The following is a 117321-nucleotide window of genomic DNA, read 5'->3' as shown; positions in this document are numbered from 1 at the left end:
TTTTTATTTCTGAAGATAATGTTTTAAAGTTTGCAATACCTGTTTTACAATAGCTTGTCCTTGAGAATAATAATGAATCTAAATAATATGGGTAATATTAAATCATCGAAAAAACATCTCAAATGTTTGACTGTAATAGCCAGTTAGAACAACAATGTAGGCAATCGCTAATTAAATTTTTAATTGTTTTTCCTGTTAAAGCAGTTGCAACCAGAAGGCCTGAAAAGCTGTCAATAGTCGTAGGTATATATCTTAATTTTCTAAAATCGAGAATGTGAGTAATATCCACTTGACATATTTGATTAGGTATGAGTCCTCAAGGATTAATACCATTATGTGATACAGGAAGAAACTGAGGAATCTGAGGACTTGTACATTCTTTAGAAACATCAAATTATTGTCTCCACCTATTACTGTTTTGATTATATAAAGGATGAGATTGTCTAATTGTTCCTATGTAAGGCCTAAAATCTGCCTGGTATATATTGTGGCATTGCCCTCGCTAAGGGGTCCAGGCAATCTAGTCTGAGTTCTTAAATACCCTATAAAGGAACAGTACATTCTCTTAAATCGGTTGTATTAGCATTAATAATTGTAAATTTTGAGGGTTAGCAGTATCTAAAAGAGAAAAAAATTTAATCAATTGCAAACCATAGCTACACATTGGCTATCAGTACACAAATTTAGCTTGGTTTTAACATCTCAAAAACAGTGGCTACAGCATGTAATTCAATAATTTGTGCTGAAGCAGGCAGAAACTCAAGAGAATAAACATGTGATCCAATTACATATGCTGCCTTCTCATTAGATGAGCCATCTACAAATACAGTAAGTGCATTTCCTGTGGACCTCATGCGTAAATTTAGAGGAAATACAAAAGCATGTATAGAGGAAAATTACCAATTTTACCTGAAAAGTTTGCACATGTAATAAGCCAAATATCAGTATTCTATAATAGCCAATTTAATTGCTGTCTGGAATAAGGTATAAATATTTCACCAGGTTCTTTTTCAAAATATTCCATGACTCTATCTTACAATTTTGTAATAACACAATAACAGCTTCACAATAGGGCATTAAAACTTTCTTTAGAGATGAAGAAAGAAGAGTCCATATTAATGGTTCCTTTTGCCAAAGGACTGCTGTGGATACAAATAACCAACAATTGATCATAGTCTATATAATTAATGTATCTATTGTTGACACATAGCTTTCTCTACTTTCTGTAAAGCTATTCCTCCCTCATCAGTTAATTTTCTAGGGGAATTAGAATTTGTATCTCTCTTGAGGATATCAAACAAAGGCTTAAGTCCTCCCGTGGTGAACTTAAGGTGAGGTCTTAGCCAATTAACATGTCTTAGAAATTTTTAAAAATAATTTAAAGTAAACTCTCTTTTCTTATTTGAAATTTGTTTAAGATATAACCAATGTCCCAAATATTGAAAAGGATATTGTCTTTGAAACTTTTCTGGAGCAACAACTACTCCAAAACCTTTGCTAGTTCTATTAGGAGCAAAACTCCTTCTGAGGAATCAGCTAATAAAATACCGTCCATATAATGAATAATATACACTGAAAGATTGAAAGTCCTATCTTCTTGTATTAAAGCTGTGACAAAAAATTTTTACATAATGTAGGGTTATTAGCCATTCCTTTGTAAAACTTTCCAATGATATCACTTCATGGGCTCTCCAAAATTATAAGCAAGCTCACTACAATCACCAGGATGTAAAGAAAGAGCATAAAAACAATCCTCTATAATAATTCTATATGTATTTCTTGAAGTGACAGATTTACCCACAATCTTCAAGGTTTCCTTGCAACACCAGAGCACAATCACAACTCCAGAAAGCAAAACTCAACCTCTAACAAACAATTCAGTCTCTCTAAACACCAAGTCCCTCCCTTATGCTGCAAAGTTTGACTGCTGATTCCAATACATGAACGTGAGACAGTGCAGCCTCCAATACCTCAAAGAGATACTTCTCTAAATCCTATCTTTTATAAATCTGGTATCTAGGATAAGAACTACACAAAATATTACCCAAGTTAGAGGTATATTTAGAGACCTGTTTCCCAGGGTTGGCTCATGCCACATGTTGTCTAGAATGACTCCATCCAAATTACCAGTTTAAGCCGACTTTTTGTTACTGATGTTACAAAATTTTAACAATACCCAATAATTTAAAAGCCAATAATCTATAGCCAAGACATATACAGCATATTTATATATTTAAAACCAATCAGGAACAAAAATGAAGTGGCTACACAGATCTTTAATATTTAGACCAAATATAATTCTTACTTTTTCTCACTGTAATTTTAAGAGAAGCACCTTGTCACCTGCTAAATCCAATAATCACAGTCAGAGATTTTTTTTAAGAGAAACAACCATCAGCTCCCTTATCATAGAAGCTGAGAAGCTGCTGGACCCTTTAAGATCAGCTTGTGCAGACCCTCAGCCCCTGGGGACCTTCTCCAGCTGACCTAGACTCCTAGATACAAGTTCAGGTCTCCAAAGACCAATTGGAACTGCTTGTTTTTATTATTTATTCTTTTTTTGAGATGAATTAAAACTAAATCAAGGGGTGAACAACCGACAGATAAAGTTTTAACTATTTTTTTCTTTTAAACATGAAACACAGAACAACATTCAAGCAACGAAACAAAAAACACAGACATAAACTGACAGACATGGACAGTTTGGTGCACCAAAAACAGACAAATAGACATAGAGGGAGAGAACTAGACAGTGTCCCACCAAAGGGACCCAGATATCCTACCTAAGGGACTCAGAACCAGAAATAAACATTTCTTCAACAGGAGCCAGCAAGGAGGCAGGACATCTCCAAACCTCCTTTTGTCCCTAGGAGAGCCCCGAAAAACTTACATTCATTTTCCTTCTCTTTTGCCAAAGCATCCCCAGAGAATCGGAGAGGATTGCTTTTCTCAAACTCATTCTCTCTCATGTCTAGGGTGCAAACTATCTTTAGTCAGGGTCCAAAGACTAAAAGCATTTATGAGAATTGACTTCGCTTCTCTAGATTTTATCATAACTCTAAAAGAAAACATATACAAAAACACTTACCATTACCTTGTCCCTTTTTACAAGTTTTATTCACCACTGGCCCAAGTCTTTCTTACTTTCCTTTGCATGTGCTTTCAATTCTTGTGGTGCCCTTCACTGTATCCTGTTAATTGGGGCTCCAACATTGTGGTGCCATTCACCCAATACTTTCCTTTCACTTTTTTGCCACCACAGTACTGAGAACCTAGCATGGACTTGGGGGATTTAACAAAAGACAGAGACTTGGGTCATTTGTGCTATGAAAATGCCAAAGGTTTACTGAGGTTCACCCCAAATATAGACCCCAATTCCACCAGGTGGAAAAACCTAGGAAGCACAGTGAAAAATCAAGTTCACATGGAAAAACAAGTTTACGTTCTCAGGAAGAAAACAGGAATTGAAAACAGGAACTGACTCAAAAGTGTTACCATCCATCAGCTAAATAGCAAGGGCAGGATGTTCTTTTCTTAAGAACAAAAGGTTACACATGCATCAGCAAGGCTCAACAGTGAGGTCCGAATTCAACCTATTTCAGGACACCTTGAATGAGACCCACGGAGGTGGTGATCAGTGCAAAGGCAAGAAGAGTTTAATCATTCCAATTAATATCAAACATCCTTTCTGAGCTTCCTCAGTGTTGGAATCACTGGTGTGTTTTGTTATGTTACAAAGTCAGGAAACCTGCCACTACAAGGAGCAGGCTTCCTCCAGCCAGCAGAGGGTTACAGGCAAGACAAATATCCATTGTCCTACCGCATACTAACTAGGCCCCATGTGGACCACATAAAAACAGGTAGAATTGTTACAGCAGGATAATTGATTATATGGTTTACTAAACATTTTTATATGCTATAAGTTCATAGTAAGGTCAAAACAATAATTCATGTCATAGGTCAATAGGGTTTAAGGAGTTACAGCAGAAATGTTTAAATGTCCTTCCATTAAAACTCACACTGGGCAGAAGTGTGGGAAATTCTGAGACTGCAGGGCAAGAGAGACTAACACTTCTGCCCACCTTTGCAAATATCCCTGAACCAAGAGGAAACTGTATAGTGCATTTGGGCACAGGAAGATAGGGGCAGTCAAGCTGCAGGAGTCCTGCGGTCCAGACTGTGCCCAGATATGAACAGACCTGGTCAAACGGCTCCCTGCACACAAATCCCATGGGAGGGAGAGCTAGCCTTTCAGAGGGGCAGACACACCTGGGAAATCAGAGGAGACTACTTTCTGCCCACATTTCTGACTCTACAGGAAAATACCTAGCACAATCTGGGCTCCCTGTGCACAGGGACCCAGGAGAAGTAGGGGCAGGCCCTTCTGGTTCCTGCCCACAGGGACAGCTGAAAACCAGTGGACAGGAATGACTACACGCCTGATAGCAGAACACTCTGTTCCCATAACTGGCTAAAAGAAAACAGGAAAACAGGTCTATAGCACTCCTAACACACAGGCCTACAGGATGATCAAGCCACTGTCAGAAATAACAAAACAAAGTAACACCAGAGACAACCCGATGGCGAGAGGCAAGCACAGGAACCCAAGCAACAGAAACCAAGACTACATGGCATCATCAGACCCCAATTTTCCGACCAAAGCAAACACTGAATATCCAAACACACCAGAAGAGCAAGATCTAGATTCAAAATCACATTTTATCATGATGATGGAGGACGTAAAGAAGATCATAAATAACTCTGTTAAGGAAATACAGGGCAACACAAGTAAACAACTAGAAGCCCTTAAAGAGGAAACACAAAAACCACTTAAAGAACTACTGGGAAAAAAAACAACAAAACAGGAGAAGGAAATGAACAAAACCACCCAGCAGTTTAAAATGGAAATAGAAACAATAAAGAAAGCACAAAGGGAGACAACCCCAGAGATAGAAAACCAAGGGAACATATCAGGAGTCACAGATGTGAGCATCACCAAGAGAATACAAGAGATAGAAGAGAGAATCATGGGAGCAGAAGATTCCATAGAAATTATTGACACAACTGTCAAAGATAATGTAAAACAGAAATAGCTACTAGCCCAAAACATACAGGAAATCGAGGACGCAATGAGAAGATCAAACCAAGGATAATAGGTATAGAAGAGAGTGAAGACTCCCAGCTCAAAGGACCAGTAAATATCTTCAACAAAATCATAGAAGAAAACTTCCCTAACCTAAAGAAAGAGATGTCCATAAACATACAAGAAGCCTACAGAACTCCAAATACATTGGAACAGAAAAGAAACTACTCCTGTCACATAGTAGTCAAAGCAACAAATGTACAAAACAAAGAAAAAAATGTTAAAAGCATTAAGGGAAAAAGGTCAAGTAACATATGAAGGCAGACCTATCAGAATTACACCAGTCTTTTCACCAGAGACTATGAAAGCCAGAAGATCCTGGACAGATGTCATATAGACCATAAGAGAACACAAATGCCAGCCCAGGTTAGTGTATCCAGCAAAACTCTCAATTAACATAGATGGAGAAACCAAGATATTCCATGACAAAACCAAATTTACACAATATCTTTCTATAAATCCAGCCATACAAAGGATAATAAATGGGAAAGCCCAACACAAAGAAGCTAGCTACACCCTAGAAAAAGCAAGAAACTAATCATTTTGCAGCAAAACAAAGAGAAGACAAGCACACAAACATAATCTCACCTCCAAATATGAAGATAACAGGAAGCAACAATCTCTATTCATTAATATCTCTCAATATCAATGGACTCAATTCCCCAATAAAAAGACACAGATTAAAATACTGGATACATAATGAGGACCCAGCATTTTGCTGCCTACAGGAAACACACCTCAGAGACAAAGGCAGACACTACCTCAGAGTAAAAGGCTGCAAAACAAATTTCCAAGCAAATGGTACAAAGAAGCAAGCTGCAGTAGCCAGTCTAATATTGAATACAATCAATTTTCAACCAAAAGTCATCAAAAAGGATAAGGAAGGACACTTCATATTCATCAAAGGAAAAATCCACCAAGATGAACTCTCAATCCTAAATATCTATGCTCCAAATACAAGGACACCTACATACATAAAAGAAACCTTACTAAAGCTCAAAGCATACATTGCACCTCACACTGTGGTGGGAGATTTCGATACCCCACTCTCATCAATGGACAGATCATGGAAACAGAAATTGAAAAGAGACATAGACTAAGAAAAGTCATGAACCAAATGGACTTAACAGATATTTATAGAACATTCTATCCTAAAACAAAAGGATATACCTTCTTCTCACCACCTCCTGGTACTTTCTCCAAAATTGACCACATACTCAGTCATAAAACAGGCCTCAACAGATACAGAAAGATAGAAATAATCGCATGCCTCCTATCAGACCACCACGAGCTAAAGCTGGTCTTCAATAACAAAAAGGAAAGAACACCCACATATATATGGAAGTTGAACAATGCTCTACTCAATGATAACCTGGTCAAGGAAGAAATAAAGATAGAAATTAAAGACTTTTTACAATTTAATGAAAATGAAGGTACAACATACCCAAACTTATGGGACACAATGAAAGCTGGGCTAAGAGGAAAACTCATAGCTCTGAGTGCCTGCAGAAAGAAACAAGAGAGGGCATATATCAGCAGCTTCACAACATACCTTAAAGCTCTAGAACAAAAAGAAGCAAATACACCCAGGAGGATTAGAAGGCAGGAAATAATCAAACTCAGAACTGAAATCAACCAAGTAGAAACAAAAAGGACTATACAAAGAATCGACAGAACCAAAAGCTGGTTCTTTGAGAAAATGAACAAGATAGATAAACCCTTAGCCATACTAACCAGAGGACACAGAGAGTGTGTCTGAATTAACAAAATCAGAAACGAAAAGGGAGACATAACAAAAGAATCAGAGGAAATTCAAAAAATCATCAGATCCTACTACAAAAGCCTACATTCAACAAAACTTGAAAATCTGGAGGAAATGGACAATTTCCTAGACAGATATCAGATACCAAAGTTAAATCAGGAACAGATAAACCATTTAAACTAACCCATAACTCCTAAAGAAATAGAAGCTGTCATTGAAAATCTCCCAACCAAAAAGAGCCCAGGTCCAGATGGGTTCAGTACAGAATTCTATCAGACCTTCATAGAAGACCTCATACCAGTACTATCCAAACTATTCCACGAAATTGAAACAGATGGAGTGCTACCGAATTCCTTCTATGAAGCCACAAGTACTCTTATACCTAAACCACACAAAGACTCAAAAAAGAAAGAAAACTTCCGACCAATTTCCCTTATGAATAGTGATGCAAAAATAAAATTCTTGCAAACTGAATCCTTGAGCACATCAAAACAATCATCCCTCATGATCAAGTAGGTTTCAACCCAGGTATGCAGGGATGGTTTAATATATGGAAAGTCATCACTGTAATCTACAATATAAACAAACTGAAAGATAAAAACCACATGATCATTTCATTGGATGCTGAGAAAGCATTTGACAAAATTCAACACCCTTTCATGATAAAAGTCCTGGAAAGAACAGGACTTCAAGGTCCATACCTAAACATAGTAAAAACCATATACAGCAAACCAGTAGCTAATATTAAACTAAATGGAGAGAAACTTGAAGCAATTCCACTAAAATCAGGGACTAGACATGGCTGCCCATTGTCTCCCTACTTATTCAATATACTTGTTGAAGGCCTAGCCAGAGCAATCAGACAACAAAAGGAGATCAAAAGGATACAGATTGGAAAGGAAGAAGTCAAAATATCACTATTTGCAGATGATGTGATAGTATATTTAAGTGATCCCGAAAGGTCCACCAGAGAACTACTAAACCTGATAAACACCTTCAGCAAAGTGGCTGGGTATTAAATTAACTCAAATAAATCAGTAGCCTTCTTCCACACAAAACAGAAACAAGCTGAGAAAGAAATTAGGGAAACTACACCTTTCATAATAGTCCCAAATAATATAAAATACCTGGTGTGACTTTGACCAAGCAAGTGAAAGATCTGTAGGATAAGAACTTCAAGTCTCTGAAGAAATAAATTGAAAAAGATCTCAGAAGTTGGAAAGATCTCCCATGCTCATGGATTGGCAGGATTAATATAGCAAAAATGGCCATTTTTCCAAAAGAGATCTATAGATTCAATGCAATACCTATCAAATTTCCAATGCAATTCTTCAAAGAGCTAGACAGAACAATTTGCAAATTCATCAGGAATAACAAAAAACCCAGAATAGCTAAAACTATCCTCAACAATAAAAGGACTTCAGCGGGAATCACTATCCCTGAACTCAAGCAGTATTACAGAGCAATAGTGATAAAAACTGCATGGTATTGGTACAGAGACAGACAGATAGACCAATGGAATAGAATTGAAGACCCAGAAATGAACCCACACACCTATGGTCACTTGATTTTTGACAAAGGAGCCAAAACCATCCAGTGGAAAAAAGATAGCATTTTCAGCAAATGGTGCTGGTTCAACTGGAGGTCAGCATGGAGAAGAATGCAGATGGATCCCTTCTTATCACTCTGTACAAAGCTTTATTCCAAGTGGATCAAGGACCTCCATATCAAACCAGATACACTCAAACTAATAGAAGAAAAAGTGGGGAAGCATCTCGAACACATGGGCACTGGAGAAAATTTCCTGAACAAAACACCAATGGCTTATGCTCTAAGATCAAGAAATGACAAACAACAATCAACAAATCAACAAATCAACAATCAACAAATGAGATCTCATAAAACTGCAAAAGTTCTGTAAGGCAAAGGACAATGTCATTAGGACAAAACAGCAACCAACAGATTGGCAAAAGATCTCTACCAATCCTACAACTGATAGAAGGCTTATATCCAAAATATACAAAGAACTCATGAAATTAGACTGCAGGGAGACAAATAACCCTATTTAAAAAATGCTCAACATCATTAGTCATAAGGGAAATGCAAATCAAAACAACCCTGAGATTCTACCTCATACCACTCAGAATGGATAAGATGCTGGCGAGGATGTGTAGAAAGAGGAATACTCCTTCATTGTTGGTGGTGGGATTGCAGTCTGGTACAACCATTCTGGAAATCAGTCTGGAGGTTCCTCAGAAAACTGGACAGTGAACTACCTGAGGACCCAGCTATACCTCTCTTGGGCATATACCCAAAAGATGCCCCAACATGTAACAAAGACACCTGCTCCACTGTGTTCATAGCAACCTTATTTATAATAGCCAGAAGCTGGAAAGAACCCAGATGCCCTTCAACAGAGGAATGGATACAGAAAATGTGGTACATCTACACAATGGAATACTACTCAGCTATCAATAGCAATGACTTTATGAAATTCATAGGCAAATGGATGGAACTGGAAAATATCATCCTGAGTGAGGTAACCCAATCACAGAAAAATCACACATGGTATGCACTCATTAATAAGTGGATATTAGCCCAAATGTTCAAATTACCCTAAATGCACAGAACACATGAAACTCAAAAAGGATGACCAAAATGTGAATGCTTCACTCTTTCTTTAAAAGGGGAACAAGAATACCCTTAGGAGGGTATAGGGAGGCAAAGTTTAGAACAGAGGTTGAAGGAACGCCCGTTCAGATCCTGCCCCACACGTAGCCCATACATATACAGCCACCAAACTAGATAAGATGGATGAAGCAAAGAAGTGTAAGCTGACAGGAACCGGATGTAGATCTTTCCTGAGAGACACAGCCAGAATATGGCAAATACATAGGCGAATGCCAGCAACAAACCATTGAACTGAGAAGGGAACCCTCATTGAAGGAATCAGAGAAAGGATTGAAGGAACTGAAGGGCCTTGAGACCCCATATGAACAACAATTCCAATAAAGCAGACCTTCCAGGGACTAAGTCACTACCCAAAGACTATAAATGGAGTCATCCTGGCCTCCAAATTCATAGATAGCAATGAATAGCCTACTAGGGGTACCAGTAGAAGGAGAAGCCCTTGGCCCTGCCAAGACTGGATCCCCAGTGAGTGGGATTGTTGGGGGGAGGGCGATAATGGGGGGAGAATGTGGATGGTAACACCCATATAGAAGGGGAGGGAGGAGGAAGGGTTAGGGAGATGTTGGCCTGGAAACTGGGAAAGGGAATACCATTTGAAATGTTAATAAGAAATACCCAATTTAAAAAAGATGGGGGGAAAAAGAACTAAATTTAATTAATTAATTGATGTTGGTGACTATGTGGGAAATAGGGCTGCTTGTGGGAGTGTAAATTATTATACACAGATGATATGTTAAGCAGCATGTGAATTTATGAGTGAACTAGAATCAGAACTCATTGCATGATCTAATGTTTCCACTAGTTATCACGTAAACAAAGAAAATAAAATCAATATATCAAAGAGATAAAAAAAACTTCACACCTGACTAAACATTCCTTATCTATTTTTAGTTCCACAAGTTCATTATAAATTTAAAGCAAGAATTTTTTCTGTCATAAGTTAGTAAGGTTTTTGTCATTTGTCTTATGTCTTATTATTTTGAAGTCATATATACATAAACTAGTCAGTCATTTATTTCTATTCTTATATCTATTATAAATTGTCCCTCCTAGTTTATGACCTCCTAGTTTAGTTACTGAGATTAGTGGTCTCATTCCTTTTTTTTTTTTTTTTTTTTTTTTGGTTCTTCGAACCCAGAGCCTTGCGCTTCCTAGGCAAGCGCTCTACCACTGAGCTAAATCCCCAACCCCAGTGGTCTCATTCCTAACCTAGAAGGAATCTTTCTCTTTTTTTTTTTTTTTTTTTTTTTTTCTTTTTTTCCGGAGCTGGGGACCGAACCCAGAGCCTTGCGCTCGCTAGGCAAGCGCTCTACCGCTGAGCTAAATCCCCAACCCCGGAATCTTTCTCTTGATCATAATTTTGTCCCAAGGTTATTTCTCTTCCTAGTGTAATTTACATGTCTGTACACCTGAAGGTTCACAGAACTCTTTTTTTTTTTTTTTTTTTTGCAGCTTTCTTACTCTGCAGGGAAGCTCGAATTTGCTTGAATCAAATATATAATAACCCTCTGTGTGCCAGAGATAGTTTAAAATTTTTTGCACATATATCTGAGATAATAAACACCAGAATACGTATCTCAAAACATCAGCTCAAAAAAAATTTCCACCTTCTGCAAAGTGGTTTCAGTTGTTCTTATCAGTAAATAACCAAATGTGTAGTTGGACAAATAAAAACCTTTACTTCTTACTCGGTATTTTACATACCTCCTTTTCCTTTCCATTTCTCTTCATTTTGTTTTCACCACAGACTGTCTTTATACTGAGAACTTCTCTCAGAATAACAATGAGGATGATGATTGTTAAGGACTTGGTAGAATAATAAGGACCAAGTAACTGTTGCCTATCTAGCCATTTTATGCTCTTCCTAATAAGGAAATTTTCTTATATGTCTCTGCTATTACTAGGAAACTTTCTTTTTTTTTCTTGCAGGAGTGTTTAAGATTCTTTTATTTACATAAATAATCTTTGCATTTTTGTTTTCCAGATGTGTGAGGTGATTAAAGCAGAGTTACAATTAGAGAGATTCCTCTAGTACTGTCCTTCCTGTGTTCTGAGTAACAGAAAATCATGGTATTAACGTTCCCCCTTCACCCAGTTCCTGTCGCTTATCACATACCATCCCTACACTCCCTTCCTGCTCTGCAAGGGAATATGAAGGCGCACACAGGAGAGAAGTCTGTTCTCTATGTTGTACTATGGCATTCAGCAGTGTCTCTAATTCTTTTATGAGTTTAACAAATTCTTCCTCTTTCTCACTTCAATACTTAGTACGCCTTACAGGGTGGTGTCAAAGTGCTTATCTGCTACAGACACCCTTCCAGGCCACTTTAACCCATACTCTTTTCACAGGAGGCCTGAAAACTTCAACTCCATTCTCTCTTTCCTTTGTATAACACTGTTTAGAGGTGTAAACATTAGATATGTAATTTTCAGAGTTTTCCCTCCCCTCCCCTGGTAGGTGTTATTATTACCTTTCTCCTACCAACTACTTGTTAATGGTCTGCCATCCTTTAGTTTTCTTTCTTTAACAGTAACCATTTATTAAACTTGTTAGGTTGTTTATATATGCGCATCCATTGACTACAGCCTGAGTGCTTCTTAAGCAGGCATTATTTTAGGCATTTTTACATTTGTCAACACATTCTGTGATGCTAACACACATACACAGAAGGAAGCAGATGTAAATGCAAGGTAACTGGAGACCGTGGAATCTGAATCTGCTTAGCTTCACTGTGACCTCTACAAAATAGGTTCTCACATCACATATGACATTCGTTTCACTATCTCTAACCTCATCCTTAAATACTTTTGCTCTTTAATCTCCCACCTTTCCTCCTCATCCTATAGGCCACCCACATTCCTCTCAGCCGCTTCCAAACCTTCACATCTTGTCTCTTTTCTTTGACCTACTGGTGTCCTCTTCCTTCTGAAGATTTTCCTTGTAGCTGAAAGTATCCACCAGACTCTTAGGCTGCCTCTCACTGGGTGCACTAGGAAACTTTCTTATGCCCAAGTTAATTACAAGAATATGTTATTTTCTGGGCCCTTAGAAACCAAACATGATAAAAGTCAGTAGAACTGCTTTGTATACTTAACCCACAATAAGCTTGGACCTAAACCAACCCCTCAACAGCATTTCCTGCACCTATGCATGAGCCTTTATAGTATTTGCTTTTGTAAGCTGCTCCTGGGATGGACCCCAACATAGGAGAGACACCTGCACCAATATAAGAAACTATTTGAGGGCTGCTATGGTTCTGCAGTTAAGAGCACTGACTGTTCATCCAGAGGTCCTGAGTTAAATTCCCAGCAACCACATGGTGGCTCACAACAATCTGTAATGAGATCCAATGCCATCTTATGGTGTGTCTGAAGGCAGCTACAGTGTACTCACATGAAACAAATAAACAAACAAACAAATAAATAAATAAATGTTAAAAAATGAAACTATGGGGTTGGGGATTTAGCTCAGTGGTAGAGCGCTTGCCTAGGAAGCGCAAGGCCCTGGGTTCGGTCCCCAGCTCCGAAAAAAAAAGAAAAGAAAAAAGAAAAAAAATGAAACTATTTGAAATAAGTCTTCCATTTTGAGCAGGGGTTGAGTAAAATTTTGTTTCCAAGACCTCCATGGGAACTGACATCCTGCTTGGCAGAAAGAGAAATGGTTGTGGGGAATTGATATCCTGGTCGACAAGTTAAGACATTAATGTTAGACAAGGCAAGTCCCCTGCCACAGTAGAATAACCCAACCAATGAGAACAGAATAAGTATACAAAACAACCACATTCCTAAGAAAATCCCCTATCCCCAAATCCTGATTGGTGGAATAACTTGGCACAGATGTTTGTAGATTTTAAGCCTAAGAGGCCCTCTAGGATCTTAATATCACAGTTCAGTTCCTGAGCCTGATCAATCAGTCTTGGGTATGGCAGTCAATAAACCATATTTGTTTGACTGAGATCAGTGTCTGAGTACTTTGTATGGTAATTCCCAGACTCCAACAAGGGTTACATTTCTTATTTTCTGCTCTGTGTGTTGTAGCAATCTAAAGTAACTCCATTTTGACCAAAGCCACCATCTTAGAAACTTGAGGCTGACCTCTAACTTGAGTCTGTTAAGACAATTCTAAGAAGGGCTGGGGATTTAGCTCAGTGGTAGAGCACTTACCTAGGAAGCGCAAGGCCCTGGGTTCGGTCCCCAGCTCCGAAAAAAAGAACCAAAAAAAAAAAAAAAAAAAAAGACAATTCTAAGAAGTTAAGCCTGTTAAACTATTCCAGGAAATACTGACTACTTAAAGCCCCTTTGACCTTTTGCAGGAATGTATAAATGTTGAAAATGATTAGCTAACTGCTTATTCTGGCTTCTGTAAACTTGCTTAATGCTATTTGCTTGTTATCTTACATCTGAAGAAGTGAAATAATTGTGTAATTGTGGGCTTTGCCGAAAAAAAACATACCTCCCAGCTTCAGTTAAGGTTTTAGTCCTGATTCTAATGAAAGTGCTGTGTGTCAATTCAGTAGTGTTCAGAGAGTCTTTCTGGTCTGAAACTCCATAGCAATACCTGCACCCCATTTTCAACCTATTCCTTGCAATTAAAGAAGGAAGGAAGGAAGGAAGGAAGGAAGGAAGGAAGGAAGGAAGCAACCAGGAACCAGTCAGATTCTTATGTTAGCTGGAAAGTGAGAATCTTACATTAGGTATTTATATTAGGAATATTATATAGGTATTACATCAAGATAGCAAAATTAAATAAATTTATTTACTTCATGGACAGAGATGGGCTGTGATCTAAGGACAATATCTGCTCTGTCTATGTAGGGGCTGGGGTTTATGTATGGTCATGTCGTTTGGGAAGAGGAAGGGTTGAGTGAAGCTAGCAACAAGGAATTGTCACAGAGCTGGAGAGATGGTTGAGCAGTTAAGAGCACCAACTATTCTTCCAGAGGACCAACACACATGGCAGCTAACAACCATTTGTAACTCTAACTTTCAGAAATCTAATGTTGTCTTCTGGGATCCCTGGGCACCAGGCATACATATGGTACAGAAGTACACATGAAAGCAAAACAAATAAATAAATACAGAAAAATTTTCATGTAAAGAGTTTTAATCAGCTGAGCAAGTGGTACACACCCTTAATCTCAGCCTAGGCAGAGGCAGAAGCAGATTGGATCTCTTGAGTTTGAGGCTAGCCTGGTCTACATAGTGAATTCCAGGATGGCCAGAGCTATATACTGAGACCCTGTCTCAAAAACAAAAACAAAACAAACAAAATCAAACAACTTTAATTCCTAAATAAATAAGATTTATTTATTCTTTTTCGGGGGGAGGGGGTGCAGTGAACTTTATTGATGGTATTAAAGAGAAGGGAGCACTCCCTAGGTCCCTCCTGTTATTATGGGGGTCTGGGATGGAATTGTGAGGGAGATGCTCAGTGTTGGGGGCTGAGTTGGGATGGGGACTCCTCAGCAACTGAGGGCCTGTCTCTTGCTCTCGGTATCCTTGCTGGGCTGGGGTGGGTGGTCCAGGGTTTCTTACTCCTTGGAGGTCATGTAGGCCATGAGGTCCACTACTGTTGCTGTAGCCATATTCATTGTCATACCAGGAAATGAGCTTTACAAAGTTGTCATTGAGAGCAATGCCAGCCCCCAGCATCAAAGGTGGAAAAGTGGAAGTTGCTATTGAAGTCGCAGGAGACATCCTGGTCCTCAGTGTTGCCCAGGATACACTTTAGTGGGCCCTCAGATGCCTGCTTCACCACCTTCTTGATGTCAACATACTTAGCAGGTTTCTCCAGGCGACATGTCAGATCCACAACAGATACACTGGGGGTAGGAACATGGAAGGCCATGCCAGTGAGCTTCCTGTTCAGCTCTGGGATAACCTTGCCCACAGCCTTGGCAGCACCAGTGGATGCAGGGATGATGTTCTGGGCAGCCCTACAGCCATTACACCACAGCTTTGCAAAGGGTCCATCCACAGTCTTCTGAGTGGCAGTGATGGCATGGACTGTGGTCATGAGCCCTTCCATGATGCCAAAGTTATCATGGATGACCTTGGCCAGGGGCTAAACAGTTGGTGGTGTAGGATGCATTGCTGACAATCTTGAGGGAGTTGTCATATTTCTTTTAGTTCACACCCATCACAAACATGGGGGCATCGCCAAAGGGGCAGAGATGATGACCCTTTTGGCCTCACCCTTCAAGTGAGCCCCAGCCTTCTTCATGGTGGTGAAGATGCCAGTAGACTCCATGACATTCTCAGCCCCAGCATCACCCCATTTGATGTTAATGGGATCTCGTTCCTGGAAGACGATGATGGGCGCATAGGTAGTCATACTGGAACTTGTAGACCATGTAGTTGAGGTTAAAGAAGGGGTCATTGATGGCAACATTGTCCACTTTGCCAGATGCAGAGGAGAAGGCAGCCCTGGTAACCAGGCACCCAATCGGGCCAAATCCTTTTACACTAACCTTCACCATCTTGTCTATGGGACAAGGCCGGCACTGCACAAGAAGATGCGGCTGTTTCTGGAACAGAGAGGAGTGGAGAGTGAGATTTATTTATTCTTATTATATATGCATGAATGTTTTGTCTGCTGGTATGCATGTGTACCTCAAGTCTGCTGCTCCTGGAGGAGGCCAGAAGATGTCAGATCGCATGAAATTGGAGCCATCATGAAGTTTCTGGAAACTGAACCAGAGTCCTATGGAAAAGAAACTATTGCTGTTGAGTCTAAGGCATTTTGAGTTAACACTCATTAAGTTTGACTTTTTCAATAAATACTTATAAACATAATATTTGGGAGACAGAGGCAATAGAATCCCTGCAAGTTTGAGGCTAGCCTAGTATTTCATATTGAAATACTGACTCAAAACAACAAAAAAAAATATAATTTCATTTGTACCAAGTTTCAGGAATGAAATGAGGAAACCAATACACTGGTGGGAGGGGCTCAGTCAACTTTAGTTATAGATTGACTCCTTCAAACAATATTGCTCCAAAAGTCCTAAACTATGCACTTCATCATTAAAGTTTGTTCCAGCCTGTACCTGACTCTCGAGTGCATCTACTCATCCTTTCCCCTGATCAATAAAGTCACTGACTTGGCCTCATTTTTATTCCCTGCAAGTCTTTTCTGTGATATTATGTCAAAAATCCCACTGCAGGCAGCTAAGAAGAATTTCTCAGGGGTCTTCACAGGCTGTATCAACAGTATCACTAAGCTGTGTTTGGTGTTGCTGCCAAACACAGTTGTTTGGTGAATATATGTATTCATTGTGTGTGTGTGTGTGTGTGTGTGTGTGTGTGTGTGTGTGTGTGTGTGTGTGTGTGTGTGCTTCTGATACTGCTTCCTCTACCTCCTTAGATTATAGGTATGCTGGGATTACAGGTGGGCATTGCAAGAAATATTCTCAGAGTCACAGAGAAAGAGATCATCACTTGATTAAGTCACCTCAGAAAGGCAAACTACACTTCTGATGAGATTTTCAAGCCACAGAAGTGAAGTCACACACACACTAGGTAGAATCACCTTTGTTCTTCATGCAGGAGGAGCTTGGTTGGAGCTTGGTTGTTTCTCTTTGTCTAAGGTTCAACCTCATGCTCTATACCTGATCAACAAAATTACTTGAAAGAATGGGGGCTGGTAATCATTTCAGGATGGTCACATCTGGCTTAACATTCCTTTAGTAAAGGAAACTAGTCATGCTATTGTTTTATAGAATTGATTAAATCTCTTTAGAAGTCATTGAATTAAGTAAATAAGACTGGGAATCTAAGTGTTCAGCAGTAAGAGAGAAGGGGTAAGCACTTTTTTAAAAACCGTTTTACAAGATACATTGATTATCCAACATTTCTTACAATATTACCACACCTGGGGTGGAAAAAAATGTTAAACTGAAAGAATAAAGATTTTAAACTATCCCACTGACCCTGCTGTGAGGACAAGTGCACCTCCCAGCAAAGAATAACATAACATGTTTTGGGGAAATAGCCTGGCCGTAGAATAACCATCCTGAGAAAAACAAGAACTAGGGTCAGCTTGCCCCAGAAGCAGGGTGGCCTAGAGTTGAACTGAGCCCAAGTTAGATCATGTGTGCCAATGTGAACAAACCAATGAAATTGCTTTGTGTGACTGTTGCCAACTGCCTATGTAATTTTCCCTATAAATACCTTCCCCTAATTAGGCTCGGGGTCGACTCCTCTGTCTCCTGTGTGAGATCCGTGTCGTCCCCAGAGCTCTGGTTCCTCAAATACACCTCTTGTTCATTACATCAAGACCGGTTCCTCATGAGTTCTTGGGGAGTTGCATTGTCTCGAGATTTGAGTGGGGGTCTTCCCCACCCCGCTGGTCTTTCAAAACTAGAGTAAAGTTGCTAGAAAAATAGAACATCCCCTGGTGTACTTTTTTCACTGGCTGAGCAATAGTAACACTTTACCACACTGTTTCTCTTTGTATTCCCTCCCAATCGAACTATATTATGTGTGCTGCTGAGGAGTTTTCATGAGAGCAAACTGCTTAAACATGGCTTTAAGCCAATAGGAAGTCCTTACTAGCCAGCCCACGACTACATTGGGTGCTTGGGATCCTGGTGTAACACTGACACTTGCTCAGCATGCGCTTTTAAGCACAAAACACATGTTCTGGGTTGACATACTTGGATTAACAAGAACAGTTAGCCAGAAGCAGAGCTACTGAGGCAAAAACTCTTTGATGGATTAGGTCTTTGTTTTCATTTTTGGCCAGTAGAATTGTCTATGTGCTGAGTTTTGCAGCCTGAATGGCACTTCCGCCATAGAATCAGTTGTGCCAAGATCTAGGGGCTTACCACTGTCTGAGACTGTGTTATAATATAATGATGCTAAATACAATAAAGCCTATCCTCAAAGAAAAATATATTCTCCTTTAGACTACTGTATGCCTGATGCCCAAGGTTGACAGAGGAAAGAATTGAATCTCCTGAAATTGGAGTTACAAATGGCTGTGTGTCATCATGTAGATGAATGTTGACTCATCAGATGTTCTTTAATTTCTTTCTTCTTTTCCCTCCTTCCTTTCATTTTTTAAATTATAGTGATGATGATGGTGGTGGTGGTGGTGGTGGTGGTGGTGGTGGTGGTGGTGGTGGTGGTGGTGGTGGTTGTGGTGGTACTAATGCTACTAATAATAATGATGATGATAGTGTTTTGAGGTCAGGGTCTTACTATAGAGTACTAGATGGCATGCATGGAACTTGCTATGTAGACCGAACTTTGCTTGAACTCACAGAGATCCACCTGCCTCTGCCTTCCACATACTGGAACTAAGCCAGCCCATGGATGAGCCAGAGGCATGTGTCATCACCTCTGCCCTTTCCTTTCCTTTCTCCTCCCTCCTTCCCTCTCTTCCTCCCTCCCTCCTTCTTCCCTCCCTTCCTTCCTTTGTTCCTTCCTCCCTTGCCACATCAAGCCTAGTAGAATCTATGTGACAAGTTCCATAGACTAAGGTGAAAACTTCAAAGGATGGAGGCCTCCTGGAATGGGTTGTAGAACTCTAGGGCAGAACAATATATTGAGCTGTAGTTCTCGTGGCAATTTATCTGTTTTTATCTTCTCCTGTTCCCTTTCCACGTTTACGAGATGTTCCTGATAGCCTAGGCTGAGATTTTAAGCCAGAAAAATCCCTTAAGATGGGGTCAGCAGCCATGACCTTATCTGCGCTTTACTTCATAAATCATTTTAAAAAATTACAAAGTAGTATTATAATAAAAACCTTACCCAACAATAAAATTTTATATGGCTATATGTGTGTCATCAGAAGTGGGCTTTGGTGTATGATAAAGAAAGCCTTAAGTTAAAAAAAGAATTAAAATAGTTTACATTTATACCTTGGAGATTCATAAAAATTAGGTAGTATATGTAAAACAATAACTGACCATAAAAATTTATTACCTTGTTCTTGGAGATATACCATTAGTCTTGGATGATTTTGCGCTTTACTGTGCCAAATGACAATGATGTTATCAATCCTATCCATGATTGCTACACTAAACACATCTTCTAAGATTTTTAATACCTGTTTCATTATGTCTAAAAATCCTTGCTTGAGAGCTGCAACATACACTTAGATCCAAATCTCCTCTGTGTTTGTGTCTGTTTGTCACCTCCGAATCCTTATCCACCTAGCCTTCAAGGACTCCTAGGGACCCCCATATCTGACTGGGGTGGTTCGTGGCACTCCCTCCCTTTTCTGTCTCTACTTTTCTCCTTCCTTCTACCTTCTTTATTTCTCCCTCTCTCTTTCTACTTTTAATTTTTTAATTATGTTTTTAAAGATTTATTTATCTTATGTGTATGTGTGTTTTGCCTATGTGTATCTATATGTGCACTATGTGTATACCTAGTGTCCTTAAAGGTCAGAAGTGAATGTTGGATTCCATGGAAACTGGAGTTATGGGTTGTTATTAACCACCATGTGGGTGTTAGGAAAAAAACCCAGTTTCTCTGTATGGAGGTCATGTATCATCACTTCTACAGTTTATTGGTCAAAGTAAGTCATAAGACTGGCCCAAGATTCAAGAAATGGTTGTTGGGTAACTAATACCTATATTCCCAGGACTCACAGGACTAAGCAGGAGGAATTCAAGTCTAGTTTCAAGATATGGTAAATTTTAGATCAGCCAGAGATACAGAGTAAGACTGTTTAAAGTACCCCTACACCCCAAAAGGGGACAAATATGAAAGAACAGATTCTATTTTTGAAAGATATAGAAATAGTTGGTAGTCCTATTTAATCCTCCCTAACTATAACACATATATACCACCTGACATCATTTCTAAAACAGCTGCACTGGGTTAGAATCCAATCTATTTAGATCTTGTATCATTTTAATTTCCCTTAATCTAGAATGGCTCCTTTTCTATTATTTATCTTGTGTGACATTGTTGTTGTTGTTGTTGTTGTTGTTGTTGTTGTTTTTGTCATTAGCACTATTATTACTATATTGTAGCATGTCTTTCAACTTGTGTTTGTCTGATATTTCCTTAGAATCTATTCCATTAGATTCAGATTTTTCTGGCTTTTTATTTGCTTCTTAAATTTTTCTTATTTAATTTCAAGGCAGAGTTTCTCTTGGTATCCCTGGCTGTCTTTAAACTTGCTCTGTAGACCAGGCTGGCCTTGAACTCAGAGATCCACCTGCTTCTGGCTCTGGAATGATTGGATTAGAGGTGTGCACAACCAACACCACCAACTGTTTCTAATTTTTTATTGTTTTGAGTTTATATATTTTGTGTGAATATGTGTGCATATGCACACAACACAAGCATAGAAGTCAGAGGACAAGTTGTGGGACTTAGTTCTCTCCTTCTACAATGAAGATAGAATTTTTTAACTTATTGGCAAGCACCATTACTTGATGAACCATCTTGCCAGCTCATGATTTCATACTTCATATATTTAAGAAATGGTAACACTATACTTCCATATGATATCTCTTAGAATTATTTTCTTTATATGCTTTTCTAAGGATAATTAAAGAACAAAGTAATATATTTCTAGTCAGCATTTACATGAAGCAAATTTTTATCTACAAGAGCTGGCTGGGAAACCACTCTGTTTTGTGAGTGAGTGTGGGTATGTGTGTGTATGTGTGTGTGTGTGAGAGAGAGAGAGAGAGGGAGAGAGAGAGAGAGAGAGTCGTTCGTTCCACAGTGTATATGTAGAGATCAGAAAACAACTGGGTGGTTTCATTTCTCTTCTTTACAATTATTCCAAGGATCAAATTCAAGTCACCAGGCTTGCTTAGCACTTGTCTTTACCCACTGTTGTTGTAAAATATAAAAAAAATAAAGGAATATAGTTGTCTTTTATCCTGCTGGATCCAGCACCACAGTGCCCCAAGATATCTGCTAGATATCTTGACAGAAAGATATCCCAGTTCCTCGGCGGCCCAGTGTCTCCTGCCACCACACACTTTCCTACACTCAAACTGTCACATAAAAGAACACACAACACAATAATCTTAGATCCAATTGATAAAATATAATTGCCCACTTAAACATACAAAACCCAGTAACAACCATCCCTTAGGAACATTGATAACAACCTGTAAATACACAGAGCAGAATCTCAACGTCACCTGCCATATTGTCCTGCCACTACTTCTCCCCCTTTCTCTCTCCCTCCTGTCTCTTTTCTGTTCTGGTCTCCTCCTCTTCCTTCAGACTTCTCTCCCGCCCATCCTTCCTTCTCCTCCAATGACAGGCCTCCTTCAATCCTGTACCTGCCCCTCACCTGTACTTTACAAGTTCAATGGGGAGAATGTTCTGGTGAAGTCACCTGATTCCTGAGTATGTGACTAAGCAGCTGTCCTTGGGGCAGTGGAATTAGCAGCAAAATACAGATAACTTCAGGGCAAACCACAACAACCCACAGGCAGTGCCATCTTGCGAATCCCAAGATCTGTCTCTTAATTTTGAGTTACTATGTTGAGATCATGTAAAATTGGTACATAAAGATTGAAGATAAGGGCTAGAGAGATGGCTCAGGGGTAGAGGAGTTCAACCTCGAATGGTTGGAAGAAGGGGTATTTAAAGGAAAAAACATACTGAATCACAAGGAAGAACCTTCTGTTTCTCATGATTGTTCTTTAAGATTTTAGTCTAACTTTATGGTTAACCAGTTCCTGCTATTATGGTCAGCTGCTGTTATGGTTAGCTAGTTTCTGGAACAAAGTGGCTGAACCAGCTGGTGCAATTATTCTTTCTGTGGTCAGCTAGTTCCTGGAATGGGCAGTTCCAGGGCCTGAATATTTTTCTTTCTTTTGGCTTCAACTTTTGTCTAGGGGGCAATTTTAAACTTTTTCCTTTCACATACACTGTAGCTATCTTCAGACACACCAGAAGAAAGCATTGGATACCATTACAAATGGCTGTGAGCCACCATATGGTTGCTGGGAATTGAACTCATGACCTCCGGAAGAATAGTCAGTGCTCTTAACCTCTGAGCCATCTCTCCAGCCTAAAATAAATAAATCTTAAAAAAAAAAAAAGAGAGAGAGAGAGAGACACAGAGACAGAGACAGAGACAGAGACAGAGACAGAGACAGAGACAGAGACAGAAAAGGTACTGGTATATGCATATGGTAGTTTTTACAGAGACAGGTTGCAGAAAGAAAAAGTTAGACACAGATGAAGACAGAACAAACCAGAAGATGAGAAGTAGCCAGAAGACTAGAACAAACTGCCAAAGTTAGTATGAGATCAAGCAAAGCAATTCAGGCAGAAGTGGAAAGAAGCCAGATCGAATCAGTCAGCTTGATGAAGCCTGCTAGCTTAATTGAAACTCTTTTGTTTCATGCCTGCCAGCCATCCCATATTGCTGACATAAAAACAGCTTGACTGTAAACACAGAAAAATAGTTTGGCTCAGGCCAAGGTCAAGTTGACTGTATACTCTAAGGCTTATTATTGTATTATTGAAAATTCCACAACTGTAGCCTTTACTCAGGACCCATAAGAATAGAGGTCAACCTGAACTGTTTTATGTCTTAATTATTAAAATTACTTGGAAAAGTGCTGACCACTCTGCAGCCTTCCCTGCACCCACTTATGAATTCATCATGGTTCTTTCCCTATGTAAACTAGTCCTGGAAAATGTTCAAGGCCTTAATTTTTCAGTTCCTGAGTCTGAGCTATGGCCCTGATCGATCAGTCTTGGGGTGTGCATTCAATAGACCAGCCCTATTTAACTGATATCACTGTCTGAGTGGATTGTGCAGCAGTTCCCAGATGTCAACAAGCTTAGAAGATTATATTGTATAAGAGGATAGAAGCTTCCAGGCCTAGGACTAGGGATATTTAGAACTGAGAAAGAAATGCTCTGGATTCAGCACAAACTGTGTATTCAAACAGTTTGGATAGAGTTCTCATCTCAACCCTACATCAGAGGAAGGAAAAGAGACATTTACAGCCTAGGATTTGTGACACCAGGAGTAACCTGCTCATGTTAATAATTTAATTCTCTCTGCCTGATACTAAAACCATAAATAGGCAATAAAATACTCAGATTAAGATTACTGGAGCCGGGGCTGGGGATTTAGCTCAGTGGTAGAGCGCTTACCTAGGAAGCGCAAGGCCCTGGGTTCGGTCCCCAGCTCCGAAAAAAAGAACAAAAAAAAAAAAAAAAAAAAAAAAAAAGATTACTGGAGCCTAGGCTGGTAGCATCAAGTCAGCAGTTCCTATGAGGAAGGGTTCCAAGATTGCTATTTGTAGATTAAGGTAAGTACTGTTTACACAGCCAGTCACACTCAGGCACTAGTTGTCATGAGCCCTGAGTATATCTACCATGACTAAAAGATTATTGTAAAGAGTTCAGAATTGGCTGTAGGCATGGATGTAGATGGGTCATCTTTAGTTGTCATGGTCAAAATGGAGCCTTCTTTTGGAAAAAACATAAGTACGGCAGCCATGATAGTTGTTATGGTTCCCTAGACTGGAACACACAACTTGTGGAACACCACACTTTTAATCACCAAGGAAACAGCTATTCAAAAAGATACAACTATAGGCATTAAGATAAATAAAGCTGGCAAATAAAGAAACAGTCCATGAAAATGAAAGAACCAGAGTTGGGGTCAATCTAAGGCCAGTGGGAAAGTTCCACTGCAAACCTCCAAGCACAAAGACCCATCCCTTCCAGGGAGTAGTTAATTCCCCGAGCAACTGCAAACCAAACTGTCAAACAAAGCCACCTGTAACTTCCAACCATCCCCCCTGGAAAGTCCAGAACAGTCCACTGATCATGAATCAACTGGAGGTCACTTTGCCCCATCAATAATACCCTGCCTAGTTACCAGTTGTTTGCAAGGTATATAACTCCCTATCAGAGTCTGCGCGGGGTCATCTCTCCTTGAAGTGGGAGGACCCTGACGTATTGAAATTAAACTCCTCTTGCTCTTGCATCCATCACTGTCTCCGTGAGTCTCATTCAAGAGGTTCAATTCAGATCTCACAAAATATACATACCATGGGGTTTTATATATGTAATTGGTGACTGGAGATGATAGTTCATCATTAAGAACACTGGTTGCGGGTGGATAGGTAGGGCAAAACCCTCTTAGTGAAAGAACCAAAGTTGGGGCCAATCTGGGGCCAGTGGGAAAATTCCCAACACAAACCTCTGAGCACAAGGACCCCTCCCTTCTAGGAAGAAAAAAGATGGTTTACTTCCTGGAAAAGCTCAAGCCAAACCATCACACAATACCTTTGGCTTCCAACCAACACCCCATTGGGAAAGTCTTGAACAGTATACTGAGTCTGATCTGAATGCTGTTTTGATCCAACAAATGCGCATAGTACCCTGCCTAATTACTATTATTCAAATAATATTAAAAATTATTATTCAAATATTACAAATTCTGCCCCAGTTGTTTGCAAGGTATATAACCCCCTGTTAAAATCTGCTCAGGGGTCATCTCCCCTTGAAATGGGACAACCCCAACATGTCAGAATGATTAAACTCCTCTTGCTTTTGCACCAATCACTGCCTCTTTGAGTCTCATTCAAGAGGTTCAGATGGGACCTCACAAGAAAAGAAAGGGGGGTATGGGAGTTTGGGGATAACATTTGAAATGTAAATTTTAAAAATCCAATAAAAAAAGAACACTGGTTGCTCTCCCATTTAAATAACTATTATTATATATACAAAGCAGTTTTTCAAGTATGTGATGGTTTATATATGTTTATCTCAGGGAGTGGCACCATTTGGAGGTGTGGCCTCATGGGAGTAGGTTTGTCACTGTGGGTGTGGGCTTTAAGAAACTATTCCTAGCTGCCTAAAGGTCAGTATTCTGCTAACAGCCTTCAAATGAAGATATAGAACTCTCAGCTCTGCCTGCACCATGAATGCCTGAATGATGCCATGTTCTTGCCTTTATGATACTGGACTGAACCTCTGAATCTGTAAGCCAGCCTCAACTAAATGTTGTCTTTTTAAAGAATTGCCTTGGTCATGGTATCTATTCACAGCAGTGAAACCCTAAATAAGACAAAGTATATGTGTTATCCTCAAATATGAGATTATTAGTGAAAGAATAAAGATTTTAAACTATCCCCCACTGACCCTGCTGTGAGGACAAGTGCACCTCACAGCAAAGAATAACATAACATGTTTTAGGGATGTAGCCTGGCTATAGCCACCACAAACCATCTGGCCTCAATAAGGCCGGACTCAACAGTCCTGAGAAAAATGAGAATTAGGGTCAGATTGCCCCAGAAACAGGGTGGCCTAGAGTAGAACTGAGCCCAAGTTACAAACCAAAGAAATTGCTTTGTGTGACTGTTGCCAACTACCTATGTAATTTTCGCTATAAATCCCTTCCCCTAATTGGGCTCGGGGTCGACTCCTCTGTCTCCTGTGTTGTAGGACCCCCTCTCAGGAGACCCCACTCTAGTCGCAGGATTGTACTCCCCACAAGAAACTCGAGAGACCGGTTCTTGATGTAAAGCACACAAGGCAGTTTATTATCAGAGCTCTGGGACGGCTCGTATCTCACACAGGAGACAGAGGAGTTGACCCCAAGACTTGAAATTTAAGGATTTTTATAGGGGAAGGCAAGGGGATTTGGCGTGGTTATACTTGATTGGTTAATTCATACATCAGCAAGGGAAATGGGTACAAGGTCATATCAGCAAGCAGTACGTGCGGGCTGGAATGTTCATAATGTAGGAGAGCGTCTTATCTCTATTTGTAGAGCAGGGAGTTTGGTAGTGGCTAGCTAGTTCCTGGAACAATCCCATGACCTTGTTTTCAGGCTTGTCCGGGCATATCTCAGGCCCGGTTTGTCTTGTCTCTTTGTCTACTGTTCTTTTGTAGTTTTTATGAAGTTTTTATTTTAATTTCTTCAGTGTGAGATACGTGTCGTCCCCAGAGCTCTGGTTCCTCAAATACACCTCTTGTTTATTACATCAAGACTGGTTTCTCGTGAGTTCTTGGGGGTTGCGTCATCTCGAGATTTGAGTGGGGGTCTTCCCCACCCCGTGGTCTTTCAATTAGAAGGAACAGACTAGGACGTCAAATTTCAATATGGTAGTACAATGCCAGGAATACTGATGGCTGGCAGTATTTACTAGACATAATAGGTACAATAAGACTAGAAGAAAATATGCTATAAAGCAAATCATTGAGTCACCAGGCAAGTTTTCAGAAGGATTCATGTGGAGAGCTTTTGGGGCCAGTTGGCAGAATTTTGACATTGAGCCAGGACAAGGAAGTAGGCTTCTCTAGGCAGGAATTTGACATTGGGCCAGGACAGGGAAGTAAGCTCACAGAGGAATCTGATTTTAGGGTAGAACGAAGAAGTAGGCTTCAGGCAAGATTGTGACTTTGGGCTAGGACAGGGAAGTAGGCTCAGATACCTCAGTCTTCCTGATAAGCCCCTAGAAACAGTGATCACAGGACTTTGTTTATTGCCTTGCTTTTTCCTTGACTATTTGTGTTTATTGTCTCACTTGTCCCCTTAAACTAGAACTGGCCTTATAATTTGCATGGTACAAAAGCAGATTGGGAACAAATAAACCTGCCTCAGCCTCAGAACTGTCTGGGGTCATGCTACAATGTGGCCTAATTTTTTTCTTTTTAATCCTCCCCCCTGTGCTGGAGAGCCTGTTGACTGACTGAGCTGGCTTGGTCAGATTCACACACATGAGGAAATAGGTTCTTTTTTACAACAGTGTGGAAAATTGTTTGTTTCTATTTTATGTGAAGTTTATGTTGGATCCTTATCTACATGGATAAGGAAGCATCTCATTCTCTTGTTGAGCAGTAAAGTTTTATAGCACCAGTTGTTTTTAAGATTGACCACTTGTGGCAGATCTCTAGAGTTCCAGGACAATCAGGGATACACGGAAAAATTCTTTCTCAAAACAAACAAACCAAACCAAACCAAACTGGTATTGCCCATTTGTAGGTATAAGTAGGCACACCTAGAAACCACCAAATATAGTCAAACTCCATTGATAAGAAATAGCAGCTTTAATGAAAAACTGTCAAACTGCCTTGGAGAGTAGAGAATAGCAGCCTAGATGGGAAAGTTTTTTGGGCTGTACAGAGGCAAATAGGATTGTACATGGAATGGCCAGGTGGTTACCTTGGGGACTCTGGAGATGTACCTGTTGTGGTCAGAGCATTCGAATGCCAACTGTTGGGATTGAAGGAGTAAAATTTAAGTACCTGTAATTAAAAAGCACAAAATCTATAGTCAAGTAGAAAATGGAAAGAAACAGAAAGAGGTAGGCCTGAACATTCCTGGACAAGCCTGAAATAAGGCTGCCAAGTCATCAGAGAAAATAGCTGACCATAAAGGATAAACAATCTCCACAAGGCCGTGGACCATCTGGAATCGCCCACTCTCCCCTTCCTCCCAACCCCTCTGAGGTTAACTTGACCGCCTGCTGACCAAAATAAACTGCCCTACCACGTCGCTGGAATGTTAAATTACACGTACTACTTGCTGATGTAATCGAGCGCCAAAATTAGCCCACCACTGCTTGAATCAGCCAATTATGTGTAACCTCGCCAAACTCCCTAACTTTTCCTATATAAACCCCTGATTTCTGAGCTTCAGGGTCAACTCCTCTGTCTCTGCGTGAGACACGAGTTGGCCTGGAGCTTCGTCATTAAACTGCCTCTTGCTTTTACATCAAGCCGGTCTCTCGTGTTTCCTGGGGTGCGCTATCCTGAGACTCGAGTGAGGGTCTTTCAGGATCAGGAGACATTGCCCAAAAAATTGCCATCAGCATCACTCTGCCATTTGGGAAATCCTGTCTTGGAGTCCTAACCGTGGTAAGGTTCCATGGTTCATTAGGAGTTAGCCTTTAGGCACATCCAACCCGTGGCATGCATCCCAAGATAACTATTAATGTGGTTCAACACATTTGCAGTCACATTGCAAGGTCAAAAAAGTTAAACACCAGCTGGACAGATGGCTCAGTGGGTAAAAGTGTTTTTCACTGAGTCAAACAACATGAGTTTGATCCCTGAAATACATGGTGGAAGGAAAGATCCAAGTCCTGCAAGTTATCCTTTGACCTTTACAACAAGAGCACACACACACACACACACACACACACACACACACACACATTGTAAATGTAAAAAACAAAATTTTAAATGAGTAAGGTTGGACATGCCTGTTTAAACAACATCACAAGTCACTGGGTCAGTCTCCAAATAGTCAATTTCTTTTGAGATTTCAATGTCTTTGTCTCTACTGATAGGTTAAAGTTGGTCCTTTATGTTTGTTGGCAATTTTTACTGTGGGTTGCAAAATCATCCAAAAATAGTGAGTAGAATACAGTTTCTTTTTTTCCCTATTTTTGGATTAATTTTTTTCTAATTTTTATTTTTGTATATGGTGTTTTGCCCGAATGCAAGTCTGTGCCCAAGAAGGTCAGAGGAGGGTGTCAAATCCCCTGGGACTGGAATTATGCGTTGTTGTGAGGCACTGTGAGGGAGCTAGAAACCACGCTTGAGACCTCAGTCAGTGCTCTTAACCACTGGGCCATCTCATCAGCCTCTTCTTCAGACTCTTGAGGTAGATTCTCACACTGTAGCCAAAGATGTTCCAGAACTCTCTTTGTTGCCTCAACTCATGGCGATCCCTCTGCCTCAGCCTCCTAAGCACTGAGATTACGGGCTAAGCCATTATGTCTGGATGTTTCTCCTTCTGTTCCTGTGAGTACATACACATAAAATGGACATAATTATTCTGTTTATTTATAATTCTTATATTTACATGTCCACATGCATCATGATTTATACTATGAATTGACAGAATACTTTAGAAAAAGTAATTTTGCTAATCTTATATAACCTACCTAGAATAATAAACTTTTTTATTTGGTTCTTTTTTATGTTTGTTTGTTTGTTTTAAGAGTTAAAAGTTTTGGGCTGGAGAGATGGCTCAGCGGTTAAGAGCACTGACTGCTCTCCAGAGGTCCTGAGTTCAATTCCCAGCAACCACATGGTGGCTCACAACCATCCGTAATGGGATCAGATGCCCTCTTCTGGTGTGTCTGAAGAAAGTGTCAGTGTGAATATAAATAAATAAATCTTTAAAAAAAAAGAGTTGAAAGTTTTGAGATGACCTAGCAGCTGACTCAGACAGATACAGACACCCACAGCCAAACAGTGGCTAGAGCTTGAGGACGCCTATGGAAGAATGGAGGAAGGATAACGGGCCCAGAAGAGAATAGTAACTCCACAGGAACAAACCTGGACTCTTGGGGGCTTTCAGAATCTGAAACACCAACCAAAGAACATACATGGGCTGTCCCTAGGCCTCCTCACACATATTAGCAGATGTGCAGCTTGGTCTTTATGTGGGTCTGAACAAGTGGAATGGGAGCTATCCCAAAGCTGTCGCATGTAAATGGGATACGATTTTCTACCTGGGCTGCCTTGTCTATCCTCAGTGGGAGACGCAGTGCCTAGCCTTGCAGAGATTAGAAGTGCCAGAGTTGGGGGATAGCCAATACCCCACAGCTAAGAGGAGAAGGGACGAAGGGGTGAGGAAGGATTGTGGGAGGGGGTGACCAGGAAGGGGGCAGTGAGCGGGATACAAAGCGAATAAGTAAAAAAAAATTTTTTTTGATTAAAAAAATAGTTCTGGGATGAGTGTGGTGATGTACACCTTTAATCCCAGCACCTGGGAGACAGGCAAATTGCTATCTGAGTTCGAGGCTAACCTGGTCTATAGAGCAATTTCCAGGACAACGAGGGTTACACAGAGAAACCCTGTCTTGAAAAAAAAAAAAAGTTTTGCTAAGCATGGTGGTTCACATCTTTAATCCTAACACTTGGGAGGCAGAAGCAGGCAGATCTCTGTGAGTTCAAGGCTAACTTGCTCTGGTTTGCAGAATTCACAGGCTATATACAGTGAGACCGTGTTTAAAATCAAATAAACAGAGTTTAAATATTTATATCAGCAAATATACTTATTATATATAATATTAGATTTCACTGAATATATATATATATTCATATTCATTTTCACTACCCCTACCTGCACCTGTCCCACTGCTTCTCAAGCAAAAGACCAGAAGGGACTCCTATTCTAACTTACAAGCAGATTTTATACATTTTTTAAAAAGAGGAAAGATTACACTAAGAGCAACTATGCACGTGGTGATGGGTAGCTAGGCTGACCTCTTGGCTGATTGGCTGGGCCAACATCGGATCATCCTGGGGGAGTGCCTTCATTCCCCAGAGGGTCCATATGGCCTTTGGCCAGTACATTTTAAAGTTTTTCTGAGAAGTGTTTTGTCAGAGTCGTTTCTGGGAAATCGTCCTGAGACTGGGAACATGAAACTCTCCCTTGGGTCCTAACGCCCTTTCCTGGAACCATCTCAGGGTTGGGTCAGAATTGCTTAATCTTATCATTGCACCCCACACTGCAATAAAGTTGTCTTCACATTGCTCCACTTGTAGGAAACAGAGGAGGGTCAAAGGTAGAAAAAAAACTATAACAATATGGGCCAAGCAGAGAAAAGAAAGGAAAATTGACTCTGTTTAAGGACCCTAGTCCTGACCACAAGTCACTTACTATACTCTAGAATATTACTAATAACTTTACATTCCAAGATAAACGATGAATACCATGGACTTCCTAACCCTTCCACTAATAGGAAATTAGAGATAAACCACAAGAAACAGGACCTCTGTTTTTCATGCTGAAAGACGGGCAACCTGTTTTTATACGATCTAAATTGTCAATTGCCATCTAAACTATAAATGTGTTGTTCAATTTGATAACCACTTCTGAGATATTTTCTTGAAGTGCTATTGAAAATATTTCCTTGAAACCAGGTGGTGGCAACACATCTCAGTACTCGGCAGGCAGAGGCAAGTGGATCTCTGTGAGTTCAAGGACAGCCTGGTCTATAAAGTGAGTTCCAGGACAGCCAAGGTTACACAGAGAAACCCTGTCTCAAATGAAAAAAAAAAAAAATCAGAAACTCCAATCTGCCTGCACTGCTTTCTGATGAGATATTAAAGGCAAGCATCAACCATGCCTGGATTCAATATCATTTTAAAAAACGAAACGAGCTTCCCAGATTATATTGCTGATCTTGCATATACTTAAGCATGTCTGATGTGTACACAATAGAATAGAAAAGTGTGGCCTGGAGATTCCACCAGATCTTCCCATTAGGAAAGTGTTTAGCGATCAGCTATAAAATAGCATTATATCCTAGAATAATTTAAGAATTCATGAGATCATGCAAAGATTTACTATGTTTAGCAGTAACATGCTTCAAAAATGATAGTTCCACTATTATTATCGACTACGATATTGGATATCTAGCTATGTCCTTGAGCACTGTTCACTTCTCAGTGAGAGACTAAATAGAAGTGCTTTCCCAAATAAAAAGGTCTGCCGGAGTCCAGGCTCCTTCTGCTTTGTTTGGGTACCCATTATAAGGGTGTATACATCCAGAATCAGGAAAACTAAATTCCAGCTTCAACAAATTTATAGAAGTTTCTTTCCCAGAAATCCCCATCAAAACTTACTCTACATGTAAATAGTTTCAAAATGAGTCCCTTGCCCATGTGCCAGTGAAAGGGCCCACAATTCGATGAAGTACCATACTCCAGTGTTGGACCCTCCGGGGCTTCCTCAGTGTTTGCTCCCTTGCTGAGTCTTGCTGATGCATGTGGAAACTTCTGTTCTTAACAAAGGAACATCTTGGCCTTTTCTGTTTGGCCCACGGGAGGTAACTCTGTTGAGTCAGTTCCTGTTTTTTTGTTCCGGTTTTTATCCTGAGGGCTTAAACTTGTTTTTCCCCTGTGCTTCCTGGGTTTTTCCACTTGGTGGATTGGGGTATATATTCTGTGAACCTCAGTAAAGCTTCGGCATTCTCATAGCACAAATAACCTGAGTCTGGTTTTTTTGTTGAATCCCCTAAGCCTATGTATGCCTGGTTCTCCGTACCATGGCAGCGCGGGTGCCATCACCCCAGTCTCAAAAGCAAAGAGCACTTATTCTGCAGAAAGCAAGCATGCGGGAGTCTACCATGTACCAGGATGGAAGACAAAAGATTTGAGCTTCACGGGCTCAATTTAAAGCTGATTAGGGGAATTCCAGGGAGGAGTAGGTGACCTTTACTCTGATTGGTTTGCTCTTTTTCTAGGGGTTTGGGTGTTTCTGGGATTGGCTAGGGCTCCAGGGACTTTCCCGGAGGAGCCTAGAAACTGTTGCTGACTCATCCTGACTGTTGTTTTTGCCTAAAGCCAGAAGATGAGGCAGCTGATGATTGGCTGCATGCAGGGCTGTGGCTCTTCCTGTGACTGACTTGCACAGGCTTTGTCCAGACTTGCCCAGTTCTGGGAAACAGAACTAGGTCTAGTCTCTCAAACTGCTAGTTTGGAGCCTGTCCCAGAGTCGCCTGGCTTAGTCTTCTCACCAATAAGGAACCAATCTTTGTGGCTGAAGGTATACCATGTGTACTCTTTGGTTGGTGGCTTAGTCTCTGGGAACTCCCAGGGTCCAGGTTAGTTGACACTGGCATTCCATTGAATTCGCTCCTCTGGGGACTAATTCTAATGATGCTTTTTCTTGTCTAATGAAAGTATGGATCACTGAACCCCCATTACCCAAACCAGTGCTGTGCCCTCACTATTAAATAAAGTTGTCGGTGTGTGGTTTTTCCCTGAATTCAAACCTCACTATCGCAAAAATAAATAAAGTGTGTACTGAGTAGAATTCTGAAGAGATGGCTGTAACTGGTCTCAAGATTCAAAGCATTACAAAGGAAGCTAAGATACAGAACCAATAAATTAGTGTACGGGGGGGGGGGGAAGAAAGAAAAACAGCATTTTTTTTTCTCCATCTTTATTAAATTGGGTATTTCTTATTTACATTTCAATTGTTATTCCCTTTCCCAGTTTCCAGGCCAATATCCCCCTAAACCCTCCTCCTCCCCTTCTATATGGGTGTTCCCCATTGCCGCCCTCCCCCCAACAACCCCATTCACTGGGAGTTCAGTCATAGCAGGACCAAGGGCTTCCCCTTCCACTGGTGCCCTTACTAGGATATTCATTGCTACCTATGAGGTTGGAGCCCAGGGTCAGTCCATGTATAGTCTTTGGGTAGTGGCTTAGTCCCTGGAAGCTCTGGTTGGTTGGCATTGTTGTTCATATGGGGTCTCGAGCCCCTTCAAGCTCTTCCAGTCCTTTCTCTGAATCCTTCAACGGGGGTCCTGTTCTCAGTTCAGTGGTTTGCTGCTGGCATTCGCCTCTATATTTGCTGTATTCTGGCTGTGTCTCTTGGGAGAGATCTACATCTGGCTCCTGTCGGCCTGCACTTCTTTGCTTCATCCATCTTACCTAGTTTGGTGGCTGTATATGTATGGGCCACATGTGGGGCAGGCTCTGAATGGGTGTTCCTTCAGTCTCTGTCCTAAACTTTGCCTTCCTATCCTCTCCCAAGGGTATTCTTGTTCCCCTTTTAAAGAAGGAGTGAAGCATCTGCATTTTGATCATCCGTCTTGAGTTTCATGTGTTCTATGCATCTAAGGTAATTCAAGCATTTGGGCTAATAGCCACTTATCAATGAGTGCATACCATGTGTGTTTTTCTGTGATTGGGTTACCTCACTCAGGATGATATTTTCCAGGTTCCATCCATTTGCCTATAAATTTCATAAAGGCATTGTTTTTGATAGCTGAGTAATTTTCCATTGTGTAGATGTACCACATTTTCTGTATCCATTCCTCTGTTGAAGGGCATCTGGGTTCTTTCCAGCTTCTGGCTATTATAAATAAGGCTGCTATGAACATGTCTCTTTGTTGTATGTTGGGGCATCTTTTGGGTATATGCCAAAGAGAGGTATAGCTGGGTCCTCAGGTAGTTCACTGTCCAATTTTCTGAGGAACCTCCAGACTGATTTCCAGAATGGTTGTACCACTCTGAAATCCCACCAACAATGGAAGAGTGTTCCTCTTTCTCCACATCCTCGCCAGCATTTGCTGTCACTGGAGTTTTTGATCTTAGCTGTTCTGACTGGTGTGAGGTGGAATCTCAGGGTTGTTTTGATTTGCATTTCCCTTATGACTAAAGATGTTGAACATTTCTTTAGGTGTTTCTCAGCCATTCGGCATTCCTCAGCTGTCAATTCTTTGTTTAGCTCTGAACCCTATTTTTTTTTTTTTTTTTTTTTTTTTTTTTTTTTTTTTGGAGCTGAGGACCGAACCAGGGCCTTGCACTTGCTAGGCAAGTGCTCTACCACTGAGCTAAGTCCCCACCCCCTGAACCCCATTTTTAATAGGGTTATTTGTCTCCCTGCAGGCTAACTTCATGAGTTATTTGTGTATTTTGGATATGAGTCCTCTGTCAGTTGTAAGATTGGTAAAGATCTTTTCCCAATATGTTGGTTGTCATTTTGTCCCAACAACAGTGTCCTTTGCCTTACAGAAGCTTTGTAGTTTTATGAAATCCCATTTGTCAATTCTTGATCTTAGAGCATAAGCCATTGGTGTTTTGTTTAGGAAGTTTTCTCCAGTGCCCATGTGTTCGAGATTCTTCCTCACTTTTTCTTTTATTAGATTGAGTGTATCTGGTTTGATATGGAGGTCCTTGATCCACTTGGAATAAAGCTTTGTACAGGGTGATAAGCATGGATCGATCTGCATTCTTCTACATGCTGACCTCCAGTTGAACCAGCACCATTTGCTGAAAATCCTATCTTTTTTCCATTGGATGGTCTTGGCTCCTTTGTCAAAAATCAGGTGACCATAGGTATGTGGGTTCATTTCTGGGTCTTCAATTCTATTCCATTGGTCTATCTGTCTGTCTCTGTACCAATACCATGCAGTTTTTATCACTATTGCTCTGTAATACTGCTTGAGTTCAGGGATAGTGATTCCCCCGGAAGTCCTTTTATTGTTGAGGATACTTTTAGCTATCCTGGGTTTTTTGTTAATCCAGATGAATTTGCAAATTGTTCTGTCTAACTCTATGAAGAATTGGATTGGAATTTTGATGGGGATTGCATTGAATCTGTAGATTGCTTTTGGTAAAATGGCGATTTTTACCCTCTGTCCGTGGCTTAGTTGACTAAAGTCTTGAAAAACAGCATTTAAAAGTCACGAGTTTTCTATAGCAGAGCCATAAAGAGAGAATCCTACGTAGGGTTAGCCAGGCCCCTTCATGATCCTTTTTGAAGACCCAGTCTCCTCTACAATGACATTCTTACCGTCTTTATGTGTTGTACAGAATGTTCTTGCTGAAGGTCTCCTTAGCTACAGGGACTCCATCTTGTACATAGTCTCCATTTTGTATTAAACTAAATTCTAAGAAACAACTTGCTCTTTCCACCATCTTGGCACCTTTGGAGGCCTGCTGGGAAGAGGACTCCTAAAAAAAACAAGAATGTCTGGAAGGCTGTGGTGCAAGGCCATTTTTGCTGGCTACAAGCAAGGCCTCCAGAACCAAAGAGAGTGCACAGCTCTTCTTAAAATTGAAGGTGTTTATGCCCGAGATGAAACTGAGTTCTACTTAGGCAAGAGGTGTGCCTATGTTCACAAAGCAAAAACAATACAGTGACTCCTGGAGGCAAACCAAACAAAACCAGAGTGATCTTGGGAAAAGTATCTCGGGCCCATGGAAACAGTGGCATGGTTCGTGCCAAATTCCGAAGCAACCTTCCTTCAAAGGCCATCGGACCCAGAATTGGTGTGATGCTATGATGCTGTACCCATCCCAGATTTAAACTAACAAAGAATAAATAAATAAAAGTAGATTTGTGCTCTTGAAAAAAGAAAAAGTAAAAGAGACAACTGAATTTCCAGAAATTGCTTCTGGCCCCAGGTTCCCCATATGAACTGAGGTAGAGATGTCTCTACCTACCCATCCTTTGTTGGTTAGAACGATACAGGACTGAAGCCCAGAAGCTGCTCAAGAAGTTCTGATTGGCTGGTCTCAATCCAGGCCAAGTTATCAGGAAAGCCATCTGAGTTACTGGATGGATACTAATGCACTTCTTAAGGTGCCAGGTGTGAAACCAGTTGGAAACATACGATGTACGTACCCAATTGGTTTCCTCTATTCTTGACTGTACCCCACCTAATTTGTGGGTGTTTTGTTTTGTTTTTGCTTTCAAAGGTTGCTCTGTCCTTCTCTGCCCTCCACTACTGACACTGTATGGATTCTGAACCCAGCTATCTTCCCTGATATATTAGTTTTATGAATAAAGAAACTTTTGTTGGCTTGAACTTGGTTTTCATAGCGGATTATTCCCAAATTCTCAGACCCTAGCATTCTTGTCTGAAAAACAGGCCACAGATTTTCAATTTAGCGGGATTATAGTGAGTATGTCCTGTTGTGGGTCTAGGAATAGCCACACACTGACCACTGAAACACTGATCTCAGATATGATGAAAACTTACTGAATGAAAGGACTCAGAAGCTAGACTGTGACGCTCAGGGCAGGCTTTTTATAGGAAAACCAAGTACAGATGATAAGGGAGGAGCGATATTCCCTTGTGGCTAACTAGACAAAATATTATCAGCTGACATTTAACCTTATTTGTACTAATTGAGGTAAGTAAGGTAGTGGTTAGGGGTTTTCCAGAATATTGAGATAACAGAGCATGAGCAATACAACCATAAAGTTATGGAGAATATCATGTCAGCTACGAATTATTACTTCTACAAAGCGCAATCTGAGAACCTGAACTTAATTTCACCTTATGCACAAAATGGAGACTAAATACAAAATGGCTACAGTCATGTTTAAAGGAGCAAGCCCTAACATGTCTCATTCCTGAAATCATGCAAAACTGCACAGTTTAGCTCTTGCTTCAGGTATACTCAGTGGAGATAACTACTGCCGTCCTGTAAACCGTGTGTTTGACGTCGGTGGTGCCTGTATCTGTCTAGACACTTGATTTTCCTCATGGGATTCCTCATTGCAATGAAAGATCCCCGTTTGACATCAGTGCAGCCATCTCTTAAGTGTGAAAAACTTTAAGTTGGCCTCTGCTTAGCTAGATGCTAGACTATAGACCAGAAAGTACAGAAAGTACATTCCCATCTACTTTCCAGGAAGTCTGCCGGCCATAAGAACAGATGGTATAGATTGTGTCGTTCTGGGAACTACGGGGGGTGGGGGGGGACATCTGCCAAGTTAGATATCCTTGGTAACGAAATAGCTGTGCTGATATAGCTGTGACCTTGTAAGGTCTATATAAACTGTATATTTTTGCTGTCCGGGGCTCTTCACATCCCTCCTGCATGAGGACCGTGTCGAGCCCCAGTGCTATGGTATCCCGAGTTAACCTCTTGCTTTTGCATCAAGACATGAGTCCCGTGTGTTCGTGGGGTGGTGTCATTCTCAGGATTGGAGCAAGAGTCTCCTCCATTTGAGGGTCTTTCAGCAACAGCAAAAGCAAATGACCTGCCAGCAGCCTTTGCTTGGACAGCGACTTCAGGCAACGCTGGGGCAGGAGGAGCAGTAACTTGCAATGGCGGGCAGAAAGAACTACAAGTCCCAGGGGGCTTTGCCCCCGTTTTGGGTGCCCCTACATTTTGAGTGCCAGCTTGTTCTGCGCTGCCCTAAAAAGCTTCGCTGCGAGAGAGCTCCGGGCCTTCCTTTTCCGCTTTTAATGTGGTCACGCCTCGGGCCGACTCCCTGTGACGTCATTTGGATTTACCAGTCCTGCGCGACCGGAAGTTGTTTATGGAGGGCCGTAACTGCGGTCCAAGCTTAAGAGGGCTTCCGCGATGCCTTCGTCGCGAGTAGTCAGTCAACTTCTGGAACTGTGAGTCCTCCCCTGGCCAGCCCTCCTTCGTGTCCGCCCCAGCCCCCAGTCCTTTCCCTCACCTACTCATGTCCGGCTGGATCCTAGTCCTTGGCCCGGCCTTGCGCCTGGTCGCTGAGGACCGTGGTGCAGCGTGGGGCTGGTGGCTCCACCCGATGGATGGGCTCGGGTGTGCGCTGAGTATCTAGGCAGAACAAAAGAAACCTGGATCCGGGCTGGACAAACAAACCTCCGCTAATACCGGCGCGACTTGATAGCTTTGGAACCATGAACAGTAACTTATCTCTCCTGATACAGGAGAGCTTTCTAAAATTCGGGTAACAGCAGGGCATGGAGTTCACGCCTGTAGTCCCAGCCATCTGAAAACTGAAACAGGAAGATTGCCACAAATTCGAGGCTAACGGTGTAATGTTGTAAGACAAACACACCCAAGCCAATAAATAGAATCTTGAAAATTCGTGTATCAGTACCTATCTCAGGGATTCTTTGTGAGAATCAGCTTACTATATGTAAAACCTGAGCATGACAGCAAACACCGTTTGAGATGATCAAAAGTTCAAGGCCCTCTTCAGCTATATAGTGAGTTAGAGTCACGCCTCTGTGTTATTCGTTATTTCTATTTTTAAAAAAGAAAAACTCTAGGAACAAAAGCAGTAATGGTTTAAGATTGGAAGCCACAAAGACAGACTACTTGGGTTCCGTTGGTGAATCTAACAGTACATAAGCAAATGTTATTTCTTACCTAAGTTCCTGTGTTTTCTTCTGTATTGTTTTGTTGCTATTTATTTTTTTCCTTGAGACCATCTCATGTAGCCCATGCTGGCCTAGGACACACTGTGTAGCCAAGGATAAACTTCTGATCTTCCTGTTTCCATTTCCTGGATGTTGAGATTACAGACATACACTACTATTCCTAGTTTACCTAAACCTCCTGGGTACTAGGCATAATGCCAACTCACTTGCATCCTTTTTGTTTTGAGACAGAATCTTCTGGCACGGACTAACCTTGAACTTTTTTTTTTTTTTTAAGATTTATTATGTACACAGTGTTCTACCTGCATGTGTGCCTGAGGGTCAGAGGAGGGCACCAGATCTCATTACAGATGGTTGTGAGCCACTATGTGGTTGCTGGGAATTGAACTCAGGACCTCTGGAAGAGCAGTCAGTCCTCTTAACCTCTGAGCTGTCTCTCCAGCCTTACCTTGAACCCTTAGGCCTTCTGCCCCAGCCTTCCAAATGCTGAGATTACAGACTTGAGTTAGCACCAGCTTGTGTTTTGGCTTTGGTTTTCTGAGGACAGGGACTCAATGTAACTTAGCAGACCTCAGATTCATGTGGCAGAGAATGACCCTGAACGTTACAATCCTTCTTGCCTATGACCACAGAGTGCTGGAACTCCAAGTATGTCTGTGTACTTGTCTGTGTAGATAGAACTTAAAACCGACTTTCTAGAAAGCAATCTGACAATATTGTTACCATACCACAGAACAATATGGGTGCTTTTCTAAAGTGAAGTAACTAAGTGAGATGACCACTATGAAACTTGGAGCTGTTACAAAGAATGAAAATACTGAAATGCTTTGAAGGATTCTCATAAGAGATTGTTGAATGAAAAAGACAGTGGGTACTAAGAAGTGACTATCCTGGGATGTTGTTTAAGGGAAACTGAGACCTCCCTTCCCAAAACACCTATTATATGTTTGTGTGGGGTTGTGTTTGCAAGCAAAGGGGAAGGAAGAATATATCCTAGATTAACATAAGACACTAACAGAGTGTGCATAAGGTCAGAAAGGAAGATTGAAATAAGCAAAAAGGGAAAAGGGATTGTACTAAAAATGATCACAAGTATATGATTATTGTCATTCGTGAGATGTGTGTGTGTGTGTGTGTGTGTGTGTGTGTGTGTGTGTGGTTTGTAAACAGAATTTTGGGTTGCTTGACAAGTATGAGTTTCTCAGATGGCCAGAATTTGAGGCCATAAGACATGCTGGTTATGTTGCTTTAAAAGAGGCTAAAGAACTACCTATTCTGGTATATTGGCTTGTTTTGTGTGTTGACACACGCAGAGAAAGGAGCCTCAATTGAGGAAATGCCTCCATGAGATCCAGCTGTAAGGCATTTTCTCAATTAGTGATCTGGGGAGAAGGCCCAGGCCATTATTTGTGGTACCATCTCTCTAGGCTAGTGGTCCTGAGTTCTATAAGAAAGCAAGATGAGCAAGCCAGGGGAAGCAATCTAGTAAAGTGGCACTCCTCTGTGGCCTTTGTATCAGCCCTTGTCTCCAGGTTCCTGTATGAGTTCCAGTCCTGACTTTTTTTGGTGAAGAACAGCAGTGAAAAAGTGTAAGCTGAATAAACCCTTTCCTCCCCACCGTGCTTCTTGGTCTTGGTGTTACATTGCAGCGATAGAAACCCTGACTAAGACACCTGGTTTGTTGGCTTTTTTGTTTTTGTGGTGCTAAAGATCAAGACCAGGGCCTTACTGATCCTAGTACCACTAAGCTACATCCCCAGCAACCACTTTGGTTAAGTGGCATCTTTGTGTCTAGGAACCAAACAAACACATTAACAAGAAAAACAAAGCAAAACCCAGGTTTTTATTAATTTCTGCTTATGTGTTGGAGCTTTTTTGTTTTTGTTTTTTGTTTTTTGGGGGTTTTTTTTTGGTTTTTGGTTGTTGTTGTTGTTTTTGGTTTTTTTTTTTTTTTTTTGAGTGTTGGCTTTTTTTTTTTTTTTTCAGAGAAATGGCCAAAGTGGAAGGCTTTGACATTTCTGACAAAGAACAATAATGTGTAAAGGAATGGCAGGACAGAGAGGTGAGGGCTGGTTAGTAAGTTCTAGAGCTGACAGTGGGAGCTATAAGGAGAGGTATGAAGTTTGTATGCCCCAAGGCAACTACACTGCCCAAGCCCTAGGATTAAGGTTATTTCTGAACATTATTCAGGGAAGGAAGGCATGCTGTTCAGAGGGATTTCTATGGTTTGCTAGAGTAGGAAAGAATAGGTCAGAGAGCCCTTCCTGCAAGCTGCATTTATCCTCATAGTCAGTGCTTCAGGATGAAATCCTGGTTAAATTGTCCTCAGGTGCTTCAGGGCCTTATAGTTGTCGAAGCATCTGCATCTGATACACATCTGGTTAGGCTTCAACCCCGGACACAATGGCTGGAACATTATCTGTAGGGCACAGTGGGGGCTTGAACAAACATCACAGGGGCAGAACAGAACCCGTTACTCATTTACTCATGTCCGGTGACATCCGGAGGGTCAGTGAGTCTGCCCCAGTCCTCCTGCATTTTTAACCATCTGTTTTCCTGAGTCAGATCCCGTTGCTGAGTTTTGAGCTAGTTTAAAACTCTATCTCTCACATACCTGGGCTCCATGGTGGTCAGAAAAGGGCATAAGATCCCCTGGAACTAGAATTACAGATGGTTGTAAGCTGCTATGTGGATGCTGAGAATCAAACTCAGATCCTCTGGGAAAGCAGCCAGTGCTCGGAACCAGTGAGTTATCTTCCTAGTCCTGGTTTTCTGTTTTTGAGACAGTCTCATGTACCTCAGGTTAGTTTCTAACTCACTGAGAATAGCTGTGAACTCATAATTACCTATCATGCCCTTCTGAAAATATTTTTTAATAATGTTATCTTAGGATAACATGCCTGTTATCCTAGAATTGTAGAAGTAAAGCAGAAACACTAGGAATTCCAGGTCATTCTGGTCTGCAGTACAGTACGTTGGAAGCAAGCCCAGGCTGCCTGAGACTCTGTTTCAAAGCAAAATTTTAAAATATGTATTGGTAATGGGTTTACAGAGGGAAGTGGAAAAGGAAAATCCTATCATATGTAACTTTACAGAGGCAGTGACTATGAATCTCTTCAAGCTAACCTTGTAAATGTTAATAAAAATACTGTTTTATGAAAGACTAAGTGCTGACAAATAGTATTGATAAGTGTTAGCTACTAGTGCAGATACAGAGTAATTTTCTATATTCTCTTTGTATTCCAGATGTCTTCGGTGCCTAATAATCAATATTTCCAGATATATATCAGATATTAAATATCTGCCTCCCAACATTAAAGATAGACTGATTAAAATAATGAGCATGCGGGGTCGGATAACAGATTCCAATATAAATGAGGTAAGAATGTATAACTATAAAAGTTTATTTCACTGTTTAGCTTTAGTTTCAGATTTTTTTTTAACAGAAAAGGGGATATAGTGCAAATTATTAGTCATTTTAAAATATGACTTTGGCTTGAAAAGCCAGTGCTCACCCTTGAATGGGTACTATCTTCTTCTACCCTTCCTTGCTTTTCTCCTTCCCTCCCTTCCTCTCTCTCTACACCTAAATATACATTAAAACCTCGTTATTGTTGTCGTTGCTTTTGAGGCAGGGTCTCACTGCCCTGGATGGCCTTGAACTCACAGAGATCTGCCTACTTACAAATTGGGCTGTTATTTATTGGCCTCAAGGAAACACTGAACAGTAGCTCCCCAAAACAACAAATATGTGCTATCTGCCCCCAACAATTGGACAGTTGGACATGGAAGATTTTGTGTGTGATTCCAATACTCAGGAGTCAGAGGCAGATTCTAGGCCCATGTGGGTTATAAGGTGAGACTTTGTCTCAAAAAAGGTGAAAGTGGAGAGATGGCTCATCAGTTAAAAGTTCTTGCTACTTTCCCAGAGATGAGAGTTCAGTTCCCAGCATTCACATAAGGAGCCTTACAACTGCCTTTAACTCTGGTCCTTACGGATCTAGTGCCAGACTTTCTTAGTTACCCTCCCATATATTTTAAAAGAAAAAAAGAAAAACTTAAAAAGTTCTGATGAGGCCAGGCAGTGGCTCACCTTCAATTCCAGTATTCAGGAGGTAGAGGAAAGCAGATCCCTGTGAGTTTGAGGCCTGTATGGTCCAGATAATGAGTTCCAGGACAGCCAGGGCTATATTGAGATACCCTGGTTACAAAGCAACAATAAAAAGGCTCAATGGTATTTACTATAATCCCAGCATTTGGGAAGCTGAAGCAAGAGAATCACAGAGTTCAAGGGCTAGCCTTGTCTAAATAGTGAGTTTGAGGATAGCCTGAGTTACGTGAGAGTATATCAGAAAACCAATAAAGAAAGGCTGGGGTTCAGTCGGGGGGAAATGCTTGCCAGGCAAGCCTGATGTCCTGAATTCAGTCCCAGAAACTCACAGTACCAGAAAAGAATTGACTCTCTGGAGTTACCATCTGACCTCTGCACATACACTGTACATGTGTACACACAAGGATAATACCAATAGTATTAATAGTAATAATAATAAATTATGTTTAAACAAAAGACTGAAGTACATGTTATAAAGAAGTAATGTTAGGGCTGACTTGGTGGCACATGCCTTTAAATACAGCATTAAGAAAGCAGAGGCAAATGGGTCACTGTAAGTTGAGGGCAGTCCAGTCTACATAGAGAGAGCCAGACCGGCCTGGACTAGTATCCTGTAACTAAATATCTTGCCTATGATATCTAGTAGACAGGTATTGAAGACGCAAAAATTTACTCAGTGGCTAAAGAATGAGGAAGTGGTATTTTGCTCACAAACCAGCTTCTCCCGTGCAGGGATCTGAGTGTTAGATAGAGGACAGGAATCAGAGCAGGTAGAGGGGCTAATAAATATAATTTGGGGGAAATAAGCAAAGATCTTGAAGGGATTCAGGTACCACCTCTTTTTATCCCTTTTATGATCTGGAATTTCTGGTCATGGTAAGCATCTTTAGACTTAAGTGGATGTAAGGAAAGACTAGAGAACTCTCTAGGTCAGCATGTCAGCATGTAGAACTATGTAAGATTTAACCTAGAGATGAAGGCAACAAAGGAGACAGACGTAGTATGGAGACAAATGTCAAGTATTACGTTCCATTCCACTCACCCATCAGACATTTGTAAGATAGCAGTACTTGGCCAAATTCCTGCACCACACCTAGGTGACGCAATCCAGAGGCAGAGGTGTTATCTTTCTCATATTGCTCAGCTATGTGACCTCCAAAATTGGTGATATTTCATTCAACTAAGAGCTGGTGATGCTAGAATTGTTTAGGTTTTTCAGTAACAGCAAAGGAGAAATACATATCCTAAAGGGATTGGTTCCTCCTGTACAGACTGCCTAAGATCCGGTCATTTGACTGAGTGTCTCAGAGGATCAGGTTCCTTTGGGAACAATACCTGCTGAACAGAAGTATTTAGGTCCAATTGAGTGAGTCAGAAGATGCCAATACTGTGGCTGGCCAGGCAGGGGTCATTTCTCTGCTCCAGCTATTTTAACATTGAAGACTTTAGGGACGGAGTGCTGCATTTCCAGCTGGAAGCTACATGTTTGTTCTGTTTGTTTGTTTGTTTGTTTGTTTGTTTGTTTTTCCTGCTTTGTCTTCTCCACGGGGATTAAATCCTACATTCTTGGCTGTGTTTTCACCAGCCCCTTACCTACTATAGTCACCAGATCACTAATTAAGGATGGGATACATGTTTACAAAAAACTTTTAATTTGGGAGCCAGAGAGACTGCTTAGAGTTGAAAACACTTTTTTTTTTAATTTAATTTTTTTTTCAAAATCATTTATTTGTTACAGGTGTTACATCCTGAAGTCCAAAGACTAGATCTGAGGAGCTGTAATATCTCAGATGTGGCTCTCCAGCACCTGTGTAAGTGCAGAAAACTGAAGGCACTAAATCTAAAATCCTGCAGAGAACATAGAAATAGCATAACTTCAGAAGGTATGTTTACGATCACTGAGTACATGGGCAGGCCAATACTTAGCCCCTGATATTTTGTGGAGCAAAGAAGGAAAAAAATACCTTAGGAGAATATGAGGGCACCAGCAAGGGAGGGAGAGGGGAGAAGACAATACGAACAAGGCGTGTCTGAAAATGTTAAAACAAAACATTGTTTTGTATGTTAACTAAGTATTAAATAGAGAAAGAGATGGGGAAATATGGGCCAGGCATGGTGACATGGAACTGTAATTCCAGTACTCAAGGAGGCAGAAGCAAGAAGATCATTGCAAATTTGAGGCCAGCCTGGTCTACATAGTGAGTTTTACACCGGCCTGAGCCTACAGAGCAAGAGAATATGAAGAGTTAAAAAACTGAAGAAAAAAAAAAAGAATAAGAAAAGTGATCCAAGTTAGAATTCTTGTAGATAACCGTTTATGAAACGTGTTGTCACTGCCTTATATTTGAAATGGTACCGCTGTGTTAAAAACATTTTGCCTGTTATAGTAGATGACATGGCCAGTTGATATTTGGTTAAAGTTAAGGTTTTTGTTGCTAGCCAGGTATAATGACAAAAACCCATAATCCCTGTGTTTGGGAGGTAGAAGCAGGCAGATCAAGAGTTTAAGGTCAGCCTGTGCTACATGGCCAGTTTGAGGTCGGCCTGGAACAATGAAACCATCGCAAAAAGAAAACAAAAGTACTGCTTTGGTTTTTACAGTTGGTTTTAGAGTTTTGCCAGCTTGGTATTTACTGTGTAAACCAGTTTACCCTAGAACTCTTAGTAATCTTCTGTGTCAACTGCCAGTGTGGTTAAGCACTTTGCTATTTGTCTGTTTAAGCAGGATTTCACTATGTAGGCCTGGTTGGGCTCAAACTCACAGAGAAACGTTTGCCTTCTGCCTCCTGAGTGCTGGGAATAAAGGCTTATACCACCACTTTTCTGATGCAATATTATAACAGAAACAGTTGTCAGTTTACGAAGGGTGGGGTGGCTCCTATTGTAAACCCAACACTTGAAAGGTGAAGGCCTTGAGATGAAGAAGTAAAGTCATCCACAGCTCATATAGGATGTTATAGGATCTTATAGTCCAGGTGATCTACATGATTCCCTATCTCAAAACCAGAAAGAACAAGTTAGATAAACTAGTCAATCTCTACAAGACGTTCAATACCAAACCCAAAAATATTAAGGAGTGTGTGGCCAAAAAGATGGCTTAGCAGTTAAGAGCATTCACTAGTCTTGTAGAGGAACCAAGTTCTGTTCCAGCAAGCACATGGCTCCCATTCCAGAGAATCCAATACCCTCTTCTGGCCTCTTTGGGCACTACATACGTATGTTGTACAGGTGTACATGCAGGATAAACATCTATACACACAAAATTTTTTTAAATGTCTGTGGAGTGCCAGAGACCAGCTCCAACATTAATTTCAGTGATCCATGGAGGTGTGAGATTGGCAACTAACATGAAGCAGGCTCACACACGCACATACACACTCACACAGTAGGTGGACGTGACCATCAAGGCTGCAGCAACGCTTTTCTCTCTTAGTCCTTAGATACCTTTCAAATGCAATCCTTCAAGCAAGAAAAAAAATCACATTACAGTTACTTGTTTGTTTGTTTTTTTTTTTTTTTTCTTTTTTTCGGAGCTGGGGACCAAACCCAGGGCCTTGCGGTTGCTAGGCAAGCACTCTACCACTGAGCTAAATCCCCAACCCCCTACAGTTACTTGTTAATCATGAGTTTCAGTTACACATTATGATTACAAGTTTTATTTCTTTAAAAAACAGGTTATTCTAAATCCCACACCTGATTACTCAGCTTCCCATGTGGTCTCTTCCACAATACATATATATCCGCAAGCAATAGTTTTCCTGTTAAAAATTAACTGAATTTGGGGCTGGGGATTTAGCTCAGTGGTAGAGCGCTTACCTAGGAAGCGCAAGGCCCTGGGTTCAGTCCCTAGCTCCGAAAAAAAGAACCAAAAAAAAAAAAAAAATTAACTGAATTTGAGCAAGCCAAGTATTTTTAACTGCCAGTTTCTCTTGTACTGGCAGATAGCACTTTTCAGTTACCAGAAAAGAGATAAACATCATGTTATTTTAACTTAACACAATTCTTATTTTTCTAACATAGTTAACCATCTACCTATTCTTATATTGTTTTCATAGGAAAATAAATGTATAGTTAACTAGAGAACTTTGAGTCACAGGGTTTTGTTGTTATTGTTGTTGTTGTTTTGTTTTGTTTTGTTTTTTGAGACAACAGAGAAAGAAGAATTTATTCAGTCTACATACTGCGCAGCACTAAAACCTGAAGGAACACACCAAAACTCATCAGCAAATTTATACTTATAAAACTAGGAAAATCAGATTTGACAGTGGACATGGGAGCCCAGTCTTAACAGTGGGCACTGGAGCTCAGTTACTCTCTTTGATCATTAGCCTGTGCCCTGTGCGTGGAACTCTGGAGCCCTTAGCAACTGGGCTCACTTTGTTCTTGTTCACTGACTTTAGCAGATCTTTCATTAGGTGACTAAGAATGTGCTTTTCAATTTTTCTTATACCCTAGGTTTTCTGTTAGAAAGTATCTGGCAAAGCACTCTAGCCTGACTTAACTAATTGTAAATAAATGCACCTTGACCTAACTAACATTTTTAACTATACATATTTTTTAATTTTCTCAGAAGTCTTCAGCTAAATCATTAATCTGAGTGGCATTTGCTTTTTGAGAAATCACCACTATTGCTGTGCATTATGATTGCATTGCAGAGTGGGAAATTAGAAACCCTACCAAGGATATTCATTCAAAAACGACCTGGGTGGCCAAGGCAACAAGTGCCGTAAGGGCTAGCAGCTGCAAGGGGTCTTCAGGAAAGAGGACCCTCGGGCTTTGCCTCTCTGAGGTATACTCATGGTAGCTCTGCTAACTGGTGAGTTGTTTTCCTCAGGCTCCAATATTAACTGCAGCTCCTTCATGGCTGCTGTCAGTGCAGTACATGTTTTATATTCAAACTATTTTCTCAGAGTAATTACATAAAATGGTAGGTTTTTATATTTGATTACGTTCTTTTCTAGTATAGATTTCTTTTTAAAGATTTATTTGTTTATTTATTTAATACATGTGAGTAAACCGTTGCTGTCTTCAGACACAACAGAAGAGAGCACCCAATCCCATTACAGATGGTTGTGAGCCACCATGTGGTTGCTGGGAAGCGAACTCAGGACCTCTGAAAGAGCAGTCAATGCTCTTAACCACTGAGCCATCTCTCTAGCCCTAGATTATTTTCAATTTAGGATTTTAACTATTTTTTTCAGTTTAATAAAGAAGTACTTAGCTGGATATGGTAGCACACGCTTTAATCCCAACACTGAGATATCTGAGGCAGGAGGGCCTGAAGTTCCAGGCTGGTTTTGGCTGTGCAGTGAGACTATCCCAGAGAAGAGGAAGGCAGGAAGGAAGAAGAAGAACATAATTGCATAAGTAGGTTTCTGGATGACTGTTTGGCTAGTTGGCTTTATTTTCCAATCATTTTGGTTATCCATTTGGGATTTCACAATACTATAAACAAGTTTTGCATGTTTACATGAAGAATAACTCATTTAAAAAGAATTCTAAAACAGAAGCATAGCATTCTGATAGCAAATGAGTATATTTCTTTATACCAAGCAATTATCTTACTCTCCATATACTAGCTGGATTGTTTTTTTCACTTTTAATTTATTTCATTCAGTTTTTGGCTGTGTATATTCCTGTGGATGTCAGAGGACAGCTTGGGGAGATTGGTCCTCCTGGGGATTTGGCAATAAGAACCTTTGCATACTGAGCCATCTTGTCAGCCTCAGTTGGATTTCTTATCATTTAATTCAGTTCTGTCACTATCTACTTAGAGGTAATATCACATCCCATAGTTAAGTCTGCCTTGAAAGACTGTCTTCTGTTTGTAGGGCAAGCCCAAGTCCTGGCCTACAGTAGGTACTTGATTAACCAGCTATACAGAATTACTGTGTCTTAGTTAGGATTTCTCTTGCTGCAAAGGGACACCATGACCATGGCAATTCTTAAAAGAAAAAAGAAAAAAAATTAAAAAAATTTTAATTGGGGCTGGCTTACAGTTCAAAGGTTTAGCCTGTTGTCATCATGGTGGCATGTAGGCAGTCATGGTGCTGGAGCAGCTGCGAATTCTGTATCTCGATCCACAGACAGCAGGAGACAGTGAGCTAGTAAGCCTGGCTTGAGCTTCTGAGACCTCAAAGCCCACGCCCTAGTGACACACTTCCTTCAACAAAGCCACACCTATTCAAAAAGAAAAGCCCACCTCCTAATATGGCACTCCCTATAGACCTCTCAGGATCATTTTTATTCACATCACCACATCCCACAACTTGTTCCTTGTGTTATAGCAAAGATTCCTCCTCAGCTAGAGCCATCATTGTTTTAACTGACCCCACTCTCCTTTCCTACCCCTGCCATGAAAAGTCCCATGGGAAAATTCTGGAAACTTGGGGTCAAAATGCCCCGGCTAACTGCATGTTTTTGGCTTCTGTTAAACTGCTTGCTTGCTTCACTTCCCTTGCAACTGCCAACCAGGATATAGTTTTTCTCTGATTTTTGTTTTTCCTTTTAAAGCTCCCTGCAATATATTCAAGGCTGCTCAATGAGAACTGTTTCTCTCCAGCTAAATAAAGACTTTCAAATGTGGACTTTGGTGGTACTAAATGGTGTTTGGGTTTTAGCCCTGGAACACTCCTTAGGAATTAATAACTTGTCACAGTGGCTCACAGAACTCATGTACTTTGCTTTGTTCTAATCCACGTGAGAAAGTTACAGACCATCACTAGTATAAGGCCAAGTAATCATTCTTTATTTAAGCCAGAGTAGGCTCTTGTCGTGAAGGGTTCTCAGGCAAAGTTCAAGGACGCTGCATTTATAAGTACAAAGACCACAGTAACATCATTGGTAGGTATAGGTTAGGAGACCCTTCTAACATCTGTTTTGGCAGAGCACAGTAGTTATTGTGGTTTTACATTCAGAGGTTACTTTGGTTGTACATCTGGGTTATGGTTGGTCATAGAAAATGTGCTGCCAAGGTAGGTATAGTTGTTCAAGGAGGTGACTTTGCAGTGGGAGGAGCACCTCAACAGACACAAAGTAGAGTCAAGGTAAGATCAGGACAAGATACTTCAGCATATGTTTACTGGGTGATTGCAAATGGTATTTATAAAAGACACTGATGGTCAGACACACAAAAAGAACATAGGGGAGAACTCTAGATGGGTCCCCAGGGTAGGAGCTTTTGCCCCCGTAAAATGGTAGTGCTAGGTCAGTAGCCCACCCAGCTCTGGCCAGCCCCAGAAATCTAGAATTTGCCACCCACCCCAAATTACCAATTAAGGAAATGAGTAATGATGAAAACCAGAGAAAAGACACTAAATCAGTGTGCATTGGAAAGATGAGCAGGTGAAGAGGTCTAATAATCCTAAATTCATCATTCAGGAACTGACACAAGCTTTAGGCTTAAGTAGAGAAAGAATTAGGGCAGGATAGCAAGGCATGTGCCTAATTAAGCAGTTCTAGTCAAGGTGTGGTTCTACCTATCAGTGATCACTGACCAATTCTGCCCTGGTACCAAAGGGTAGTTGAATAGTTAATTCTGCTATATATAGCCTAAGGGAATCAAATTTCCTATAATGTGGTTATTTCTGCTACAGGGTGAAGCCTCACCTTTATGAGTAATTCTCCTATTTTCACATAGTTGGCCCTCTGAGGTTAGGTTTGTCCTTACAGATGCCTGTAAGTTTAGAGGAATTGCTTACTGTACTTTCAGCCAGTATTTCAAGTGAGTCAGAGTCAAGTGTTTACAGATTCTTGGCTTCTTAGCCACAGAATTAGGAGGGAAAAAGGGATTCACACAGATTTGCAAAAGAAGTAAGATAATTTTCTTTAGAATGAAATTAAAGTTCAGACTGTAGAGGGATATACTCTCAAGATTGACTGTCAACCACACAAGAGTATTTAAGGACCCTACACTACAGCCTTGCGTTTCTTTTTACAGAGTTGCAAAGGAAAGTTCCTAGAAAGAGTCACACTTACACTGAATCTTCTGTGACTTGACTGATTAGAACTTCAGGGATTGTGCAAAGGTTGGAATGTTGTATGTATGTCCAAAGATGTACATGTATGTCTCTCTTAGTAAGAGGGCATTTGTTGCCTCCTCTGTGTGTGATCTAAAGATAAATCCTTGGTTCCGACAATCAAAAGACTGCCCACAGATAGTATCTGAGACCTAGAGGGCTAATTTCCTTTCTCTTCTGTAACTTGCCTGCATAACGTACCCACCAATGTATTTGTAAAGTGTCCAGAGAAAAGCCTGGTCTACAAGCAAGTTTCAGGACAGCCAGCACTACACAGAAAAACCCTGTCTCAAAACACACATGCATGCACACACATGCGAGAAAAGAAAAGAAACCCCACTCTTTTTAAAATATTAAACTTTGGAGTTATTGGTTACATAGCCAAAGATAATTAACTGACACAGTTGGGTTTGTAGATGGTACAGTGTTGTATGACACTATTCCTGGAAAGATATAAGCATCTATTTATTCTAAATAGGGAACCAATGATAAACCAAAGTAAGGACACCACAAAAGCTCAACATGGTAAAGCAAAGAGCTTTACTAGGGTTACTTACAGGAGCAAAAATGATGCAAAGGCAGCTGCATCACGAAAGCCCAACCCAGCATATGAAACAGTTCACAAAAGCTGGGCACCTAGAACACACTTCACAGCCTACATTTAGCTCAAGTTGGAAAGTGTCCTTTCCAGGTAGCTCAGTTGGCCTGAGGTTGCCAGGACTCTTCCAAGCAACTCACTGGTCTCTGCTTCTTCCAGGAAATGAGGCTACTCTTGAAACCTAGTAGTCTAGATTGTCCAATTTCCGGGACCTCATGAGTTTAAGAAGCTTTTCTGCAAGGTGGAATGTTTTAGCCTCCTCTTATAATGAGCCAGTATGCCACCAGGTCCTCCCTTGTGAGAATAGCTGAGAAGAAATGGCTCCTAGGCCATTTCCTGAGGACACAAAGACAAATGACTCCAGGAAAAGGCACATCCTGACTACAGGAGGTTATGTAGGCCAGGAGGGCAGCCAGAGTAGGGTAAACAAGGTTCCCATGGCAACATGGACCTGTCAGAGGGCTCCCCAGAACCAAATTCTTAATCCTGAATTCACCAGCTGCTTTGGAGCCCTTGAATGTCTTGCTTCTGGATAGAGATCACCCTGCATTCTGGGCTGGCCTTTCCTCACTGGCTTCTTGGGGCTTCCTTGTCAGTACTGTGACCTCCCACTCACAACCATCTCAAGCTTATTCCTCTGCCAGCTTTGTATCTATTGAAGAGACAAAAAGCAACCAGACCGATTCCATCTTGTTCTCTAACCTCTATTTTAAGTTGCTGTCCTTGGAGATAAGCTGATGTCCTTAGAGTGATGCGGCCCCCACCCTTGGGCTCTGGAAAGAGACTACCAAGTGTTCCCAGCTGTCAAAAATAGGCAGAACAGCTGGGGATTTAGCTCAGTGGTAGAGCGCTTACCTAGGAAGCGCAAGGCCCTGGGTTCGGTCCCCAGCTCCGAAAAAAAAGAACCAAAAAAAAAAAAAAATAGGCAGACCAGCTGTGGTCAACTTATAGAGGAAAGACTGATCACAATAACAAGATAAGTTAAGAAAACATAAATCATTCCCAGGACAAGATGCCCCCTTTTAGATGTATGGTCTCTCCCTGTGGTCTGAATAAATGGTATCATTTTAAAAGTTAACATTTCTTTACCCAATCATGTACCACCAAGGCTTGAAAGCCCCAGCTTACAATTTTTTCCTATATAAACCCTAAGCCCCTAGACCCGAGAGTCACTTTCCTAACCTGTTACACAGGGAGGGTTATGACCTAAGTCCAAACTCGGAATAAATACTCTCTTGAACTTTTATCAGAGTTGTGGTCCCTGGTGGTCTCTTAGGGGTCTGGTGAACTGGACATAACACTGAGTTTGGCAGAGCAGACCAATGTCATTGCCAGCCATGGAGAATGCAGTGGACTGCCCCTTCCTCCACAGTGCTGAACAATACCAGCTTCTCCCTCCTTTGACTAAAGACACAGCCCAGAGGACAGGAAACCCTGGCAGGGCAAGACTGTAGAAATGGCCCTTGGAAAACTGGTGGCAAGAGAAGATGCCATCTGGGGCATTTTGGCGATATCCTGCCACTTGGCCCCACTGCAGAGAGTGATCTTTCCCAGATGCTGGTTCTCCTTGCCACCCAGCTCCAGGTACCACGTAGATGTCCTGGCTGTGGGAGTTGAAGCATAGCAGCTGTCCATTCCTGGCTACAGGCTCCGTGCCAGAACACAGGAATCAGATGGGCCCCATAATGACACAGCCCAAGAACCTCAGATTCTAAGACTGAAGGAGTCAGGGGCAGATGGCAGAAAACCAAGCTTCGTCCTGACAGAAATGCCTTTGAGATCATCTGTTGCCAGAATGGCCTATGCTGTGCCCACAAGGCCAGTGAACATATGGTTGCCCTGGCTGCCTAAGCCACGTGCCAACAACGAGCATTTCTAGCAGTGTCTAGCCCCACAAGGAAGCCATTTGTCCGGATGTTTGGACACAATATTGGGCAGTCCCAGAAGCTTGTCTGGCTTCCTGCCTAGGCATGTGAATACTAGCAGTGTGGCCTGGGCCAGGAATTTGTGTCCTTCTTTGTAAAAGGCTAGTCATTTAAACCAGAGGCCACTGAGAACCACGTGGTGAAAAGGAAGTGGTGGTTTGAATAAGAATGGCCTCCACAGGTTCATATATGTGAATATTTGGTTCCCAATTAGTAAACTGTTAGGATTAGGAGGAAGTGTGCCACTGGGGGTAGACTTTGAGGTTTCAAAAACCCCCGGTCTTAATCTCTTTGCCCATGTTTGTGGATCAAGATGCAGGCTCTCAGCCACTGCTCCTGTACTGTGCCTACTGCCCACTGCCTTGTTCCCTACCATGATGGTCATGGACTCACCCTCTGAAATTGTAAGCAAGCTCCCAATTAAATGCTTTTTTTTTTAATGTGTTCTGATTCATGATTTTCTTAGTTCTATTACTATAACAATATCATGTTAACTTGGGATATGGAATCAGGGATAACTTGAACCAGTGCTCCAGATCCATCATCATTCATAGAGTATAGTATCTCTTACCAATTGAGTTAAGAGTAGTGTTTTTGCATCAATAGGGTCTAAGGGAGGCCTGATTACTAAGGAGCATAGTTGAGGTGGTTCTCTGTTTTGATTGATAGATTAAGTGATGTATCTATTTTGCCTATTGTACATGTCTCTTCCCATAAGTCCCTTCTGTACCCAATTATGCATAGGCACAAAATGGTAAATAGAGGATTCTTTCTGAAATTTTACAAAAGGACACAATTTTGCCTTATAGTGGTGCACCCAAAACGAATTCATCCTGAATTCTACTCTTTGTACCTGGGTAATTGGAAATATGCTGTTACTGGAGTCTTGGAGAGGATCTATACTATTTTTCCGAGATGGGAGACAAAGTAGCCTGAAGAAGGTGGGAGGTTGATGGAGTTCTGAGGTTGCTAGATGTATATGTGCATAATATATGTAAATGAAGGAACCAGGCTGCCAAGTACATTATTATAAGAGGAAGATGTGTATATAATCAAATCCAAATAGAGTCCCAGGCTAAACTATATTTCCTATGTTGCCTGCCTCAAAAGTAAAAACTATAGGCATAAAACAAGGGTAACAATGTCAAGCTTATGTCCTGCCTTTGGCTGTCTTGTCAGACAAGTGAAGAGGCCATCCTTTTTAACAAAAGCTGTTTCTAAGTGTCTGTTACAGCTGACTAGAAAAACAAGTCTATCTTCATAGGTGTCTTAACAGGGCTGTTCCTTTGGATTTGTCCTCTGCTGCTTTCCCCCTTTGTTGTTCCATTCCTCTCATTCTTCTGCTGAAAATATGTAAATTGCCAAACTTCTCTTTAGAGCTGTAGAACCTAAAATATCTAGCCTTTATAACGTTCTTCCTTCGTTTTTAGCTAGCAGCTATGAAACTTAACATGATGATTGTTTTAAGACAAGAAGCCAATCATGGTGACTCACATTGGTAATTCTAGCACTCCAGAAGTTGAGGTGGGGTGATCATTGTGAGTTCAAGGCCAGCCTGGACTACATAGTGAGTCCCTCTCTGAAGAAAGAGGAAGAGATGGGAGATAAGTGAATATATAAATAAAAGAGGGGCTGGGGATTTAGCTCAGTGGTAGAGCGCTTACCTAGGAAGCACAAGGCCCTGGGTTCGGTCCCCAGCTCCGAAAAAAAGAACCAAAAAAAAAAAAAAAAAAAAAAAAGAAATAGTTTACAAAAAGTCCAAGTCCATTCTGGCCAGAGAAAAGAAAAGGAGTCATGGGCTGTGCATGATGGCACACTCCCATCTACAGCACATGGCCTTCCAAGAAAAGCTGATGAATCCCACTCTCCCTGTACAGGAAAACTCCCTCTTGACTTCTTACTTCATCTCTGAATTCTTTGCCAATGACAGGAACTGGGAAATAGCTAGCAAAAGGCTTCATCTGGTCCTTTTACCTCTAAGATCTCCCTCCCTTACCCTCACAGCTAACAAAAATGCTGCCTCCATAAATCTACTTTTCTTTCCTCTACACCTTGTCCTGGTATACTTGGCCTGTTGTGGGATGGAACTCTGAAACTGACTAACTTACAATTGGTGATTGTTAGGATGAAAAACAGTCTATAGCTCCCTGGTAAAGCATCTGCCTATTTTATATGATGCAAAATAATAACCTCACTTGAAGGAGATAAGAAAATAGTTTATTCTGAACCATATATCGATAGCCTAGGATATAGATTCAAATTTCCCAGAAAAAAGTATTCCAAACTAAAAAGAACTGTAACAACTTTTTAAAATATAAAACAAAAGTAACCATAAAGCCTTGCACCCTGTAATTACATTGGTGGGGGCAAATCATAGCTAGTTTAAGGTAAAGCAAGGAAACTGACAATTAGACTTACTGTCTCACTGCATTTTTAGTGCAATAATTAGTACAGTGGAGTCTGGGTCTATTCTTTCAAGGTAGGTATGTCTAACATGTATCCACAGAGGTTACCTAACAGAATATCAGGTCAAGAACAAAAAGGGTTGCTTTCTAAAGGACTGAGGTAGCCTTTCTAAAGCAGCCTCTGGTATATGTTTCTACAGGCTTCCACTAAGCCTCCTATGATTATATCTCATAAAGAAAGTCCTTGTCCCTCTGAGGCGTGAAGAAATTCTTTCCTGATAATTCTTTGGGTATTTTTAATTTTGTAATGCACATTTATAACCACATAGTTCACTGATAGTATTGTGTTTCCTCCCAGGAATAAAAGCTGTGGCTTCATCCTGTTCAGACCTTCATGAAATTTCTTTGAAAGGATGTTGCAGTGTCACTGATGAAGGGGTCCTTGCTCTTGCACTCAATTGTCAGCTGCTGAAGATCATTGATTTGGGTGGCTGCTTAAGTATTACTGATGAGTCCTTACATGCATTAGGGAAAAACTGCCCATTTTTGCAGTGTGTTGACTTTTCAACTACTCAGGTAAATGAGATATAAACTTAACACAACTTATATGCTGTCTCAATTATTATCCTTGACTAATCAGAATATCATAATTAGTTCTTTTGCTATTGTTGAAATTGTTGATGATCTTGATGGTATGAGAATGATTTTTCAAGAATGCTTCTTAAAACTTGCCTTCACAGATAAAACATTTGCCCAATTTTTGCCAAGTTAATTATATGCTTTGAGATCATTTAAAACTTTTTACTGTGTATTCAGTTTGTTTAAATATAACTTACCTTTAAGAAAAACATGATCAATCTTACTATACTTTGAACTCTCCATATAATTTTTATGTGTGTGGATACACTGTTGCTGCTTCAGACACACCAGAAGAGGGCATCAGATCCCATTACAGATGGTTGTGAGCCACCATGTGGTTGTGGGAATTGAACTCGGGTCTTCTGGAAGAGCAGTCAGTGCTCTTTTTTTTTTTTGGGGGGGGGGGTCTTTTTTTTCGGAGCTGGGGACCGAACCCAGGGCCTTGCGCTTCCTAGGTAAGCGCTCTACCACTGAGCTAAATCCCCAGCCCCCATATAATTTTTAAAAGCTAAGCTGAACACATAGCTTTGATCTCAAACCATATTCTTTATTTTTCATTCATATCCAACCAGTCCATGACCCTGACTCAGAATAATGTGTATGTCTCCCCCGTAACCTCTCCATGTCCCTAACTCAGAGCAGTGTGTTTGTGTGTAAGGTATAGTGTGATTTGTGGGTTTTGCTTGCTGTTCTGGGTGAATGGGTCAGATAAAGCATTTCTTCCCTTGTAAACTTCTGTAAAGGATTAATACAGCATTCATTCCTTTCCTACATCATTCTGCTTTTCAATAAACAGAAAGTATGGTCCTTTGTTAGGGGCATTGAGCTTACTCTTGGTTAATAGGAAGAATATATGACTAAAAGATATGCTTGCTGAATGGGAGGCAGTTACTGTTCATGATTAATGTACTTTAGAAAACTCTTTCATCTCCATCACAGGATATATTTCTTTTCCCTTTTGTTTAGGTCTCTGACAATGGTGTGGTTGCACTTGTTAGTGGACCGTGTGCCAAACAATTAGAGGTAATTTTGAAACATTTATGAATATATTAAATTTTATCCTCAGGAAAAAAGTATTATTATTGGTAGGCAAAGTGCCAGCAAACATCTTTGTATACTTGGTTCTCTCCTTCCACCTTTACTTGAGCTTTAAAGAATTTAAGTCTTCAGGTATGCATGGCAGGCCTCTGTACCTGCTGAGATGTCCTTTTCCTCTGGCCTTTGTATCTTCTGGGGGTGTTTGTTTAATTTTGCTTTGCTGTATATTTTGAACCTAAACTGGCCTTGAACTTGTAGCACTCTGCCTGCCTCAGTCTCCTCATTGTTAGAATTACAGTGAGTACACCGCCATACCCAGCTTTTCATCTTTTATCTTTTTTTCCTTTTAAAAAAAAAAAATGTGTGTGTGTGTTCCAGGTATGGTGGCTCATGTGCTTTAACCCCTGCACAGGCAGATCTCTGTGAGTCCAAGGCCAGCCTGGTTTATACAGTAAGTTCTAGACCAGCCAGCGTGATATGGTGAAATGCTGTCTAAAACAAACCAAAAAACTTATTTTTATTTTGTGTGAATGGATGTTTTGCCTACATATGTACCTGTGCACCACATGCATGACTGATGCGTGAGGGGTGCAGAAGAGGGCGCCAGATCCCCTAGAACTGGAGTTAGACAGTTGTGAGCCAGCACAGGTTGCTGTGACACACTCAAGTCCTCTGGAAGAGTAGCCAGATGTCACTGAGCTGTCTCTTCAGCCCCTTTCATTCTTCTTAAAATTTATGTATTGTTTGTATACATGCATATCACAGAACATGTGTGGAAGTCAGAGCACAGCTTTACATAGTTCTATCTTTCCACCTTTACATGGGAATGAAAGTCAGGTCAAGAACTTTTACCTACTGATCCATTTTCCCAGCCTCTATTTTTAACCAGTCCTGGTTTCCATGGGTTTGTTTGTTTTGTGGGTTGATAGGTTTTTTTTAATTTTATTTTTATAAAAGAAAGATATTTATTTCTCAGTTATATAGATTGAGAAGTCCAATATCTATGTCTTAGCATCCGCTAAGAAATTAGGTCTCATGGTGCCCAGGCTGGCCTTGAACTTGCTTTGTAATGGAGGTTGGCATTGACCTTATTTCAAAACCCAAACATGTTTCTTCACTGAGCACTTTCTCTCTCACTCTTGTCCCCTATCCCCACACCCACCTTCTGCCATGAAATGGTATAGCAGATTTTTTAAAATAAGTAGATACTTCGTTCTGATGTAACCCACATGAGAAAGTTAAAATACATGCTTATTAGGCCAACTAAGTGCTGTAAAAAAGTCCTTTACTGGCCGACAACCAATATTAGGCTAGTGCTTCATAGAGACTCTGGGTCCTGAAACTCAGGGACACAGAGTTTTTAAAGACAAAAACCACAATGACATCAATGTCAGATGAAGGTCAGAATGACCCTACATTTGCTTTGGCAGAACATGACAATTATTTCAGTCATTATATAACAATTTATTTTTATTTATATCATTATCAGTTACTTTAATTTATATAAACTTTTGGTTAATACATTGAATCATGGTCAGAGTCTTGGAAAATCCCAAATATGTTGTCAAGGCAGACATAGCTGTTGGTGGGGCAGAGGGCTGAGAAATGTCTAAGCAGACACAAAGTGGAGTCAGTATCAGATGGTACCTTAGTCACATTAGTTCTTTTTAATATAAAATTTCTTTCCAAACTTTTTTGTGCTGTTATTATAGATCTATAGATTTTAAATTTTTTCTTTCATTTTCTTTTCTACATAGGAGATTAACATGGGCTACTGTATAAATCTAACTGATAAGGCTGTTGAAGCTGCCCTGACTGCCTGTCCTCAAATATGTATACTTCTTTTCCATGGCTGCCCCCTGATAACAGGTCAGTCTAACAGGTTGCTTATATTTAAGCTTGACTTCCTCTTTTACCAACTGTAGAACTTTAAGAAAATTCATTACTCCTTTAGTTCTATTATTCATTGTACTTGTCGGTAAAATGATACAGTGCCACACCTTCTTCATAGGCTTATTCATAGTGATTATCTGATCTACTTTGGATCTCAAAGCAGGTAGTAGTCATGGTAACAATGCTAGTAATGATGGTGGTAAGATTCAGTGTTAACCTACAAAAGGATGATGCCAACAATGATCGCAGTCATAGTGTTAACATGATCCTTTATACAGACAAGAAACATCAAGTTTGGCAGGACATGGTGGTGCACGCCTTAATTAATCTTAGCTCTCCGGAGGCAGAGGCAGGCAGATCTTTGAGTTCAAGGCTAGCCTAGTCTACAAAGTGAGTTCAGGACATCCAGGGTGATACAGAGAAACCCTGTCTTGGAAAACAAACAAAACAACAACCAAAAAAATGTCAAGTTTATTGTATTATATCTATTAAATAACACTAAATAACCAGTTGGCTGCCATTTACTCAAAAATGTAGAAATCGAGTCTAAAAAACGATTTAATTTATGCATCACGACTCATCCTTGTAATCCCAACCCTCATAAGGCACAGGTAGAGTGAATGGCTTCTTGTTCAAGGTTAGCTGCAGCCACATAGTAAATGCTAAGGTGATCTGGGCTACAAACACCATTTCAAATACCACCACAACACAGACTTTACCCACTGAGAGCTGAGGACATAGCTCAGCACGTAAAGCTCCTGCCGAACAAGAATTAGGCACAGAGTCTTCAGGGGGTCTCCCCTGTCATCTGATCCATACACTCTGGAAGAATTCCAAAGCCTCATCTCCTTTCCTCTTAACACAGATGCAGAGCCTCTCTCCCAAAATAGCATGCCCTTGGTCCAGTAACGAGTAATCATTAAAGGTATAGATTAGTTTAATTTAGTAGCTTGACCTCTCTCACAAAGGATTTATAATATCATAAATACTTCCAAACTTAATAATCTCCTTCATTTTGATAATTAAAACTATTTGAAGCAATCTAAACAATTATTATTATCCATTGAGACAGTGTTTCTTTACTACCTCCTGCCCTGATCTATATGAGATCAAGGCTAAAGTTTCTACTATCTGTCTGAGATAAGGACTTTCTCCTTATCTCCTGCTCCTGACCTACAGTTTGATCAAAAGCCTCTATTCATCTCTGTATTTAACTTGCATTAAATTCCCTTCTTCTTACTGTATAAGCCTATTTCCAGGCTCTAAATTTGTCATACCAGGCTAATTAACCCCAGAAATTCCTTGTAAACCATGTTCAAAAACCTGAGAATTTCCCTGGCAAGACTTTTTCAACTTTTTTTAATGTCTTTTTTTTTTTTTCACTTATTTTATTCTGTCTCCATGCCTTCGGTTCCTACATTTGATCATTTGATATCAAAGGCCTGGATTTCTTTATTCCATGTATACTTAAAAAGCACTTAATTATTATATTCCTTTCTATTCTTAAAAACAATTAAATCAAATTTCATTCATCTCTACTCTTTATCTGGTTGTGAGCAGCAATGCAGCTTGCATTGTCTGCCTCTGCCTTTTGAGTAGCTTGTCTCTTTGCACACCAGGGGCTCCCAGTGCCTCTGAGCCCAGTCTCTTTGTACCAGTTCCAAACCCCAGGGAACAAATCCCCATGTGCCTCAGGCAAAATCTGTAGCCTGCTAAGAAGCCAATTCTCCCAAACTCCTAATCTAAGTCATGGTGCATGTTTTCTATCTGAGAATCTCTAAATAATTTTTAATAGTGGATACAAGCCTACCAAGTTGCATGCCATCTATAGTGGTAATTTTTTAAACAGCTCTAACCTTCTAGCAGATGGTCATGTGCTTCACATGGACCACCCCACATGCTCTGGATCTCAGATGGAGAAGCACATATACACTGCCTTTACATTTGTATGTGCCTTAGCTAGCTCAATGGCTAGGCCACTCTTGCTACCCCGGACCCAATCAGGGAAGTGGGCCCTGGCTGCTTCACTGGCTCTTACAAGGCAGGATGCCTCTCCGGTTCCCCAAGTCCAGTCTCTGCTTCCCCATAATGGCGATTCTCCTTCCTGTCCTGCATTTTTTAATCCCCCTTCAGGAATGCTCAAAGTCCTCCCTTTGTCCCCCTGCCCAGCCCTTGGTCGCTGGCTCTTTATTGATCAATCAAAAAACCAACCGTTGGCAGTGCCCCACAGCAGACATGCGAATTCCCATGTGAGCACAAATCAAATCCTCATAGCGGATGATAACGGATTTAAGGGCAGCCAATAAAGTAATTCAACCAGTGAGTCCTTTACAGCCTAGACTTCCTTACCATCTTTGTTACCAAAACCATGGCTGTAATAATAATTGAAAGATTGTTTTTTCCTCAATACCCTTGCATGAGAAAGACAGGGAAAGGTTTGCTTTCTCAGTACCTACTTTGTTTCTGGAACAAGTTGGCATTTTTCCAGTAACTGAATCCAATCTAAAGGCAAGTTAAACATTAAATAAAGTCTAAAAGTAAAATGGGGTTTGTAATGTTAAACAGAGCCCTTCACAGATCCCACCTGTAATCCTAGCTTATAAACAGGAGGTAGAGATAGAAAAATCCCTGGAGCAAATTGATTAGACAAATGAGCTTTAAGGTCAGATACATAAGGTGGAGAGCAATTAGAAAGACACCCATGTCAACTGTAGGCTTCCATACACATCCGCCTACACACACACACACACACCCCTCACCACGCACATACATACAACAACAAAAAAAATCAGACTAGCCATTGAGTTCTGTATGCACTTGACCTATATACTGAATAAGCAAAGGTGCTTATGAAGTAACTCTTATTTCCCTTTTACAGAACTACCATCATTATGGTTATGATTGAGTCTAGGCTAGTCCAGAACTCTAGGCCTGGAGTAAAGGAGTAGAGTGTGTTCCTGTAATCCTCTCAGTTTGAGGATCTGCTCTTTGGCCATCCTGTTTCCAGCAGAGTTAGGCTTTCTATGTGATGTGACGACAGTTCTACAGCAGTTCCCTTCTGTCTGTGAAAAATCTCTGCTTAGACAGTAAATGTCTCAACATCATGGTCCTCTCTGAGATTCCTGGACAGCACAATGTGCCTCTTGAGCTTCAAGGACACATCACATTCTCCAAGGGAACTCCAAGGGAGTCATTCTTTTGTTTGTTTTGGTTTTTTGAGATGGGGTTTCTCTGTATAGCCCTGGCTGTCCTGGACTCTCTTATAGACCATGCCAGCTTTGAATTCACAGAAATCCACCTGCCTCTGCCTATGCCTCTCAAATGCTGGGATTAAAGGTGTGAGCCACTATTGCTGGGCTACAGTCCTTTTTAATGGACTTGAGATGGAAAAAAAAATTTTTTTTTCAATATTCTTACTAATACTCCAATCACAGCATTCCCAAAAGAAATCCTTTCTTTGATTTCTAATTTTTTAAAGACTTATTTTGTTTATTTATACACATACACACACACACACACACACACACACACACACACACACACACACACACACACACACAGTAGCTGTCTTCAGACACACCAGAAGAGGGCATCTGATCTCATTACTGATGGTTGTGAACCACTGTGTGGTTGCTAGGATTTGAACTCAGGACCTCTGGAAGAGCAGCCAGTGTGCTCTTAATCACTGAGCCATCTCTCCATCCATTAGTATGCCAATGCCCTCAGAATCGAGAGAGGGTATTGGATCCCCTGGAATTGGAGTTACAGGCATTAGTAAACTACCCAGCAGATAAACTCAAGTTCTAAAAAGAACATCAAATACTCATATCTATTCGGATATCTCTCCAGCTCCCTATTTGAATACTTTCATATTTTAAAACAGATGAAGTGCTATGGATTCTAATATGAACAGGTTGGCTGGCATCAAATTTTGAAGTGAAGTAGTTTGTGGACCAGACACTTCTTGTCCTGGAACTTTAGCTGAAATAGCTGAAATACTATGATCTTCTGTTTGTGTAAGGATAGCTTCCATACACCTTACAAAATTTACCTCTGCTAGTTTTACCTTACAAATCATTCTGACTACCTTCTGAAAATAATCACATATTTATTAATATTAATATTTATGAATCCCCCATTAATAAAAACCAACTCAGGAAAAAATTAGACAGTCAATGAGAAAATGAATCTTAAGCCAAAGCTTAATATTTATTTTATGTTCACGTGCTATGATAGGCATGTGAAGGTTAGAAGACAGCTTGCTGGAGTTGGTTCTCTCTTTGCACCATATGAGTTTAGGGATCAAACTCTGAGAGGCTTGGTGACACGCACATTTACTCATTGAGTCATCTCACTGGCCCAAACAGTTTGAAATAAATACCACACAAAGTAGAGAAATATCCAATTACATGACAACCTTTGTATAGTAAAATTTTGTTTAAAGTTAAAAAAAAAACAAACAAATGAAATAAATACTGTAACACGTAAAGCTAATGAAAGTTTTTAAAGCACTACCCAAGAGGTGGAGGAAAGTGCAGACTTTCCAGAAAGACATTTTTTTCAAGGCTCAGTCTCAAACAATTTCGTAGCCTCTGCTGATTTAACCCAAACAAAGCAAAGGCTTTGCTACACTTCACTCAAAGCCAGACACGAGGGCTTTGGCTTACATCTCTGCCACCAGAGATATTTCATGTTGTTTTTGAGCCTTCCAATAACCCTGTAGTAGTTATCACCACACCAATTTTTGCAGGGTTTTTTTTTTTTTTTCCTTTGTGCTAAGACAGTATCTCATATAGCCCAGGCTAGTCTCTTATTTGCTATGAGTTGGGTCTGTCTTAAATCCCTGACTCTCATTCCTAATATCTATACCTCCTAAGTATTGGTATTGCAGGCATACTCTGAGCTTACACCTAGTTTATATATGAAAAACACTAAATATATTTGATTATTGTAAATTAATATAGTGTCGTTGTTCTCTTTTATAGATCATTCACGAGAAGTCTTGGAGCAACTAATAGGATCAAGAAAACTAAAGCAAGTGACTTGGTCTGTTTACTGATCTTTACTAAGGCTGATCCCAGGACCTTGCCCAGGATGTACGCTATACATACTTGTTTTTTTACTTAATTTAACACCAATTTATTGTTTTATTGTCCTAGTTAAGCTGTGACTTTCAGAGAATCTCCTCAATCTTAATGTAAATGTTTGTGCTTTAAAGTTAACAGACTCAACATTTTAACACTTCTATTATCCCATATTTGTTTGAGCCATTTTTTTAAATGGTGATTCTGACATGAACTGTACTTGATGGAGAGGGGGCTGAGTTTCTTTCTTTAATAACAAGTTTCAAATTACGTATTGTAGGCTTAGATTTTTCAAAACCTACTTTAATAAGGGTTCTTAAATATTTCAGCCTCCCTTCTAGCCCATGAGAGGAAGTGGAAAAGAAAGGTTAATAAAAAGCTGTTTTGAAATAGTTCTTTGTGTCTATTCTAGTCTTTGTTGTCAGCAACAGTTCAGCATCCAGTCCTCTAGCAAAACACCAACAGGAATCAGCTGGTGCAATCCAGTCCACTGGGCAATCACCACTCACAAATCAGCAATGCAAAGAGAACCATCACCAGTGAAGACTAACAATGCCAAGCAAGGCAAACCAAGGCCAGAGCCTCCTCAGCAAAGACCAGTAAGGCAGAGCAAGGTGCCAGAGCCTCTACCCACTGTCTGTGGGAATATATTTATATTCTTTCTGAACATCACATGTTTGCTGCAGCAAAAACTCCTTCCACATGTCTGCTTTAACATTCTTTCTATGTCTGCTTTAGCAAAACATAAGACATAGCTTAGTTTCCAAAGAAATCAGAAATTTCCACTTCAACTTATTATACCTTTATACTCCTATCTCTGGTATAAGTATTTGAACTATTCTAGGAGATATGGGTAGAATTCTAAATAAAGATGCATTTAAAAAATGTTTAGCCAAGGGGGCTGGGGATTTAGCTCAGTGGTAGAGCGCTTACCTAGGAAGCGCAAGGCCCTGGGTTCGGTCCCCAGCTCCGAAAAAAAGAACCAAAAAAAAAAAAAAAAAATGTTTAGCCAAAAGCAAAGTGGATCATAAGGCCTGTTACCTCTGATAGACTTGTTTCCCTGAAGTCAACGGTAATGATTCGTCAGTTAAAATGAGACGTTCAACTGCAAAGGTGGCTCAGTGACAGAGTACTTGCCTAGCTTGCATGACGCTAGGGTTGGATTCACACAGAGAAGGGGGTTGGGGGCAGCTATTCAACGTGTTCACGTTACTGAGGCTTCTGCTCAGACACTCGTTTCATTGACTTTATTCCCCTCAGTTCTATGGCTTGAACTCAGGGCTCATACATACTGGGCAGACAGGCTACCGCTGAGCTGTATCCCAAGGCAGTTTCATTGGGGTCTATGGCTGCTCTTTCCAAATATGTACTTCCTTGGCAAAATGGGTTCAAAATGTATAAATTCTGCCCCCCTGGGTCATGAATGATTAACCACAGATGGGCTGCCCAGCACAGATGACCTGTCCTGAGATCAGGTATCTCCCATTCCTGTGGCAATCTTCTGACCATTCCTTGGTGTCTTATTCCTGGACTTTTGGGGTCTGCTGCTGGAACAGATGACTTATGGCCTAGTTTCTGACTGGAGACAAATGGAATAAATGGGCCCCTTCATCCCTAGACCTAAAACAGACTAAAATGTCTGGATTCTATAGGGAAGAGCCTCTGGGGTAAGGGCAGCTCAGCCCTTGGTCCGGAAAATTCAGGGTTGGAGGCAGGGTATGGCAGGTAGGGACTGGGGGATGCTGGGAGAACATGGAGGCTAGGTCTGCTTTGATTCGTAAAATATACACCTCAGTTCCTTGTCCAAAATCAAATGCCTGGGCTATTCCCAAGGAATGCCTATTGATGTTGGGGCTGGGATACTGGAATAAAGCAATGAATGGGAGTTTGGAAATTTGTGTGACACTGGCGAAGGGGGTGGGGCTGCTGCAAATGGTCTGTTACCAAGCTGGGTATAAGACTAGGGAATTGGTACTGAAGCAGCTGAGAAGGCTGTGAATTTTGCCACTAATCTACCAGCATCCCTGACCTGAGTGGCCTGCGAGTTTCCAGGAAATGCCTGCTTGATTTAAAGCAGGGGCTGGGATAAAGCAATGAGAAGCAGGAGGGAAGTTAGGGGGATTGAGATCTGGGTGATCCCTTGTAGATGGAGGCAGGGAGGAAGGGAAGCTGCAGCAGGTGGTCTGCTACAAAGCTGGAAATGGGGCTGTGAGATTGGTTTTAGAGGAGCTTAGGGAGTGGTGAGGAGCTGAAGTTACTCCACCTGCTTCCCTAGCTGCATGCTTACATGTCTAAGTCCCAGTAGATACTAATGAAAATTTCATGTAGCAGGAGTTGATTCAGTGGGTGATCACAAATCCTCTGACTTCCAAAGGTCCAGAATCACAAGTACAAAACTTCTAAGATCGCAGTGCATTTCGCTCAGTTGATAGTTTGCCTAGTTTGTACAAAGACCCTCACTCAAGTCTCAGGATGACGCGACCCCCCCAAGAACTCACACAAGACCATCCTGGCTGTAATCACATGAGGTTTATCGATAGGAACCAGTGCACTGGGGTCGAGACTCATATCCCACACAGGGGCAGTGGAGTTCAACCCCGAGAGACTGGGAGAAAGGGTATTTAAAGGGAGAAAACCCGAGGGGGCAGGGATGGCGTCATTGGAAAGTGTGAAGAATACCAGTGAAAACTCACAAGGAGAAACTCTCTGTTTCCTAGGAGAAGCTGCTTCCTGCTTCTCAAGATTGTTTAACTTTATGGTCTGCTAGTTCCTGAGAGAACCTGCTTCCTGCTTCTCAGGATTGTTCTCTAAGATTTATGGTCAGCTAGTTTCTGGGAGAAAGCTGTTGAGCCAGCCAATGTAATTACCCATTCTATAGCCCTAGGAGAGGCTTCCTGGAACATACAGTTCTGAGGCCTAACCTGTTTCTTCTGCTATAAACTTTGTGTCTAGGGGGGGCAACTTTAAAACTTTTACCTTTCAGTTTCAATCCCTGGTACGGCATAAGTCAGGATCCAACACCTTAGGTAGTGGCTGGAAAGCCATGCTCAGACACACAGTTGGACACAAAACAACAAAAACCTTCCAAGACAATATTCTGCATCCCTAGCCCCCAAATTCCTATATAATTACTGTAGTTTTTTATTTTGTTCCCTCTCTGCCTTTTAAATCTAATCTTATCATCCCAGTGTCCTGGTGTTTATTGTTAGAAAGTATGTAATTCAAGTGTCCAAGACAATTCCAAAGCAATGTATAAGACTATGAGAGTACCTTGGAAGGACTAAATTTGGTATTTATAACATGCAAAGTGGCAGTGTTCAACTTTTAAATTAGATAATAGGAAGTATAGCATGTGTAAGTACAAATCCAAAATTTCAAAAATAAAAACCGTTTCTTAACCCAGTGAACAAACCATCTCACTCCCTCAGAAGGAATAGAGAGAACTTTGTTGTTTTTTGTTGTTGTTATTTTTTTGTTTTTTTTTAAGCCCATAAAAGTATGTTTTATTCAGCCAATAAAATTATCTCAGAGACTTACTGCTGAGTAAACGCACCGTCCTAGTTTTCTTCTGGTTCAACTCAGCTGACTTAATCATTTTGGCTTATTTCAGCTTCTCTGAAATTTTCAGAATTGCTCTGCTTAGCCTTAAACGAACTGGCATTTCGTTCTAATCTTCTGCCTCCTTCTTATCCTCCAGCTTGTTTTATCTTCCTACAACCTCTCCCCGTCTCTGTGCTGCAGTCTTGAGAGCTGGGCATATCCTACTCTGACTCATTCTGTCAAATCTTTCTCTAAGTTACTTTCTCTGCCCCTCAACTAGGTAACACTTTCAAATATGGCTGCCTCCATCTATAAACCAACCTTACTTTCCATCGTTTGGGACTAAAGGTTTGTACTAAAGGCATGACTGCATTCCAGCCAGATCATTCTGTGATCCAAGGAGTATCTGTATTCCAGATCATTCTGTGATCCAAGGAGTATCTGTATTCCAGCTGGATCACATAAGCCTTTGGATGTGATCCCTTGCCAGAACTGCCATGTTGCTGGACTAAAATTCCTCTACAAAACCAATTAAAACTTTAATCTGTAATACCCCCTCACTCCCAAGACTTGTGTTGAAAGCCTAGTCCATCCCCAGTGAAGTAATGGTCATAAGTGGATCATAAGCATTGGGATTCAGACCTGGGACAAATGGCTGAGATACGTATTTTTCATAACAAAGTGGACCTGACCTCCAGGTTCTCCCAGCATCCCTCAGTCCCTAGTATACCCAGCCCTCTGCCATGAACTTTCCAGCTGACATGCTGGGCTTCCCGACCCATAGATCTTCCTTATATAACCTAGACATTTTGGTCTCCCTCTTCCTCTCTCCCTCCCTCCCTCTGCATTTTCTCTCTCCCTGCTTGCACACTTTTTCTTTCATTCTCTTCCCCATCCCCTCTGTCTCCTTCCCCATGACAACTTCCCTCGTCTGTTCCTTGGGACCAGTGAACCCACCCAAGAATGGCTACCCAATAAACCTGACTTTTTATACTTGAATTGGCTCATTTCATTAGCAGAGAATAACTTATAATAAGGTCTCTGACTTCACCAATGTATTATTAGTTCATTAATGGGTTCATAACTGAATGGACTATTGAGAAGACAGGGTTCTAGAGAGCAGCCCTGAGCCAATTTCTCATACCTTTTTTAAAGGGCAAAACTGCAGGGTAGGAGATTTTACAAGCAAGCATGGTTACAGAAGCAAGATCAGGTAGTTAAGGAAATCTTCTTGGAGCATGTTACAAAACTTTCTGTGGGCACACTGGTAGGTACAGCCTAGTTATAAGGATCAGAAGCTTCAGTTTTTACAGTAAACAGAAACCTGCCTAGAGTATCAAAATGGCTCCTGGTTACAAAATGAAGTTGGGGTGTTTCCTCAGTGATGGGAACTCTAGGAGGTAGGGCTTCATTGGAAGAAAAAATCAGTCTGGGTGCATCTTTCTGAGGGTGTATCTTATCCCTGGTCCCTTGCTCTCTGCTTCCTGGTCACCATGATGTGAGAAGCCACTTCTACTGCATACTGTGGTTGCCATAATATCCCACCTTGCCTCAGCACAAAGCAATGGAGCCAGCAGACCATGGATTGGAGCCTCTGAAACTGAGCCAGAACAAATCACTTCTCTTTTAAACTGATTTCCTCAGTTAATTTGTTACTGTATCAAAGATAACACTCCAGTTCCTTATTTATCTTTCCAGAGATATTTTATTAATCCTGAAGCAAACTATGCATATTACATCCATCATATATAAACATACCATCTGCACAATCAATTGTACGTGACACAGTGTTTTCTTATAAAATCCTGACACTCTGCTATGTGAAATGGGAACATAACCCTAACTAACTTTAGTAAACCATACAGAGCTATCCAAGGTGTCATAGCAAAGGAATGAAGAAATTTATTATCTAGCTATTCTATCAATTTTTGAAATATGGTCTTACTATATTACTCTCGCTGTCCTTGAACTCACTATAGACCAAGCTGGCCTCAGAGTCAAAGAGATGAGCCTACCTCAGCCTTCTAAGTGGTAGTAGTCAAGGCCCACGCCACCACGCCCCACTGAATTGCATTCTTTAAACTGTCGAGTAACTCCTACAGCGGAAATGTTTAGAACTTAATACAAACAGAACTATATTCATACTTGAAAGCCCTTTGACAAATCAGGGATGAAAATCCCATACTGCACTTGTGGTCAGTCCATTGTTATCTTGCTGGGTTGGCTCTGGAAGTGTGTATTCTGCTAGTTGGTACAGTTGATGCTGAATGCTGTGTCCACTGAACTGGGGCCTCCCAGGGTCACCAATCAGTACTCGAGTTCCATAGGCCCAAAAGCAGTTTTGCAGCCACAAGTGAAGACTGTCTGCAAGGTCTTCATCATAAAACATATCTCCAAGAACAATGAGATCAAACTTACCTTGTCGGGTATTCAAAATGTTTTTGGTTAAAATAGGAAAAGGATTCAGTCCATTTAGTTTGCAATTTAGTGTAATCGCCATTCCTGCAACTTTACAAAACATACGATGAATTGGTCTATAAGCATGTATCAGTGGGCTATTTTAATTCCTTATTACTTAAACACTTTTTTAAAATCTAACTAGGGGCCAGTGAGAAGATCTGCAGGTTACGATGGTTGCCGCTAACCTAACGAGTTCAACACCTGAAGGCCAGGAATGGTGATATACAAACTTAAATCCCAGCACTCAGATGATACTAGCAGATCGCTGTGATTTTAAGACCAGTCTGGTCGGTCTATATAGGGAGTCCAGGACAGCCAGGACTACACAGAAAGACCCTGGATCAACAAACCAAAAAACAAAAGGTCAATATATGAAACACACATGGTGGAAAGAGGGAACCAAACCCACAAGCTGTCCCTTCGCCCCCATGTGATGTGCCTTGTAGCACACTCACGAACTAATAAATGTAAACATAATCTAATACTTACCTTTTGTTAAAAGGGACTTTTTTCTTGTTTTTGTTGTTTTCATTTTTATTTCATTTGTATTTTGTCTGGACTCATGTCTGTGAGTGTGCTGGATCCCCTGGAGCTGTAGCTACAGAGCGTTGTGAGCTGCCATGTGGATGCTGAGAACTGAATCTGGGTCTTATGGACAAGCAGCCAGTGCTCTTAACCTCTAAGCCATCTCTCCAGCTCCTGTTACTTTTTAGGCAAAGAAGTTTAAAATTTATGCCAGTGTAAGTTATATACTAATGGTGTATAAAAATATATGATGGTGAACACCTGTCACTCCAAGGCTTAGTACTATACAGCAGGAAGATCCCTACATATAGCCAACCTGAGATACAAAGGGAGGTACCAAGCCAGCCAGGTCTTCAGCACAAGACCCTTTTCTCAGACAAATAAAAAACAAAACAAAGAGGCTGGGCATGGTGGTGCACTCCTATAACCCCAAAGGTGGAAATAGGAAGATCATAAATTCAAGGTCATCCTTAGCTACAGAGCTAACTGAGGCCATCCTGGGCTAAATGAAACTGGAGAGAGAGAGAGAGAGAGAGAGAGAGAGAGAGAGAGAGAGAGAGAGAGAGACACAGAGACAGAGACAGAGAGACAGAGACAGAGACGGGGGGGGGGGGGCGGGAGAGGGGGAAGAAGGAAAGAAAAGGGAAATGGTGGAGGAGAGAGGAGAGATCAGGTTATCCTGACCCCATACCCACACCCAGCCCCGAATTATATCTGGCTTGATATGATGTTTGTAAAATGTTAACAGACCAGTGTTCCTCCTTCCTTCCTGGGAAATGATCCCTTGTCAAAAGTGTAAACTCTCCTAGCTTGCACCAATGTGATTTCATTGTGCTGTTTTTTTTGTATAAATTCTGTAGTGCTTAATATAGGGTCCAGCTATAGGGTCCCAGAATTCTTTATGACAAAAGCCTGCTCTCAGTTCTCTAGCGTAAAGAGCTCTTACTTGGTTTTATATTCATGGTAGTTTATTACTTTCTCATGTGGGCTATAGCCAATAAAGGAATGTTTTTAAAAGGCTATATGTTAAACATAGAAGAGCAGTGATGTGATCTTTTTTGTATGTGTATTTACATAGACAGAAAAACAAATGTTGGGCTTGATCACGTTATATCTGAAACCCCTTAATAAAACAAGACCCCCGGATGGCTCTACTCTAAATAAGGGTAGGTGAAGAAAAAAACCATATGAAATAAGAGTTTAACTAATACAACTTGAGCCTTTTTCTTGCTTGTTTTTGTTTTGTTTTGTTTCTTTGTCTGGTTGGTTGATTGTTTGGAACAGGGTCTCATTTTGTAGCTCTAGCTGTCCTGGAACTGTGTCTACCTCTTGAGTGCTAGAATTTAAGGCATGGGCCAACACACCCAACACAGCTTGGGTCTTAATGCAGTAAAAAAAATCCACTAAAGACACAAGCCTATCTATCTTTACTTGGATTTTGTGTAAAATAAACATTGCTTACATACTTCAGGGCATTCTCAACCCTGAGCTAACATGTGTGCCTCCACAGGTTTCCCTATGGAATGTCTGGCAAACAAATCAAATCCTCTTGGGGAAATGTACCACCAGTTCAGGCCCCACTGAACATACCTCACTGTATCAGATTACAAAACAAGGCAATAAACTATCATGATGAAAAGGGGGCAGTGGAATGAGCTTTAAATGTTTTAAAATATGCAGTCCTTACTGGGGTCTACGTCGTTGGCCAAGATGTTCGACGCTCCACTCATCTTAGCAGCGATGGCTGTAGCTCCACATCCACTCCCAAGATCTAAGACAGACTTTCCTCTAACAACATCAGGGTTATCCAAAAGATACCTAAATTAGAAAGAAAGGGGTAAACATCTGAGGTATGGAAAAGGAGAATAAGAAGCATTAAAACAAAAACAGGCAGGATGGTTTAGCACACAAAGGTGCTTGCGTCGAAGTGACTGAGTTGCGTTGAAGTGACTGAGTTCAACATGATGTAGAGAGAACCATTTCATGCAAGTTACCCTCCGACCCTCACATACACACCATGGTATACCTGTGCTACCATACACAAAGCAATTAAATATATTTTTTTTTCTGATGGTAAAGAACCTACCTGGCCTGTAGCAGTAACAATACTATTGCTGGGAAACGGACCTTTTGTCTGACAGCTCTACATCCTTAAGACATAACCAGATGAAATCGAGATCAATGCTAAAGCAAAGAGTAGATAGACATGCTACAAGCATTTACTTTTGTTTCAGCTACTGTTTCCTAAAAGTATAGATGCAGCTATATTAAAAAAATGAGATGGACAGAAGGGAGCTTTTAAAATGCTAAATTGAGGTAGGGCTGGAGAGATGGCTCAGTGGTTAAGAGCACGGACTGCACTTCCAAAGGTCCTGAGTTCAAATCCCAGCAACTACATGGTGGCTCAAAACCATCTATAATGAGAGCTGATGTCCTCTTCTGGTGCCTCTGAAGAGAGCTACAGTGTACTTATATATAATTAAAAAAAAATCTTTAAAGAAATGCTAAATTGAATCAAATGCAAGGTCTACCGCAAGTGAGATGCCAAAGAAGAGAAAATCCCAAATGATCACTCATACCTTCTATGTGCTGAAGAGCCAATTCTAGACGTGGGTAGCATTTGTAGTATTAAAGCAGGGTCTTTGAAGGGATGGGTCTTTAGGATCCATCAAGAAACTCTGTACTAGGGGCTGGGGATTTAGCTCAGTGGTAGAGCGCTTACCTAGGAAGCACAAGGCCCTGGGTTCGGTCCCCAGCTCCGAAAAAAAGAACCAAAAAAAAAGAAACTCTGTACTAATTGTTGATACCCACATGCAACAAAGCAACATCAAAGCAATGACCAAGGGGCTATAAAAACAAGGCTTTGGGTTGAGGTATGTGTTACAAAAGTTAGTATGAAGGCTGGAGAGTTGGCTCAGTGGTGGAGAATTGACTCAGTGGTTAAGAACACTTGGTACTCTTGCAGAGGATTCAAGTTCCAAGGGATCTGATGCCTTCTTCTGACCTTAATGGGCAACAGGCACACATGAAGTGCTCAGACATAACACTCAGGCAAAACACTCATACACAAAATAGATAAGTCTTTAAAAAAAAAAAAAAAAAAAAAGGAAGTTGGAAGCTGGGCAGTGGTGGCATTCAGGAAGCAGAGGCAGGTGGATCACTGTGAGTTCCAGGACAGCATGGGCTACATAGTGAGGCCCTGAGGGAAGGGGGAATATGACTCATTGCTGTAACCAAATACCTGATGTACTGGCTGGTTTTGTGTGTCAACTTGACACAAGCTGAAGTTATCACACAGAAAGGAGCCTCAGTTGAGGAAATGCCTCCATGAGACCCAGATGTAAGGCATTTTCTCAACTTGTGATCTGTGGGGAGCCAACCTGCCTGAGACCCCAACATTGAGCTAATTAGGACAGAAAAAGTACATATGAAAGTTCACCTAAAACTTAAATGTTCTAGCTGATACCAATCTGGTGGTCAGTCAGAGTTGCTCTGACTTGCCAGAAGCACTGATACAAATCTGGTGTTCCAACAGGTTTGCCAAGTGGAGGCTCCTGACCTTTTGTTGGGAGCTAGCTCCATACAGACCTAGGGCTCGTGACCTTTGCAAAAGAGCCAGCTTCCTGCAGACCCCTACAGACCCCGAGCTTGTGACCTTTTGCTGAAAGCCAATTCCCTACGGACCCACGGATTGTGTGTGACCTTCTGCTAGGGCCCAACTTCCTACAAGACCTAGGCCAACATCCCACAGGAGTAAGCCAACTACCCTATTGGCTAGTACATCAAGGTCTCCCGGCTCCCTGAAGACTTCCTCCTCTCCCTTGCCTTGCTACTGTATATAATCAGAGCCTGCAAGCATTAAACTTGATCAGACTCTTGTCTTGGCATCCTTCTTTGTGTCTCTTGTCCCCCATTCTCTTCCAGGTACCCTCTGGACCCTCGTTGACTATCCTGCAGGACGGGACACTGATTAAGGGGGGAGGACCCAGCCCATTGTTCGTGGTGCATCCCTGGGCTGGTAGTCTTGGGTTCTATAAGAGAGTAAGCTGAGCAAGCCAGAGGAAGCAAGCCAGTAAGTAACATCTCTCCATAGCCTCTGCATCAGCTCCTGCTTCCTGCCCTGTTTGAGTTCCAGTCCTGACTTCCAGTGTGAGCTGAATAAACCCTTTCCTCCCCAACTTGCTTCTTGGTCATGATGTTTGTGCAGGAATAGAAACCCTGACTAAGACACCTGACAAGAAACTTAAGGGAAGAAGAGTTTATTTTGAAGGATCACGGTTTGAAGACACAATCATTGTAGGAAGGTATGGCAATAGGGACCTGTAGTTGTGGGAGTATGTGACTGATGCTCTTATCAGGATAAACTATGAAGAAAAGGAAAGAATTCTAGGATTCAACTAGCTTTCTTCCTTCTTTTTATATTCAGAGTGCAATCAAATCCTATGGGAAGTGTCACCCACATTCAAGGCGAGCTTTCCCTCCTCAGTTAAACCTCTTTGGAAATATCCTATCCTGGCTGGGGTTTTTTTGTCAACTTGACACTAGCTAAAGGCAAGTGGGAAAGGGTACCCTCAGTTGAGAAAATGACTCTACCAGAGTGGCCTGTGAGCAAGCCTAAGGGACTTTGTTTAATGATTGATGTGGGAGGGCAGCCTATTGGGAACGATGCCCAGACAGGTAATCTTGTATGGTGTTAAAAAAAAGCAGACTGAGCAAGCAGGGCTTCTCCACAGACTATGCTTTAGTTACTGCCTAGAGTTCCTGCCCTGACTTTCCTGATGATAGATTCCTGTGACCTAGAAGTATGAAATTAAATAAACACTTTCTTCTCCAAGTTGCTTTTGGTTATTTTTTTTTAATTACAGCAATAGAAAGCATAAGAAAAGCACACCCTCAGAGACATGCCAAGAGGTGTGTCTTATAGGTAACTCCAGATTCATTGGAGTTGAAAACAAAGGTTACCCAGGGCAGGTGTGAAGAGGTCTATTTTGTTAAGGTATCCACATCTATGACTGTCATGAGGCCAAGCTAAACTAACAGTGACCAGTTCTGGATGTAGTACAGCCGTCTCTGAATGTTTTGTTGACAATCCCTGTATTCTCACTTAGTCTCAGATGAAACCCCAGACTCAAGAGGCCTCAACGCCTGTCGTCCTCTCTGTGGCAGTGCAAAGGCAAGTATGTGAGAGACTAAATGTTTTAAGAAAGCACTGCTTCATTTCACAGGATAGCTTCAAACTCCTACTCCTCATGCCACAGCCTCTAAATGCTAGGATTACAGGGTGTCACTATCATGGGTAACTAACTATAGGACATCTTTTTGGAGAAGACTTGTCTTCCTACAGGACAAATCCTCTTCTACTTTACCAGAAGGATGGCAATCCAAACCATATACAAGTTGGGGCTTTGCATGGACCTCAATGACTTTCTGGTTCTGCTACTGGGGTCAGAGAGAATGAAGCCAATGAAATGGAGGTGGGGGGTGGATACATAAAGGAAGAAGGACTTTCAATATTTCAATGAAACATACCTAGACAGAGCCTGGCCTCCTGGCCAGTAGATAGCCCAGTAGGGATCACTGTAGGGCCACAGGTCAGCCCTTTCCCACCAAAACTTGCACCTGGGGGTTAAAAGCCGTAACTGGATTTCAGGGGTAAGGCTGCCACTGCTGGTGACTTCAGTGTTTTCCTCCAGGTAGGCTTTCATCTTAAGATCCAAACAGCTCCCCACTGTCCTCCAGGGAAAGAGAGGAAACCCACTGTTCAGAGCCTGCAGAAAACTCCATTGGCTCCTGGGAGCTTTCCAGCACAGGCTGAAAGCCATTCGCGCATCTCCAAACCTCAGGTTCTGTCCATGTGGCTATTAATAAGGACTGTTTGCCAAGCAGATAGAATGAGGGTCCGTCTTTCCACTTAATCGACACTGGAATTTCTGAATCTACAACAAAGAAACAATACTGAAAATTCTTAGTCCAGCCAACATGTCCACATCCTTCCACATAACAAAACAATAAGCTAGCCACATAACAATATGCACTAACAACTCAGAAGTGCAAATTCATGCTGGAGGACAGCTTTGGCTTACCAGTTTTGGCAAAGAAATTTAGTTGCTTTTTAACTATGAAATCTATTCAGTAATTCATAATGACAAATAAACAAGCATTTTATTTTTATAACAATGTTCACAAAAATGGAATAAGGTGTATCTTTTTGTTTGTTTTGTTTTTAGGATAGACTTGCAAGTTAAAGAAATAGTTCAGCAGTTAAAGAGCACCTGATGCTTTTTCTTTTTTCTTTTAAGTATTATTTAATGTACACAGTCACTGCCTTCAGAAACACCAGAAGAGGGCATCAGAGCTCATCACAGATGATTGTGAGCCACCATGTGGTTGCTGGGATTTGAACTCAGGACCCCTAGAAGAGCAGTCAGGTGCTCTTAACCACTGAGCCATCTGTCCAGCCTGCACCTGATGCTCTTACAGGAGACTCAGGTTCAGTTCCTAGCACCCACGTGGCAGCTCACAATCATAACTTCAGTTCCAGAGGATCTGGTGCCCTCTTCTGACTTTTTTCAGGCACCAGGCATCTCTCACACACACACTCTCTCTCACTCACTCACTCTCTCACACACTCTCTCTCTCTCTCTCTCTCTCACACTCACACACACACACACACACACACACACATTGCATTTATACACATGCAGGTAAAGCATAACCATCGAATAAGATATAGACTTGTACTGTACTGCACTATAGCCCAGGCTGCACTAGAATTCACTATGTAGACAAGTAGACATCAAATACAGTGACCCTCCTCCCTCTAGGTTTATTGTTGCTGGATCAGACCCAGGTTTACAGCAGAGCAATATGGTATTACTGTGCATCTGGATACCATGTCTTTCCAGCACAGACAGTTTGGTTTTTGAAGACGTTATAAAGCCAATGTAGGTAGGTACTCAAATTATGTTATAGGAAAGGCATCAGGCTGTGACACAGTAGTGAACACCTTGCCTTTAATCTCAACACTTGGGAGGCAGAGGCAGGCAGATCTCCATGGAAGAAGGAAGCGGTGATAAGAAGGGCTGAATTCAAGCCAGCCCTGTTTATGTACTAGGTAATACCTGACTGAACTAAGGGCTCTTGGTTGGGTTCAGTTTTCTCTGCCAGTTAAAGAGTTAGAAAGCAGGATGACTTCCAAGCTCAACAGGTAGCAGTGGAGAAATCTTAAGACCTGAAAACAGAAGCAAACAAAATCAGATTTTGAAGAAAGGCTTTTATCGGGGCAAGGAAACACACACGCAGTAAACACAGGAAAAAAAAAAATAAAAACTCTCCTCAACAAATCAGAGGGGAGCTGGAAATCCAGACTCTTCTTGAGGATTAGGAGTGGTGGTGTTTTGGTTTTGAAGTCTCTGAAGGGTTTTCTTCCCATAATGTAGTGTTTGGTCACTTTGAAGAAATAGACAATGGCCAAAAAAATAAATAAATAAATAAAAATAAAACCTGTCCTAATCTGGCCTTGAACTTGTTGAGCGAGGCCATCACCATGGAAAGGAGAAAAAGCTCATAAGGCTTTTGTTTTAAATTGCCAGGCTTTTGTCTCAGGTCAGGAGGGTGAAGAAAAGCCAGCCATCTTGAAAGTTTTCCACCTTTCTTACCCATCCATGGCCCCTCTTCCTATCTGCCTGCCTGCCAGGGAATCTGTCTGACTCTTTTTTTTTTTTTTTTTTTTCTTTTCTTTTTTTTCGGAGCTGGGGACCGAACCCAGGACCTTGCTCTACCACTGAGCTAAATCCCCAACCCTTCTGTCTGACTCTTAGTCCCTCAGTAGAACTGCCTGCCTGTACTACTATCTTACAAAAAGACAGTCAGACAGACAGACTGAGTGAGAGAGCGAGTTAGTGAGTGAGTGAGCGAGTGAATCAACCGCCTAAAAAGACGTCTAGGGCATTAAGAGAGCTGTTTTTCTTCTAAGGACCACAGTTTCCAGTGTCTTAGCTTCTGGGAACACATTCCGGCCTCCACTGGCACATGTGCACACACAGATAAGTACGTAAACAAGCAAAGGTGCAGGGCACAGTAGCGCATTTCTACAATCTCATCACTTGGGAGGCTAATAAGGCAGGGCTGCCTCTAATTCGAGACAGTCTAGGCTACATTGCTGGCCAGAGACTACAACGCGAGACCCTTTCCCAAGCAAACAAACGAAAAGGTTAAATTCCAAGCAATGCTGTGACACACGTCACTTTCCTCCAAAACAGAGGACAGGCGTTTACTTAAAAGGATAGTGCGGTCCTTGTGGCCTTACCTGACTTTGTTCGATCAAAACGTGGAACTTGCCCTTCTCACGCAGGAGAAGAAAAAAGAAAAAAGTACAGTAGGTCTCCTTTGTCGGAAGAGGAAGCCTGAACTCGCGGCGGGACAGCGGTGAAACTTGGAACCAATGAAACGCGGAGCGCGCGGCCGCCGGGACCGGAGGGCTCCGCACCGGCTCCGCCCTTCTTCCGAGTTGTGTTTTGTTTTGCACCTCCCTCGGTTCCCAAGGCAACTGGGAAGCAGAAGCCCTCTGTAACCTTAAGACTCCTTAGGTCAGTCCCTGTAGACCTGAAGCGCAATTGCACAGCTTGTGTGAGCCTTGTCTGCGAATTCTGATTTCTAAAACCTCTTGCCCGACTTAGGCTGCTAGCACTATATGCCAAGCATACTGTCAAGAGTATGAATCTGGAGTGGCGAGTAAAGTTTTATGACATCCAGTTTCGGTGTATCATAATTATAAAGTCATATTGTAAGGCTATTTTCAGCCAGTAGATTCTGAATCTCTTATATCCACCTTTCTAATGACTTTTAAATTTTCCACTGGCCCCTCAACTCAAGACTTCAAAATTAACCCATCTCACCTTCATTACCGAAAATCTGCTATGATGTACAAGAAAAAAAAATATCCCAAACCAAGAAAATGGCAAACCGTATTGCTGTATCTAAATTTACAAATTGAAAAATGTTCTTCAGATGCCTGGTCAAAATCTGAATTGGGACCTGGAGATGTAGCTCAGCTGTTATGCGTGTTTAATATAGCACGAGACCCTGAGATCCATATCTGATCCTAGCATTAAAGAGTGGATGGAAGAGGTCCAAGGTCATACTCAGCAAATTAAAAGTCAGCCTAGGATAGATGAGATCAAGTCTCAAAAGAAAAAGGAAAAGGAAAAGGGAAAAGGGAAGGAAGGAGGGGAGGGGAGGGGAGAAGAGGGGAGGGGAACAGATGCTGGACCCTATCTAAGTGGCTCAGTGAGTAGAAGCCCACTGCCAAGCCTAACAACCTGAGTTTCTCAGGACTTTCATAGTAGAAGGAAAGAACGAGTGTCCTCTGACTTAAATACATGTAATAAAAACTTTAGAAATCTGTATTTAGAGCCCAGAGAAATGCTGAGTTGTTGAACGTGTGCAGTGTTTGCCTAAGATCTGAGTTCTATTCTCGGACCCATACAGGTGGTTCACAACTTCCTGTGATTCCAACTCCAGGGCCCTGTCCCTTCCTTTTAATGGTTTTCCAGCTGTTCATAACTAGAATCTCTAGGAGCTTCCAAGGAGAACACCACCATTACACCAAGTAACAGCCCCAAGTGCATCATCCTTTGCCTCTGATGAATGGTTTGCTTCTTCCTGACCCAAGGGGTTAAACAAGGAGGTTGACACTGGTGACTGGGCCTTATCCAGGTCACCTGGTTTCAGGGTCCTTGAGGCTCGGGCAAGCAGCACATAGTCAATTAAGTCAAGACAGGCAGCACATGTGTGACTTGTGTGCCTCAGTTTAGAGGACGGGATAACAGCATCTCCCTTCTTTACATTCTTTACTGGTTAACAGACAAACATGAAACATTGAAGAAGCAGGACAGGAGTTGGGACCCGGGACCTGGGAACAGAAACACAGGATTGATCCCGCCAGCAAGGTGGAACTTCTTCCTGAGATGGCTGAACTCAGAAAGCTACCTCCTAACCTGGGCACCTGGGGAGTGTGTACACATGTGAGAGAGGTAGAAGGAATACTGGAGTATGAGGTTAGCCTGAGCTACACAGTGATTATCATGCCAGTGAGGACAATGTACCAAGGCCCTATCTAAAACACCCCAACATGAGTGAGAACCTGGGTTACGTTCCCACCACCATTAAAAACAAACAAACAGGGATAGAGAGATGGCTGTGTGGTTAAGAGCACCGACTGCTCTTGCAGAGGTCCTGAGTTCATATCCCAGCAACCACATGGTGGTTCAAAACCCTCTATAATGGAATCCAATGCCCTCTTCTGGCATGTCTTTTTTTATTTTTTTGGAGCTGGGGACCGAACCCAGGGCCTTGTGCTTGCTAGGCAAGCGCTCTACCACTGAGCTAAATCCCCAACCCCTTCTGGCATGTCTTAAGACAACTACAGTGTACTTACATAAAACAAATAAATCTTTAAAAAAACAAAAAACTACACTCCCCCACACAATGTCACTTCTCATTCTTGAGAATGCAACCATCCCCAACACACTTAAATCCTGGTATGTCCTTAACCTCCCCTGAATATATCAGTCACTCATCATGTCCATTGCATTTCTCCCCCACCAGCCCTCATAAGGCAAACCTCTCCTACCCTTTGACATAATTTAGATGTGTTATAAATTCTATTAAGTGAAGATAAGAGCAGACATGTTGGGCCCTACCTTGGGGTGTTTCCCTTCCCCCTCAATGAGCCTTTTAGCCTGCTATAGCAAGAAGTTGTTTACACCCTTGGCAGCTGCTCTCGGCCCTGATTTGGGCCCAAGACTTTCCATGGCACCCTTCTCCCTTGCCGAGCCTTTCAGCTTGTTGCTATTAAGAAATTGTTTACGCCCCTGATTTGGGCCTGGGACTTTCCACAACACAGATATTTCCTGTTCTCCTGTTTTCCTGGTTGGGGATTTTCACCTGCCTTGTTGTTTACCACGGCTTTTGCCTCGGGTATATAAGGAGATCTCAGTAAAGCCTTGGTGGCACTCTCTGGAAACGGGTGACCCGTGAATGTGTTTTCTTTTAATCCGACAGACCTATGCCCAATAGTCACACACTGGCAGTGCAGGTGTCGTCACAGACATGTATAGGTTAGCCATTACCAAACTAATTACTTTCCTATTGCTATGACAAAACACGGTAACCAAAACCAAATTACAGAAGAAAGTTGTGTTTTGTTTTTTTAATATTTTATTTTCTGGCTTACAGTTCCTGAAGGAGAGTCCAGAATGGCAGGGGAGGAATGATAGGAGATGGCCAGAGCAGGAAGCTGAATGATCACATCTTCAACAGCAGAGAGAAAGCAGACAGAAATAACTTTAAGTGAAACTTAAACTTCTCATTCAAACCACATTCAAACCACAATCACCTTACCAGTGTTTCATTTTTTTAAAAAAAATTTAAAGATGGTTTCATATGGGCTGGAGAGATGGCTCAGAGGTTACGAGCACTGGCTGTTCTTTCAGAGGTCCTGAGTTCAATTCCCAGCAACCACGTGGTGGCTCACAACCATCTGTAACGGGATCTGATGCCCTCTTCTAATGTGTGTCTGAAGATAGCTGCAGTGTACTCATATATAATAAACCTTTAAAAGAAAAGATGGTTTCATGTAGCCCAGGCTGGCCTTGAACTTTCTATGTGGCCAAGGATCATCTTCTGCCTCTGATATTCTCGCCTCTACTTCCAGAACACTGGATTACAGATGTGTATCACTACACCCAGTTTTTTTTTTCTATATTTTTTTTATTAACTTGAGTATTTCTTATATACATTTCAAGTGTTATTCCCTTTCCCGGTATCCGGGCAAACATCCCCCACCCCCTCCCCTTCCTTATGGGTGTTCCCCTCCCAACCCTCCCCCCATTGCCGCCCTCCCCCCACCAGTCTAGTTCACTGGGGGTTCAGTCTTAGCAGGACCTAGGGCTTCCCCTTCCACTGGTGCTCTTACTAGGATATGCATTGCTACCTATGAGGTCAGAGTCCAGGGTCAGTCCATGTATAGTCTTTGGGTAGGGGCTTAGTCCCTGGAAGCTCTTGTTGCTTGGCATTGTTGTACATATGGAGTCTCGAGCCCCTTCAAGCTCTTCCAGTTCTTTCTCTGATTCCTTCAACCGGGGTCCTATTCTCAGTTCAGTGGTTTGCTGCTGGCATTCGCCTCTGTATTTGCTGTATTCTGGCTGCGTCTCTTAGGAGCGATCTACATCCGGCTCCTGTCGGTCTGCACTTCTTTGCTTCATCCATCTTGTCTAATTGGGTGGCTATATATGTATGGGCCACATGTGGGGTAGACTCTGAATGGGTGTTCCTTCAGTCTCTGTTTTAATCTTTGCCTCTCTCTTCCCTGCCAAGGGTATTCTTGTTAACTTTTAAAGAAGGAGTGAAGCATTCACATTTTGATCATCCATCTTGAGTTTCATTTGCTCTAGGCATCTAGGGTAATTCAAGCATTTGGGCTAATAGCCACTTATTAATGAGTGCATACCATGTATGTCTTTCTGTGATTGGGTTAGCTCACTCAGGATGATGTTTTCCAGTTCCAACCATTTGCCTACGAATTTCATAAAGTCGTTGTTTTTGATAGCTGAGTAATATTCCATTGTGTAGATGTACCACATTTTCTGTATCCATTCCTCTGTTGAAGGGCATCTGGGTTCTTTCCAGCTTCTGGCTATTATAAATAAGGCTGCAATGAACATAGTGGAGCACGTGTCTTTTTTATATGTTGGGGCATCTTTTGGGTATATGCCCAAGAGAGGTATAGCTGGATCCTCAGGCAGTTCAATGTCCAATTTTCTGAGGATTCTCCAGACTGATTTCCAGAATGGTTGTACCAGTTTGCAATCCCACCAACAATGGAGGAGTGTTCCTCTTCCTCCACATCCTCGCCAGCATCTGTTGTCCCCTGAGTTTTTGATCTTAGCCATTCTCACTGGTGTGAGGTGAAATCTCAGGGTTGTTTTGATTTGCATTTCCCTTATGACTAAAGATGTTGAACATTTCTTTAGGTGTTTCTCAGCCATTCGGCATTCCTCAGCTGTGAATTCTTTGTTTAGCTCTGAACCCCATTTTTTAATAGGGTTATTTGTTTCCCTGCGGTCTAACTTCTTGAGTTCTTTGTATATTTTGGATATAAGGCCTCTATCTGTTGTAGGATTGGTAAAGATCTTTTCCCAATCTGTTGGTTGCCCTTTTGTCCTAACCACCGTGTCCTTTGCCTTACAGAAGCTTTGCAGTTTTATGAGATCCCATTTGTTGATTCTTGATCTTAGAGCGTAAGCCATTGGTGTTTTGTTTAGGAAATTTTTTCCAGTGCCCATGTGTTCCAGATGCTTCCCTAGTTTTTCTTCTATTAGTTTGAGTGTGTCTGGTTTGATGTGGAGGTCCTTGATCCACTTGGACTTAAGCTTTGTACAGGATGATAAGCATGAATCGATCTGCATTCTTCTACATGTTGACCTCCAGTTGAACCAGCACCATTTGCTGAAAATGCTATCTTTTTTCCATTTGATGGTTTTGGCTCCTTTGTCAAAAATCAAGTGACCATAGGTGTGTGGGTTCATTTCTGGGTCTTCAATTCTATTCCATTAGTCTATCTGTCTGTCTCTGTACCAATACCATGCAGTTTTTATCACTATTGCTCTGTAATACTGCTTGAGTTCAGGGATAGTGATTCCCCCTGAAGTCCTTTTATTGTTGAGGATAGCTTTAGCTATCCTGGGTTTTTTGTTATTCCAGATGAATTTGCAAATTGTTCTGTCTAACTCTTTGAAGAATTGGATTGGTATTTTGATGGGGATTGCATTGAATCTGTAGATTGCTTTTGGTAAAATGGCCATTTTTACTATATTAATCCTGCCAATCCATGAGCATGGGAGATCTTTCCATCTTCTGAGGTCTTCTTCAATTTCCTTCTTCAGTGTCTTGTAGTTCTTATTGTACAGATCTTTTACTTGCTTGGTTAAAGTCACACCGAGGTACTTTATATTATTTGGGTCTATTATGAAGGGTGTCGTTTCCCTAATTTCTTTCTCGGCTTGTTTCTCTTTTGTGTAGAGGAAGGCTACTGATTTATTTGAGTTAATTTTATACCCAGCCACTTTGCTGAAGTTGTTTATCAGCTTTAGTAGTTCTCTGGTGGAACTTTTGGAATCACTTAAATACACTATCATATCATCTGCAGACAGTGATATTTTGACTTCTTCTTTTCCGATCTGTATCCCCTTGACCTCCTTTTGTTGTCTGATTGCTCTGGCTAGAACTTCAAGAACTATATTGAATAAGTAGGGAGAGAGTGGGCAGCCTTGTCTAGTCCCTGATTTTAGTGGGATTGCTTCGAGTTTCTCTCCATTTAGTTTAATGTTAGCAACTGGTTTGCTGTATATGGCTTTTACTATGTTCAGGTATGGACCTTGAATTCCTATTCTCTCCAGGACTTTTATCATGAAGGGTTGTTGAATTTTGTCAAATGCTTTCTCAGCGTCTAATGAAATGATCATGTGGTTTTGTTCTTTCAGTTTGTTTATATAATGGATCACGTTGATGGTTTTCCGTATATTAAACCATCCCTGCATGCCTGGGATGAAGCCTACTTGGTCATGGTGGATGATTGTTTTGATGTGCTCTTGGATTCGGTTTGCCAGAATTTTGTTGAGTATTTTTGCATCGATATTCATAAGGGAAATTGGTCTGAAGTTCTCTTTCTTTGTTGTGTCTTTGTGTGGTTTAGGTATAAGAGTAATTGTGGCTTCGTAGAAGGTATTCGGTAGTGATCCATCTGTTTCAATTTTGTGGAATAGTTTGGATAATATTGGTATGAGGTCTTCTATGAAGGTTTGGTAGAATTCTGCACTAAACCCGTCTGGACCTGGGCTCTTTTTGGTTGGGAGACCTTTAATGACTGCTTCTATTTCCTTAGGAGTTATGGGGTTGTTTAACTGGTTTATCTGTTCCTGATTTAACTTCGGTACCTGGTACCTGTCTAGGAAATTATCCATTTCCTGAAGATTTTCAAGTTTTGTTGAATATAGGTTTTTATAGTAAGATCTGATGATTTTTTGAATTTCCTCTGAATCTGTTGTTATGTCTCCCTTTTCATTTCTGATTTTGTTAATTTGGACGCACTCTCTGTGTCCTCTCGTTAGTCTGGCTAAGGGTTTATCTATCTTGTTGATTTTCTCAAAGAACCAACTTTTGGTTCTGTTGAATCTTTCTATGGTCCTTTTTGTTTCTACTTGGTTGATTTCAGCTCTGAGTTTGATTATTTCCTGCCTTCTACTCCTCCTGGGTGTATGTGCTTCTTTTTGTTCTAGAGCTTTTAGGTGTGCTGTCAAGCTGCTGACATATGCTCTCTCCTGTTTCTTTCTGCAGGCACTCAGCGCTATGAGTTTTCCTCTTAGCACAGCTTTCATTGTGTCCCATAAGTTTGGGTATGTTGTACCTTCATTTTCATTAAATTCTAAAAAGTTTTTAATTTCTTTCTTTATTTCTTCCTTGACCAGGTTATCATTGAGTAGAGCATTGTTCAATTTCCAAGTATATGTGGGCATTCTTCCTTGATTGTTATTGAAGACCAGTTTTAGGCCGTGGTGGTCCGATAGCACGCATGGGATTATTTCTATCTTTCTGTACCTGTTGAGGCCCGTTTTTTGACCAATTATATGGTCAATTTTGGAGAAAGTACCATGAGGAGCTGAGAAGAAGGTATATCCTTTTGCTTTAGGATAGAATGTTCTATAAATATCCGTTAAGTCCATTTGTCTCATGACTTCTCTTAGTCTGTCTACATCTCTGTTCAATTTCTGTTTCCATGATCTGTCCATTGATGAGAGTGGGGTGTTGAAATCTCCCACTATTATTGTGTGAGGTGCAATGTGTGTTTTGAGCTTTAGTAAGGTTTCTTTTATGTATGTAGGTGCCCTTGTATTTGGGGCATAGATATTTAGGATTGAGAGTTCATCTTGGTGGATTTTTCCTTTGATGAATATGAAGTGTCCTTCCTTATCTTTTTTGATGACTTTTAATTGAAAATTGATTTTATTTGATATTAGAATGGCTACTCCAGCTTGCTTCTTCTGACCATTTGCTTGGAAAATTGTTTTCCAGCCTTTCACTCTGAGGTAATATCTGTCTTTGTCTCTGAGGTGTGTTTCCTGTAGGCAGCAGAATGCAGGGTCCTCGTTGCGTATCCAGTTTGTTAATCTATGTCTTTTTATTGGGGAATTGAGGCCATTGATGTTGAGAGATATTAAGGAATAGTGATTATTGCTTCCCGTTATATTCATATTTGGATGTGAGGTTATGTTTGTGTGCTTTCATTCTCTTTGTTTTGTTGCCAAGACGATTAGTTTCTTGCTTCTTCTAGGTTATAGCTTGCCTCCTTATGTTGGGCTTTACCATTTATTATCCTTTGTAGTGCTGGATTTGTAGAAAGATATTGTGTAAATTTGGTTTTGTCATGGAATATCTTGGTTTCTCCATCTATGTTAATTGAGAGTTTTGCAGGATACAGTAACCTGGGCTGGCATTTGTGTTCTCTTAGGGTCTGTATGACATCAGCCCAGGATCTTCTGGCCTTCATAGTTTCTGGCGAGAAGTCTGGTGTGATTCTGATAGGTCTGCCTTTATATGTTACTTGACCTTTTTCCCTTACTGCTTTTAATATTCTTTCTTTATTTTGTGCGTTTGGTGTTTTGACTATTATGTGATGGGAGGTGTTTCTTTTCTGGTCCAATCTATTTGGAGTTCTGTAGGCTTCTTGTATGCCTATGGGTATCTCTTTTTTTAGATTAGGGAAGTTTTCTTCTATGATTTTGTTGAAGATATTTACTGGTCCTTTGAGCTGGGAGTCTTCACTCTCTTCTATACCTATTATCCTTAGGTTTGATCTTCTCATTGAGTCCTGGATTTCCTGTATGTTTTGGACCAGTAGCTTTTTCTGCTTTACATTATCTTTGACAGTTGAGTCAATGATTTCTATGGAATCTTCTGCTCCTGATATTCTCTCTTCCATCTCTTGTATTCTGTTGGTGAAGCTTGTATCTACAGCTCCTTGTCTCTTCTTTTGGTTTTCTATATCCAGGGTTGTTTCCATGTGTTCTTTCTTGATTGCTTCTATTTCCATTTTTAATTCCTTCAACTGTTTGATTGTGTTTTCCTGGAATTCTTTCAGGGATTTTTGCGATTCCTCTCTGTAGGCTTCTACTTGTTTATTAATGTTTTCCTGTGTTTCCCTAAGGGAGTTCTTCACATCTTTCTTGAAGTCCTCCAGCATCATGATCAAATATGATTTTGAAACTAGATCTTGCTTTTCTGGTGTGTTTGGATATTCCATGTTTGTTTTGGTGGGAGAATTGGGCTCCGATGATGCCAAGTAGTCTTGGTTTCTGTTGCTTGGGTTCCTGCACTTGCCTCTCGCCATCAGATTATCTCTAGTGTTACTTTGTTCTGCTATTTCTGACAGTGGCTAGACTGTCCTATAAGCCTGTGTGTCAGGAGTGCTGTAGACCTGTTTTCCTGTTTTCTTTCAGCCAGTTATGGGAACAGAGTGTTCTGCTTTCGGGCGTGTAGTTTTTCCTCTCTACAGGTCTTCAGCTGTTCCTGTGGGCCTGTGTCTTGAGTTCACCAGGCAGCTTTCTTGCAGCAGAAATGTTGGTCTTACCTGTGGTCCCGAGGCTCAAGTTCGCTCGTGGGGTGCTGCCCACGGGCTCTCTGCGGCGGCAGCAACCAGGAATACCTGTGCTGCCTCTTCCGGGAGCTTCAGTGCACCAGGGTTCCAGATGGCCTTTGGTGTTTTCCTCTGGCGTCCGAGATATATGTACAGAGATCAGTCTCTTCTGGTTTCCCAGGCTTGTCTGCCTCTCTGAAGGTTTAGCTCTCCCTCCCACGGGATTTGTGTGCAGAGAACTGTTTATCCGGTCTGTTTCCTTCAGGATCCGGCGGTGTCTCTGGCAGGGGTCCTGCCGCTCCTGGGCCCTCCCCCATGGGAGCCCAGAGGCCTTATACAGTTTCCTCTTGGGCCAGGGATGTGGGCAGGGGTGAGCAGTGTTGGTGGTCTCTTCCGCTCTGCAGCCTCAGGAGTGCCCACCTGACCAGGCGGTTGGGTCTCTCTCTCACAGGGTCTGGGAGCAGAGAGCTGCTGCGGGCCGGGATCGGCGGGAGTGGGACTTCCGGTAAACACAGAACGTGCCCGGTCCTAGAGGAATTCTGCTTCCATGTGTCCCAAGCTCACCAGGCAGCTTTCTTGCAGCAGAAAAGTTGGTCTTACCTGTGGTCCCGAGGCTCAAGTTCGCTCGTGGGGTGCTGCCCACGGGCTCTCTGCAGCGGCAGCAACCAGGAAGACCTGTGCCGCCCCTTCCGGGAGCTTCAGTGCTACACCCAGTTTTATAGAGTGTTGGGGATTGAGTTTTTATGCATGCTAGGCATTCTACTGATAAGCTACATTCCTAGTCCTAGTTTTTAGATTCTTACAAAAATGCTTTTTAAAAAAATATGGGATGATGGAAATGTTTTTTAATGTATTTATTTCCTTGCCTATTGATATGCAAAATATCACTGACATTCTAGAGAGAATAAGAACTTATTTATTCTGAGCCAGATGTAGAGGACCATGGGATGGGTTGTTCTTTGTGACACATTCCACTGTGAATAGTCACAGTCACAGAACAGGACAATCCTGAAGCAAAGCATTTTTCACATATGTTGGTGTTCATATCGGGCAGACAGGGCTATAGCAGAGTGGAAAGTCTATTCTGTAGGCACCAGTTGTGTAGCCCTGCCTGTCACAGAACTTGCTCTGTAGACCAGGCCAGACTTAAACTCAGAGATCCACCTGCCTCTGCCTTGCCTTGCAAGTGCTGGGATTAAAGGTGCCACCACAGCCAGCCATTGTACAACATTCTTACAGAGGCCCTGAGTTTGGCTAGCAAGCAAGTTGAGTGGCTCAACTGCCTATAGCTCTTAGTTCCAGGGGATCTAACAGCTCTGAGAGCCCAGGCACACACACACACACACACACACACACACACACACACACACACACATATATATATACTATAAAAGGTTGGGGATTTAGCTCAGTAGTAGAGCCAGGGTTTCCCACTGTGCTTCCCAGATATTTTCTACCTGGAGACTTGGGTATATAAGTGGTGAATAAAGCTACAGGAGACTCTCACTCTTCTTCCTCACTCTCACTCTTCCTTCCTCTCTTCCTCCCTCCCTCTCTCTCTCTCTCTCTCTCTCTCTCTCTCTCTCTCTCTTCCTTCCTCTCTTCCTCTCCTGGCTTGACTCGATAGCCCGATTCTCGGTACCATGTCGGTGCTGGCGCCGACAGGGCTTGCTAATGTATATCAGGTGATAGAGCATATGCCTGGAGGTAAGGATGCTGGGAGGTCTTCAGGGATGGGGAGAAAGTTTTTCTTCACCTGTCATTCCCACTGCTTGTCAGTCAGGCCTCAGGGCCAATGTAGCTGTGCCTCTTTGGTCTCTGCTTTTCCTGCCTAAGATATCTACTCTAGAAGAGAGCATGGCTTGATTCATCTTAAAAGGACAGACTCCTGTGCTCACGGTGAAAGTCACTACATACACCTGCTACACCACCAAGGCACATCAGAAATAGGAACTTCCATTCAGTTTGGAGAAGAATAGTTCAATAGACTGGTTATGAAGGTCGCTGGCCTGAGTGACTCAAGCTTGTCCTTCTGGTTCTCTGTTGCTTCCTTTGTGTTTCCTCTGGAGTCACCCATACTCCATGAACAGCAGGACTAATTGATGATAAACATCTTCATAAGCTGGAACTCAAACTGTCCCAGAGCAGCATAAGCCTGTGGGGCCTGCTATATCCAGGTGGGGACAATTACCCATGATTGTGAGGCATTTCCCTACAGCAGAAGTAATCATCTCAGGAGAGTCAAATGGTTCCCTCAAGAGAAAGAGTTAACTTTTTCAGGACTCAACCTGAGACAGTGATCCACCAGAAACACATTATGCATGCTTAATTGTGCTTCTTGTCCCCTGATTCAATTATTTCTCTATCGAACTATGCCTCCTATTGGTATCTAACTTGAGGGATGTGGAGTCACAAGTACCCATCCTCAATAAGTCAATATACAAAGGCAAATTAAAAGTAGAAAGCAGTGTGGCTATAGTAAGACACCGAAGTGGCCCTACCTCAAGAACGCCACCCACAGAGCACAGATCGACAAAGTGACAGCTGCAATAGCATGAGGGTATAAGGTTTTAATCCACGTACGTGAGGTTGCTCATCCACGCAGGGAGAGGCAACCCGGAACCCAAAAAGCACACAACTTTTATTCCTTACAGAGGGCAGACTTCAGCAACAGGGTTAGCTGGCCTATTCTCATTGGTGGTACACAGGACAAAGGATCTGGTCAGGTATTGGTTGGCCTGCTCAAGGGGCTGTTCTTGGCTCAATTAGTCACTTTCCCCATCCAGCCCTACACTTGGCCTTGGAGAATCACTGGGAAAGGGCTAAGTTGACATGTCCCTTAGAGGGGGGAGGAACTGTCGGGCAGGGTCAGGATGACATCTCGTGGTTGTTCTCAGGATTTACCACAGGGAGGGGTAGGGAGAACAGTTATTATTGTTTTGTCTTAATTAGCTTAGTCAGAATTACCTCAATATCTTGATCACCAAAAACTTTGTCATATCACTGGGCTCCTGAGGTCAGCTGTATCTCTCAGAAAGGTCACAAGTTTGTCATAGGCATCCTGACCACCAGATGTATTTCTCAAAAGCTTGTTTTTACGGCTTCGTTCTTCACATCTATGAAATTTTATTTCTTCGTGGCTACATTAAGAAAAGAGACAAAGAGATCTAGCAAACCCCCTCCCACCCAGAGTCCTGAAGTAAGAGGGTTCAAAGTTTAGCGGGTCAGCAGTATCCCAACAGTTGCAGTCAAATAGGGCCACCATTTGAATTTCATTATCTGGGTTCTAGCCCCATCCTGTAAAGTGCTCTGGCAAGTTGCTAGAACTGTATGAAATCTCTTTCCAGGGGATAAGTTCCCTCTCTGGCTGGGAACTCTCCTTCTCCCAGCTTAAGAAATCCCCAGCTTAGAAATCCCCATGTCTTGGGGTTGGGGATTTAGCTCAGTGGTAGAGCGCTTGCCTAGCAAGCACAAGGCCCTGGGTTCGGTCCTCAGCTCCGGAAAAAAAAAAAAAGTTTAAAAATAAAAAAAAAAGAAATCCCCATGTCTTTTGGGTCTATTGTTTCAATAGTCTGATAATTGAGAGACACACTGTCTAGAATATCTTCTCTCGGGCAGGTCAGTGGCTACTGAATGGAAAAAAGAGAGAAAGAAAAAGGAAGGATCAGCAGCTTTATTCAGAGCCCGTTTATGCCACATCCAGCACCATTTGTGGCTGATAAATAAGTGGATAACTAAGTAATGCACATATACATACATATACATACATATATACATACATATACATACATAAAAGGGAAGGATGTGACTGCTCCCAGGTATTGTGAGGAGAAAGTTTGTTGCATATAAAAGGAGAGCACAGCCAGAGGTAGGGACACCTGGGGGAGTCCAAAGCAAACATGACCAGACTGAGCTGAGCCATGCCAGGAGAAGGGAGAGGGAAAGCCAGGAGACTAAAGGAAAGGGGAAGGGCAGCTCAGCCTCTGGACAGTGTGTCCCAGCCATACCCTATAAGGAAAGACCCTCAGACAGAGGAGACTCTCGCTCCAATCCTGAGGACACCCACCACCCCACAAACATGCGGGACTCAGTCTTAATGTAAAAACAAGAGGTTTACTTTGGGATACCAATGCATTGGGGCTCGACACGGTCCTCACCCAGGAGGGATGTGAAGAGCCCAGACCAGCAGAAATGTACAGCTTATTTAATCATTTAAGGTTACACAGTTTCATTAGCTCAGCTATTTAGGTGCCAAGGATATCTGACTAGGCAGATGTTTCTCATCCTGGAGTTCCTAGGACAAGGCTGCAACCATATCAATGCAGCCATTTCAGTACCAAGGACATCTGACTTGATATATGTTTTCCCATCCTGGGATTCCCAGGACAAGGACCAAGGATATCTGACATGGCAGATGTTTCTCTCCTGGAGTCCCCAGGACAAGGCTATAGCGATGTGAGCACAGCTATGTCAGTACCAAGGACATCTAACTTTATATATGTTTTTCGTCCTGCAACATAATCTATAGTGGTCAGTCAGCTTCCGGGAGATGTTTCCTGCCTTGTAATTGCCCTGCAGTAAATACGATCTATACCATCTGTTCTTATGGTCGGGCAGCTTCCTAGAGCGTAGGTAGGAATGTGCTTTCTGTACTTTCTGGTCTATTGTCTAACGTCTAGGGGCTAAGCAAGGGTCAGCTTAAAAGATTCTCATTCTTAAGAAATGGCTGTACTAATATCAAATGGGGATCTTTCAATAACAGGTAGGGACTGAGGAATGCTGGGAAACCTAGTACATGTCTGTTTTGATATGTTAAATAGGCACTCCAGCCATTTGTCCTGGGTTTGAGACCTAATGATCATCTGTTCCTGAAATGGCAGATTAATTTATCATCACAGCAAGAAGTTGCTCAAAGCACCCAGAGATAAAAGAAAAAACTTTATTGAGCTCCTAACTATTGCTCAAGGAGGCTTGGCTGGAGCAGACATCCTCCATAGCTTATACTGGTTTATTTGCCTGTATGTTCTCACACCAAGCTACAGTTTGAGCAACTAAACACACCAGGAAAGGCCAAATACTTAGACTCAATTCAGATTCAGATGAAATGAATTTATTCTTACTTCTAGCAGAAGGAGTGAGAGATAGAGTTTTAAACTAGCTCAAAACTCAGCAACAGGATCTGACTCAGGAAGACAGATGGTTAAAAATGCAGGAGGACTGGTGCAGACTCACTGACCCTCCGGATGTCACCGGACGTGAGTAAATGAGTAACGGGTTCTGTTCTGCCCCTGTGATGTTTGTTCAAGCCCCCATTGTGCCCTACAGATAATGTTCCAGCCATTGTGTCCTGCAAATAGTATTCCAGGAAACCGGGGCCGAAGCCTAACCAGATGTGTATCAGATGCAGATGCTTCGTCAACTCTGACAAACATTTACCCTAAAGGACAGGAATCAAGATCTGTTCTCAGGAGAATGAGGGCTTGACCTTTCCCCTGATTTAAACCCTAGAGTCTTAAGAACAATCCTGTGACTTTGAGAGTTTCCCCTTGTGACATTTTTGGTATTTCCTTTTGACGTCCCCTCATCTCCTGGGGCTTGTGGCTTCTTCCTTTAAATAGCCCTTCTCCCAGCCACTCAGGGTCGATTCCTCTGTCTCCCGAGTGGGATACATGTCGACCCGGAGCTCTCTGTATTAAACCTTGCCTCTGCTTATTGCATCAAGATTGGTCTGTGCATGCTGTGCAGAAGGTGGGTTAAAGTGAGGTTTAAGAGTGGACATGAGAGGGTTGGAGGGATGGCTCAGTGGTTAAGAGCACTCACTGCTCTTCCAGAGGTCCTGAGTTCAATTCCCAGCAACCACATGGTGGCTCACAACCATCTGTAATGAGATCCGGTGCCCTCTTCTGGCCTGCAGTCACATATGCAGGCAGAATGCTGTACATAAAATAAATACATAAATCTTAAAAAAAAAAAAAAAAAAGAGTGGACATGAGAAAGGTGTGCATTGCAACAATCCAAGGAACTCACAGTGAAAGATCCCCATTTGATATTAGTGCAGCCATTTCTTAAGAATGAGAATCTTTTAAGCTGGCCTTTGCTTAGCCCCTAGATGTTAGACAATAGACCAGAAAAAAAAAGAAAGCACATTCCCACCCACTCTCTAGGAAGCTGCCAGACCATAAGAACAGAGGGTATAGAACATATTTACTGCAGGGCAATTACAAGACAGGAAACATCTCTGGGAAGCTAACTGATCACTATAGAAGTGAGATGGCCTTGGTACCGAATGCAGCTGTGCTGACATAGCTATAGCCTTGTCCTAGGAACTGCAGAAGAGAAACACCTGCCAAGACAGATATCCTTGGTCCTTGTCCTGGGAACCCCAGGATAAGAAAACATATATCAAGTCAGACGTCCTTGGTACTGAAATAGCTGCACTGATGTGGTTACGGCCTTATCCCAGGAATTCCAGGATGAGAAACATCTGCCTAGTCAGATATCCTTGGCACCGAAATAGCTGAGCTAATGAAACTGTGTGATCTTAAATGACTATTTAAGCTGTACACTTCTGTTGTTCGATGCTCTTCACATCCCTCCTGCGTGAGGACCGTGTTGAGCCCCAATGCATTGGTATCCCAAAGTAAACCTCTTGTTTTTACATCAAGACTGAGTCCCATGTGTTCATGGGGTGGTGAGTGTCCTCAGGACTGGTTCGAGAGTCTCCTCTGTCTTAGGGTCTTTCATTTGGGGGCTCGTCTGGGATTTACGACCACCCCTCAACACCGAGACTGCTCTTGGAGGTAAGGTGGCGCCTTTAACTGTTCTTTTTGTTTATGTGTCCTAGTTCTCTAATTACCAGTCACTAGTGGGAGTGTTTGGCCTGGTTCTGTGAGCTGCATTCTGTAGTAGCTGTTTGAGCACTTGTGAGAGCTCTCAGGCTACATTCTGTAGCAGCCATTTGAGCACTCATGAGAGGGCTCTGGCTGCATTCTGTAACAGCAGCTGTTCTGTTTTTCTGTCTGTGAGTCCAGACTCAGTAAGGAAGTTCTGTAGCAGCTGTTCAGGCGCTCGTAAGAGCATTTGGACTGAGATCGGTAGACGTACTAGGGGATCTCAGGCTGCCGACCTGGGGGAAGCCCCAGGGTCTGGGGAGGACCAGGGACGCCTGGTACCCTTCAGAGTAAGGTTTGTTGGGTGCAAACCTGATCAGTTGTTTCTGTTGCCCGCCGCTTCCTTCAGGCATCTGCCTTCTAGGACTTTTTCTCTGTCTTGTTTGTTAAGAAGTAGGAACGGCCAGTGTCTTATGGATCTTTGTGTCTCTTATCTGTTTGTCTTTGTCCTGTCCTTGTGTATTTTGGAACAATGGGTCAGAAGATTACTCCCCCCACCCAGTCTCACCCTAGACCACTGGGGAGAGGTGAGGGCGAGAGTACACAAACTGTCGGTGGAGGAAAAAAAAAGGGACCAAGGCAGACCATCTGCGCCTCTGAGTGGCCAACTTTTCAAGTCGATTGGCCCCCTCAGGGATCATCTAATATGAAATTATAAAGAGTGTTAAGAAAGTTGTTTTTCGGGCTGGAGAGATGGCTCAGTGGTTAAGAGCACTGACTGTTCTTCCTGAGGTCCTGAGTTCAAATCCCAGCAACCACATGGTGGCTCACAACCATCTGTAATGAGATCTGATGCCCTCTTCTGGTGTGTCTGAAGACAGCTACAATGTACTCATATAAATAAATAAATAAATAAATAAATAAATAAATAAAGTATTAAAAAAAAAAAAAGAAAGTTGTTTTTCAGTCGGGGCTGCATGGACATCCTGATCGGCAGCCCTACATCCTAGTCTGGGAGGATTTAACTCAAGAACTGCCTCCTTAGGGAAAATTGTGGGCTAGTTGACCCCAGCGACTGCCAGACCCACAGATTCTGGTGGTCCAAACTTCCAAGGGGAAGCCCTCTGGACCGGCTCCTCCAAAAGTCTATCCTGATGCTCAGGAGGATTTGCTCCTCCTGGATTCTCCTCCTTATTCCCCTACCCTCTCGCCTACCCAACCTCCTGTATCCTCTGCTCCTCCTGGCTGCAGATGCTTCTGGTCCTGCCCGGGGACATGCAGCCAGTGAACACTCACCCCTGACTCCTCTACTGGTCCAAGTCTTGTTTTTTCCCTTGCGGCCTCATGGACCTCCCCCGGGTCTGGGTGAGGGGATGCAGCCCCTCCAGTACTGGCCTTTTTCTTCCTCTGATCCTTATAACTGGAAACTTGATCACCCCCCTTTTTAAAGGAAGGGGGACAGGCGCTCAGGCCTGCTAGCAAGGAAGCTGCAGGCTGTGTATGGGCAGTGGCCTGAGCCAGCAGGAGAGGAGTTTCAAGGCGAAGGGGCCACTGGCTGGGGTAGATGCTTTCACAGCAAAAAGATAGTGTAGAGTTAGTGGTTGTTTTATGAGCCTTTTGGCCCTGAAAAAAAAAATTCCAGTTGCTGCCTTTAGTGGCCAGACCTTCAACACTTGCTCACAGAAGGAGAGCGTTCATTAAGAGAAGTTCTTTAAGGGAGCCTGCCTTATCTGCTGGCCCTATTCCAAGAGAGGAGTTGATCTCCAACATTAAGCTACTTTCCCCGTTGGTCATCATTGACATGGAGAGTGCCTTTGATCCTATCCCCTCAGCAGCCAGTTCCTGCCCCTGTGGTCAAAATGCCCCAGGTTGGGGGACAGAGAAGCCCCTAAAATAGTTTCAAAAAGAATCTACAACAAATTGTGAAGAACTTTGTTTTGCCAGTCAAAATTTAGAATTCAGGCTTTGGCTGTGACCAAGGTCAGGATTAATGTTTTCTTTTCCATGGGCCTTTAGCCCACTGAGACAGTTTGGTAAAGGGCTGCTACTGAGGTCCTGAAAGTCCCAGGTGAATAGGTGTACAATTCTTTTGTCAGCCACTTGGCATCTAGCACCCAGGTCCTAACCATCTCTCCATCCTTTTGTTATTAGCTCTTACTAGAAGCCTAGTGTCATTTGGAGGCTGGTTCTCTTGAGAGACAAAGCCACCAAGCTGACACTAAAGAGAGATACTCCTTGAGGGAAAATCTAAGTCCAGAGAGACAGTCGGTAACAGATCAGCTGCCTCTCTGCTCGCCTTTCTGTTTCACAGACAAAGCTTGTGCTTATTTTTACAATGGCCTTTTTGTCCAAAAAAGGCCTCCTGGTTTAGCTGTGTGACTAAATGCTATTTGTCTTCTCCAGTGGACCTCTATTCTCTAGATTCTCTTCTTGTTTTCTCACCATCCCACTTGAGATGCTTGTTAGTAACTGTTACAGGTCTTCTTTACCACCGAGGAAAGACAGAATCCTACGAGAGGCCAGAAAGAATGTTCCAGACATGGATGGAAGACCCTCACTCCTGACTGTTGACTTCAATACCCCTGAAGGTAGGGAGTGCTCCAGGTCTACCGCCAGGCTCCAAGGGTGGATCTCTGAGGGGCTGGAAAATGCTCCACCAATCTGGCTAAGGTAAGAAAAAGATATAAAGAAAAAGTTACAGAAATTTGAAGGATTAAGCTAAGTTGCTGAGAGTTAGTGTAAGTTGCAGAGAAAGTAAAGTTAAACTGTACACATAAGTGGACAGCATCTAGTAGCTGTAGAGGAAGATGTAGAAGATATGAACAGAGAGACCAAAAAAGAGAAAAAGAAAAGAAGGTAAAAAGAGCAGGAAGCTAGAGAAAAAAGAGACAAAAAGAAAAGAAAGCTAGAGAGCTAAAGAGAGATAAAAGACAAGAGAGGAACATATACTGGCCACAGTAGTTAGGGAACCTAGGAAGACAGTACCTGGCAACAGAAGAGAATTCCTGGCTAAAGATTGGTGTGCTTAATGCAAAGAAAAAGGACACTGGGTCAGGGACTGCCCCGGGAAGAACAAGAGGGGCCTCTCCAGTGGTCCTGAAGGCAAGCCTCTCGTCCTAGAGTGCTGGCTATGCACAAAGATAAAAGGGAAGCCTGCCCAGTTGTTTTGTAAATATGGGGTCCTAACACTCTGTGCTCCTATTCCCAAGTGGGCTAGTGTCCAACCGAAGACCTTGAGTACAGGGGGCTACTGGCAACAAGCAATACTTATGGACTGCCCGAAGAACAGTGGACCTTGGCGCGGGCTGGGTAACCCACTAGTTCATGGTTACCCCTGACTGCCCCTATCCCTTGCTCATGAGAAATTTGTTCTTCAAATGGCTTACATGAACTGAAATGGCTGGGTGAGGCCATGTATATGCACATCTGCAGACTGTGTATGTGGAGCTTAAGACCTGTCTCAGTGCACCAGTACCTGATGCTGAAAGATATGTGGCTTAGTGCCATTCTGCCTGGAACACACCGTTCCTGCCAGCCGGGCACTAACAATTATCACTCAATCCAGGACTTAAACTGTGGTAGAGTGGCTGATGTCTTGCCTTTAAATAGAATGTCCTAAAAGATGAGACCACTGGTCAGCTGCCATGGACTAGATTCTCCACCGGTTGGGGACAATCTGGTCACCTTGCTGCCCAATCCTGACCTGGAACCACCACAGCACGAATGTCAAGCACTGGCAGAAGCCCATATGTGGAGGAAAAACCTCTGCGACTGACTGATCCACCCCTGCTGAAAGCCGAGGCTACCTTGTCCACAGACGGTAACAGTTCTCTTCATGAAGGTCAGAGATAAGTGGGTGCTGCCATGATGGACAACACAATGTCATCTGGGATGGCTGAACCTCTACCCCCCCAGCAGAACAGTGCCGCAGATGCCTTTGCCATCTCTTGGATGCCCTGATGAAGCCAGCAACTGTGAGTATTATTCATTGCCCAGGACATCAGGAGGGAAGAGATTCAGTGACATGGGACAATAACAAAGTAGATTAAGTGGCTTGAAAAATGGCTATGCAGGAGCCTATCCTGGTTACAGGCCTACAAGAGAGAGCCACTGAGAACTGTGATCGGACTAAAGGAATGGCCCCACTTAGAATGTACAACAGAAGAAAAGGCCCAAATTGCTTAAAAGATAAAAGGACAATGACACACTTGAGGGAAGCTATACTCCCCAGAGAACAAACAAAAGACTCACTTTGCCAAATATACAAATGGACTCATTTAGGAGATAAGAAGCTTGTCCAAATAGGTAAGATATATATATAATAGACTTTAAGATTTTAGCCAGAGAGATAGTAAAAAAAATATAAGATATGTCAGTAAATAAATGCTTAACAACCAAACAGGGCAAAGAGACCTAAAGAGTTTAGTGAAAAGTCAAAGTGAACAAGTATCTCTTAGTGCTTGTAGATACCTTTTTAGGAATAGATAAAAGCTTTCCTCATCAAGCAAGAGACGGCCTCAATAGTCATCAAGAAGATACTGGAAGAAATCTTCCCCCGGTCTGGAGTGCCCAAGGTAATCAGGTCAGACAACGGCCCTACTTTCGTTGTCAAGGTAAGCCAGGGTGTGGCCAAATATTTAGAGGTTGATTAAAAATTACATTGTAGGGGCTGGGGATTTAGCTCAGTGGTAGAGCGCTTACCTAGGAAGCGCAAGGCCCTGGGTTCGGTCCCCAGCTCCGAAAAAAAAAAAAAAAAGAACCAAAAAAAAAAATTACATTGTATTTACAGACCTCAAAGTTCAGGACAGGTAAAGTAAATAAATAAAACTCTAAAAGAGACCCTGATCAAATTGACCATGGAGACTGGCATAGACTGGGTTACACTCCTTCCCTCTTGCTCTCTTCAGAGCAAGAAATACCCCTTCCAGATTCAGCCTTAGTCTCTTTGAGATCTTATATGGGGCCTCAGCTCCTCTGACTATATTAGATGATGTTACTGAACCAACATGTCATAGTAATAATGATTTGTATGCCAGGCTAAAAGACCTACAGGTGATACAAAAAGAAGTCTGGTCATAGCTGACAGCAGCCTATGCCCAGGGACCCCGAGATATCTCACCAGTTCCAGGTCAGAGACTCCGTCCACATAGGACAACATCGGGTCCAGACACTTGAGCTTCACTGGACTGGACTATACCTGGTGCTGCTGACCACCCTGACAGCTGTCAAGTGTCAGCCCTCACCAGCTGAGTACTAGCTGTTGGGAGGGACTGGGGAGGGGACTGGGACCTCGAGGGACACTTAGATTTTTAAAAGCTCCCTAGACTTACACATCAAATAAATAGATATATCAGAGACATGACTAGGGGGTTACTATAATGCTCACTTAAAGAGTATACTTTAGAAACAAGAATTTTATGTTTGCCCTGGGCTAGAAAGTTCTGACAATAAGTGTCGTTGGAGACAGACAGGCCTTGGGTTAACAACCTCTACAGTATCAGGGAAAGGGACCTGCACGGGCGTGGTCCCAGCTTCCCACCAGAGCCTGTGTAACACCACCCAATTGTTCAGCCTTAATCACGGATACCTACCAGCCCTATCAGAAGGGTGGTGGGCCTGTAATTCAGGTTTGACTCCTTGTGTTTCTCTGGCCATGTTAAGTCAAAACGCTTCCTTTTGTGTCTTTGTACAGTTAGTGCCCCAGTTAATTTATCATCCTGAAGAGTCATTCTTAGAAGAATATCTTACAGGCTACTGGAGGTTTAAGAGAGAGCCTATCAGTATGACCCCAGCTGTACTCTTGGGACTGGGAGTCGCCACAGGCATCGGCACTGGGACTGTGGCGCTAGCCACCCAAGGTTCCTATTACAGTCAGCTCAGAATGGCCATAGATAAAGATATCCAGGCCTTAGAGAACTCTGTATCTAAGTTACAAGAATCATTGACCAGCCTGTCTGAGGTGGTTCTGCAAAACAGGCACGGCCTAGACCTACTGTTCTTACAGTAAGGAGGTTTGTGTACAGCCCTAAAAGAAGAATGCTGTTTCTATATAGATCATTCAGGAGTGATTAAAGAGTCAATGGCCAAGCAGAGGGAGAGACTAGCCACTAGACAGAGAGAGAAGCAAATCGAAGATGGTTTGAAGACTGGTTCACCCAATCCCCTTGGTTGACTACCCTAGTTCCTACCCTAATGAGACCCATAATAGTTCTTTTGTTACTTCTAACCTTTGGACCATATATATTAAATAGGCTGGTGACTTTTATTAGAGAGAAAATTAGCACTGTACAATTATTGGTGCTGAGACAACAGTACCAAACTCTTGCCCTAGAAGACCTAGATTCAGAAGGTCCATGATTAGAACTTGGCACAAAAGAAAATGGGGGAATGAAAGATCCCCGTTCGATATTAGTGCAGCCATTTCTTAAGAATGAGAATCTTTTAAGCTGGCCTTTGCTTAGCCCCTAGATGTTAGACAATAGACCAGAAAGTACAGAAAGCACATCCCCACTCACTCTCTAGGAAGCTGCTGGACCATAAGAACAGAGGGTATAGAACATATTTACTGCAGGGCAATTACAAGACAGGAAACATCTCTGGGAAGCTAACTGACCACTATAGAAGTGAGATGGCCTTGGTACTGAATGCAGCTGTGCTGACATAGCTATAGCCTTGTCCTAGGAACTGCAGAAGAGAAACACCTGCCAAGACAGATATCCTTGGTCCTTGTCCTGGGAACCCCAGGATAAGAAAACATATATCAAGTCAGACGTCCTTGGTACTGAAATAGCTGCACTGATGTGGTTACGGCCTTATCCCAGGAATTCCAGGATGAGAAACATCTGCCTAGTCAGATATCCTTGGCACCGAAATAGCTGAGCTAATGAAACTGTGTGATCTTAAATGACTATTTAAGCTGTACATTTCTGTTGTTCGATGCTCTTCACATCCCTCCTGCGTGAGGACCGTGTTGAGCCCCAATGCATTGGTATCCCAAAGTAAACCTCTTGTTTTTACATCAAAACTGAGTCCTGTGTGTTCGTGGGGTGGTGAGTGTCCTCAGGACTGGAGCGAGAGTCTCCTCTGTCTGAGGGTCTTTCAACAGCTGGGCAGGAGAATTGTTTTACTGCCCTTGGTTGTTTCTTACTTTCCCACTATATAGTAATAAAAAGACCATTTCATCCCTTTCCCACAGCAATAAGCAGGTTTTACAGAAACAAAGGCAGCTGTTAATACCTCAGGGCCCATTATCCTATTCTTAGTCATCTCCCATGCAAGCCACTAGGACCTCCCAGTCATTCCAGAGAAAAAGGTCAGTGGCCCTTAGGAATGGTTGTCTGGCGCCATATTAAGTTCCTTTAGTCATCCTGGGGACCTGTGTAAATTATTACTCAGGTCTGAGCACGCTAATGACTGGGATAGAGAAGTTCATTTCTAGGCGAGCAGAAACACAGCGCCATCAGGTTAGAACTGGCTGTCAGGGCACCCATTATATTTTACAGAGACAAAACCTCCAACTTTTCATCACTTGGACAAATGGGTAATTGTTATAGCTTTCTTGAAAGGGTCCAGGGCCAGAACTGCACTTTGGGGCAGCTGTTAACCTGGGTCATTCTGCCTCTCTGGGAGAATTATGTTTTCCTTGATAAGAGGCTGTTAGCCAGGTCACCTCTGAACTGCCAAGCAGAAAGACGCTCCTTTTGAAATGGAAATGAGCCTAATGAGAAAGCGGTCCTGGACAACAAAGCTTAACAGTAACATCCTCAGAAACTCTGCTGTTTATTGGAACGGCTAGTGTACACAACCTTTCTGAGGGATGACGCTTGAGTAAATTTTGAGGGGCGAGGGACAAATATATATAGCAAGTTCCATGTATATAAAGTTGCTGCTGTTTTGTGGTTTTATGGGAAGCAGGGTGAGTTAGCTTTGCAGAAAGGTCAGACTGTGGTTAGGCAGTTCTTAAGGGATTCCTCACAACCTGAGGCTATTACGGAACAATGCTTCTTTAGCTAAATGCCGCTTCATGTTACTTAATATTCTCTAAGCAAACTTATTTGCTGCAGGAGAAATTTAAAGTAATAAAACTGACGTCGTAAAGAATTTATTAATAAACTAGCTTAGGAGATATGCAGTTAACCAAGCATAATTTAGCTGAAGGAGCCTTGCCTCCAAGTTTGTTAGAAACGGTAAGAAAGAAAACTGGGAAGCATAACTGAAGTTTAGGGTGGCTGAGAAAACATTCCTGCTAATGTTTGCCAAGACTGACCTCCATTTGTGCTCTATTCCCATAACAAAAGAGACAACCCTGATTTACAGCTGGCCATTAGGCTCATTCCTATATCAAAGAACATGCCTAGAATGGGTCTGGGGCAGAGCTGGGGCAGGGGTCCCAGGCATCATTAAGTCATAGTCTGTGCTCTTACTAGGAAAAGCGCAATTCCACCAGGTAGGCAAGGTGAACCTGGGTGTCAACTATTTGAAAAGAACAAAACTGAGGTACTTAAATAGTTCCGGCCGTATCTTTGCTGTGTAAATCTCTCTTCTGCTCAAGAAGCCAGACTTGTAGTCTCTGGTATATGTTTAAATTGTTCAAAGTGTAACCTAGGGCTGGGTCCGGAAAGAGATTTAAGGATTACAGCATATGTAGAATGTATAAACTGGTAACAGTTTCTATTTAAGACTGTTTCCCTTTTGTGCATTAGTTAGAACCAGTTGTGTGCTATTATTTGTCTTTTCCTTATTAATCTCTAAGTGTGTGGAATAATTTCTCACTGAGAAGGCACATTAATTCTCTAACATAAACTATGACACTAGCTTGTTTTAATTTTTTTTTCTTCATTCCCAATGTAGCCCCATGGATAAGCTTCTGCTTTTCACCATAAATTGTTTCTTTTATTTGTTGTCTCTTGATGAGATGTGGAGCCTTCCCGTTGGAATTGTGAGAGGTGGGGCTTTTGCCCTACCTCCACTTTGGTAATATTACTTATAAATCAACCATTTGGTAAATACTATAATTGCAGGATGAATAGCTTTGTAACTGTGTTTCTGATAAATAACTCAGCTCAGTTTAACAAATCAGAGTTCAGGTGTAAGCAATGGATACAATAAATTGTATCCAAGGAACTGTGAATGCATGTGCAATCCAAGAGTAAACTCCACCCTAACTCCTGCGGGAAGCTTTGATTTTCTAGAGCCCATCTTTTCAACTTCCCTCTCCAACAGATTGCCTTAATGACAAATCTCTAACACCAGCTTTGAGGGCATCTGTGAATTTCCTGTTTGCTTCCTGGTCTGTACTTTGCATTCGAACCTGCACAGTCTCAGGCCTGAAAATTTGCAGATTGCTGCAGAAAGAACTAAGCCCAGCCCAGCTTTAGCTAACGATGCTGTGGTGCCACCCAGTGGTGATGTAATTTAATGATCACTAATTCCTATCTAAAAAGATTAAAAACAAAAAACAAAAATATAACAAAACAGAAATAGCGAAACTGTGTTGTGTAAAGAACAAAGATTCTCGACAATAATATTACTACATGCTGGCATGTTTCTTTAGTTGTAGATCTGGCAAAACAATAGATAAGCCCCTAAAGTTTAAGAACAATTTGGTATCATCCAAAACACTTTGCTCTTTCCCTCCCACTCTGGTAAGCACCATTTCACCTGAATTATTACGATTGTTCCCTAACCCCTCAATTTCCACCCTTCTCGCTTTGGTCTACCCTCTACAGAAAAAAATACAATGACCTCCAAAAAAGAAAAGTAGATCTCTAAAGATCAAGGATGGAGATGAGATGGTTAGTCTTGGCAACATATTAAAATCCCATCTCAAAATAGAAATTTTAAATTTATCTCAAAATAAAATTCTTGATTGTTAGGTCACAAAACAGGCCCCCAAATGGACGTGCTGCTAACAATGTCCTAAGATGGCAGCAGCCTAAGTCCAACCCAGTGTGGTTTCTTATCAAATAATAGAAACCTACATTCAGCATTCCTCAGAAGAATGATGCCCAGGCTCAAATATTACACAAAAGCAGAGAGTGTTTTATTTTGCAGAATTTGGACATGGTGGGGCCTCCCATTCCGAGTTAGAAACCCTGAAGTGAGCTCGAAGGCCTGATTTAAAGCACATTAGGGGAATTACAGGGTGAGGTAGGTGACCTCTACTGTTGGCTTTATGTCTAGGGATGTTCCAGAGCCATTTCTGAGGAAGTCTAAAAACTTGTTGTAAGGAACTCCGGAAACTGCTGCTGACCCATTATCCTTGCCTCAGGCCAGGTGGCAGGGCAGCTTCTGAGGCCTGGACTTGCCTAGTTCTTGGAAACAAAGATTTAGACCTAGTCTCCTGAACTGTCAATTTGAAGCCTGTCAGGTGGCTTCCACTTATTTTCACACTACAGTTGATTTATTTCACTACAGAGTGATAGAACTTAACTGTCTTACTAAACCTGCAGATTCATTTCTTCTTTCTGAGTGTATACAGGTGATGCTGCTTCCCTGCTCTCAGGGGCCTGGCAGCTGCCTCCATTATAATCTGCTGCTGCTACCAGGTGCCTCAGGCATGTGCTGCAGATAAAAAGTGGCCCCAGCCACCCCAGATCTCTCTGTGTCCTCTGTCTCTGCCCCCCTACCCACCCCACCCCCTCTCTCATTTTCTCAAAAAGTGGTTAGAAATAAATTCCTAGTGTGGGGCCAGAGTGATGGCTCAGTGGATAAGTGCTTGTTGGTGAAGCTTGGCAACCTAATTTTGGTCCCCAGAACTCATGCAAAACTAGGAAGAAATGAATCCACAGTATATATTTTTTTAATTTAAAAATATGTTTTTGTCCTTAAAAAGAAATTCCCAGTGTTATAGTGCTGAAAACTAGTTGACCTTGAGATGTTGCAAGGTAAAGCATGTATTTTTATGGCCAGGCTAAACTTACAATCTCCTTGAGAGTAGAAGGAAGCTACACAGACTAAGAGCAGGAGGGCTTTTTTATTACAAGCAAGGAAGTCACTACAAAAGTGGATTTTTGCATGGGAAAAGTACACATTGTGGGGTTATGATCAGATGGTTCCCCTAACATACCTTGAAACAATGGAAACAATTTATGGCATGTAAATCACAAGATTATAGAGAAATAAAGTAATTTTTTAAAAAGTTGACCTTTAGCTGAGGATGTTTTGGGGAGTTTTGGGGGTCCCACATGGAGTTTAATGGAAACATCTGTATAGTATACGCCTGTTAGCCATGTAGACTCAACCCAACTCCTCTGCCACCTTAACTCCACAAAATTGGCTCTCCCTGCTCTGCCCCTCCCCGGATCCAGCCTCCAGCTCTTTATTCACCAAAACCCACTCCTCCTTCCTGATACAAAAAGGCTTATTGGCTTCACAGTTTACCCACTCTGAACCAATCAGCAGCAGGATTATCCCCACCTCCCCCACCCCCATCTATCCCTTAGTGTTGTTTTTTGGCCAGATTGAGGGTTAAGTCACTTCCTCAAGGGCAGATTGCTTTTTAACATGATAATCTCAGAGAATTATGGATCAACCTATTTACATCTTTTTGGGCAGGTGAGGAGACAAACATTTACATATACAAGCAGGTCTTGTAGGCTCCTGGCACCACCAGCCCAGCAATTAACCATTGAGAATACAGAGACATACCTTCATGGCCAACTGTTACAATAAGTGTGGGGGTAGGTTACCCTAGCATCTCCTTTTTGTCCAAAAAATGGCTTTATCTCTAACGTCAGTAAACTATATACAATAAGAAATAGCCAGTGCTCTTAACAACTGAGTACTCCAGACCCTCAAATTTTTTTTAAAGATTTATTTATTTATTTATTATATATGAGTACACTGTAGCTGACTTCAGACACACCAGAAGAGGGCATCAGATCTCTTTACAGATGGTTGTGAGCCACCATGTGGTTGCTGGGAATTGAACTCAGGACCTCTGGAAGAACAGTTGGGTCTCTTAACAACTGAGCACTCCAGACCCTCAAATTTGTTTTTAAACTACAAATAGGCAAGTCTTCAGTGACAGCATGATGTTGAGACTTTTTCTCCCACTGCTTTTAAACCAAGTATCATTTATAACAATGTTTCTGTGTAAAGACTTCTCCAAGCCAGGCTTGGTAGTGCAGGTCTGCAATCCTAGCAGAATTGCTGCGGGTCCCGGACAGTCAAGGCTACAGGGATAACAGTGAAACACACACGAAAGATGCCCTCCAAATCTTGATATAGCATGTAATTTCTTGCTATAGCAGGATATATTCTAGCGTATTTGACTCATGAAGAGACATATTTATTTGTAATTTAAATGATTATTAGTAAGGGGTATTGAATGTTCCATGCTCTCCTCACCAAAACCCTGCAGAGCAGGGACCTCATCTCATTTCTAGACTAGGATATGACCCATCGAAGCCAAGTAAGTAAATGTTCATGGAGGTCTTAAAGACTCAGACAGCTGGGCCACTGTGCTCTGCTTTTCAACAGATTTTCTTTTTTTTTTTTTTTTTTTTTTTTTTCTTTTTTCTTTTTTTCGGAGCTGGGGACCGAACCCAGGGCCTTGCGCTTGCTAGGCAAGCGCTCTACCTCTGAGCTAAATCCCCAACCCCAACAGATTTTCTTTTATAACACAGACCTTTCTGACAACTCATATGCACACTTTGAAAGTATGGAGATTCATGCAAAACTCTAGAAGGGAAGCTTTAAATCTTACACATTTTGTTCCTACCACTGTATGCATCCTTGGGTGGGTCCCAACCTCTTAACAAGTGGGCTAATCATAAGTGTTTTTGAGGATACGTCATTTTAAGAGTGGAATTCCTGCTCCCTCCCCAGTATGGTCTCCTCTGTAGTCCATACAGTGTGGCTTGAACCCGCACTGTAGTAGGCTCTTCTTAAACTTGAGCTGATCCTTTGTGTCAGTCTCCCAAGTCATTAGATTACAAGTATTTGCCACTGTGCCCAGCTCTGCATTTTCTAATTTGAGCCAGGATTTCACTATGTAGTCCTAGTTGGCCTAGAACTTGCTATGTAGACTACACTAATAGAAATCTGCTTGTTTCTTCCTCCAAAGTAACAGGACTAAAGGCATGTGCCACCACTCCCAGTCCAGCTCTGTGGTCTGAACATACCTCCGAAGAACATGCTTTAGAAATGGGAAAATCAGAGCCATGAATGTGATTTAATGAAGAGAGCTAAGAGATGTCACTTGCCTGGTGGTACCTTGTTAGCCTATAAATCGGAGAAGAAGAAAAGCCAGGAAACCTGTAAACACCTGGTCAGACAAAGTGTCTTACTTATTCTGGTCCCACTGAGGAGACCAGCAGCCCCACAGATCTGTCTTAAACTTTTGCTGCTGTCACTACAAATATGAGACCAGACTCTGCATGTTGTCAATTCTTCTTGAAGACAGTATTCCCTAGGGAAGTCAAACCAATAGGGAGAGGTAAAGGGAGGGAAGGAGACAGGCTAGGTATATGACATGGGTGTACGACATATGGGTATATGACGTGGGTATCCACAAGTTCAAAGCCAGACTGATTTATTTAGAGAGTCCTAGGTTAGTCGGGGCTATATAGTAAGAAACTTTATGTCAAGATGAAAAAAAGATATGGGCTGAAGAGATGTCTCAATGGTTAGGAGCCCGGGCTGCTCTTCCAGAGTATTTTTCTCCCCCAGAATTCACATGGCTGCTACCATCTGTAACTCCAGTTCCAGGACATCTGCTGCCCCCTTCTGTCCTCTGTAAGCAATGCACAAAGGTGGTACAGACTTATACGCAGTCAAAACACTCATACCCATAAAATAAAGATAAATAAAATATTTTGCTTTTCAAGGCAAGGTTTGTCTGTGTAGCCCTGGCTGTTCTAGAGCTGGCTTTGTAGACCAGGCTGTCCTGGAGCTGGCTTTGTAGACCAGGCTGTCCTGGAGCTCACATTGATTCACCTGCCTTCTGAGTGATGGGATTAAATCTGTGCATCACCATTCACAATAAACTCTTCTCAGAAAGGAGGGAAAGCCGGGCACACCACTAATCCCAGCACTGGGGAAGCAGAGGCAGGTAGATCTCAGTTAAAGGCCAGGTGGTTTAGGGAGCAAGTTCCAAGCCAGCCAGGGAAACACAGAGAAACCCTGTCTCAAAAAACAAAAAAACAAAAAAACAAAACAAAAACAAACAAACAAAAAAAAAAACAACAAAACAAAAAAACAAATGAAGGCCAGAGAGATGGCTCAGTGGTTAAGAGCACTGACTGCTCTTCCAGAGGTCCTGAGTTCAAATCCCAGCAACCACATGGTGGCTCACAACCATCTGTAATGAGATCTGATTCCCTCTTCTGGTGTGTCTGAAGACAGTACACTCACATACATTAAATAAAATCATTAAAAAACAAACAAACAAAAAACAAAGATGGAGAAAAGAAGGGGCTAGAGGGATGGCTCCACAGTAAGAGTGCATACTGCCTCAGCAAGGGCTAGAGCTCTGTTCCCAGCACCCATGTTGGGTGGCTCACAGTCTACTCAAACTCCTGACACAAGCACATATGCGCTCTCGCTCTCTCTCTCTCTCTCTCTCTCTCTCTCTCTCTCTCTCCACACACACACACACACACACACACACACACGCGCGTGCGCGCGCGCGCGCAAGAGAGAGAAATATCCATTTGTCACCTCCCTCAGAAGCTAACATGACTTAAAGGGAAGAAGTCAGAGAATCTTAAGGTATAGTAGGGAAAGTTAATGATTGGTCATTTAGCCCAGATGTCACAGACATTGCATTGATTGCTAACTCACTCCATCTCCCACCCTTTCCCTCTTTTCCTTAGCTCCTTAGCTCTAACTCTAGTTCTTTCTCTTTCTTGACAAGATCTCAACTCTTTTTTTTTTTTAAAGAGGGCATTGGATCCCATTACAGATGGTTGTGAGCAACATGTATTTGCTGGGATTTAAACTCAGGACCTCTGGAAGATCAGTCAGAGCTCCTAACCACTGAGCCAGCTCTCCAGCCTAAGGCTTTAAACTCAATATCACCCTCTTGCCTGCTAAGATTACAAGATCATAGATGTTTGGGGATTTAGCTCAGTGGTAGAGCGCTTGCCTAGCAAGCGCAAGGCCCTGGGTTCGGTCCTCAGCTCCGAAAAAAAAAAAATTGTCTTCAGCGGGGACACTGGTTGGTCATTGTTGCCATGGCAACGACCATACATTCCCAGAAGACCTTTTGGCTCAAATTCAAAACCCCACCTAGGAGCGGTTCCGTCATATTCCAAATAAAAGGCAGACTTCTGCTCTTTTTCTCTTTTCTCTTTTTTTTCTCACCCCTTCCCCTTGTCTTGTTCTCCCATTAAATCTCTCCACATGGAACTGTGTTGGTGTTGGTTTGGTGTGCTTTATCCGGACGGGTACAGGTGGATATTTAACAACAACAATAGGTATGTGCTATCATGTCCCAGCACTGGGAAGCAGAGGCAGGTAGATCTCAGTGCTAGAGATTACACCCAAGGCCTATAGGCATCAGGAAAGGGCCCTACCAACTAAGACACATCCCTAGCACTTACCTACCTTCCTCCTGTCAATATCTCCTTCTCTCTCTTCCTTCCTTTCTGAAATAAGGTCTCTCTCTCTCTCTCTCTCCCACTTCTCTCTCCCTCTGTCAGTCTGTCTGTCTTAGTTACTCTTCTATTGCTGTGAGAAGATGACATGACCAAGGCAACTTATAAAGAGAAACATTTACTTGGGAGCTTGTTTACAGTTTTAGAGGATTAATTAGTCCATGGTTATCATGGTGGGGAGCAACAGGCATGGCATTAGGGCGATGGCTAAGAGCTTTATGTCCTGATCCACAGGCAGCAGACAGAAAGACACACATTGGGCTTGGCATGGGCTTTTGACATACCTCCTCCAACAAGGCCACACCTCCTAATCTTCTCAAACTTCAAACGCTTCCTCTAACTGAGGACAAAGCGTTCAAACATGGGAGCCTAAGATGACTATTCTCATTCAAAATACCATACTCTCAAAACTCACAACGATCCTGCCTGGGTCCGTCCCCTAAATACTGGAATGCAAGCCTGTGACACTACTTAACCTTAAAGTTTCTTTTCCATTCTAAAGAAAGCAGAGAGATACACACCACTCTCCTCTTCTGCTTCCTCTTCTGAATAAGTTCCTATACAGATCGAAGTAGAAGCTGGTTATAAAGGACAGCACATACATTTTCAGATGATTCCAGGTATGGGCATCTCTTTCAGTATTTCTAAATGTTTTAATAAAGTCCATAGGAACTGGTTTTTTGTTGTTAATATGTTTTAGGGATTTGGGGAGGGTTTTTTTTTTTTTTTTTGAGTATAACACACACACAAAAAGAATATCTAATTCTGTCTTTCTACATAAATGAAAAGTGTTATTAGTCACAATGTCCTAATAACACCAAACAACAGCAGATCTATATACTTGATCAGATGTCAGGGGAATGAGAGGATTATCGGTCACCCTTACAGATGAGGTGCGTTCCAGCTGCCTGTTTTCTGTAGTTTGTTCACCGACGTGAATAAAGTGGACTGTTATGAAAGAATAGTATTTGATGGCCAGGACCTCTTTGGGGCATTTCTAAGTGGAATACACAGAGATACGAGAATGGGGGGCATAATACAGGGAAGTTACTCTTTCCAGCTCAGAAGGAGTTGAGGAAGCCCATGGGGGGGGGGGGGGGGTTGGGGATTTAGCTCAGCGGTAGAGCGCTTGCCTAAGAAGTGCAAGGCCCTGGGTTCGGTCCCCAGCTCCGAAAAAAAGAACAAAAAAAAAAAAAAAAAAAGAAGCCCATGGGGTCCTCTAGCTGTGGGTAGTGGCTAATGTGGTCATCCAGAATCTACACTGTGGACCGCGGCAGCATTTTCCTGTACAGCTCCAAAAACTCTGGATACAGATTTGTAGGATCCAATGGCCCATAGATAAAACGAATGGGGTGGTCACAGAAGCAAGTGCTCCCACCCAGCGTCTTGTAAATGTTTTCCTCTGATTGATGTACTGTAAAAGACTGTCAATGACCAGGTTCCCGTCGCTGTCGCGAATCCCAGCCCACATGTCCCACAACTCACTCTCAGTGGGTCGAGTATATGGTCCAAAGACTGGAGTGAGACTTCAAGAGAACACAAAGAAGTTCAGGAGCCTGGTGAGGACGGGTGAAAGCACACCTCTATCTTTGAGGAACTTTTGGAGAAGGAGAGGAAGATGGGAAAGATACCTCTCAGCCGGGTCGATTCTGCTTGTCCTGTACAGCAGCTCCTGAGCAACAATATCTCCATAGTCGTGAGACAATAGGATGATTCTGCGGTTCTGGAGCCCCAGGTGCCGCAGAAGGGACATGCTGCCGCAGGACTGCAGATCCGAGGCGCCCACAGAGGTACAGGGGGTGGGGGATGACCTCGGCGTAGCCCATAGTCCGCGCAGGGCGGCCTGCGGCAGCCGCAACAGAAGCAGCAAACTGCAACTCGGACAAGCCTGCAGCACTACTCCGGTTGGCGAGGTGAGGCTGCCGCAGAGGAAGGCACCGGGATGTGCTGGTGGCTGAAGCCCAGGTGTGGGCATCTTCACTCTTTTTTTAAAAAAAGATTTATTTATTTTATTTATATGAACACTGTAGTTCTCTTCAGACACTTGAGAAGAGAGCATCCCATTACAGATGGTTGTGAGCCACCATGTGGTTGCTGGGATTTGAACTCAGGACCTCTGGAAGAGCAGTCAGTGCTCTTAACCACTGAGCCATCTCTCCAGCCCGGGGATCTTCACTCTTAACCGTGACAAATTATAGTCTCCAACCTCTATTTCTGGTGAACATGGCTGGCTTACCTTTCCACTTTTCCACAGACATTACTGTGACATGGAGTAGCTTGAGTATGTTGACTAGAAAGTTTTCCTTTCACCCTTACAACACTCCACAATCTGTAGACTTAATTATTAGAGGCCATTAGATGCTGACAGCTACTGTTATTTTGTCTTTTTTTCCCCCAGAGCTGAGGATAGAACCCAGGGCCTAGCAAGTGCTCTACCACTGAGCTAGATCCTCAACCCCGCTGACAGTTACTGAACTTCTATTTTTATTTAGCTCCCCTGAATTCACACCTACCATGACTCTTAGTTAAAATTCCTAACAGAATCCAAGAAGCTAAGCTTGGGGGTTGGAGCGATGGCTCAGTGGTTAAGAGCACCGACTGCTCTTCCAGAGGTCCTGAGCTCAATTCCCAGCAACCACATGGTGGCTCACAACCATCTGTAATGAGATCTGATGCCCTCTTCCGGTGTGTTTGGAGACAGTGACAGTGTACGCATATACATAAAATAAATTTTTCAAAAAAGAATCTAAGCTTGGCAATGGAAGCCCTGAATCTGTTGGCCTCCATTTCATTCCATCTCCCGTTACTTGGCCCCCAGAAAGCTCCACTCCAGCCAGGCTGAGCTCTTTATACTATCCACAATGAACCTATGAATTCTTGTCTTGTACTGTGTGAGGGAGCTTCTGCTTTCTTATTACTGAGTTTAAATCAAGTAATGGGGTAGGCATGCTTTAGAACAAGTGTCAGCTTTACTGAGAATTGTTACTGCTCGAATTAGAACCTCATTAGTTATCCAACCTGTCCTTGATTTCCTGGACTCAAACAACCATCTGTGCGGTAGTGTTGGACCCTCCTGGGCTCCCTCAGTGTTTGCCCCTGCTGAGCCTTGCTGATGTGTGTGGAAGCTTTTGTTCTTAACAAAGGAACATCTTGGCCTTTTCTGTTTGAAGATGAGCATGTAGAGTCAGTTCCTGTTTTTGTTTTTCCACTCTGCTTCCTGGGTTTTTCCACTCAGTGGACTTGGTGTAAATATACTGTGAACCTGTATTACAGGCCAGCACCACGGCGACCTTAAGATGCTGGGACTCTAACTAGACTGGCAGGGACCGTTAATAAAGCCATTGCAATGCTCACGATAGCCAGGAGAGGGGGATGTTTATTCATTTCTGTAATTCACACACTTTTTGTGACTCCAGGCAGGCCTTTTAAAGAGTGTTTATTTTCACCACAGACCAGTGGCAGAGTGACCTCAGCCTCTGCCGCTGCAACAGTTCCCCGTGAGATGGGCTGTGTTCAGCAGGTGGACATGTGTCCTCCCTGATGTCACCAACCTAAATTCTAGCAGAACACTAGTTTTATCATGTGCTTCTTGTCCATAGCCACACCAACAAACACCCAACAAAGTCCCACAGTACAAAATGAAGGGTCTTGGTGTGGAATAGCTTTGAGACGGGACGATTAACTTTGTAGTTTGGCTCCTGTCACAAAAACACCTTTCCTCAAACTCTGATGCCGAGAAGAGCAGCTCAGTCAGTCTTCACTGTGGTTGTCTGCATTGTCAGGATCTGTGCAGAGGTAGTGAAGACGTTTTCCAACATTGAGTCAGTTGTGACCTCAGATTGATCCAGATTTGCATCCAATTTTACAACTCACAGGCTGTCTGAGAATGTTTTGGGCTCTTCCAGGCCTCTTGTTCCTTACCTGTAAAACAGCTGAAAGATAGTGCTTACCCTTTATAGAAATTAGAGGAACGGAACAAAGTGATGTATAAGACAATGCAAACAGTCTTTTCACCGTCTTGACTTTAAGGTCATTTGCCAGAGCCCAATTTTTTTTTTTTTCTCAGCAAGCCATAGGTCTCACTAGAAGTCCACCCACAGGGCTGAAGATTATTAATAACATGTGCACTAGATAAAGCTCAAAGGAGGAGCTGAGAGATTGTCTTATACTTTTGGGTCTTTAAACTTAAAAATCCAGACTTAGTAAAGAGAGACTTTTATCTAAAAGTAACATTGAGAGGACTGGGAAGCCCCAGCAGTACAAGAGGGGCGCTGTTTCAACAAGCGGATATGGAAAGGGTGTGTGCTGATCTGAGAATGACCCTGAGGCCAGCTGTCCTCTAGGGGACACTTGTTGACTCAGACCCAGTGTGGGTCAAGGTTCAGGGGCCTGGGAAGAAAAAGAGGTTGACCAAAGTTTGGCTAACAAGCACTTTGCTCCTGCTGATCAGTGGAACAAGCAACTCAGCTAATCATTTATCGTTTATCAAGCAAACTGCGGAGCCTTGTGTCTGTCCTTGTCCTGGGCAAACAAAGAGAAGCACCTGAAAGATGTACTAAAGTCCTACAGGAAGGGTGGGTCTTTGAAGTAAGCTGTTTTCCAGAAAATGGATTGTGGAGGATTTTTTTTTTTAACCTGTTTTCCAGAGTAACAGGGATTAGATAAAATTGAACATTGACAGTATCGAATTTTATATTTCCTGTTTCACATGTTGTATTTCAGATAAAGGATGGAATGCAGGTATTCACTGGACCTAGAGACTCCTGGATCTTTGCAGAGAGGGACGAGTCTGTGAAGGGCCCATTCATGCTTCCCTGGCAAACTTGTCCTGTTTGGGACAAACCCGCTTGGCGGTATCTCTTGTAGTGTTCCTTTTTGATGCAAAATTAGATCAATGATAAAGAAAACTTGTGTTTTGTTGTTGGAGGTGGGTTTTTATTTGTTTTCTTTTTGTTTTGTTCGTTTTGTAGTTCTTGAGACAGGGTCTTATCTATGTCCTGCTGTCCTCAAACTTACCATACCAAGGGTGACCTTGAATTTACAATCCGGCATCCATTCTCCCCAGTGCTATAGGAATGCACTAACACGAGTGGTTTTCAAAGTGCTGGAAATAAACCCAAGGCCTTGTGTTTGCTAGGAAAGCCCTCATTCCAGTTGGGTTATAACCCCTACCCCAAACAACTTACAGTGAGCAACATCAGCACAAATGCTGACACCTCCGTTTAGCTGAAACAAACTCTGGAAGAGCAGCAAGTCCTCTAAGCACTGAGCCATCCTCCAGCTTCCAAACTTAAATTTTTAAAAGACCAATGAACCAAACAAGGTCCTTGATTTTATTTTGTATTTTGTATAGTGCTGGGAATTGAATCCCAGGGTCCTTGATTTATTAGGCAGGTGTCATGTTTAGTGTTCCATTGTTGTGAAGAGATAGCATGACCACAGAAACTCTTATAAAAAAAAGTATTTAATTAGGGCTGGCTTACAGTTTCAGAGGATTAGTTCTTTATTTTCTTTTTTTCTTTTTTCTTTTTTTCGGAGCTGGGGACCGAACCCAGGGCCTTGCACTTCACTAGGCAAGTGCTCTACCACTGAGCTAAATCCCCAACCCCAGTTCTTTATTTTCATAACGAAGGCAAGGCAGTGTGCAAGCAGACATGGTGCTGGAGAGGTAGTTGAGAGTTCTACATCCAGCAGGAAAAGGGGTGGGGGAGGATTAAAGCCCACCCCCCAGTGATACATGTCTTTCAACAAGGCCATATCTTCTAATTTCTTCCAAATACTGCCACACCCTGATAACCACACATTCAAATAAA

General features: G+C 42.0%; 2 protein-coding genes and 1 pseudogene across 9 annotated transcripts; 1 reads left to right on the top strand and 2 right to left on the bottom strand.

Annotated features, from left to right (window-relative positions):
- Positions 1 to 14876: 14876 nt before the first annotated feature.
- Positions 14877 to 79901, bottom strand: Etfbkmt (electron transfer flavoprotein subunit beta lysine methyltransferase). 7 transcript variants are annotated; one of them, XM_039107724.2, is made up of 7 exons: positions 79693 to 79901; positions 78506 to 78615; positions 76914 to 77320; positions 73072 to 73202; positions 70818 to 70907; positions 16209 to 16299; positions 14877 to 16123 (listed from the first exon to the last, which is right to left on the bottom strand). In XM_039107724.2, the coding sequence occupies exons 3-7, from the start codon at positions 77204 to 77206 to the stop codon at positions 16081 to 16083; spliced, it is 648 nt and encodes a 215-aa protein (XP_038963652.1). In that variant the 5' UTR covers positions 77207 to 77320; positions 78506 to 78615; positions 79693 to 79901; the 3' UTR covers positions 14877 to 16080. The 7 variants fall into 7 exon arrangements, with proteins under 7 accessions (XP_038963652.1, XP_038963653.1, XP_063142266.1 ...); XM_039107725.2 differs by lacking the exon at positions 70818 to 70907; XM_063286196.1 differs by lacking the exon at positions 78506 to 78615 and having other exon boundaries at positions 79693 to 79896.
- Positions 38309 to 65251, top strand: Amn1 (antagonist of mitotic exit network 1 homolog). Of its 2 annotated transcripts, none has more exons than NM_001008333.2 (7): positions 38309 to 38395; positions 42395 to 42527; positions 44998 to 45142; positions 56564 to 56781; positions 57811 to 57867; positions 59640 to 59751; positions 64761 to 65251. In NM_001008333.2, exons 1-7 carry the CDS (start codon positions 38358 to 38360, stop codon positions 64832 to 64834), a joined length of 777 nt encoding a protein of 258 aa, NP_001008334.2. In that variant the 5' UTR covers positions 38309 to 38357; the 3' UTR covers positions 64835 to 65251. The 2 variants fall into 2 exon arrangements, with proteins under 2 accessions (NP_001008334.2, XP_006237762.1); XM_006237700.3 differs by lacking the exon at positions 38309 to 38395 and adding an exon at positions 38410 to 38974.
- Positions 79902 to 80957: 1056 nt separating the features above from the next.
- Mest-ps1 (mesoderm specific transcript, pseudogene 1) lies at positions 80958 to 113656 on the bottom strand (annotated as a pseudogene).
- Between the last annotated feature and the right edge of the window lie 3665 nt (positions 113657 to 117321).

The sequence above is a fragment of the Rattus norvegicus genome, chromosome 4, assembly GCF_036323735.1.
Source record: "Rattus norvegicus strain BN/NHsdMcwi chromosome 4, GRCr8, whole genome shotgun sequence".
In the NCBI taxonomy this organism is placed as follows: domain Eukaryota; kingdom Metazoa; phylum Chordata; class Mammalia; order Rodentia; family Muridae; genus Rattus; species Rattus norvegicus.
Note: the sequence above shows the minus strand (reverse complement) of the source record. Positions and strands in the feature narration are given on the sequence as shown.

Coding starts and splice junctions, on each gene's coding strand:
- Amn1 (NM_001008333.2), top strand. CDS start 38,358: ATGCCTTCGTCGCGAGTAGTCAGTCAACTTCTGGAACT. Junction 56,782..57,810: donor TTGACTTTTCAACTACTCAG/GTAAATGAGATA, acceptor CCTTTTGTTTAG/GTCTCTGACAATGGTGTGGT. Junction 57,868..59,639: donor CGTGTGCCAAACAATTAGAG/GTAATTTTGAAA, acceptor TTTTCTACATAG/GAGATTAACATGGGCTACTG.
- Etfbkmt (XM_039107722.2), bottom strand. CDS start 77,206: ATGGCTTTCAGCCTGTGCTGGAAAGCTCCCAGGAGCCAATGGAGTTTT. Junction 73,203..76,913: donor GGAGGCCAGGCTCTGTCTAG/GTATGTTTCATT, acceptor TTTCTAATTTAG/GTATCTTTTGGATAACCCTG. Junction 70,908..73,071: donor GGCCAACGACGTAGACCCCA/GTAAGGACTGCA, acceptor TGTTTTGTAAAG/TTGCAGGAATGGCGATTACA.